Source organism: Gobio gobio, assembly GCF_949357685.1.
Source record: "Gobio gobio genome assembly, chromosome: 9".
Taxonomy (NCBI): domain Eukaryota; kingdom Metazoa; phylum Chordata; class Actinopteri; order Cypriniformes; family Gobionidae; genus Gobio; species Gobio gobio.
Window position 1 is genome coordinate 28,731,891 of NC_137115.1, and position 144,179 is coordinate 28,876,069.

The 144,179-nt window shown below is 39.1% G+C and overlaps 4 protein-coding genes across 15 annotated transcripts; 3 read left to right on the top strand and 1 right to left on the bottom strand.

Moving 5' to 3' along the window:
• Window positions 1-9,997: 9,997 nt before the first annotated feature.
• ccpg1 (cell cycle progression 1) lies at window positions 9,998-59,626 on the top strand. Of its 11 annotated transcripts, none has more exons than XM_079824935.1 (12): window positions 9,998-10,118; window positions 10,451-10,505; window positions 13,149-13,219; window positions 13,609-13,693; window positions 14,077-14,165; window positions 14,258-14,465; window positions 41,620-41,786; window positions 47,454-47,589; window positions 52,706-52,794; window positions 54,515-54,640; window positions 55,021-56,339; window positions 58,417-59,618. In XM_079824935.1, the coding sequence occupies exons 3-12, from the start codon at window positions 13,160-13,162 to the stop codon at window positions 58,430-58,432; spliced, it is 2,295 nt and encodes a 764-aa protein (XP_079681061.1). In that variant the 5' UTR covers window positions 9,998-10,118; window positions 10,451-10,505; window positions 13,149-13,159; the 3' UTR covers window positions 58,433-59,618. The 11 variants fall into 11 exon arrangements, with proteins under 11 accessions (XP_079681061.1, XP_079681055.1, XP_079681057.1 ...); XM_079824933.1 differs by having other exon boundaries at window positions 10,011-10,118; window positions 52,706-52,803; window positions 58,417-59,519; XM_079824927.1 differs by having other exon boundaries at window positions 10,013-10,118; window positions 10,451-11,308; window positions 58,417-59,519.
• pigb (phosphatidylinositol glycan anchor biosynthesis, class B) lies at window positions 59,626-75,101 on the bottom strand. 2 transcript variants are annotated; one of them, XM_079824963.1, is made up of 12 exons: window positions 74,243-75,101; window positions 72,245-72,374; window positions 72,041-72,158; window positions 69,113-69,217; window positions 68,872-69,002; window positions 65,476-65,616; window positions 65,334-65,385; window positions 63,791-64,002; window positions 63,558-63,622; window positions 63,263-63,476; window positions 60,062-60,242; window positions 59,626-59,821 (listed from the first exon to the last, which is right to left on the bottom strand). In XM_079824963.1, exons 1-12 carry the CDS (start codon window positions 74,355-74,357, stop codon window positions 59,690-59,692), a joined length of 1,596 nt encoding a protein of 531 aa, XP_079681089.1. In that variant the 5' UTR covers window positions 74,358-75,101; the 3' UTR covers window positions 59,626-59,689. The 2 variants fall into 2 exon arrangements, with proteins under 2 accessions (XP_079681089.1, XP_079681090.1); XM_079824964.1 differs by having other exon boundaries at window positions 72,245-72,306; window positions 74,243-74,504.
• pigbos1 (PIGB opposite strand 1) lies at window positions 74,699-75,696 on the top strand. Its single transcript, XM_079824970.1, has 2 exons — window positions 74,699-74,799; window positions 75,020-75,696. Exon 2 carries the CDS (start codon window positions 75,055-75,057, stop codon window positions 75,256-75,258), a length of 204 nt encoding a protein of 67 aa, XP_079681096.1. The 5' UTR covers window positions 74,699-74,799; window positions 75,020-75,054; the 3' UTR covers window positions 75,259-75,696.
• A 726-nt stretch (window positions 75,697-76,422) lies between these two features.
• rab27a (RAB27A, member RAS oncogene family) lies at window positions 76,423-113,712 on the top strand. The gene is made up of 6 exons (XM_079825388.1): window positions 76,423-77,014; window positions 100,856-101,028; window positions 102,721-102,806; window positions 102,949-103,052; window positions 105,404-105,527; window positions 111,820-113,712. Exons 2-6 carry the CDS (start codon window positions 100,876-100,878, stop codon window positions 112,019-112,021), a joined length of 669 nt encoding a protein of 222 aa, XP_079681514.1. The 5' UTR covers window positions 76,423-77,014; window positions 100,856-100,875; the 3' UTR covers window positions 112,022-113,712.
• Window positions 113,713-144,179: the final 30,467 nt, after the last annotated feature.

Sequence of the window (144,179 nt, forward strand, 5' to 3'; positions counted from 1 at the left end):
CCTTTTACTCAGACTATACAGACCAAATCCTACGTAATTTTCAGTGATTTCTGCCAATTTATCTCACAAACAGTTAGGAATTAAAATTTTTCCAGTCTTTTAGCTTTTAGCCAGTCAAGTTTCTGATTAACTTTTCCAATTAGAATTAAAACTTTTGCTGCCCATTTACTTGATAATTCTTTCAAATTTCTTTGACGTCAGGGCTTTAGAGCAGCGCTGCTTACAGCGTTTGCTGTCTTTCGTCTCAAAATCTTTATCTGGACTGATCATGTCACTCAAATTTTTAGCCATCATTTTAGTCAAAGTTCATACTCACCTGAAATTATACCAGCAGAGATGGAGGCGGCGATCTTTAACCAACACAGCTGTGGCTTCTGCGTGATGAAACTGCAAAGTACACTTATACGAAAAAGTCACTTACTGGTCCATTCCAATTTGGGTCATACCTTAAATTTTTACTCGGGATCATTCCTGATGCATCCCTGGCAAACAACCCTGAATCTATTTTTATTTTGTTTAACTAATAACTTAATCCCTAACTGTCTATTGTCCTAAATTTGGGGATCCCCTATCTGAGTTGGAAGAGACGGAGAAGGTTTGCGGTGATGCACTGGCCCCCTTTGTCCAGTGCCGCATGCCCCTTTTAGGAGTGGTATCCTTACCTTAGCCCTTAATCAGCTCTCTCCCCTTTAAGCATGCCTACGTTGCACCCCGTTTCCAAATGATTGGCCTACTGGAGCGACTTCTTATACCCCTTGTGTGTTTCTCAAAAAGCTCTTGACTTACTCAGAGTAGCCGAAACACAATCCTTAGTATAATTATTCCCTATTTCCCATTTAAATAAAGCTCTCCCGTTCCCCTAACCCAGTCTCTTCCAGTCAGACAAGTCTAATAATAAAAATATACTACCTTATCTACTTGTTTGCCAGAGGTGTACCAAGGAATGATTGCCCGCATTCTCCACCATAAACTGTTGGGGTAACAGCTTAGGACCCAGGACCAGTAGTGAAAAATGAAGACCAGGAGTCAGGAGTCAGATTAATTAAAGAAAATTTACTGAAGAATAGTTTGCAGTTTCATCAGCAGAAGCCAGCTTCAAGAGGAGTTCGTAGGCCGCGCTCCCTCTAACAGTCTCCCCGCCTCCGTCTAACGTACATACAATTTTCTGAACAGTTATACTGTTTTCAAGGTCTAGACACCTCATTACTGCCATGTGGAATGATTCTGATTGGTTCTAACAACATGCAATGTAAGCAACTTTCCACTCGTAGACAGATAGGAGCATATATCTCTCAAAATGCGTAGACTCTGTGTCGCCCAGGCCCAGATTAATCCTCAATGACCTCGGAGGTCACAGAAAAGACGCCTCAAAGTCTGGAATAGTTTGCAGAAAGGACCATCTCCAATACTGGATCTGCACAGAATCAGGAGACGCACACACAAAGTTTCCCAGAAAAACAGTTTCCATCAAGGTCGGGACATCTTAACTAACTATCAACAAAGCTGAATCTGCAAAACATGCTGATACTACATTTAGTACAGAAGTGATTTTATTCTATTCTATAAAGAAAGAAAAGTATATCAGAGAGGTACATTTCTCCCCAAAAGAGTCCCATAGCAGTTACATGGATGACCCCAGGGGTCACCTCAGTAAGACATATAGTTAACACATGCTGATCTCGTTTTACTCCCTGGAGTGTATTACAACACAGTTGCCTGTCAGCACGTCTTGACACAGACATCAGAGCAGCTCCTGAATAATCTGGATTCAAAAGCACAGAGCAACTAAAACACTACAATATCCAAAATCACTCCTTGAATATAGCGAACTGATTTATCAAATGTAGGAAATGGTTATAACTTGAGTATCATTCATTCTTATTTTTAATATTGAACATAAAATCATTCTTGAAGGATATGTGTCTGATGAAGAGACAAGTGATGTTTGGCTTGACCCTTGACCCTTCAGCTTCATGTCTGGCCCATCAATGGGTACATGAGAACCTCTCTGAAAATTATTGAATACTATTACTGAAGCTAGAGCCCCCGCGACCAGGCGGCTCTATTCAGACAAATAGTCAGTCTTCTGACTGGTGTAAAGCGCGAAGTCTGACCCCACATGATTGTGAAGTGTCAGAAGTGCTTACATTTTTACAAGAGCTTCTGGACGCAGGTCGTTCCCCCTCCACGCTCAAAATTATGTGGCTGCTGTAGCAGCGTATCACATTCAAGTGAACGGACTAACATTGTTCGCTTCCTCAAAGGGGCTAGAAGGCTTCACCCACCTCGCCCCCCTTCAGTCCCTATATGGGACCTGTCCATGGTCCTGGATGCTATGAAGAGCTCTGCAATTGAGCCTCTGCATTCAGTGAGCTTAAAGCTCCTGTCACTAAAGACCGCTTTTCTGCTGGCGATCGCGTCAGTTAAGCGAGTGGGTGATCTGCACGCGCTCTCTGTGAGCGCCTTCATGTCTGGAATTGGGCCAAACGACTTCAAGTCATCCTCAAACCAAGACATGGATATGTACCTAAGTGCTTTCAACTCCGTTCAGAGCACAGGTCATTTCACTCTCAGCACTTTCATCACCGTTAGATGAAGAAGATGCTAATTTTCTCTGTCCTGTCAGAGCGCTGAGAATATACATAGAGCGTTCCGCTGCTTAGGCAACTGAACAGCTCTTTGTATGCTTTGGCGGCCGCACCCGAGGGTGCGCGGTTACAAAGCAGACCTTGTCACGATGGATAGTAGATGCTATCTCGCTGGCTTATGAGTCTAAAAGATCTCAGCTGCCCTTTAGGCATTAAAGCCCATTCTACTAGAGGCATGGCCTCTTCGTGGGCTTGGTCTACTGGCATTCTCTGAATGATATCTGTGTGACGGCAGGCTGGGCCTCCCCGTTCACTTTTATCAGATTTATAATTTAGATGTCCCGGCCTTATAGGCTGGGCTTCTTGCTGTGTACAGTTTTAACCCCTTAAGGCTCGTAAGTCCGGTCTGGGTTAAATATTGTATAAGTCATAGCACATTCCTTATACGGCTCGAATTATCTGGCCATTTATTATTCCTGGCCCGACTATGTCCGGTCTATACATTATATTATTACACGTGTATCGTGTTCATTCTCATTAAGAGCTTGACTCAGGTCTGGCTCATTTTGGGACTTCTTGATATCATATTACGGGCCCACCTAGGTTGGCCTGGGTTTGGTGTCGTCGGCTTTAGAGCCGTTAAGCAAGCACGGCGTTTTGCATTGGTCCCCCATAAGCGTTTTAGCAAAACGCAATACGAGGGTACTCTCGTAAAGGAACGTTTCGGTTACTAACGTAACCTCAGTTCCCTAAGATGAGGGAACGAGTATTGCGTTTTGCTTGCCGTGCTTGCTTACTTGCTCAGGAGTCGCTTCAGTCGATTAACCTGACTAACCTTGCGAGACAGGGTCTTATATACCCTTGGCTATGCAAATTCTGTTGCCCCTTGTGGCGGGAGATTAGAAGGACCTGATTGGTCCGTCCCGCCCCACGGTCTCGCCATAGGTTGCTGCAGTTGCAGCGGCACAGCCAATCAGCATGCAGCTGCTTCCTGCTGAGAGTTGTGCAGCTGCACTGCGTGTACATGGTATTTTTGGATAAAAATTTGCTTCAATATCTCGAGGAAAGGAATTCCCCATAAGCGTTTTAGCAAAACGCAATACTCGTTCCCTCATCTTAGGGAACCGAGGTTACGTTAGTAACCGAAACGTTTTGTCTAAATAGAACAAATTGATTATACATCAACATACAGCATACTTTTACAGGGAAGAAAAAGGAAAATAACTGTCTGTCCTGTCTGTTGCTCTTCTGTCTGTTGTGTGGTTCTTTTTTGCTGTGGCTGATCTAAAAAAACAGTGTTGTAGTAAAAACTACTTTGAGTAGTTAAGTTATATTCAAGCTACCCTTTTGAAAATAGCTACACTAAAAGTTACTATCAAAAAGTAGCTGGCCACATTGAAACCATGTTTCTTTTTCTTCTTTTTTACAATTAGATTGTTACAAATAACTGAATAATTGTTCATGAAGAATGTTAAAATTTTTGTTGTTTCAAGCTTCTTAATGCAATGTAATTATGATTTCAAAGAGTATAGGCATTCAGGGTTATTGGGACACTTTTCCCCAAAAAACTGTCAGAATCATTACACACAATACTCAAATATAGCCTATATCTCAAACTGGCTGCCCAAGTGCAAAATGGCTACAAATTTAACATCAGTGCAAGAACAAAATGTATGCAAATCAACTTTGCGATGCTGTTTGCGAACGTTCGTTGGAACTATGGTTTCGGGAAACACGACTCATTTAACTATGCTTATAATGACGGAACTTGTGACCATAGTTAGCGAACGACGCTTTCGGGAAACGCTTCGCTCATTACAGGCTCGTTCTCGTCAGAACCCAAAACAGAATGTAGCTTTAGATCGCGCAACACCGTATTTATTTGCCCATTTATCTTGAACCCCCTCACCGAAAGCATGATCGGCTCAACATGTAGATATAGATATATAGATAAACTCATTTTTCAGGCATTTGATAGACCGGGTTGGCACTTCAGCGTGAGAAATCGGGGGTGTGGCGTGTGAGTGTGTGAAACCAATCAAATGCGTGTGTCTCACGGCCAATGCGTGAGAGTTGGCAGCTCTGGTATTGAGCACGAGTCATCGATGGTGTAGCTTCGTTGAGACCCACGGTGAGTGTATTTTCGACATGGTTGATACGCAACATCTGGATGAAAATGTAAAGCTGACGGGAGTTCAAAAAGACGGGAGCGGAGCTGAAGAAGTTCCGCCGCAGAATATTGAAGGATCGACACCACAGGGTGATATATTGCAGAGAGGATGACCCAGACGTAGTTAATCCATACAAGCAGCCCGATGATCTTCATTGTTGCTTCCTGCGCCAAAGGCGCCTCGAGTGAAAAATCAGAGGTCAATAACCGGCAGATCACAGATAGATGATGGCTATAAAACAGCTTAAACCAGCAATAAAACAACTACTAAAAGTAAAATTTTCCAGGAGCAGCAGCAGCAAGTAGCGCCAGCGTACACCCCGGAAGTCAACCAATATAAGAGTTATTATTACTTATATTGATTTCGTTAATAACTTGACAGCACTTAAATGTGTATTCTTACAAGTTAAAGAACAATGTTTGTGGGACAAGTGGATTTTTTGAAGTGGCAAGGTGAAAGAATTTTACTTGACCGACTGGACAAGTATCCTGATTAAAACGTCCATAATAAAAAACAACTAGGGAATCACCAAAATGCAAGAATGATTCTGTATTAATTTAGTGTCAGTGGCGATCGATAGTGGATAATAATATACAGCCTAATGTAATGTATAATGAACTGATGGTAACAATGTTGTGCTGTTGACGCTGGCGCAGCCTCTCGAAGAGAAATCGAAAACAAATGCTCCTCTCACACAGAGAAACTCAGTTAACATACACGGTTAAAATTACAAATTGTGGAGTTTTTTATATTTATAACATAAGATAAAGTTAAGCAACATCACCCAACCAAGAGGGCTGTTTTCCTGAATACCATCACGACTGAAAATGACACCGATGTCATATGACAGTTCCATAAACAATCAATTAACATTAAGTCACTTACATTTTAAATGCAATATTGACTGTTTTTGATCGATTTCAGCAGCGAAAATACAGGTGCTGGTCATATAATTAGAATGTGTTAAAGGTCACGTTTTTCGTGTTTTTTTGAAGCTTTGACTGTGTTTACAGTGTGCAATATAACATGTGTTCATGTTTCATGTGTAAAAAAACACAGTATTTTTCACACAATTTACTTATCTGTATACCGCTGTTTTCACTGTCCTCAAAACGGCCTGAGAATTTCCTCGTTCTATGAAGTCCCTCCTTCAGAAATACGTAACGAGTTCTGATTGTGCCAGCGGTTCCCGTGTTGTGATTCGACAGCAGCAGCACCGGAAAGGTCACGCATCTTACCATAACGGGGAGATGAACGCGCTCAAACTACAGCCCCTGAAGGCCAAACAAAGGTGATTTGACTCCGGGATGAAAATAACAGCGTCTGAACGACATGGCGACAAACGCAACCGAACCGAACCGAACGCAACACTTCCTCTTCTCCACGAGGGAGCAACAAGACCACGCCCCCTTTTTCGCGTATTCTTGTGGGCGGAGGTTAGTCGACAAACTGTTCTACTGACGTAATTAAAGCAGGATGCACCAGGATGTAGTCCAGACCGGCCGTTCGCTGTAGGCTTTGAAAGGGAACTTCTGTTAAATAAAATATCTCGCTAATTGGATCACGAAGAACAGGACCTTTAAAGACAAAAAGGAAAAAAAGTGGTCCAAAGTTATGTTTTCTGATGAAAGTAAATTTTGCATTTCCTTTGGAAATCAGGGTCCCAGAGTCTGGAGGAAGAGAGGAGAGGCACATAATCCACATTGCTTGAGGTCCAGTGTAAAGTTTCCACTGTCAGTGATGGTTTGGGGTGCCATGTCATCTGCTGGTGTTGGTCCACTGTGTTTTCTGAGGTCCAAGGTCAACGCAGCCGTATACCAGCAAGTTTTAGAGCACTTCATGCTTCCTGCTGCTGACCAACTTTATGGAGATGCAGATTTCATTTTCCAACAGGACTTGGCACCTGCACACAGTGCCAAAGCAACCAGTACCTGGTTTAAGGACCATGGTATCCCTGTTCTTAATTGGCCAGCAAACTCGCCTGACCTTAACTCCATATAAAATCTATGGGGTATTGTGAAGAGGAAGATGCGATATGCCAGACCCATCAGTGCAGAAGAGCTGAAGGCCACTATCAGAGCAACCTGGGCTCTCATAACACCTGAGCAGTGCCACAGACTGATCGACTCCATGCCACGCCGCATTGCTGCAGTAATTCAGGCAAAAGGAGCCCCAACTAAGTATTGAGTGCTGTACATGCTCATACTTTTCATGTTCATACTTTTCAGTTGGCCAAGATTTCTAAAAATCCTTTCTTTGTATTGGTCTTAAGTAATATTCTAATTTTATGAGATACTGAATTTGGGATTTTCCTTAGTTGTTTGTTATAATCATCAAAATTAAAAGAAATAAACATTTAAAATATATCAGTCTGTGTGTAATGAATGAATATAATATACAAGTTTCAATTTTTGAATGGAATTAGTGAAATAAATCAACTTTTTGATGATATTCTAATTATATGACCAGCACCTGTAGTTCCAAACAAAGATCACAGGAGAACCATAACGCATATCACAGCAACAGCGTGTTACTGAATGATTCAGCGTTTGAATGATTTACAACACACACACAGCGTTTGAATATTTACAACACACACACACACACAAAATCCGGACAAGCATGTGAACAGGCTTAATGTCGAGCAGATCTGTTGAAGATGTGGTTTCTGTTCATGTATGCCACAAGACATTTTAGAAATCCCGACTGGACGATGTTTTATGGCCATGTCCAGGATAAAGATTATGTATGGTCTACTAATATACAATTAGGGTGATATTAAATTAATTCAAACATGATATAAGACTTTGGCCATATTGCCCATCTCTAAGTCATTCATTCCCTGTGTGACTTGCAAAAGCTTGCGTTTCATTTGGTCACATCACAGGGTGTCACTGTGGCCTCAAATCTTCAGCATTGCCACTCTGAGCTCGACTGCTATGTCTGAGGTAAAGCACGCCCCCTCATTACCATATGGACAAAGAAATGTAGAAATGAATAAATGTATAAATAAATAAATGTGGAAATAAATAAATGTAGACATAAATACAAATATAGGGCCCTATCTTGCACCCAGCGCAATTGACTTTGTACACCGACGCATGTGTCATTCCTATTTTGCACCCGCGCAAAGCGCGCTTTTCCCTCCACAGAAGCACGTCGCTAAACTAGTGAATGAACTTGCGCTACCTGGGCGGTTCAGCGCAAAAAAGGAGGCGTGTTCCGGCGCAAACAATCCCTGGTGCTATTTTGCTGTTCCATTAAACAATTGCGCCACTGACCAGAAAAAACCTAGTCTAAAGTCAGTGGCGCGTTGCGCGTTTTAAGGCCGCATGCTTGACCATAATGTATAGCGTGCACAACGCGCATACACTTTGCTCATGTAATCTACACAGATGCAACAGTTATTTTTGCAAATCATAAATTGTTACACTAAAAAATATTAACACATGAGATGACGGAAATCATTGTGGTGTGCCACGAAGATGTAAAAAAATAGGCATAAATCTAGCTTACAAATTATTCAGGCTAATTGTAGTCTAATAATTAAGGAGACCTGTTTGCCCAATAGTGGCAACTTCTGGCAAGACATATATGTATATAAGGACATCTAAAAAATTGGTTTGTCCGTCAAGAACCAGGAAAAAAAATCGGTAAGGGTGGACGCAGCGATGTCCTCTGCTGGCGTCAGGTCCTGAGTAGAGGCAGATCCACCTCCCGTTACACGGCGTGCCCGACTGATGCTGGCAAGCTTGGACTTTCCCCGTCTTCTGATGTCATTGTAGCGCTTGCGGCACTGGTGCGACGTCCTGGGGATGCCAGCTGATGAAACAATTGTGGCTATTTCCTCCCACGCCTGTTTAACCGACGCTATTTTGGGTGGGTTTCTCCCATCCCCATACAACTTCACTTCTCTGTCTTTCACTGCTCTTACAAGAACATCAGTCTCCTCGGCTGTGAACCGCTCCTGGCGTGCGCCTGGTAAATACGCCATAATAATAGCAATCCATAATGGAACTTGCGCACCTGCTTTTACAGGGAATGTTGGATGACGCTCTGATTGGTTTATTCACGTTACGCCCAAACCACACCTATGAATAATGAAGCTACTTCAGACCAACCCATTTTAGATTTGCGCCGGGCGCAAGAGCCATTTATCCCGCCGGGAAAATAGCAACAGCGCCGAGACCCGCCCACAAAGTTACTTGCGCTTCGCGTTTTGACACTTGCGTTTCAGATCGTTAAAATAGGGCCCATAGCCTACATAAACACATGTAGAAATAATTCAATGTAGAAATAAATTAATGTGGAAAAATACAATTATACATAAATAAGGAAATAAAAGTAAATACTTGTTTATTTTAGTTTTTATTTTACATTTCTTTGTATATTTATGTATGTATTTATTTATTATTTTGTCAGCTTTGGAATTCCATAGGAACTCACTGAGGTCTGAAGTGGGACATTCAATTTGGGATATTCCCACATCCAACCGCGTCTGGAACGCAGCATATAACAAATCTCATTGCATGGATTCACATACTAATTTGTGGATGAGCAAAAAAATATTGTGACACACTCAAATATGCACTATTTTCACTGCAGCAACTAGCAAAAATGTGTGTATGCGTTTGTTAATTTGTGATTCGTAGAATAGGATTTGTGCACTTGCAGTGAAGAATAAAGAATTAAGGTCTAACTGTTGTGTAGTGTTTGTTGGAGAGAGAAAAAAATCTACACGTTTGCAACACCTAAACCTAGTTTTCTCTGTGGCTTCAAATGTATCGATAGATACACACGTGTGGCTATTCACTACAAATACAAGTTCCATTGTACAGGTGCTCAGTTTTGCTCCAAAAATACCTTCATATTATTTTGCAGAGAGAGAGAGTGGATGACTGCGTTTTAGTTACGTTTCTATGGCAATGACCGGTTACTTCAACTGCGCGTGCGCATAAATAAAAAGGAGTAAAAACTAACATGTCATCCTAAAACTAGATTTGTTCTGAAATTAAATTTAAACTAAGGAATCACTGTTAGTCAGATTAAGCTAACTAGCGACCACGCAAACAGATACGCTTAAAAAAATCACTCACAGGATACGTTAGCCCTGTCGCTAGAGGGAGTCATGGGAAATGTTGTTTTTAGAGTTCAAGAATGTTCAACACCACTGAGGGGATGGTTACATGTAAAACTACAACTCCCATGCTTCCTCTCGGCAGCCACCACCGTGTTGTTGCTCGAATGTTATGATGTTGATGCTTTGGCTCAGTTGGAGAGGCGTGACGTTTAATTGTAGATTTGCACAGAGGACATTTGCCTTCTTCCCTTCTCCCGCTGCAATTTACCTTTAAAACCGGTAAGGACAGCTAATAAGACACCTAATGCAGATTAAAGTCACCATGAAACTATAGCAGGACTGACAGATTAAAGCGCATTCATATTTTGTATTTTTGAGTCGGTGTTTGTCATTTTATCTGCTCATCTCTAAACTACAGCTGTTCAATTCACGTAGGGAATCAGATGTTGAGTTTTGGGCGTTGTTTGGATTCAAATATATTATAAGTCTAATTTTAGCGGTTTTATTTGCCTGAATTGTTCTGAAAAAAGACGGCTCACCGTTGTCATGTTAATCTACTTATCTATTTGTGTAATTTACGGGTTTAACCATAATGTCATACTACTTCACAGCCAAAGAACAGTTCTCTGCATCATACACCACCCATTTACTTCCTGTCAATCTAGGGTAAGTGGGTTCCCCAAGTATGATTATGCTCGTGTGAGGGAACTTTCCTAGAACTTAAAAACCAGCTTTTATGTGACCCTGGACCACAAAACAAGTCAATAAGGGTACAATTTTTGATATTTATACATCATCATACATAATTTGAAAGATTAATAAATAAACTTAAATAGGATAGATGAGAATCTGGAATCTGAGGGTGCAAAACATTTTTTTTAGATTTGTCCAAATGAAGTCCTTAGCCATGCATATTACTACTACTAATATTTTTTTTAAAATATATTTATGGTAGGACATTTACAAAATATATTCATGGAACATGATCTTTACTTAAAGGAACTGTATGTAAGAAATGTATTTCAATTAATCATAAAATGGCCCTGATATGTCACTAGACATTAAGAAATCATGTTAATTTCAAATATTTATATCACTGACAACGGTTGTCCGGCCAAGATATTGTCATTTTAAAAGTGAAGTTGCAGCCCTCAACTGATGTTGATGTTGACATGTTGTGTCATGCCTGAAGCGCCACCCTCCACCTGTCTACCAATCACGAAGTCAGTAGTGTTTCTGCATTCGGGTTGCCAGCTCTGCTCTAGTTACCACAGCTGCAGCTACAAACTTTTTGGATAAACAATGTCTAACTTTACGAAACCTAAACGACCTCGTTATGAATCAGAAAAACGGCGTGACAGTGTCCGAAATAAAACAAGGATTTGAGATGCCTTTGAAAGATAGAGATGGCTGAAAACGGAGAATAATTTGAAGACTGATGCCAACGTTGCTAATTTTCTCCTGGACAGGTAAGGTTCATCTATGTTTGGCTAACTTGTACTTAATGTAAATGGACATTTCAAATATTTATGACAGTCGAACAAAGATATGCATGTTCGTGCAAAGTAACGTTAGGTTAGCGCAGATGGAGGAGGTGGGTCATTGAATTGAAAAGGTAACGTTAAGGAATTGTTTGGTAAATAAAAACGGCGAGTCGTCATTGCTAACATTAGTAATGCATTATCAGAGCCCGTTTCTCTGTCATTATGCTGGGACGCTGAGGAAATCAACATTAGCACGCCTTTTATGGCAATGTGTAAACGTATTTGAGACAGTAGCCTAACGTTACCTCAGTAAAAATGATTCCTCATTCGTTCTTCGCATATATAGTGGACAAAACATGCTGCAAGTGGACCTGTATGACCATTGCTAATGTTATTTAGCTTTGCTGTAATTTTACTATAGTATTTTTTCATGTGGGAATGTACTGTCACATACGAGCGTTCATATTTACGATTATATTTGGCTAATCGCCATTAGTACCTTTTTGCGATTCATAATTACTTCACAAAACATCGCTCTTGAAGCATAAACATAATTAACAGAAAGAAAAAAATCTTACTGTGTACGACTCGTCACTTGCCATTGAAAGCTCCGTGTAACGTTAGCAGCCTACCTTCCTGCTGGATCCTGCAGCCTATCTGGCAACCTCGAGTCAGGGGAGGGGGAGAGGGGATACACCGCTCTACAGTAATTTGAAAGTGATTGCAGTACCAGTTGTGGCCACAGTCCTACATACAGCTCCTTTAATATCCAAATGAGTTTTGGCATAAAAGAAAAATCTGTAATTTTAACCCATACAATGTATTGTTGGCTATTTTCACAAATATACCGGTGGGACTTATAACTGGTTTTGTGGTCCAGGGTCACATACATGTTCTTGTATAAAGACCCCATTAATATTGTGAAAAATGTATATTCTAATGTGTAAATATTATTAGAAAGCTATATATTTTCTATTACGTTACATTGTTATTTTTCCACTCACCGTAGTACTGTAGATTTATTGAAATCACACTTTTTAGCAAATCATTTGTTTTTATATAAATAAATAAGAATGTATTTCAATATTTTAAATATTATAAAAATTTGGCTAGGGTTATAGTTAATGTAATCTTATATTTTATTATTTAATTTGTAATTTTTTTACACTGTTTTTCTCTGAATGTGCAACCCTTTTATACTCCCTTGTGGCAATATATGAAAACCCCTGATCTATAATACAAAAAACACCTAAATATCATGGATCAGATGCTTTTGCACACCATGTTTAGTAATTTTGTTTGGATGATGTTATATAGGCTATGCAATGGCTCCATTCTTCTGCTTTTTGGATGGTTAACAAACCAGAGTGTGCTATTTTTGTTGGCTCTTTCTGAAAAAACAAACCAGTGAAACGACCAGATGCTATTTACTCAGATCTGTGGTTTATAAAGACATAGTTCAACCCAAAATGAATTCTCACATTACCTGCATGTTGTTACAGAGTTTTCATTATTTCTAGCATTTCTACTAGTCTTGAAAATGCAGTGCCTCATGGGTTCAAAAGTATTTTGCATGAAGTTCAACCAGAATGCATCAGATTTCAGTTTACTGTCAGATCTACAGTTAAAAATGTGTGATTTTATTTAATTTGTTTATTTATTATGTAATTCTTGTTTATGGAGATCTCTATGTGCATGGCTTCTGCAAATGCAGAATAATCATTTACCAGTGACGGGGTCAACCTGACATTTATATATGAGCGTTCAGGTAGACGTCAATACAGAGGACAACAGCATAATTTGTGTGTTTACGTTTGTCTTCTAGCTGGTTGAGAGATGTCCGAAAGCTCCAGTGACACAGAGTCGTCCTGTGGATGGACGGTCATTAGTAATGAGGTGATTAATGTTTTATTGCTTGGTTCGTTACCCATAAGGTTTACCTCAAATCTGAGTATAAATTATTTTGGGGAGTTATCCTTTTATGAACCTCTACTTGGAAAATTGAATAAAGCCTCTCAAGAACACATTCAGATATATATACTTTTTTGATATATATATGTGTGTGTGTGTGTTGTGTGTGTTATAAATACATTATGTAATTTAAAAATATAATACAAAATAATACAAATATTGTGTTTTTCAGTTGTGTATTTTACTAATATTGCTGCTGCTGTCTTTTAATTGCCCCTTTTAGAAACCAATACAGCTGCTTTTTATTTTGTTTAATAAGCAACAATTTTGTACTTTTAACGTATAGTGATGTGTGTTTAATGTGTGTGTTACAGGGTTCAGACATTGAGACGCTGGGGACGGATAACTCTGGAGAGTGTGAGGATAGAGCCATTAGCCATGCTCGGGACATACCTGATGGTAAGGATGTCACCCTTTGTGTCATTCAAAATGAAAAATGAATGTGATGGCAGAAAAAGTAAACATGACTTTCGAGTGATTCGTTACAAACCTGCGCATATATGCTAAACACGCAAGCTCGAATGTGTGTGTGTGTGTGTGTGTGTGTGTGAAGTGCTAAAACAGACTGTGCTCACATGTTTTACAGGTTTTGTGGCATGACTTTTATGTTTCTTTTTGATTACAGCTCATTGTAGAATGTAGTATTATTGGCTGGTGTGTGTCAGAACCATGTGTGTCAGAACTCAAAAGCAAAAGGATGAATGTAATGAATGCAGTTCTTACTAACACATTCTAAACCAGGAGTGGTCAAACAAGTTTGAAATATTTGAACGTGTTTTCAGACGAGCATGGTGAGGAGAGTTTGGGAGAGACTCCTCTAGATCTCACACTGAGAGAGGAGACGACAACAGAGGCGGCACCTGCCCAAGAGGTGCGATTTATTCCAAAAATGTGTTCTTGTTCTGCAGAGAGGAATTCTTCAATAAGACAGCTTAAAGAAGGGGCTTTTATGTTTTCTTGCAGGCGGGAGATGATGTGGGTGGGGAAGAACATGTGATTCTTTGCTCCTCCAGTGAGAACTCTGACATCATAACCCTGCCAGACTCTTGTGAGGCAGAGATTGATGCATGGAAGGCGCCTGTTGTCAAGGAGGCAAAGGAAGCAGGAAGTGACGAGTTCTATCTCGGAAGCTCTTCGAGTAGCCAGTATACTTTTAGAGAGTCGGAGACAAGTGAGTGGAAAATGTTGTCAGTTAGAATGCTTGTGTTTAAATGCATGAATGCCACTGTAATGCCATAATTAGCAGTGGAATTATCATTAAGACTGACTTTACGAATTAAAGAAAAAAACATGGTAGAAAATAATTGGTATTATATTGATTAAGGGTGCTCCGATCAGGATTTTTGGGGCCGATTACTGATTACCAATCACTGAAAGCAGTATCGCCCGATACTGATTACAGACATCAATCACCGAAATAAATAATACTATATGATAAAGGTTTCAAATAGACAGAGTTTAGCAAAAGGCGGATTCGAACCGCAGGTCAGATTGCATACAAAACTTAGTGCCACGCACCTTACCCCTACACTATCACAACTGACAGACACTGATGGCCATTTCCCGGCTTTATAGAATGAACTTTTCAGGGCTCCAGACTAAATTTTGCGACTAAAATTTGAGAGTGTGCGACTGAATTTTACATCACCAGTAAATTGCCTGCTGTCAGTACTGGAGAAATTAAGAAAATACACTTATTATTTATAATTGATAGACGTTATATCTAGCAAATTCTATCTTTGCCAGCCGTTTCTATATGAGATTATATTAAACCATTTGTCCGTGATGCATTTTTGCTATTCACAATCCAGAAGAGAGAAAGCGAGCGAGCTACAGTGAACACAACACCACAGTCAGCTTAATGAGTGAGGATGGCCAAGAGAACTACACAAAAGTTTATTCTGCTTAAACTTTAGGGATGTGCTGTGATATTAATCTAATTAAATTTTCGATTTCGGCTTCCAAGGATTATAAAAAGATGATATGAGGTAAAACTATTCCTATAGCCGTGTTCTGTCGAGCATCCTTCCCTTCACAGCCTTGCGCAGTCATTTCTCCCTAAACCTAAACTTAACGTCAGAATCAGTGATTGTTGTAAACTGCATTCTCTACTGTTGCTAAACAGCGGGATGTGTTTGATAATAGAGCTATTAAATGCTCAATAATCCGCGCAAGAGGGTTTCCAACTTCAAGGCGGCTTATGTGTGTGTGCTGCGAAATGGACCGGCTTGCACTTTATATTTTAGGCTTCGTGTGCGCATTCAAACCATCAAATAAACAACAACGGGGGGAACCAAATGGATTACTTTTATAATGGATGGATGCTTCAAATTTTGGGCTGCCATTCACTGCCATTATAAAGCTTGGATTAGCCAGTACATTTTTAAATGTAACTCTGATTGTATTCATCTGAAAGAAGAAACTCATACACCTAGGATGCCTCGAGGGTAAATCATGGGGTTATTTTCATTTTTGGGTGAACTATACCTTTAAAATGAAAGGTGAAATATTGACAGTTAGCGGTTGAAATGGGTGCTGCAGTCCAAATTCAAAATATTGGATTTTGTAGTAGTGCTGGGCGGTATGACCAAAATTTTTCTAAATTATATCGGTTTCACGGTATATGACGGTATTTTTTCCGCCTATGCATGACCGGGTGTTAACCACATTTTCTACTGATTGAGAGAGGAAGATTGACTAGAATGCCCTATTTTACTGTCATGACGGGTGAATATTGTAGAAAAATTCCACACTAGAGTTAATACAGGTTTGCAAAGCCCCAAATGATGCTATGGAGAGACAACCAATAAAACACAGGCCTGCAACACACTCATTACAGGCACATGAATATTAAAATATGACCACAGAGAGAGAAAAAAACAGAGTTGAGGGCACCTTAAGCATTTTAAAAATCTTGTTGTTATAAAAATCCTATATAACCACAAACTGCCAAAACGAGGGAGAAACGCGGATATTTGCAATACATTTAAGAACACTCTCTGAACAAATGACACATCAGTTTAACACAGAAAGAATAAAGCAGTTACTTTTTTGCCCATTCTTCTTTGAATTGTCAATTTATTTATTATCTTACATCATTCATTGTCTTTTGTATAGCAGAATAATCCATCGTGTCATCTCGGTCGTGATCAGACATATGGTTCAGTGTAGCCAAATCAGTGCACATTTCATTTGAAGAAGACGTGATGAAATATGTACGCATACACGCTTCGGGTTCACGTTTAGAGCACTAGAGTATATGAAATATGTCAATAAAAAACTTAAACCCGCTCGCTCCGGTCTATATCTGATATATGATCTAGAGGTCTGCGCGGGACTGTTTTTTAAATCCCACTCCCGCTGGGGTTATATTCCGCACCCACCCATTCCCGATATATACAGTGAGGAAAATAAGTATTTGAACACCCTGCTATTTTGCAAGTTCTCCCACTTAGAAATCATGGAGGGGTCTGAAATTGTCATTGTAGGTGGATGTCCACTGTAAGAGACATAATCTAAAAAAAAAATCCAGAAATCACAATGTATGATTTTTTAACTATTTATTTGTATGATACAGCTGCAAATAAGTATTTGAACACCTGAGAAAATCAATGTTAATATTTGGTACAGTAGCCTTTGTTTGCAATTACAGAGGTCAAACGTTTCCTGTAGTTTTTCACCAGGTTTGCACACACTAGTGATGGAAATTTCGATTCTTTCAAGAGATTCGTTCATTTTCAGTTCGTTCATCAAAATGATTTGTTCAGATTCGTTCACTGATTCGTTCAGTGACCATTTTTTTATATTACATAAATATCCCAGCAGGTGGCAAAAAGAGTGTCTTATGCGTTATTTCTTAAGTCAACGAACGTATTTACTTACAAAAAAAATTATTTGGCTTTATTAAAATGTGTGCATAATCTACTCATTAAATAAAATAAGTCTAAATAAGTGGTTCAGATGACCAAAGCACAAGGTTTTCTTGCATGATTAACATTTAATTGTTTGGTCAGACATTTACACATTCATTTATCTGGGATTATGGTAAACGAACGTGGATTTATAAACAAGCGTAGCCTAATACTGCGCTTTGCAGCCATCTGCTCTCTGCTTATTGCTGAACGAGACTGACTGATTCACATGCTAAATGACCGACATCCATTTCCACGAACGAGATGTAGCAGTTCGTTCAATTTGTTCACGAACGAGATCTCTCTCTCTCTCGTTCAGTGATGGGCGTGTTTGTTCAGTATCGTTGGTGGTTCAATTAGTTCATGAACCAGATGTAAGGCTTGTTCGACTTCACCCCGCGATGCACAGACCGATCGGCGGCTGACTTGAAGCAGTGCATGCCGGTTAGAAATTTTTTCCAACTTGAGGCAGCGCCGACGCCACGTGACAGTGACGTATGTCAACAAAGTGCGCGAGAGCGATTCAAGAGCAGCCGGCTAACACAGCCGGTGCAGTTTCTCCAGGGTGGCTGCACGAGGCTGCATGGACTCTGATGACGACACAGCTGTTCCTCGATTGGCCAGATTCACCGCATGACAGCGATCACGTGTCTTTCGTGTTTATTCTAAAACCTTCAGCTCCACTAATGCGTACAAATCTGTTTTTTATAACAGTAAAACCTCCTTTCACGTAGTCGCGATGTTATGTTGTCATGTTTATCAAAATAAAACTGATAAAAAAATGTAGACCCCACTTCATTGATAGTGTAGGCTTATATGTTGAACTTTATTCTTGTACAAACACACGCTGTATTAAGCAGTACATGAAGTATTATATGACAATAATGTCTCTGAAACATCTGTGTATTGCAAAATATTGCATTTATTTCACTTCAGCTGATGAAGTATGCAAACACAGCGCAAGCGTCACTGCGGGAAGCAGAAAGTGTCCGACTTTACGTCTCCGTTTGCAGCTCCTCCCCGCCTGCACGCGGCTGCTCTCGCTGATCAGTTGCATCCAGCTGCAGCCGATGTCGAACACACCTGTAGCCTACCAGTTTGTTCGATTCGTTCACGAACGAGCAACTCGGTCAGTGATGGACGTGTTCGTTACCTCCAATAATATCGCATTTTTTATTTGTTTTACAGTTTTTGGAGAATTGCATGACATGACTCAAACGTAATGAAGTAATTTTTATTAATTTTATAAAACAACAACAACAATGAAAATAAATAATACAAACACATCAGTCCTTAAGTAGGCTAATCTAACCATCAGCCTGCATTATTACACTGTTTTCATTAAAATGGTAAAGTGTAAATGTCTTTCTTTGCTGCATATATGCCTAACTACACAAGCCGAGCTCTACATGTTCGCTATCAGTATCGTTCAATAGCTGGTTCATTTCGTTCACGAACGAAATACAGTTCGTTCACGAACAAGTCGAGAAGGAGATCAGTCTTTGGTTCAGAGTCAGACTCAAAAGCATCTCGGTCAGTAAAAGGCGTATTCGTTCACTGAATTCAACAAGAAAAAAAGACGTTCAAAAAGAACGATTCGTTCACGAACGTAACATCACTAGCACACACTGCAGGAGGGATTTTGGCCCACTCCTCCGCACAGATCTTCTCTAGATCAGTTAGGTGTCTGGCCTGTCGCTGAGAAACACGGAGTTTGAGCTCCCTCCAAAGATTCTCTATTGGGTTTAGGTCTGGAGACTGGCTAGGCCATGCCAGAACCTTGATATGCTTCTTACAGAGCCACTCCTTGGTTATCCTGGCTGTGTGCTTCGGGTCATTGTCATGTTGGAAGACCCAGCCTCGACCCATCTTCAATGCTCTAACTGAGGGAAGGAGGTTGTTCCCCAAAATCTTGCAATACATGGCCCCGGTCATCCTCTCCTTAATACACTGCAGTCGCCCTGTCCCATGTGCAGAAAAACACCCCCAAAGCATGATGCTACCACCCCCATGCTTCACAGTAGGGATGGTGTTCTTGGGATGGTACTCATCATTCTTCTTCCTCCAAACACGTTTAGTGGAATTATGACCAAAAAGTTCTATTTTGGTCTCATCTGACCACATGACTTTCTCCCATGACTCCTCTGGATCATCCAAATGGTCATTGGCAAACTTAAGACGGGCCTGGACATGTGCTGGTGTAAAGGGTAACTTCAGTGATTTAGCATTAAAGGGTTAGTTCACCCAAAAATGAAATTTCTGTCATTAATTACTTACTCTCATGTCGTTCGACACCCGTAAGACCTCCGTTCATCTTCGGAACAGAAATGAAGATATTTTAGTTGAAATCTGGTGGCTCTGAAAGGCCTCCATTGGCACAATGGCACTTTACACTCTCAAGACCCTTAAAAGGTACTAAAGACGTCGTTACAAAGTCCATCTCACTACAGTGGTTCTAAAATAACTTTATGAATCGGCGAGAATAGTTTTTGTGCGCAAAAAAACCCATGATCATGATTCGGATCGCGTGTCAAACTGCCAAACTGCCAAACTGCTGAAATTTGGCGATTCAAACCGCTGATTCGACTCGCTGATTCATAACGCTTCAATGCTTCATGATGCCTTGTTTTGAAATCGTCATCACTATGTAAGTCGTTATTTAAGGGTTTTTTTCGCACAAAAACTATTCTCGCCGATTCATAAAGTTATTTTAGAACCACTGTAGTGAGATGGACTTTGTAACGACGTCTTTAGGACCTTTTAAGGGTCTTGAGAGTGTAAAGTGCAATTGTGCCAATGGAGGCCTTTCAGAGCCATCAGATTTCAACTAAAATATCTTAATTTCTGTTCCGAAGATGAACGGAGGTCTTACGGGTGTCGAACGACATGAGGGTAAGTAATTAATGACAGAATTTTCATTTTTGGGTGAACTAACCCTTTAAGCTTTGTATTAGGGATGCACCGAAATGAAAATTCTTGGCCGAAACCGAAAACCGAAAAAGAGGAAACCAAGGCCGAAAACCGAAACACCGAAAGAAATGATGCCAATTATTAGTACCATTGCATTTATGGCTATGACTGTGTACTAACTTTACTAAAATCAAGGCATTGCAATTGCATAAATTAATATTAAAGTTTCAAAGAATAAATCAATTACAAATTATGCCAATATTTATTTAGCACATTGCAACAATGCACAGTATAAAATAAAATTCAAACTAAAATGTTTAACTTGACCCCACTCATTTGTACATTAAATAATAATGTACAGGCCTACAGAAAGGTTTTAAAATTAAATGTTCTCTCATAAAAACAAAGTGCATTTAGGTCTAGTGCATTTTAAATTTTTCTCTGTAGGACTACTACAAGAAAGTGCATTCAGAACAGGTGCATTAGGTCTAATAATCAACACTCAAATAACATAGTACGCAAACATGTAAACTTTACATAAGGCAGTTTTTGCAATAACTTCTAAATCTGATTATAAAATAGTTTTTTATCCAATTCGTTGTTGAAATATAATCATTTATACACAGTGTCTGTCATTTTCATGACAGGTTTATTTAACATGCATGAAATAATCAAGATATCATTAACAGGTTAAGTAGAATATAATGAATATAACGGCTAATATAGGTCATATATTTAGTGAAAGATTTGATTTACTTTAGTGAATACAATTCTGTGGACACTGAATGACTGCCTGAGGTAAATGTGATGCTAAAGTTACATGACATTTGTTTGGTTTACAGCAGTTATATTGACGTCTTTTCGCCGTTGAAACACTGATTGAGCGATTACACCACATATGATACGTGACAGTAAGTTGTAATGTATCCTCAACACACCTTAGATGTTCATTCATGTTTATTCTTAAGGAAGAGATGATCGATCGCGCTCACAGACGATCGCGTTCACGCGCGAGCGCCGCCGCTTGAACTGTGATGTGATCAGTGATGCCACATTAAAGAGTCAAAACGGCATTTATCGTTTGAATTTCGTGATGCATGTTGATCGATGTTGGTGTGGGAACTCGGATTGAAGTGTGTTCCGCGCTTAAAACATGCCCACTGTTAAAGATTGCATTCGGAAACCGTTGGGTTTCACAGTGAAGTCTGGTCCTCTTCTCATCAAGAACATGAGCTGCTGCACTACAGCTGCACTGAACACCAGCTCTCGCTGGAGCAGACGTGGGTGTTTCTCAGATATACTGAAATACGTCCACACCGCAGACATGTTGCTTCAGACAAGCACGTGCAGGTCGCGGTTTCTGTTTGCGTCATCACAACATTTCGGCCATGTTGTTTTGGTGATAAAAGTCTTTCGGCCGAAAACCGAAAATGCACTTTTGGGCCATTTTCGGCCGAAAATCTTCGGTGGCCGAATATTCGGTGCATCCCTACTTTGTATTTAAACTGGGTCATTTATGTAGTAGAAATGTGAAATTATTTTGAATTTGGTGCCTTCTAGACAGAGAAAAGACAGAAAATGTATTTTTGTCTCATGTGGATGAAAGACAACAACTCCCAGAATGCACTTGCTTCGCTGCCCTACTCCGTACACCGTCGTTTTGATCTTCATAGTAATACAATCATTTCGTTCAGTTAGAGAATAAAAACTGAACGCGTGTTTTCAATAAAGTGTGAGTGAGCCGAACGAAAGTCACATCACAGATGCAGCAGTGTCAGATTTCCTTCATCACGAAGAGCTGAGGTTACGTTAAGCGCCAGTCTGGCACATTTTCAGATCGCATATGGAAGCTAAATTATCACAGGAATTCATTGAAAAGTTGAAACACTCACTTTACTCTGCACCGCGCTCCGTTATTATGAATGTCCGTTCGGCCGTCTGTGTCTTTCTTTCTGTGAGTGAGATTTCTCCCCTATGGGTGGGTTGATAACATGCGGAACAGCTCCATCTAGTGACTGTAGTCTTTGCCTCTGGCCAAAAAATCCTCAGATGACGCAAAATTACCATATTTGCGTCATCGGAGGAATTTTTCCAGAAATAAAATGCATAATTCTCTCATCTCAGGGGGATATGAGGGGGGAAAGTACCATAATTTGAATATACTACCGGGTTTCTACTGATACAAAGCCTAATGCTAAACCACTGAAGTGACCCTTTAAGCAGTGGAACCTTCCGTGCCATGCATGATTTCAAACCATGACGTCTTAGTGTATAACCAACAGTAACCTTGGAAATGGTGGTCCCAGCTCTTTTCAGGTCATTGACCAGCTCCTCCCGTGTAGTTCTGGGCTGATTTCTCACCTTTCTTAGGATCATTGAGACCCCACGAGGTGAGATCTTGCATGGAGCCCCAGTCCGAGGGAGATTGACAGTCATGTTTAGCTTCTTCCATTTTCTAATGATTTCTCCAACAGTGGACCTTTTTTCACCAAGCTGCTTGGGAATTTCCCCGTAGCCCTTTCCAGCCTTGTGGAGGTGTACAATTTTGTCTCTAGTGTCTTTGGACAGGTCTTTGATCTTGGCCATGTTAGTAGTTGGATTCTTACTGATTGTATGGGGTGGACAGCTGTCTTAATGCAGCTTACGACCTCAAAAAGGTGCATCTAATTTAGGATAATAAATGGAGTGGAGGTGGACATTTTAAAGGCAGACTAACAGGTCTTTGAGGGTCAGAATTCTAGCTGATAGACAGGTGTTCAAATACTTATTTGCAGCTGTATCATACAAATAAATAGTTAAAAAATCATACATTGTGATTTCTCGATTTTTTTTTTTAGATTATGTCTCTCACAGTGGACATGCACCTACGATGACAATTTCAGACCCCTCCATGATTTCTAAGTGGGAGAACTTGCAAAATAGCAGGGTGTTCAAATACTTATTTTCCTCACTGTATACACTCTTTGTTCGCCCGCTGTCTGCTTAGAATAATTTTCTTCCCAACCCGACCATCCCGCTAAATTTAGATCTCGTTTCTAGAATTTCACATTTAAATTTCCACGGAGAAAATAAAAATGTAGTCTGCACAAAAATTGTGTTTATTATTTTATTCGCCTTGACAAGATACAAAATGGAACATTTCGCTGCCAACAGGAAAAAATGTCACAGAGAAAAAATAAATAAAAATGTACAAAAATTGAAGCCTATTTGTTATTTTTATTCATATTGACTGATGAAGGTTTCAATACCGAACGTCTTTCCTCCAAAATCTGACCGCAAAGGCTGAATGCTCTCTCGGAAGGTGTACTCGTGGCCGGGATGCAGAGGACATATCTTGCAAGGTTGCTCAGAGCAGGAAACTGGGACTGATGTGAATTCCACCACTGCAAAACTTTTTGTTGACTTGATAGTTCAAGTTTCATGGTCCTGTACTCCTGAATCTGAATATCTAGTGATTTCGATCCAACTGATTCTTCATTGTCCTCCCAATCTGAAAATTTAGAGAGAACAGGCCTTTTGGCAGGTGTTGGCTCAACATCCTCACCATGGGTATCAAACTTTAAATCTTCGATTATCTCCTTGACATCCTGTATCACCTCCTGACGCCCTCTTTCATCCAACATTTTCAAACTTCGCAGATTTGGCGTCAGAAAGGTTGCTATTCTATAAAGCATGTGAACCTAATTTGGCAAAGTGCTATCTGTTGACAGTAGTTCTTTCAGCCGTTTCACACAGACTATTGCGATTTCAGAGAGTAGAGGGCGTTTTGTGGCTGATGTACAGTGCTCAATTAATCGCACAGACCACGGAAGAACTAGTGAGGAACTTGGAGTTGTGTTGTCGGTTTCCAAGTTGTCAATTGCCTCTTTGAAGGGTTTTAGGAATGCTACTAGTAACTTGAGCGTGCTGGCCAGGGCTCCAGACTAACTTTTTTCACTAGGAGCACAGTGGCCCCCAACTGAAAATTTTAGGGGCGCACACCGTAAATCAACATGCTAACCAAATCTACTAATTTCCACTGTATTACTTATAGGGATCGGTATCGTTAAGGTTTTAATGGTATTACTACTCTTACCGATACTGCTTATCGATCCGGTACTTTAACAGTATTCTTACCGGTTCTTTTTATTATACTTTATTTATTTTTTTATAATAAAAAAAACTAAACATAATTAAGAACATAATTAACATGGCTTTATAATCTGAAAAGTAAAATATCTATAGCAAAAGAAATCGCAAAGTTTGAACAAAAATATAAAACATCTATTTGTAAATGGACCAGTGTGCAGGCATTCAGAAGGTCTGCTAACATTAATATTACAGTAAAGAACACACCTACAAATAAATCTAATAAAGTAATGAAATGTAAAATAACACTGCATAGTTTTCACTGTATAAATTGATAGATTAATGCTTATAAAAGCTAAAGTTATTAATTCAAGAGATGTGAATATTTTCTATTTGCCTTTTGTTCGATTCGAATTAATGGGTCAATCGTCAGCAGGTTTATTAGACGCTGCCCCTTTAAGACCGATCGAATGTAGAACTAAAAAAATCCTCCTATTTCTCCAAACTATTTACGCCCATTTAAGATATAAACTATTAAAATAACTACTCTCCAATCCGGTCATTTTGACACCGGCTATTTGTTGTTTATTTGATGGTTTAGACGTGCACACGAAGCCTAAAATATTAAGTGCAAGTCGGTCCATTTCGCAGCACACACGCCGCCTTGAAGTTGGAAACAGCAGGGATTATTGTGCATTTAATAGCTCTTTATTATCAAACGCATCCCGCAGTTTAGCAACAGTAGAGACTGCAGTTTACAACAATCACTGAATCTGACGTTTAGTTTAGGTTTAAGGAGAAATGACAGCCCAAGGCTGTGAAGGATGTCGCGCTCGACTGAACACAGCTATAGTTTTACCTCATATCATCTTTTTATAATTCTTGGAAGCCAAAATCGAAAATAAAATTAGATTAATATCACAGCACATCCCTAAAGTTTAAGCAGACTAAACTTTTGTTTAGTTCTCTTGGCCATCGTCACTCATTAAGCTGACTGACGTGTGTGTTCGCTGTAGCTCCACGTGAGTTTGCCCGCTTTCTCTCTCTTCTGGATTGCGAATGGCAAAAATGCATCACGGACAAATGGTTTAATATTATCTCATATAGAAACGGCTGGCAAAGATAGAATTTGCCAGACATAACGTCTATCAATTATAATTAGTAAGTGTATTTTCTTAATTTCTCCAGTACCGACAGCAGGCAAATTTACTGGTCGCACATGTGCTACTGGATGTAAAATTCAGTCGCACACTCTCAAATTTTAGTCGCAAAATGCGACCATTTAGTCGCACTCTGGAGCCCTGCTGGCGTTGATGCGTATTGTTGTGAACTTCTGTTGTTTCTTGAAGTAGAGACCAGGAGACGTCGGGATCAAAACAGAAGTGATTCTTTTAATGAGAACTCTCTGTGCTGCAGGTCGTCCGAAAACAGTATGATTTAACAGTATACCTGATAGGTTATATACATTCCAAAGGGGGAGGGGTTATACAGCAGAGGAGGGGACACTCTGAACAATACAATGCAAATGTTGTATAGGTAAAAAGGACACACCCTACATAACTGTGTCTCTCGTCCAGATTCAATCAGCGTAACAGCATCTATGCATTTGAATGGCACTAATCCAATCACTCAGGCAGTATTGCTCTAAACTTGTCATGGTAAATAGTCAGGAAAATGCATAAAGACAAAAGACTTAATGTCTCAACCACTTACACAGCCTGACGTAATCTCCTTAGCCTCAAGTTTACTTCAAAATGTAAAACACAAATATAGATATTGTTTTCAGTTATATTCTATTACATTGGAACCTAGATATAACCAGAGCCCGTCTACGGAGAGCCTGCCCACTCCCTATTAAGCCCTGTTGTACAGAATTTTGGTTGTAGTACCACCAGAGTTCCACTGGGGGCGATCGCCATGAGTGCAAAATGAATGGAAGTCAATGGGGCTTGACGGCTAAATTTGTCTCTTTCACCCGATTACCGTTGAGAAATCTCAGAAATGATTGTAGATTTTGCAAGTTCAACATGGGTTTTAGGTCGAAAGTTGAATGAACGAGTACTTATGTCCTTTTGATTTCTTACAGGTTGAGTTGTTGTTGTCCATAACACGCTAGCATTCTGCTAATGAACGCTGATTGGTCAGTGAAGGACTGATTACGACCAGAGATCCCGCTTGATGGCATCGTGTCATCTGAAGCGGGACCAGAAACAAACAAAACAAAAACTCTTCTAGCATGTGTATTTACCTGTGTCAGCTGTGTTGTCGATGCCTCGAGAGAAAAGAAAGTGCAGAGCGCGAAAGCACCAGAGCGACTGAAGGATTGCCGTTAAGCAGTATCTCTGGTCGTACATGTGTATGACGTCATTGACACTTTAAAAGACTTTTTAAAGCAAATAAGTGACTCTAAAAAATCTAACACCCAGCAATGTGTAATTTATTTGCATTTCCTTTCGAATACAACATTCAAATTACTAGATAAAAAATTATATCCTGAGAAAAGTGGATTTTTATTGGTATAGCGCCATAGACCTCCATTCATTCTGCACTCGTCCTGTGAGCGCCCTCATATGGAATCAGAGAGGAACTGCAACCAGTTCAGAAGCCGGAAGTTCAGTGAGAGTGAAACTTCTCGCCATATTAGACATTCTCTGATATAACAATGTATAAATTTGTAATCTTACAGTATGATCTTGTGATGATTATTGCTCTCAGTCAGCACAGATGCGATGTCTTCGTACGTTCCAATACAGAATTCAGCATGTCAAAATTCCACCGTGTCTCTACGAATTGTTTCACTGACCTTTTTAGCTTGGCCTGCTGTCCTGAGTGTTTGAAATATGTGACCAACTTTTTAACATCAGTTAAGGCCAATTTATACTTCTGCGTCGGACCTACGCCATAGGCTGTGTGATGCGCGTGTACCCTACGCCGTACCCTGACTCGCACCTCTCCAAAAATGTAACAACGCGTCAATTCTACGCGGATCGCAAGCGCTGTGATTGGTCTGCCAGAACCCTTCCCTCAGGTCAATAAATAAATAAAAAATCCGCCTTAGGAGTGTGTGTCCAGAAATGGGATGATAGTTCATTACATCTGCTATAACACAATATTTTGTAGTCCAGCGATTTTTTTATGCTAGTAAATAAATACATAGATCCGCTGAGTATAGTTTATTTATTTTCTCATTAAAACCAAAGATGTTAATCAGTGATTGCATATCAAGAACAGGGACACATTAGGGTACATTTCGTGAATGAAGTCCCTGCAACAGCAATCGATTGCTCGAGCCACCGCTAGTGAAAACAGCGGCCATGAGCTCTGCATGATTTCACAAACGCATTCCAGCGCCAGATCACCTTATTTAACTTTACTAATCAACTAGAGATGCTTAATTTGTATTAGATACAACAACTCAAGCTGCAAGAAAAGCCGCTCTCTCACTGCTGCTGATATTCCGACATGAATGTACACATTCTACTCAACAAGCTGCTTCTTCTTCGGCTGTTGTCTTGATTACACCAACATGCCCGAGGACACTGCCTACTAGCGTCTGCATGTGTAAGTGCACATTGACACGGACAACAGCGTAGAAGTATAAATGCTCACGACGGCGTCGGCTACGCGCGTAGCATATGGCGTACACTACGGCGTACACTCGACGCAGAAGTATTAATTGGCCTTTAGAAGCCCAGCGATCTCTGGAGACATTTCCATTACGGCAGGACCAAACGCACTGGACAGAGTCACGTTTAGTATGTGCGCTGTGCAGTTTAGTCTCGTGAATCCTCGTAAGGCACTGATCATGTTGGCTCCACGATCTGTGACAAAAACAAAAACAAAATCTTTCTGCCCATTTCTGTCGCATCAATGCCAAATATTAGGTGCATTCAAATATTTTCACTTTGAGGTCTTTGAGGTGCTGGGGTCAAAAGGGACAGCAAAAAGCACTCTTGAATGTAGCTCAGATTGCTCATTAACGTAATGGATGGTTGCCGGCAAAAAAGACGTTTTGCGATAAGTTTCTGTCCATATGTCTGTGGTAATTGCACATCCGAATTTGTGTATTACTGCAGTGATTTCGTCAACAACATGTCTATGCAGACTCTGAGCCCTCGTTTCAATATTTCTTGATACTGTTGTTGGATGTGGAAGTATCTCACTGACATTAAACTTTTCCGATTTTTGCTGCTGTGTCGACCAATTGTTTGGCCAGCTGATTAAAACCTGTTCCGGACACAGTATCATACGGTCGAATGTCTTGGCAAACAAATGCAACATATTTTTCTGTGGTCTCTTTTTTAAACTGCTCTGGCCTAGACTTTGTAAATGTCAGTTTAGTTTGACCCTTTGTGATGATGCATGAGTGCCGCCTTAAACTCGAGGTTCCAGTCTTGTGACTGCTGAACGGGAACACTTTTAGGCATTTATCACTAGAGGTCAACCGATAGTGGATTTTACCGATAGCGATAACTAGGTTGGACCGCACTTGCCGATAACCGATTAATCGACCGATAGTTTTTTAAATGGATACTGGATAAAAAAAACATAATTAAAACAGTGCTGAACTTTGAAAATGTGCTAAATTAAAAACATATACATATGAATATTAAAATGAGAAGTTTTTACATAAATTCTTCAGAAAATATTTTAAACATTAAAATATTACAGGTCAAATTTGTTTCTTTACCTATAACCTAGAAACATGCATGCACATTTCATAGGTAACACTATGCAAGTCCCTATGCAACAAGGATGTATTAGCTTACATGAACTATAAGCGTTATGCATACATTTTTACAGCATGTATTAATATGACCAATATTGTACCTTGATCATTCATGTTAGTTCATAGTGCATTAACCAAGGTTACCAGATAAAAATTAAAACAATTTAATGTTAAAATTAACATACTAACGATAAACAATACTTCCACAGCATTTATTAACCTTAGTCAATGTTACAAATGGAATCTTATTGTAGTGTTACCATTTCATACAAATCCAAACAGTCTGCTTTTTTAGAAGGCGATTATCTAATAAATAAAAAAAACGCATTTCTGCTTTGTTTATGTTTCTGTCGGCAGCATAATGATACAGTTTGCTTTCTCACATCACTAATTTTATATATGCAACATTTGGGTCGAACTTGCGTGTGTTTTTATCACAATGTTTTAACTGCAAGAGGTACTGCTATTAGCGTCCTCTCAGCCTCGTCGACAAACATACACACTGCTGTTCTTTACCTGTGAATGCAGCATCTAGTCAAGAAATGTATTACTTTATAATTATTTGACAACAAGTACTGTAGTGTTCTGTATTCATACCGTTTCACTGGCGTGTTTTAAACATCTGATGTGTCAGCGCTATCTGTGCAGCGTGTGCTCTCGGTTCAGCGTGCAGCCTCACGTGGTAATGTAAACAACACACGTTAGTTTTTTTTCTCGCCTCTAGAGGCCGCTCTCGTGCTATATAAATGCCAACAGACCCTTCTCAGTGCTCTTGTACTGTGTAATAACAGCGCACCCGTCTCAGCCACTCCAGCAACGGACGCAACACGGGAAAACTATCGGTGAGGATTTTTGCCGATAACCGATTGTTCCACCAATCAACTATCGGTGCCGATGAATCGGTCGACCTCTATTTATCACATTGCGCAAAGGGTATTTTTTTTCCATCTGCGTCTATGACACATGAAAAAGACTCCCATATATCAGACTGAGGACCGTTATGCACTAGGGGTGTGCCATATCATACCGTCCACGATAATACCGGTATACATTTTTACATGATAAAAAAGTTCCCTAGCGCATTTACGTTCCCTAGCGCGCACAACAACAACAACAACACCTGTCGGAGTATACATGAAGAGCAGCATGTCAGCCTCCGATAACGACTTAGTACCTAAAAAGGGAGCTACTTGGTTACAAGAGGTCAGCCCTCTTGACAACTGACTAAACATTGACGACTTAAAACTGCTATTGATGTTTGCAGCGCAATATTTGACCGGAAGGGTAACATTGACAGTTATTTTCGTCAGTTACGGCTCGTTAGATCTAGCATTCTGCCTTCTTTGAATCAGACACAGAGATAAAGTAGTGCGTAAGACTACATTTATTTGAATGAATGGATTATAGCATTTATTTGGTTTAATTATATATATATAGAGAGAGAGAGAGAGAGAGAGAGAGAGAGAGAGAGAGAGAGAGAGAGATTCGTACCTGTGACTGCGTCTGTTCAGCGTCTCTCTTAACGAAGATGTGCGTTTATTACTGAAAAATTGCGATGTAACCCCATCGTTGCTGAGAAATATAATGTAGTGATCCCGTAACTTAGCTATTTTATTGCTAATAGTCGCGGGGCAGCGTTAATAACAAGTTTCTGTGCTCATGAATGTGCAGTGCGATCGCTGCTCTCTGAATGCGAGTGTGCGAGCGATGTGTGTGTGGGTGCGTGTGCGTGAGCTTCAATAGCCCTGTTTACATGCACACTTTTACATAATTCCGATTGAACAATTCTGTGGACAGTTTACACGAGACGTTATCTAAACCGATCTGGTGTTGCTGTAAGAAACACCTCAGAAAAATACATTCTTCTGTCAGGCACAGTTGAAGTAGAAAGTGCCTGGAACAAAAACGCTGTCAGATGAGATGGCGTAGCCAGGATATGTCTGTGTCATTATTCCAACATTATCTTCATAACTTGTTACAAAATAAAAAGTTTAACAATTCAGAAAAATGTGTGTATCCTTATGAAAGCAGTGTTTATATGCAGCATTTTCATTTGGACTTTTAAACCGATTACAGTGCTCCATGTAAACACACCTGAAATGAAAACAGCGCATTAATATAGAACGAGGATTCATCTGACTTGGAACTACCTGTGCATTAAACGATTTTATTGCACACCTTCCAGCCAATCAGAATCAAATATTCAGACAGACCATGGCATAAATTACATTAGTTATTGTTAAACTAAAATGTTATGTTATGTTTTTGTTTGCACTAATACAGTAAATGCTGCTGCCTACCAGCTGCAGTTACCAATAAAACTTTGTTCCATATATTTTTTTCTATATCGTCATAAATATCGTTATCGCAAATATTCTTGAAATATCGTGATATAATTTTGAGGCTATATCGCCCACCCCTATTATGCACATGCTGCGCGCACAGACCCTGCAAACACAATGCATGACGCAGAAAGAACTGGTCCATGCTTGCAGCGCGCGCATAACGGTCCTGAGTGCAGGCTGTATACTGGGTGGTCGATAAGATTAAGTAAAGCGAAGATATGCTGTTCTGAAAGGACGTCGGGAATGTGATATTGAATGACCGCCTGCTCCCGTTCAAATTACACCAGAGTTACCGACCGCTACCGTGTTTTAGTCGGAAATGTAATCCCGCGGCGCAAAATATCTGGTCGGGTCCCACGGCAATAACGAGTGTACAGCCGATGTACACACAACGGTTGTCCGACTTCACACACTCGTTTTCATTCACTCCTTCAAATAAAGTGATAACGTAGGGAATAGTGAATGAGGGTATAGGGGGCGATCTCGGATTCAGCCATCAGCTGTAATGCGATCTCAGCTGTGCTCTGACTGCTCTCACTAGTACAGTGCAACAGTGAAATGCGTCCCCTCTCAAACAATGACGCACTGCGCCGCTTTCCGAACGTTGTTTAAGCAGCATGCCGGTATTGCGGTATCATCAAAATTCATATCATATTAATTCATAATAATTGACTGAGTAAGACCATGTCAAAAATTATTAGAATTTCGGCCTCAGAAAATCATGATTTTGAGAAATTCCAATTTTAAAATCAAGCTTACTTTTTAAAATTGCAAAACATTTTAACCATTATTATTCTGACTACGTGCCATATGCCACATAAAAGCTACGATTCTCCCATTTTCAGTGATATAGGACACATTTATGGAAAAATTCTTAGAGTTTTGTAAAACAAGTCTATTTATTATGATGTGCATGTCCAAAAAGCGTGAAACATTGAAACGAATGGGGGCACCACAAGAGCTTGATTTACAAAGTCAGTTCACTCTAATGATTTGTAGACTATAACTTTATTAGTAAAATGAAATCTCAGTAGAAAATTTCATTAATAGGCCTATATATCCATTAATATATAAAACATCCATAGAAAATCTCACTGTGTAACATTTGTAAAGTAAATATAATGCCCTACCAAGTGAACAGGTCAGTCTCAAACTTGTATACAGTTAGTGATAACTGTGAATCTTCACTTTTCGATTAGATTATGATTCATTATGATTTTTTCATGGCTCATTGCGCTTAATAACTCTTTTACATAAAGCACGTCCTGCACTTTATGTTCTCATATTCATGCATGTTCTATTCGGATAGGCTTACAAACCGAAACCAAAACATCAGACGCAAGAGCTTTGCTTCCGAAGGACATACGCAACTTTTTTATATTAATAATACGGGTTCTTTATTTAGCCTACAAAAAACAGTAGGCCTATATTAATCCTTATTAATTAAATTAATGAGATTAATTTCCGATTAATTTTTTTATTAATTATTCATGAGATATCACGCCTCCTCGCATATTGGCTTTGTGAAGATAAACTGTCTTACAAATTTTAAATCAGTGTATTGTTTTATGTGAATGAGTAGACTCAATGATTCTCACATCAGTTTGAAGAAAAAACTCTATACAAATACAGACAGGAGTCAAAAGTCTTGGGAACAGATATCTATTGTGTGTTTTGAGGCCTTAATTTTAAAACACATTTTTTTTTTCAAAATCTGTGCATAAACATTTTTCTCTCAAAAATACAAGCATGTACATACATGTTGCTCACATATGTGACCCCGTCTGTGAATTAATAAGGAGATTTGAATGTTCCAATGAGATTTTGTCAAAGGTTTAATAGACACAGGCAAAACGTTTTCATTTAGGAATGAGATCGTGTGGGTGTTTGAATCGAGATTGCGATCTTTTAACGATTAATCGTGCAGCTCTAACTGAAAGCTTTAGTGGATTTTTTCCCTTTCTAATATGCCTCTGGTCATAGAGCTTTTTAGATGGCTTTTAGTTGGGTATAATCTGCAATCTCTGTCACAGTTTATTGGCTGATTTCCATGGCTAAAATACACTGTTTTTGGCCAACTTAACAAATATAAAAAAAATATAGCTTTCCTGTGAAATAAATAATAAAAAAAAGTCTTTATCAACAGAAAGTAGGCTAATCACATTTAAAACAACACTATAGTCTTCACTGCATAAATTAAATGAAGAGTTCAGAATCAGATGCAAAAGCCTCTAAAAGCCACTCAAAAAGGAGATAACGATTCTTAGTGAATGCTCTCCGCATATAGTATACGTTCATAAAATACTTTCACTTCAAACCCACTAAATCCCAGCCTCTGCCCATTCAGAAGTACCAGTACTGAGGTAGAAACCTATACATAGAAGCCTGACAAAAAGGCTTATTTTAAAGAAAAACGTCCGACGGACTTAGAGGCTTTTGCATCTGAAGTCTTCAAATATAGAACAATCCTACTAAATCTACAAAAGAGCAGTGGGTATTATTTTTTCCTTTGTCTTTTGTTGTTTGATTAACATTAAGGACACAGACAAGTATTCTAAAAGGCAAGTATTAGGCTGCTGTCACTTTAAGACCGAATGCACGGATCTAATAGAGGGTATGCATTGACGTCTCTTTCCTGTCGGAACACGCCCCCTTAGCCGGTCTGAGTGGCAGAAGAGCTGCTGCATGACTGGATTTAATAAGGAAAACTGCGAAGACGCGAGTAAAACAAATGATTATCAGTTTAAACTAAAGGTTGGACTCAATATAGTGTTCCTTACAACTTACCAAAGATCCAGTGGTCCATGGATATTGCCATGCCAGGCATCTTGTTTCCTGACATTTATGAGTATGATGAGTTACAATATATAACAATACAATATATAGGGTATGAATTTACCCCAAAATTCAACATATTGAAACAAAATGATAACTGCAAATCCAAATGCCTGGAGTCATGTTGTTTCTGTGAATTGCAACAATCCATTTGCTTTTCTTTTCTGTAGATTTTCTGCAGTCTGTAAAAATATACCTCAGATTTCTTGTCAAATCTATTTATACAGTCAATCTCAAAGCTCTTTTCCATTTCAGATTTGTTTTGTGTGTTTTTCACGGCATAGACGCTGCTAACCAATACTGTCGCTCAGTCTTTTTGCCACTCAGTGGTCATTACCGCAGTCACTCCTGCCGACGGTGACGTCACATGCATTCCCTCTATATAACATGCAATTTATTTCCCACCTGTTTCTGTTTACTTAAGACATAACCGACTATGTTTACGCGCATAGTCACCAAACTGGGCATTTTGACATATTTTGGTGTATATTTAACCGTTTATGCACCGAAGCTCAAAGTTCACTTTGCTTGTACGTGTGTTCCACTTCTTTCAGAGCGCGTGCACAGAAAGCCGCATGGAGAACAGTATCTCTTTCGCAGCTTAATGCAGTTTTAATAAATCTGCTTATTGTCCTATTGTTTATTAACAGTAGACTTAAGACAATCACTGATTTAGCTGATTTGGACATTAGGTTTGGGCTTTTAGGGAGGAACGAAAACACACAGCTATAGAGTAAAAAATGCACTAAATCACCTAGTTTTTACTGAAGAGACTGTAGAGTTGCCATCGTTGCAATATCTTTCATGTGTTTTTTTCATACATAAGCAGCTTGATCTGGTGTTTTCAGTGTCTTTGTGCAGCTTTAGACACATGATGAAATAATACAATGTTAATATTTCTTATTTTGTTTAATATTTTTATTTAGTAATTAATAATAATTATTATTTTGGTGTCCTATAACATTTGTCACCCATCTGTCATTTGCCATTAGCCTGAAAAAATTGGGTGAATTCCCAAACAGTTTGGAAAGTTCAAAATGTCCTAGAATCATTCCCTGGAATTCCTAGTGTGTTCCCATTATGTCCATGGTATTTATTTTATAGATGCATCTCACAAAGAAATTTTCAGGTCGTTTTTTTATATATATATATATATATATATATATATATATATATATATATATATATATATATATATATATATATATATATATATATATATATATATATATATATATCCATATATATATATATACACTCACCTAAAGGATTATTAGGAACACCTGTTCAATTTCTCATTAATGCAATTATCTAATCAACCAATCACATGGCAGTTGCTTCAATGCATTTAGGGGTGTGGTCCTGGTCAAGACAATCTCCTGAACTCCAAACTGAATGTCAAAATGGGAAAGAAAGGTGATTTAAGCAATTTTGAGCATGGCATGGTTGTTGGTGCCAGACGGGCCGGTCTGAGTATTTCACAATCTGCTCAGTTACTGGGATTTTCACGCACAACCATTTCTAGGGTTTACAAAGAATGGTGTGAAAAGGGAAAAACATCCAGTATGCGGCAGTCCTGTGGGCGAAAATGCCTTGTTGATGCTAGAGGTCAGAAGAGAATGGGCCGACTGATTCAAGCTGATAGAAGAGCAACTTTAACTGAAATAACCACTCGTTACAACCAAGGTATGCAGGAAAGCATTTGTGAAGCCACAACACGCACAACCTTGAGGCGGATGGGCTACAACAGCAGAAGACCCCACCGTATCTCCACTACAAATAGGAAAAAGAGGCTACAATTTGCACAAGCTCACCAAAATTGGACAGTTGAAGACCGGAAAAATGTTGCCTGGTCTGATGAGTCTCGATTTCTGTTGAGACATTCAGATGGTAGAGTCAGAATTTGGCATAAACAGAATGAGAACATGGATCCATCATGCCTTGTTACCACTGTGCAGGCTGGTGGTGGTGGTGTAATGGTGTGGGGGATGTTTTCTTGGCACACTTTAGGCCCCTTAGTGCCAATTGGGCATCGTTTAAATGCCACGGCCTACCTGAGCATTGTTTCTGACCATGTCCATCCCTTTATGACCACCATGTACCCATCCTCTGATGGCTACTTTCAGCAGGATAATGCACCATGTCACAAAGCTCGAATCATTTCAAATTGGTTTCTTGAACATGACAATGAGTTCACTGTAATAAAATGGCCCCCACAGTCACCAGATCTCAACCCAATAGAGCATATTTGGGATGTGGTGGAACGGGAGCTTCGTGCCCTGGATGTGCATCCCACAAATCTCCATCAACTGCAAGATGCGATCTTATCAATATGGGCCAACATTTCTAAAGAATGCTTTCAGCACCTTGTTGAATCAATGCCACGTAGAATTAAGGCAGTTCTGAAGGCGAAAGGGGGTCAAACACAGTATTAGTATGGTGTTCCTAATAATTCTTTAGGTGAGTGTGTGTGTGTATGTATATGTATATGTATATATATATATATATATATATATATATATATATATATATATATATATATATATATATATATATATATATATATATATATATATATATATATATATATATATATATATATATAAAATATAAATATTTTCTGGTTAAATATGATCCACACTTTTTTAACTTTTTTTTAACAGTTTTCATGACATTCGCCCTTGTTGAAATGTTCCTCTCTCTCTCCTGAGTGGCAGCAGACTGGTGTTGGAGTGGATGGGGATTTTCCAGGATGCTGTGGGAATATGGCAGCCAGCTTCAAAGCTCTCTCTCTCTCTCTCAGGTGCTCTGCCATGGGAGTGTGAGCGTGTTGTGATCAGCATGCTAATAAAGCTCTGTGGACAGTGAGTGTGTTTGTGAGCGAGTTAAGTGATGTGGCAAAAATAGGTTCAGCCACATTAAACTGGCTGATGAAACACCCTGCCAATAGCTGCGAAAAGAGATAACGTGTAAAGTGTGTGGAAAAAGCCACAGTAATGTGTTTGTTTAACCTACTTTGCTGTGTGCTTTCATATGTCGCAATTCCATGTCTTGAGTTGACTACACTGTGAGCTAATTAGTTGTGTCAGCATTTGTCACCTTTATTTATATTATGGCTTACACAATACAGATTGTTTCAAAGCAGCTTTACAGATAACAGGAAAATTATGCATTTCAGCTGTTGTTCAGCTGAAGTCAGTTGAACAACAGTTGATTCAGTTCTGTTGTAAAGATCATCCATTTTTAAATTAGTTAATTTCATCTATCAAGCAGTTTTGCAAAAAATTGTGTCATTGTCCAGCTCAGTTCAGTTCTCATTCAACAGCATCAGTACAGTCAGATCAATAATATTGTTTAATATTAAGTGTTCCCAACTAAGCAAGCCAGAGGTGACAGTGGAAAGGAACCCAAACTCCATCAGGTGACAGAATGGCAGTTGGGAAGCCAGTTCTCCTCTGGCAAATGAACGCGGTGTGATTTATGATTCCGGCTGCATCAAGTCAGAACTCAGATCGTGATTAGTAGCATTCAAATATTCATTCAGTTACTTTTGCTTGAAGATTTGATTCATCATGCCAGTGTGGAGCCGAAACTGACCATATGGTCTGTGTGGAGGACAGGTTCTTGTCATCTTTGCTGAGGATCTCTAACGATGGCTGTCATGTCGATAAGGCCTTCACAGGGGATTGCCTAGTAGACATAGTCTCTGTTGACATTTAGGGCTGCGTTTTGGTCATATCTAGGCTGATCTGGATGTGGAACAGATCCGTCTGACTATGGTAACCTCAGGATAAGGATGAGACAGAAAGACGAATATTAGCGTAGATGCCATTCTTATTACAATGTAACAAGTACATTGGGTGTATAGTAAGTGTTCCCGGTGCTGGTTGACCTAATTTATGCAGAGAAGCAAACAATCATTTAACTGATGATCTACCGTCTGCAGTTGATTTTGATATTCTAGGTATTATCAACTGGCCAGATTTTTGAGATCACAATAGGCGTCAAGGACTATAATGCGTGAAGAGCACACTCAAGTACTGAGGAGCTAGTGCTTTGTAAGTAATTAGCAAGATATTAAAATGTATGCAATGTTTAGTAGGGAGCCAATGCAGTGTTGACAGAAATATTGTCATCCTTCCTGGTTCTTGGAAGAACTCTAGCTGCTGCATTTTGGACCAGCTGGAGTTTGTTTATTAAGCATGCCGGGCAACCACCCAGTAGAGCATCCTTGAGGTCATGAACGCATGAACTAACGTTTCTGCATTTCTCATTGAGAGCATGTCATAATATATTTTTAAGATAAAAAAATGCGGTTTTACAGATGCTAAAAATGTGGCTTTCAAATGAAAGATCAGGGTGCGAAGAAATATAGAGCTGAGTATCATCAGCGTAACAGTGAAAACTAACAGCATGCTTCCTAATGATATCTCCCAAGGGTAGCATGTACAGAGTAAAAGGCAACGGTCCTAGTACTGAGCCCATAGAATATAAAAAAAAAGGACGTAGTGTCCGTGACGTCACCCATAGGATTCTGATGAGCAGTATTGAAGCGCAAAGTTTGGACGAGATGGCCGTTGCCATCTTGGCAGCGCGTCATCGCGCGTCACTCCCGGATAACAGAAAATGGGCAAAAAGACAGAACGCGGACGGAGCTGAGGTGACGCAAAGACTAACAGACAGCAGATAAATGGCTATCCACCTGTCACTCGAAGTGGCCACGCCCTTAATTATGCAGAACTTTAATGCTTTATATAATGTAAACGAATGAGTTAGAAAAAAATTCACCCCCCTCACAGTTGTCATGAAGGGCAAAATTAGCCGTATATACCAAAACCACAATTTGTACCAGGCTGTAAACATGTTTTTTTATTTTGTAAAGTTGGGCATTTTAACATGGGGCTCAATGAGATTCTGCTCCCTTCTGGAGCCTGTCCCTAGCGGCCAGTCGGTGAATAGCAGTATATGTCACTTCCATATTGGCTTCAAGAGAAACTGCGGGAGGTTGCCGCTTTACTGAGCCTTGTACTTCATACTGAACTTGTGTTTGATATGACACCTCTTAATTTACTGCTACAAATTGGTAACGGTCAGATAAAATTTGAACCATCCCTGTGCCATTCCACTAATGTCCACATAATTTCTGGGTTTATTCAAAAGAATGTTGTGATTGATAGTATCAAATGCAGCACTAAGATCCAGTTACACTAATAGAGAGATACAACCACGATCAGATGATAAGAGCAAATCATTTGTAACTCTAACGAGAGCAGTCTTAGTACTATGATACGGTCTAAATCCTGACTGGACATCCTGACATTTCTTTCTAAAAGGAACACCGTTGTCTGGTATTTTTGACAGAAAAGGTTTTTGCTCTCCTATAGCAAAAATTAATGGAATTGTTCCTCAGGGGGTCTGTAGCATGATGTCTTATGTGATACTGTAGTAGATGGTTGCATGGTTATAATTTTCTCTCTAATAGTATCAATTTTGCTAGTAAAAAAAAATCTTTATCTTCTGGAAAATCTGGAAAATCTTTAAGTCATTACTGCTGTGCTGTTTGGAAAGGTCTGAAGTTGAAGCATTATTTTTTTGTTAAATTACCCACCGTATCAAATAAATACCATGGGTGGTGTTTGTTATCTTCAAAGAGTCGAAAAGTAAGCAGATCTTGGCGTTTTTAAGGCCTTTCTGTATGCAATAAGACTTTTTTCAAAATACCTGTTTTTTTTTTCTTCCAGTCTGCTTAATTTTTTTGGCTGCTCTTTTGAGGGCCTGAGTGTGCTCATTATACCACAGCAATGGCATCAGACTATTTTCCTTAATCTTCTACATGCACAGAAGAGCAACTGTGTGCACAAGTGTTGGAAAAGAGAGAGTCAATAGTTTCTATGCCAACATCAAGTTCTTCTAAGCTATCAGGTATACTAAGGAGTAGAAACTGATTAGGAAGATTATTTATGCAGTAATCTTTTTTTTTTTTAACAAACCCTTAACTATCCCGAAGCATTTGTCTTGAATCAAGACAGGAATGATTCCTCAAATCGTGTTGTGGTGGAGAGATGTTAATATTTATTAGTGTTTACGGAATCTTGGTTCCTTCTGGTGTTTCCAGTATGCTTAAATAATGTCCTGCTTGTGTATGAAGTATTTCTCTTAATATTGATACGATAGCTGTTTAAGCATAACAAAAATACAAAGGAGACATTCACAACAGCTTTAGGCCTGCAGCTGTTTTTTTGGGGCACAAGTCATGTGCTGGTTTAGTCGATTAGCTTGTTACTGTAGCGTAAACAGGTCTGTTTTCCTGCACTGCATCATGGCATGCGAGATGTGTTCTGCAAGCATGTGTTTACTGTGTGTGTACAGAATTGCATTTGTCAGAAAACGTGTCTGTTGGTCAGGTTTTGCTATTTGGTCCCTAAAAAGTAGGTAAACCTTCACATTACCTACATTAAAGGTCCTTTGGTGAGTCATTATGATGAATTTTGCTTCATAAAAGGACTAAATAATGTCTCAAATCTAAGCCTGAGATGGCACAGTGTATATAGTCCATTTACTGACCGTCAACTTTTATGTTTGAAAGGTATTCAGAGTTTTGATTGAGTAAAAAGTCTACACATTTCTACTACTTTATGAGTGTTTTCATTACAGCTAGTGTTGGACCAACTCTATCCATCCATCCATCTATCTATGACAAATGTTAATTGCTGCAGTCTATTTAAAATGTTTAATGGATCTGAATGATTTTTAAAAAATCGGTTTGAATGAACTATTGATTAATAATGAATGATGATATTTCACTTGTTTCATTAGTGGATGTATGAAGTGCCCCCCCCCCCCCCCCCCTCCCCCCCTTTTTTTTTTCAATGATTCAATGACAAATACATTTTTAACAGTCACTTGATGTATGATGTAGTTGATACAATTGTTATTTGAAGCACCATGTTACTTTCAAAAGGTGATTTAGTCTATTTTGATCGCTTCCGTAGACATCAGTGTTTATCCAAACTATAAATTTAAATCTAGTCTGTGTAGTTTTATTTATTGCTATTTAATTTTTTCTTTTTTAAAATGTATTACTTCTTTTGTAACACTTTACAATAAGGTTTCATTAGTTAACATTAGTTAACTACATTAGTTAACATGAACTAATAATGAATTTCACTTATAAAGCATTCATCTTTGTTATTGTTAATTCCAACATTTACTAATACTTTATTAAAATCTTGTTAACATTAGTTAATGCACTGTGAACTAACATGAACAGCTGTATTTTTTATTAACTAACGTTAACAAAGATGAACAAATACAGTAACAAATGTTCTGCTCATGGGTAGTTAATGTTAGTTAATACATTAACTAATGTTAACAAATGAAACCTTATTGTAAAGTGTTACCGCTACTTTTTTTAAATGTATTTATTCATTCCATAATGCCACACCACTCAATGGTAATTATAATTGGCTTAATTCAAGAACAATAGATATTCATTCCTCTGGGTTGTGTGTTTTTATCTGTACACAGTTTTCCCAGTGGATCAGCTAGTGCATCGAAACAGTGGTAACAGCAGCAGTGAGGATGAGGAGGATGAGATGAAGGCCAGTCATGTGGTGAGGAGACGCAGAGTGAGGAGAAGCACCACTGGCTCAGACCCTGGAGACCTGCAGGAACCCCAGAGGAGGCAGGAGGAGGTGCTGATAACAACAATAACTCATCACTCCATAATGCTGTATAATACTTTATGCTGTAAATGATTACTTCTTAATATTTTATATGCAACAAATATTTTTTAGTTAGCTGGAAATTATACATCTATAATTTTTTTTTTTGAAATATGGTCAGAAACATTTCTTTGTGAGCTGAATCCATAAACTACATAACGGATATACATTTATAAACATGCTTTTATGCTTTTATTTATAAACACTACTGATGTGTTTGCAACCAAGCAATTCTAGCTATGGGTGTAACGGTTCCAATTACTCACGGTTCAGTTTGTATCACGGTTTTCGGGTCACGGTTGTGGTATGGTTTGGTATGTACCATGTTTAGGGAAAACAAGGACAAATTCAAAGAAAAAATACTTATTTATTCATTTTTTTCACCCCTTCAAATCAATTTGTTAACATTTTCTGTTGCAAATCAAGATCTGCTTGGAGTAACGATGTCTCCTGCAGTGGAAAACCCTCTCTCACTTGGCACTGATGTTCCAGAGACAGGTATTATTTTGCAAGTTTAGCAACATGAGGATACTTGATTTCAAGTGGATCTGCATCTGTTTTCGATGCAGTCACGCAGTCTGTGAGATACAGATTGTTAATGGTGGGTGCTTGTAGAAATTACAGTATTTCGGCCTGGAAATGTAAACGTTCACCTATCATACATTGACCTTAAATATGGCTTATAATTTGAAACATGTAAGTAGTAGCAACTTTACATGGCTGCTCGCTCTAACGTTAGCCTAGATAAATGTGTGCTATTATTAGGTGCATATCTAAGTGTTTGTGCGGAGTGTAGAAGCTAAAGTATAGCATGCAAACTACATGACATGGAGGCGTCATTTTTAGGGCCCTATAAAGTATAGTTTTATTTTTTGCCAAATTCCGTTTTTTCCGTTTTAATTTTTGCTAATTCCGTTTTAATTTTTGCTAATTCCTTTTTTTTCGGTAACATTTTTGGAAATTCAGTTTTTTTTACTCTTTAACTGTTATTTTAGTCGTAAAAAGAGTGTGCTTTTAATGTTAAATATAATAGAACATAAAATAGGAATGACCTTAAATTTATTGAGGTAACAAACATCACATTTACTCAGTACTTTTCAGGACAAATACGGCACTCTTAAGTACTTCAAGTCACAACAAATATTAGTCCTGTGAATTGATAAAAAACCCCTGAATTAATCGCATTTCTTTTCTGTAATTAATCATGATTAATTGCAATTAAAAAACATTGGAGTTTTTAATATTTTGCTTAAAATTTTACTTAAAACAATCTTTACATAAACCCATTATAATAAATGTTATATTTACCCATGGCCTTCCCTGTCAGACATAGCCTACACAGAAATTGAATAAAGTTATCAACACCAGCCTTAACTGCATAAATAATAAGTGAAATATAGATTAATCATCATTAAAGCTATAATTTTCTCTGTTCCCGTTGTTCTGTGATGAACATTAATGACAGACATTATCGGTGCTGCTGTCACTTTAAGATCTACCGCTTCCGAACACGACGCGGATCAGACACGTTGTCCCACCCACCTAATTTTCTCTCAAGTTCATTTAAGACATTATTTTCCATATAGTACATTAAAGTGCATTAAAAACAAGGCAAAATACAGCAAGCACTCCCCGCGAGGGAGCTGCTCGGCTCTGTACTGAAGGCTTAGCGTTGAGTTTCTTAACTTTTTCGCTGACGAAAGCAGAGTAGTGGAGAGCCGCTTCGCCATACTTTCATTGTTTTGAAGGGGGAGCTGAAATGACGGGAGGGGTTGTGTCGCACAGATTTGCTTCCCCCGGTCTGCATTTTCCCCAGACATTCGTTCTTCTCCCACACCAAACAGAATTTCATTCCAAATTTGTAAAATTCCGCGTTAACACTAGATTCCGCGTTAATATGCCAATTCCGCGATTCCATGAATGCGGAAATTATAGGGCCCTACATTTTTGGTCATATAGATATGAGTAATATTTCATTATTGTGTGTAAACTCACAATATCAACAAAACAAAGAAACCAAACAGGATGCACTTTCTGCTGCCTCTGTCTCCGTGAACTGGAACAAAAATCAACCGAAACTCAGCATATAGGCTACTTGCCTCACAGATATATATCTATAGAAAGCCTGAAATGTCTGCTTTTAAAGGTGCAGTGTGTAATATTTTATTTATGAGGATCTTTTGACAGAAATTCAATATAATATACACAACTATGTTTTCAGTGGTGTATAAAGAACTTACATACTGAACCGTTATGTTTTTATTACCTTAGAACGAGCCATTTCTATCTACAAATACACCGCGGGTCTCCTTACAGTAAAATCGCCATTTTGCGGCATAATGTTTCTACAGTAGCCCTAAACGGACAAACTGCTCTACAGAGCGCTAGCTACTCTCAGCTGTCTCAGACAACATTTTTGTCCTTTGTCCTGTGTTGACCACCGTAGCTTCCTTACGTGCTTTGAAAGGGAGGGGTGAGCAGTGGGTGGTTGCAATTCGCTAGATGCCGCTAAAATTTACACAGTGTACCTTTAAATGAACCGATTCAAGTAGAAAACAAATAGGGTCCTCTGATTATGCAATTTGTATAGAGCTTTATGCGTCAAGAGGGTGGTGGCTTGAGAGGTTTACGAAGATTAATAATTTCCTCTGCCAGTTTCAGTTTATTGTAAACACTGCAATGTCCTTGACATTCTCCTTAACATTTTTTGTCTATCAGAGCAGAATAGATGGCAGGCTTCTGCTCCAGATATCTCTCTTGATATTCCATCAAGTTGGGGTTTCATGTATTAGATTGTGAACAGGTATAGCTAGCATCTCCTGATTGACTTTCATGGCATGAGCTGCTGTCATGTTTTATGGGAAAATGTTACAAGACTGTGTGCAAACATTCAATTTATGGCCCTAGTCCAGCTGCTTCTTTGATGTCATTCACCATGTCCTGTGCATTACCTGTGGATAATTAGACTGGAATGGTGATGTTAAGTCTACATACTACGGTCATACTTAAGTTTAGGGTCCAATTCTGACTATTAATTAACTAGTAACTATGACTTTTACCTCAATAAACATAATTACTGCTTATTAAAGGGTTACTTCAGCGATTTAGCATTAAGCTTTGTATCAGTAGACACCCAGTAGAATATTTGAATTCTCGTACTTTCCCGCCTCATATCCCCCTGAGATGAGAGAATTATGCATTTTATTTCTGGAAAAAATCCTACGATGACGCAAATATCGTCATTTTGCGTCATCGGATGATTTTTTGGCCAGAGGCTAAAGACTACAGCCAGTAGAAGGAGCTAGTTCCGCATGTTTTCAACCCGCCCACAGAATGTAAATGCGCATGGTCGCTGCCGCTCGACCTGAGCATTAATAATGGAGCAGTACAGGGCAAAGTCAGTGTTTCAACAATGAATTCCTATGAAAGTTAAGCTTCCATAGGCATGATCTGATAACGAGCCAGACTGGACACGCGTCATGAATACCTCAGCTCTGCTCAGCTCTTCACTCTCGTGATGAATGAAATCTGACTCCTGCTGCATTTGTGTCGTGACTTTCATTTGGCTCACTCACACTTTATTGAAAAGACACGTTCAGTTTTTAATTGTATTGTCTATTCTCTAATTGAACACAATTATTTTATTACTATGAATATGAAAACGACGTTGGGGGCGGTGCCGCGGTGGGCAAGTTGGCTTTGGGAGTGGCCTCGTAGGGCAGCGAAGCAAGTGCATTCTGGGAGTTGTTGTCTTTCATCCACATGAGACAAAAATAAATGTTCTGTCTTTTCTCGGTCTAGAAGGCACCAAATTCAAAAATAATTTCACATTTCTACTACATAAATGACTAGGGTTGGGAACCGAGAACCGGTTCTTATGCAGAACCGAAACTGATTTTTGAAAAATACCAGAACCGCGCGAAATTCCTAAGTTTCGGTTCCGAAAACGGTTCTGGTGCAATGTGTGTGCGAAGCGCTGGAAGCGTATCCTTTCATAGCGAGTGACAGCCAGTGTTGCCAAGTCCGTGGTTTTCCCGCTTTCCCGCTTTCTACTGTTGCCGCGGGCTGTGTTTCATGTCCGCGGGTTGAAGCGATTGTGCAATTGTGTGGTTTTTTTGTAAAAACCTGGCAACCCTGGCTCACCTCATCATGAATATTAATTACGTTGCCTGCCGCTTCCAGGAGTGTAACGCAGTTCAGCCTGAAAGCCCTCGCGCTACACATTTACGGTTTTGCGTCAGATATTTTCTCGTTAACCACCAGCATGGCGAAGAGAAAGTCACAAGTATGGATTCATTTCCAAAGAATGAATGATAATGAAGCAAAATTTAACACATGTGAAAAGTTAATAACATGCAAAGGAGGCTGCACTAGCAATTTGACAAAACATTTGCTACAGCACAGAGTGCCTCAGGGCTTATACCAGATTTATAGTGAAAGGCCTATATATAGGCTATATATAGGCTATATATATAGGCTATATATATATATATATATATATATATATATATATATATATATATATATATATATATATATATATATATATATATGTCAACCGTTGAGTCACCATGGTTTAGGTAAGCGTTTAGGCACAATTACCTTTGTATTGCTGAATTGCAATGTATTATTTACAAGTTCACTGAATAACTGAATTACTATTAAATTAATATACAACTAATTAATAAATATAACTAATAAATATAATTTATAACTTGGTTTTATTCAGAGACAGAGAGATAAAATGTAATAAGACAATTTCAGAGGTGTTCATTTGAAAAAAATGTGTTGCAAGAATGGCTTAATTAATACTGTAATATATGTACAGTACAGGACTTTTTTTACATTGCCAACCTGTAAATTAATTTTAGAGCAAGTATAAACACAAAATGGATTGTTTGAGTTGCGTATTGTGCCTTTTTCCTTTACCACTATTTGTTTAATAATTTTAATGGAACCGGAATCGGAACCGGAATCGTTAGGCGGAACCGGAACCGGAAAATTTCTCACGATTCCCAACCCTATAAATGACCCAGTTTAAGTACACATTCATCTTCCCAGCGCTGAAGTACCCCTTTAATAGTTGTTAAGTTAGTTTTTAAGTTTAGGTATTGGGTAGGATTAAGGGATGTAGAATATGGTCATGCAGAATAAGGCATTAATATGTACTTTATAAGTACTAATAAACAGCCAATATTCTAGTTATATGCATGCTAATAAGCAACTAGTTAATACTAGTAAGTGTTACCCATACTACATACTAACAGTTGATTGGACACATACTCTCATGTGAAACACGCGGAACATATCCATCGAAACCATACGTTAGTGGAACTCTCTGTGTTTTATGCATTGTTTTTTTTTTCACCAAACCATATGATATATTGACAGATTTGAGATCTCATGCGTCTGACTAACCATGGTGCATATGCGTGCCAAACCGTGGAGAGGAATGGTAAAGATGATTTAAAAAAAATTATAATTACAGAGAACCGTTACACCCCTAATTCTAACTGATGCAACCTAGACTCTTTAATCATTGTTGCATTTTCCACACAACCTCATTTATGTTAGCCAGCAAAAAAAAAAATTGTGCATGCCATGTTCTGAAATGATGCATGTTTGTTTCTACATCAGGTTGTTGAGGAGATACAAGCCCATCCAGACGCCCACGCTGTGCCGCAAGATCAAGGCCATGTCAGTGGCACTCTGAACAAATGTATCCTGTTAGCGTTGCTCATCGCCATCAGCATGGGCTTCGGGCACTTCTACGGTGAGCAGGGACCTGATGTCTGTTTTATTCACATGCTCTTATTAAATAATTTAAAGTGGAACTTTTAGGATGAATATTCGTACAAAAATTACTGTGTTAGTACGTAAGTAAAGCTTTATTTATATAGCACATTTTAAAACAGTCTTTATAAAGTTCTTTACAGAAGACATGCTGTATAATTGTTCACATACGTGCATATGAAAGTGTGTCAGCACGGTGATGATATCAAATGGTAATATTTTGTAGAGATGAAACGGTTAACAGTTTGATGATAAATCATGATAAAATTCTTGTTGGTTAGTAGTACCATTTCAACCTTCCACGCACACCTTGGCAATAAAATCGCCATTGGCTGGTACATTTTTTTTGTTTAATTGCCAGACTGATATACTTTTATATATATGATATTATGATAATCAAGCACTATTTAATGATAGCACTTTAGTAATTAGAACTAAAACTTGGTAACCTTGCATGAATGCACATTTGTCATTTTTACTGGTGGGGGTGCTTAAAGGGTAACTAAAACCCCAGCTCAGAGCTTAACTCCACCAACTGGCAATATTTGAAAAATGCTGGAAAAGTGGGCAGAGTCCAGCGGAGACAGAGGGGACGAACCGAGGGCGGGACTGAGCGGAGGGCGTGCACCTGAGACCCGCTGTGACGGATTGATTGACAGCTGTCTGACTCGCGAGTCGCAAAGATGGAGAATGACTGGAGTGACGTCAGTAGCTTTGCAACAGAGCGGTCATTCTCCCCCACCTTCACCTGAAGTGGAGGAGGGTGAATTGTCTGTAGACACAGACCCAGAGCCTTATCAATGCGAGCCGCTGGCTCAAACTGTGTTAACTCCCGATGCCGACGATGCTAGTGAAACAGCAGCGCAAGAGAACTTACCTAATCTATGAACAGTCAAATCTTTCCTTTTACTGAATTCCACTAAAAATAGATCAGATACATACGATGTATTTTTATTTAAATGAACTGAATCAATAAGCAGCGCTGGACCAATAAGTTCAAACCTAAAAGCCTATTATAAACAGATTTCCTCAAATAAAAGTTAGACTATATACGCCAGCACGGTATTGTTGTTCGTTACCGCGGCAACCAGTTGCGTGTCAGGGTTTGAAAGTGCGTCTCATGTATGAAACTTATCTGTACACATGACGGGCGGCAATAATATCGCAAGAAAAGCCTGACGTGTACTGACAACTGCATTATTTAACCACATTTTCTTCATTACAATGTTAAAGCAAGTTTCAAGTAAGTTTAATTCATAATGTTTCTACTTCATGTAACATGACAGTTCATACTGGAGTGAAGCCGTTCTCATCATGTGATTGGGGAAAATATTTCTGAGGGCGTGGTGAGCTCATGCCAGGGGCGTGGGTAGTGAGCCGTTGGAAGAACCATCTTACTTCACGATGACCCAAAACGTCCAATAGGAAAATTCAACTGCAGTAGCCAGCGTTCAACCTTTAGAGGGCAGCACTTAGACGGTTTTACACCATATTTTATAGAATTAAAACACTTTATACCCAAATGTCAAAACATTTACTCGAATCAATGAACAGCATTAATAAAGCCCCAGTCATGCAGATCATTAACTAAAAAAAGTTGGTTTAGGGTTTAGTTACCCTTTAAGATATTGTTGGTCATTCATTCAGTGTTTCTGTAAAAAAAAAAGATAATAGTAATTATTATTAAAAGATTATAATACTACTACTACTAATAACAATATACAACATACCTATGATTGATGAGCTGCTGGGTTCATTAATATTAATCACGTTTTCAGCGTTCGCTCGAACTGATTTGCTGAAATCAAAACGGGGACAGATGAGCGAGATGAGCGCCAGCCAATGAGATTGCCATTTGTGCATTAGTTCCGCCCACTACCGAAGAAACCGGCATATCTTCTGCTTGTTCTTAAAAGATGAATAATTCCAAATGAACATTATTTTAACAGGAAAATACAACAAAGAATATAATTTACATGTAGCGCATCCATTCTGCATCGACTCACACTCTTTCGTTGCGTGTGGGTAAGAAACACTGCGCTCTCAGCAAAGCGACGGCGAGTCGTGCGCCTTCACAATAGAGTTTACGGTATGTTAGATACAGGTACGCTGCTCATCCATTGAGCTAAATTGAAATAGTACAGATCGCTTGACGGCGAGCGAAACTCTCAAGTGTTCAGCGAGTGAAAACATATCTACACACTGCAAGTAAAATCTAAGAATGTATTAGCCAGTGGCTAATGATAGACCTTATAAAGTCATCCAGAGTGAAGATTTAGTCACATATGTGAGTGATTTACTGTAGAGGGTTGCATTTCATATTGTAATTATCACAGGGCTCTACACTGCGACCATTTCGGTCTGAATTATTTTTTAATTTAAGTTATGTTTTTGGCCTTTTTTGTGCCTTATTGGATAGGATAGTAGAGATTTTAACAGGAAAGCATGGGGTGGAGAGAGGCGGGAACGGGATCGGCAAAGGACCTCGAGCTGGGAATCAAACTCGGGTCGCCGGAGATGCATTTGTGCTATATGTCTGCACGCTAACCACTGGGCTATTGGTCCCGACCATTTCGGAATAAAAATTACTGCATGCAACTGAAAAAATATTTATTTGATATTTGACTCCCAAAATGCATCTACACTGAGCAATAGTTACGTTCCGCTGCTTCTCATGCCTTCAGACAGTCAAAGACAATAGGCTTGTTCAACTTGAAGCAGCGCTACACAGACCGATCGTTGTATGACATCAAAGTACCGCGAGAGCTATTCAATAGCATACAGAGCCGTCTGCTCTCTGCTTTCGCAGTACTTTGAGGGTCCGTGGCTCTTCCATCCCATTGACTACTGTAATTCTCTTTTATCTGGTTTACCACACAAATCTCTTCATAAACTCCAACTTATTCAGAATTCTGCTGCACGTATCATAACTCGGACTCCATCTATTTAACACATTAGCTACTCCATCACTTCAGCAGCTTCACTGGCTTCCTATCAAATTCCGGATTGAATTTAAAATTCTCCTCCTCACTTACAAATCTCTTCATAACTTTTCTCCACCTTACCTTTCAGCTCTCTTACAGCCCTACACCCCTTCTCAAACTCTTCGCTCTTCTTCAATGGGTCTTCTCCTAGCTTCAGACTAGCTTTCCTTTCATGATTACTGTGTGCACTCAAATCTTGCACTTTGTTTTTGTGATAGTAATTAGTGATGAAAATTCTGGGCTGAAACCGAAACCGAAAATTTAGGATGCACTTGGCCGAAAACCGAAACTGAAGCCGAAAATGGCTTCTTTTAAAAATGTATACTAATATATATATATATATATAATATAATATATATTGTTATTGTTATATTGTTAGATATAATATAAATTGCTTGAATTTAATGGATCTGAAATTTTAAAAAATCACGAACCAATAGGATAATCAAACTTTTTATTAAGTTACATAACAAAACCTAAAATATTTTAAAAAATAAATATAAATAATAATACCAAATAATATTATTCTTCAAGTTTTATGTTCCATCAAATAAAATAGTTTTTTAACAGTTTTTTAACAAAAACCCACGTTTTTTAAAGATCCAAAATTATCTGAATAACTGCACACAAAATCACAGAATGGTTCTCATTAAGAACATGAGATGCTGCACTGAATAGTCTCTCACTGTCTGTCACTGTTCTCCGGGAAAAATGGCATTTGGGGGGTAAAATATGTGTTTTTTTGGCAGGGTTGCCTGCTAAAATTCGCATTCCTTGGTCTAAATATCACATAATAGACCCTTTTCACAGGCGGTGATGACGCGTTTTAACGGTCATCAATATCGTAAATCCTGCAAAGTTTTTTGTATTTTCATTTAAAAAAAAAATATATGTACATTTATAACACTAATACTTTGTATTTTATTACTTTTGCATCAAATTACAATAAAAAAGTTACCACTGCTGTGAGGGTGTTTAGTAATAGCGTCTATGGGAATGATGGGAAAAATTTACATATTTCTCTCTTTTGACTGCCGTTATAAATCTCACTCTATTTTTTCCCTCTTTTTGAAAGTTGTGAAATCACTACTGTTGCGTTTTTCTTTTGCTATGTGAGCAAATTTGCACACAAAAAAAATATTTAATGTATTATCTCATTCACAGCTATAATATTTAACCCAACTATGACGACTTCCGCTCTGAGAAACCCGGAAATGTGAAAAGGGTCTATGGGGTCGCTTCAACCCGCGGACATGGAAAAACATCCCACGGGAAAACCGCGGACTTGGCAACAAGGCTTGGGGCAGATAAATACCTGCGTGCAATCCGTGCAAGCAATGGAAAGCGGCCTTCGTTCGCGCGTCAGTAGTCAAGGGGATTGTCGCTTCTGGCAATGGGTAGTTCAGCTGGATACGTCTCTATTTGTTCTCATACCGCTGACATGCTTAATCTTTGATAGGCAGACGCGCCGCGTGATACCGCTCGACCGTGAGTGAAACCTAAGCGCTTGCGCACGGATGGGAGGGGCAGGTGACATTCATTCTCGGTTTACGTTTTCGGCTGTTTTTTTTTTTTTTCGGGCCCGAAACCGATAATGCCATTTTCAGCCGAAATTTCGGTGCACCCCTAATAGTAATGTTTGTAAATGTTGTTTTCTTTTTTTATGATTTATTGGCATTGCTATTATTTATTCATTTTATTTTTATTTTTGCTACTTTGCTGTATGGTGACCTTGAGTGATCTGAAAGGCGCCTTAAATAAAATTAATTATTATTATTATTCCATTGGAAAAAGCGTAACAGACAACTTGGATCATGTTTGCCTTGATAACCACATTACAGCCTTGAGGTCATTGAATTTTGTTCAGAGTTAAGTCAATCACTGTTGGCAGATACCATAGAAATGAATGAGAAGTTCCATAAAATGAATCATACCTGTCGGGCAATTTTCTGTGACTTGTCTTATAAAACACAATTTTTTCAATGTAAAGTATTAATATCAGAGTGTGTGTGTGTGTGTGTGTGTGTGTGTGTGTGTGTGTGTGTGTGTGTGTGTGTGTGTGTGTGTGTGTGTGTGTGTGTGTGTGTGTGTGTGTGTGTGTGTGTGTTCCAGGCACAGTGCAGATTCAGGAGAGGCAGAGAATTGTGGAAAAAATCTGCATAAATGAGCTGGAAGTGCCGTGTAAGAGAGAACTGGACATTGTAAGTAAGGTCTGTCTTTCACAGTCCGCTCACTGAGCATGAGAAAGACTGCAGATTTAAAGGCTTAGTTACTCAGATTTAAAGACTCATTTTATCCTAGGGAGTATGGGAGTAAAATAATGACAATTGTATTTGAAAGAAAAAAAGCATGTTGATTTGCACTAATAGAAAAAAATGCATTGCATTAACAGTACTTACAATTTAATTTCCATCTTCATTTTCTGTTTAAATACACCACCTATAATATTCAACAGCTAATTTTCAGTTCATTTTATTTCGCTTTACAAATCCACTTCGACAAATTTAGTGTCTCAAATTTGGCAGAATATTCAACATTGCACATTTGGGAACTGCAGGAATAGCAGTAGAGTACCGATCCATATTCTTCATCTGCTGTTAGTCACCTAACCAGCAGGTGGTGCAAGCGGGTGATGATGAAGACCAAAGCAACAGGCACAGCCATTCATTCATTCATTCATTCATTCCCTCACAAAAACTGATTTAGAAATGGAGCAAGTGGTAAGATTATGCTATGATTATCAGGGCCAGTATATATGCAGAAAAGCTGATTAAGACACAAAAGCTGCATTTATGTTTAATTCAAAGTATTCATACTTTTCCCTGTATACATGTAAGCAGCAATCGCCACCACAAAGGAGATATGATGTTATTCCCCCCGACGCTGATGTGCAGAGTAAACATTGCATCTGAAAAATACCTATATTTTAAAAAGCTGAACATGAAAACACTGGCTTACTGGGCAAACAGTGATATAAAAAGACCAAATTCAGTCAGTTTACACTTTATTGATGAAGCATACTATATACAGGCAAGCAATTTGTCGTTATTTTACTTCCATAAGAGAGTAAAAGTAGCCAAAACCCTTTAAAAGAACAAAATAACATCAAATGTTGGGAGACTTAAGTTGACATGCATGGCGTTAAGACATTGCAAAGTGATGGGCAAAAGTTATTTACTAATTTGAATCCAATTTTTTTAATCGATTACAGCTCTCTGTGTTTACAGTTTTGTCCTGTTTGTCTCAATGGTGAACTTTGTTTCAGCATTCATCATCCTGTAGCTTTTCTGCTGATTATATCAGTGTATCGATACTGATGTGAATATCGAAAAGTATTGATACTCAAATAAAAATAGCGTTACTAAGGTTTTTTTTTTTTTTAATAGTAATTTTGTTTATTTAAAAAGATTATTTAATGCGTACAATAGGAATAACCCATGTAAGCAAATAGGTATTGTGTAGTATAGGACTATTTTCCTGCTCATCTGATTCAGCTGTTATGTAATTTTAAGGATCTTTTCTAAATCAGACCTAGTTTTTTTTCTAGTCAAGCATTATCAAAAGTGACCATAAAGGCATTTATAAAGTTTTCTATTTACAAAGATTTTTTATTTAAAATAAATGCTGTTCTTAGAATGATTTCTAAAGGATCATGTGACACTAAAGACTGTAGTAATGATGCTGAAAACATTGCATCACAGGAATAAATTACATTTTAAAATATATTACAATTAGAAAACACATTATTTTAAATGTCAGTGATATTCCACAATACTGTTTTTACTGTTATTTTTATCAAATAAATGCAGCCTTGGTGACCTGTTAAAAACATGTTAAAAATCTTACGGACCCCAAACTTTTGAACAGTAGAATAGATTTTAATGGACGTCCATTCTCACAGCCCTGTCTCTATGCATTTAGGAAGTGGTCGAGAATCTAAGGGAAGATCTAGAAGAAAAGCAAGACATGGTGCTGTCCCTCACAAGCGTCATGGATAAGATAACTAAAGAAAACCAGCATCTCAGAGTCAAACAGGAAGAGCTACAGGTAACCTGTCTGCATTAACGGTTCCTTGAAAATTGTCTCGTTTTTGGTGGGAAACTAAAAACAAAGTATTGCTGCAACAAACTTCACCAATTTTACTGGTTGTTGTTAGTATTATTTTAGTATGATTGAGATACTATTACAGTTGTCTTTTGTATGTCTATATATAATTTTTATTAACTTTATATCAGTTTTAGTTTTAGTTATTTTAGTACATCAAGTTAAACTTAATAAAAATAAGAAGTAGCTGAAATAAAAAAATGTCTATATTTTATTTTATTTCAAGTAACAAAAATGTTTTTTATGGTTTTAGTTGGTTTTATGGTTTTACCTGATGATTGTATAGTGGACTGGCCCCATTAACAGTTTGGCTTCCTGCACAGGCCCAAAGACAAGATTTATATGAGCAACTGACACAAACCAAGAGTGAGATGGAGTCTCGGCAAAAAGACCTGACCATGGAGAACCAGGACCTTAAAATCACTCTGGAGCGAGAAGAGGCATCTCTCTTGGCCCTGCAGGAGGAACTGCGGTACCTACGGGGACAGATCCAAGAGCTGGAGGAGAGTGAAGCTGGGACCGACTCAATCCTGTCTGAGAACCAACGACTCAAGGGCTACTTGCAAGAGGAGAAACAGAAATTACGCAACTTCATGAACCAAAGGGAAGCACTAATGGCCGAGGCTCAGGTGTTGCGGAAAGAGCTCAATAAAGAGCGGAAGGCAACGGACAAGCTGAAGGAGGAACTAGAGGAAATTAGTCAGAAAGACGCGGACATTGAGGGCAAGATGCATCCTGAGACCGAAGAACTGCAGGCTCGACTTCAGGAGCTCGAAAACAAGTTGAAGTTTGAGCAACAACGCTCTGATCTTTGGGAGAGACTGTACGTGGAGTCAAAGGAGGAGAGGGCCAAGGGTGACAGGGACGTAAAGACCAAGATTCCCAAGGATGGGATGCTGGGAAAGGTTAAGGAAACGTTTGATGCTGTGAAGAATTCCACCAAAGAGTTTGTGCACCATCACAAGGAGCAGATCAAGAAGGCCAAAGAGGCGGTAAAGGAAAACCTCCGGAAGTTTTCCGACTCTGTTAAGTCCACGTTCAGACATTTTAAAGATTCTGCCTCAAATGTGTTCAACCATGAAAAGAGATTTCAAGAGAGGAAACCCGAGCATCAAACGTTTCAGCAAGAGCAAGGAAACAAACGTGCCGAAGATTGGCAGCCTCAGAAACCTTTACACCGACATCCTCGCAAATCAACCATTGACTCTTCTTTTCACGCCGATCGCAACACGCGCAAACCTGGTAATCAGAAAGACTACAGCACTATGGGTCAGAAAATGCCACTCAAAGGCTGTTCGGGTGTTTTTGACTGTGCGTATCAGGAGTCGATGAGTCTGTTCAATAAGGCAATGGACCCCATTCGTGCGGATGAATTTAACGAACTTCTGCGCAGTTATTTGCAGAAAGAAGTCGGCCACTTCCACCACTGGAGGGAGCTGGAGAGCTTCATCAATAATTTCTTCCATAACGGTGTCTTCATCCATGACCAGATGCTGTTTACGGACTTTGTTAGTGGCGTTGAGGATTACCTTGAGGAAATGGATGAATATCACAGTCTCAGCAATGATGTGTTTGAGGATCTGGACGACTACATATACCGGCATATATTTGGAGATACATACATAAAATACTTTGGGCCGAGGTAAGCCATGTTATGGTGTTGCGATAATATTTTTTACTAAACTTTGGAGATACAGCTAGTGGAATTATAATCAAACTAAAAATGAGCTTGTTTTACTTGCATAATTTGCATATTACTTTGCATATGACTTGATTTTATCTAGGGATGCACCGAATCCAGATTTTTGGGGTTCGGCCGAATACCGAATCCACTGGTTAAGATTCGGCCGAAACCGAATACCGAATCCTACTCCCATCCTCAGTCCATTATCACAGGAAACACATTAATGAAGTAAACAACTTCCACAGCAATGTATGCTATTGACTGTTTAACCGTTAACCAAAAGTAAGACCTTTGACTGATTATTATCAGTTAAACAGTTTAAATGTTTTTAATGCTTTTTTTTTTGTTGTTTTTTTGCTGCATGGTTAATGAAAAATATGCTTTATCAAAGAACAACACAACGGGGAGCACAGGGGGCGCGCGCGCAGTCAGAGGCTCGCGCTGCGGAGACAGAAGGATTGAGAGGTTGTTTTCTGCCGCGGGTTTAACTGTCAACAGACTGCTCTCCAGACTAACCCACATCACTTAGAAATGTTACTTAAAAAAACAAGATTGAGGTAGGATTGAGGTAGGCCTGCTACCTGAAGTTGCTGCATTTTGGCTGCTGTCTGTATTCCTTCATGCACAACTCGTATTCTTTCGGATGTTTCATATGCAAATGTTTTAACAGCGGCTATTGTTTAGGGTCCTTGCCACCCCGAGACAAATGGGCATTGCAAATTGAACATTTAGCTCGACTTGAATCGCCTTTCTTTTGAATTAAAGTACTGCCACGTTTTCTGCTCATGAGTTCCATTTTCACTTTCTCACAGCCGACTGGATTCGAACGGTCCACCTAGTAAACACCTTCCCATAGCCTAATCAACGGCGGCGTCATTACGTACGACCAGCGCATAGTGCAAACCTAGGGTTCGGTTCTGTGGAAAAAAATTCTGAGGTTCGGCAGAAACCGAACCCCGTCAAAAAGCCTAATATTCGGCCGAATCCGAAATCCTGGATTCGGTGCATCCCTAATTTTATCCATCAGGAATGGATTCTTCATTAAGCTCTGTTTCTAATGTTTTTACAACACATTCACTATAGTGACTTTTTTTTAGTAAATATCAACACTTAAATGATCTAAATTGATATGTAAATTAAATTATGTTACGAAAGTAACACTACTACAGTGAGTTAGGCAAACGTAGGTGTTCTTATACTGATGTTATAATTGTTTATTTGGTAATGAAGGCAACAGTGTTAAATCTACAGGCCAGTGTTATTTTTTTTATTACTTGGTATATACTTTGTATATAAAATCATATTTATTAATATTTTGAGTTGGCTTTTATTTTTTCATTTAAATAAAAAAATTTTAAATACAGTGCCCTCTATGGATACATTGTTTCACTATTATAAGAGCAACATTTATTGTATTTTTTAAAACTTTTCTGTAAAATATTTTTTTTAAAGCTGCTGTCCGTAACTTTTTTTGTGCTCAAGATTTACAAAAATGATATAATGAGAATGTACAACATGAATCAATTTTCCAAACCGTGTTTTTGTCTTACCCTGAATCATTATGCTACACAATAATAAGTGTTTATATTGGGACTATTTCAGACCAGACTGGTAGGAACCGCTGCGGAGGAGCACAGTCCCTGCGTGACTCGCCATAGACATAAACAGAGAGAAGTAGCTCCGGCTGCAATATTCTTCCACAAGACGCATGCAGTTCTGTTTATTTACCACTAGAGCGCAAAAAGTTACGGACTGCAGCTTTAACTATCTAAACACACAGATCGTCCATATAGACTTGTATTTGAGAAATGCAAAAGCATGTCTGATAACATGGTGGATAGCAACAGTTGCTAAGGGAGAATTTGTCAGTAATGTTTATGAGGAGTTTAGCAAAGGGTCGGTTGGTTGGATTGTAAAAAGTGAGCATTTGAAACCAGAATAGAGCCAGTGATGGGTGATTTTCTCAATTAATTTGTAGTACATACAGGTTGCATGTTCATAACCATGTTCGTCTCTGTTGCTTCTCTGTCTGTAGGTCTGAGAAACAGTAGAGTCTGCATGTTGACACGCATGAGTGAACCACGCATGAGGCTTTGTGGTAAACCCTAAACAATTTCCTGTTTGTAAATTTGCAGTCGACCCTTCGAAGTGCCGGGGTCGAAGGGTAAGGCATGGGGTCGTTGTCAGCGGCAACAGAGAAAGCACCAGCAGCCACGTCCTCGCCCTCAGAGAACAAAGAAATGGAGCCAATCAGAACGCGACCCCAATCGGCAATTCACAGATGTCAAAATTGAGCTGGGTCCCATGCCCTTTGATCCCAAATATTAGAAGAAATGTTTCAGTTGTTTGTAATATTGCTCCTTTTTTTGCATTTGTTTTGTCTTGGAGGAGGTTAAAGAATGCTTTGGATTTTTGCACATGTAAAATAATTTTCTAATGCTGGTTGGTTGAATGATTGAATGAGGTGTTTCTCTCAAAGCTAGAGAATCCAAACTGCTTTTTTTTTTGTTTGTTTTTTGCTGTTTAGAATTAATTATAGGTATTTTTGAGGCAGATTTTATGTTCCCTGAACTTGTGGGAAAAAGTATTTTAAGTATTGAAAATAGTTTTGAACGCATAACAAGTGGGTACATTATTTTGATTTGGCTGGGTTAGTAACCAAAAAGCACTTTGAATTGTAGCATTTTAATTCATTCATGACTGGTTTTCTAAACAAAAAACCTTGTTCCAGTTTGCTTAGGACCAAATAACCAATCAAAATAAATTATATTGAAAAAATCTCATTCAATAGATTTGGAATCTTCGGAATAATTAAAAGATTACGCATCATTACAAAGGTAACCTTGAAGAGGTCTGGTTTGACTGGTCATCAATTGGCTGCTGTATCACACCACTGTTTTATTTGAGCATGCAAATCAGTTCAAGATATTATTTAAAATTTTGTTTCAATCTGCAATTGTTAGTGCACTATTTCCCTCTCTTTTTTGTGTGTGTGGTTATTGGCTAAGTAACATTCCTTGTTTGGAAACAGCTGTAAGATGCACTAGGCATCTGCTCTAATGTAATTGAACACAAATGCACTTAATTGCTTAATGTTGCACTTAAACTGTAGAATAAAAGTCTTTCTATGCTACTTTGATAATTGTCCTCCTGCTTTGACAAATTTAGCTAAAAAACAGATCTAGATCTTACACCAAAAAAAGTGTTTGATTCTGGTGTGAAATTAAAGAGACAATGAAACAATGAAAAAACAAATGCAAGTCTTTATATAAGTTTGCTATCAGTTGTACATCTTCAAACAATAACATTTAATGAATCTTCAGTCCAGATCCTCTGGTGTATATTAATATGTTCTTTCCCACTCGACCTTCAGGAAAGTGAGTGTGGAATATTTCAGCTTGTTTGGTAAATCGGTTGTCCTCCAGGAATGCTGCAATTTCCTAAAAGAGAAAGAAACTAAATTAGTCAAGAAAATAACTTGTGTAGTAATCAAACCTCTAAAAGTAAGTATCAAACTGTAGGTTCTGCAGTGTTTGTGCTCCAAACAAAAATTATTCCTCAAATCACATGAGCAACTGGATTTACGACTTTTGCAGGGACGTGCCACCTCAGTTTTCTTCAGTAAGTGTAAACATGAAGTAATGTAATTTGACTGGATTCCATTGCTTTCAATCTTTTACCTTTTCCAGGGAGTCAAACAGCACTATATGTGAAGGTAACGTCGACTGAGATGGATAGGATGTTCTGAGCCAGTGAAGAGGGTTAGAGAAGAACACGGCTGCTTCATCCACATACTCCTCATTTCCTGTAAGATCAGGTGGACATTCCAGGAAACGCAGTTTGAGGGGACAGTGCAGGTGACTGGAAAACATAAGGGGAACCATGATGTCACATCTTTTTGCCTCAACCAAAAAGTCTACTGTATCATATATTTGATATGCAATTTCTAAGGCATGATCAAAACTTTGCTGAAAAACTTTTTGTACACAATCTACTACATGCCTTTTCTGTCATCTGGGCCCGTATTTATCAAGCATCTGAGAATTACTCACAAGAACACTGCTAAGAATTGACTTAAGAGTAAAAAAATTCTTGGCTCAAAGCTGCGCTTAAAAGTTAGTTATCAAGCATCTCAATCTTACTTTAAGTGAAGTGTAGGACTAAATCTTAAGTGTCAGTCTTAGAGTTGATTCACGACACTTTGTTGTGCCACAAACAGGATTTTAGATGATGTCATAGGCATGAACCAATCACTGAATAGATGTCCTTATTTCAGAATATTCTCAGATAAATTCACAAGACAATACATTATAATATATACATTTGAAATTAAAGATAAACACGTTTTCCACCATGTCTTAATTAAAAATGGTATGCTGTTAACTGACCTGCCTATGGCCTAGATTTTTTTATTTTTTTTAAATATATAATCTGGCACCATGGATTCCAAAAGAAAACCGAACGGGCGGGAGGAATAAACGCTACTGCTTGCTGAATTAGTTGAACAGAGGAAACATGTTATAAAAGGCAAGTTCAGCCCAACATTATCCAGCATTGACAAAGATGATGCCTGCTCTGTCCAAACGATACCGTTTGATTAACTGCTCATTGTCAAACATTTCAAAAACATTATTCCTCTTCTAAAAAGATTTGCGCACATCTCTATCTCATCAGTGCCATCACAAGCCCCTACTGGCAACTCCTAACCACTTGAGAGACCCCTCGAGCGGTCTTAAATAACTGGGAGAGTAAGAGTGATTCTTAGCTTTAAGAAATTTGATAACTTGCTTTTATACTTAAGTTTGAAAGTAGGAGTAAATTTCATGAATTCTCAGTACTTAAGACTAAAATAGCACTTTGAGAAGCTTGATAAATACGGGCCCTGATTGATAATTTTTTACTTTTATATTACTAGTAATATTAAAAGGGTTAGTTCACCCAAAAATGAAAATTCTGTCATTAACCCTTAAATGCATGAATGTTTTGCCAATCATTACGTATTCGGGTCTTTAGCGACCCGGATCTATATCTAACATGGATGGATCTCTACCATATAAAACTCTCCTGATATTAGAGTAACAGTTACAGAAGAATAAAATAAAGCATTGTGTTACTTTTAGGAGCTTGGAAGTGTTCAGTTTGAGCAGATGTTTTATACCATCATCACTGTCCTCATCAGAGCTCATTTCCAAGTACATTCAGCACCTGGCTCATATTTGCGATCTCAAACATTCTCAAAACTCATTTTCAACATCTTCAAAATCAATATTTTGATCGCTGAAAGCTTCTTCAGTGACACTAATATTTGATTGCATTCAGTACTTGATCTGCAGTAAATCACTGACTCTTTTGTTTTCTGCCTGAGGTAACTATGAGTGAAACATCACTTCATCATTGTGTATCAGACATTGTGGAATAAATGTGAATTGCACTTATTCAATCATAAAAGATTCAATTATTGTTGTTAAATTGTTTAAAATGAATTGATTGAGGAATACTAAGATTGAAGAAGGTTGATGTCTTAACTAAATGAATAAGGAGTAGCGTAGTGAATGAAGTCCCGGGTCACTAAAGACCTGAGGTATGCGCTTAAGCGTTAATTACTCACCCTCATGTCGTTCCAAACCCGCAAGACCTTCGTTCATCTTCGGAACCCAAATGAAGATATTTTTGATGAAATCCGAGAGCTCTCTGACCCCTCTATAGAGAGCATTTTAATTAACACTTTCAAGGCCCAGAAAGGTATTCAAAACCTTTGGTTCAACCTTAATTTTATGAAGCCAAGAAAATACTTTGTGCTCAAAAACAAACTGTGGCAAGCAGCGTGTTCTCATGGTCCCTCTACCTCGCTGCTTGCCACACAAATAAAAATAACACCTTTATTCAACAATTTTGTTTTAGCCTGCCCTGTGCCAGTCTCCTACGTAGTTTACAGTGCAAGTCCCGCGTCATCATCGCATGCATGTGTCGTGGTGCTCACGTGAACAGCATCGGCTGCCAAAGAACTCGAAAGTGCTGCACTGTTTACAACGTAAACTGTGTAGGAGAGTGGCACAGGCTGGAAAGAAATTGTTGAATAAAGTCGTTTTTTTTGTTTGTTTTTGCGCACAAAAAGTATTCTCGTCGCTTCATAAAATTAAGGCTGAACCACCGGAGTCATGGACTATTTTAATTATGTTTTTGCTACCTTTCTGGACCTTGAAAGTATTAATTATATTGCAGTCTATGTAGGGGTCAGAGAGCTCTTGGATTTAATCAAAAATATCTTCATTTGTGTTCTGAAGATGAACGGTCTTATGGGTTTGGAACGACATGAGGGTGAGTAATTAATGACAGAATTTTCATTTTTGGGTGAACTAACACTTAAAAAGATAAACACACTGGACTGAAGCAATTTAGGTTTACTTGACTATCCATGCACCATAGACCATACACAGAAAAATCATGTTCAAATGTGAGTATCAAATATGATACTTCAAGGCTTTGAGGAGCGTTTGTTTATCCCTCAATCATCACTGTATTGCTTTGCATTATGTTTTAAAACTAAAGAGCTTTGATCATAAAACTAAGCATTTAAATATCATCTTACTAAGGCAGATATAGACTGACAACTGATTTATATGCATTTTATGCAAGTAGTCGCTATACTGTTATAAAGATCTCATTGATTTACATTACAAGCTATCAGAATTTCTCTATTATTATTTATGGTCATATAAATATTAGCAACTGCACCAAATTGCAAGTTTGCTCATTTTGGACCTGTGAATAAAAAGTGTTTTTTCCTCCATATTCGTACTACATCATACTATATGAGCCATAAAAGCTTGAAACATTATTTTTTTCTAACACGTTCGTATTCTGAATATGCAGATGCTCACCTGTACAGTGGTGTGGAGTGACAGGGCATGAGGAACAACAGCTCAGGTGAGTTCTGAGAGTCGCTGATGTCACACAGTCGTTGCAGGTCATGCATGACATCCAGAGATCCACGCTGGTGAATTAAACCCGTATATAAGGCAGGAAACAGATTGAGCACCAGCAGTGCCCCAGCAACAGTTTTCCTCCATGCTTGTAGCTTCGCTAAAGATATACCTGTCATTAAGAGCACACGAAGACCTTCAGAACGGTTTCAAATCTGCACAAACTGCTCAATACTCCGGCAGAAATACTCACCGCAAAATATCATACAGAAAGGCAACACTGGATAAATAAACCGGAACTCCTTGTGAGCGAGTAAACTGCAAAAAGCATATTTCATGAGCTAAATAAAACAGATAACATTTTCTGAAGCAAAACGTGAATGGTTGTCCATGCAGAAAGTTTTAGCTGACACAATGCTATGGCATCTTGGCCTGACTCTGTATGTGTTGTCTCCAGATAAGTGTTAGAGATTTTTCTCAGTGCACCTGTAAATGGCTGTAGTCCATAAGATGGTTATTAGCAGGATTCTGTGCTTTTTGGTGGCCCGTGAACATCCGTGCACGAAGAGAGGTATGTGAGGACCGATCACGACCAGCAGACCCTGAGTGAAGTACCAGTGCCACGGATGAGCTCCATAAAACTCTGCCACATTGTGCAGCACATTAAACTTCAGGAAATTCCACTGGACCAGGATCCACTTCAGAAAAACAAACACATGAAGGTAAGTCTGATGATGTTATACTGGCAATTCATAATTCGTTCTATGCCTGAAAGCTTAATGTTTTCAGTTTCGGAAATGTATTGAAAAATAAATCTAAATGTGTAAATCTCAAAGACGGTCAAGAACATGTGTGAGGCGTATTTCATCCCCGAAATAAACTAATTATTATTTTTGATAAATATTAATAACTAAGCACATTTTCCTCCCTAATTCTTGCTATCATAATACGTCCTGTTTTACTTTTGATTTTGTTGGTGATTATCTCATTATTCATTACTGTTTTTTGCAATAGCATTATATTCAGTGCAAGAAACATATGTACAGATACTTTATAATTGATTGAATTATATATTTTTTTATTTTATATTCATATGTATCCAAATAAAATACTTATATATATTATTTTTACGCAAAATGCAGTTCCTTATTCTTGTCATTGTTATTATTAACTAAAATATATATATATATTAAAAAATATTTAAAAATGAAGCTGAAATAGATGAAATTAGAAATGAAAATAAGTTTTAGTGTAAGTATTTATTTGATCTAAAACTGAAATAAAAAATTTAAGTTAGAAATAAAAATAATGATATTAATAAAAAATAATGACAAAGCACATAACAAAAATCACAAAAAGTAAAATAAATGAAAATCTAACAGATAAATTCTAAATATTAATAAATACTATACTATTATTATATTATAATATTAAAATTACACTGATTACTTTTGATTTGGGTTTGAAATATGACCTCAGCATGATCTTTACGGACTTTGTAAGCAACACTATCTATTTCTCCAAAACAGGTAGTGTTTGAAATAATAATCAACAAATGTGACCCTGGACCACAAAACCAGTCATAAGGGTACATTTTTGGAAAATTAGATGTATGCATCACCTGAAAGCAGAATAAATAAACTTTCCAATGATGTGTGGTTTCTTAGGATAGGACAATATTTGGCCAAGATACAACTATTTGAAAATCTGGAATCTGAGGGTGCAAAAAAATCTAAGTATTGAGAAAATCGCCTTTAAAGTTGTCCAAATGAAGTCCTTAGTAACACATTACTAATAATAATACATATATTTACGGTAGGAAATTTACAAAATACCTTCATGGAACATGATCTTTACTGGCATAATGATTTTTGGCATAAAAGACTATTTTGACCAATACAATGTACCCGTGCAACTTATGACTGGTTTTGTGGTCCAGGGTCACAAATTTGTTGTCTTGGGGTTTTTGCTCAGCAGAGCAATACACATTATTTTTGCAATCAAGTCTGTGAATAGCAGTAAAAAATACCTTTCCATAGAACACCGAGTCTATCAGCATCGAGACAGCCAGTGCAAGAGCTCTGCACAAATGATGGAAACATTCATGAACTAACAAAGATTATCGCAAACTACATGTGAAACTACAAGTAAAAAACAAATGCAACATGTACGCAATGGGAATGCATCTCTGTGTGATGAGCTTCAGCTTGTTCTGTTCCCCACAGAAATGATAGAACAGCAGAGGAAGCCAGATGATCAGAGCTGTGGGACGGATGACTATGGCCAAGGACACCAGACACAAATACTTCCAGCTAAAAAGGAGAGAACCGAAAAAGATCCATCTATGAGTCTCTGAAGGGTTTGTGCAATCACTAGTGTGTAGTAGAGCTGCACGATTAATCGTTAAAAGGTCGCAATCTCGATTCGTACACCCACGTGATCTTATTACAAAATTATATTTGCTTTCTATTAAAGGTAGGGTAGGCAATGTTTTTCATACACACTTTGTTGTTATACTGGTTGAAACTCTCTTCACATCCTGATAGCGATCAATAATGAAGTGGTCTAAATATTATAAAATGTACATACAGTATTATCTTCTGTGGAAGTCTCAAGACCAAACAATGTTTGTGCAATCATAGCTTTCGGTCCGAATGTAATAATAGGATGTCCTACGTGCCTGTCTACGTATGTATTTGATCGTGCAGACATCACACGTCTTTTACATGAGGCTATGCAGAGTTGTAGGCAGTCGCTAAGCGCTGCAAACAAACGGCAGCCCCCTCATACAGTTCCTCCTGAACCAAAACGAGTTATGCTGCGTTTATGCCATAACTACTGTAATTAGTTATGGCATGTAATTAAGAGATGGCAACCCGTGACGTTCTGCCGTAGCTGTTTACATCCTCAAACTCGGATGAATGTGTTTCTATGGCAACACTACAGGTCAGGTGGTAGTCAGCACTCTTTGTTTATGTTCATTATTATTGTAATGTTATGTGCTTTGAGACATAAGGTAATTTAACGCCGTCTCTCGTGATGCTTTGTAGACTCTGGCTGTGCATGTTCATGTGTTGGAGAAGGTGTGGCTTTGGAGAGAAAGCTCTGAATGGAGGGTGGGATCTTCTGCTTTCAAAGCTAGCTTACTATTGCTAGCCTCTCCGAAATTGCCTACCCTACCTTTAAACCTTTGACAAGTACAATCACAGCAATTTAAATCCGAGTTGGCGAGACAGAGAGAGCCGTTATCATGTGTAGATATGAAACAGCTTCACAAACAGTCTTTTCAAACACACAGTATCATTATTTATGTATTGCAAACATTCCAATTATCACAGAGGTCTCTACGGTATAAACACTGAGATCTACGGCCGCAATTAAAATGGAGCTTCAAATAAAGATTGTATCCATAACATCGTTACACTTTTACACCAGTAGGTGGCGACAAGTGATTAAAATAAATTATTTGTCATTGAATCATTCATTCAAGACAAGGGGCCCTATTTTAACGATTAACGTGCCCTTTAAATAACAAAAATACAAAAAAATACTGCGGTCAATGGCGCAGTCGTTTTCAGTTGCTTCAAAATAGTTAAGCGCCAACAATGCGCCTGAACACACCTTGTTTTCAGCACGCCCATGGGCACACAGATGGGAACGAGTGCATTTGCTATTTAAACAACATGGCGCAGGACGTGAAAATGATAACTGTGTCGGGCTGAAACCAGCAAAAAACACTTGCATCGCATTGCGCCGGGTGTTTGATAGGGCCCAAGAAATTCATTCAAAAACTCTGATTCATCTAGTCTTTGTGAGTGATGCTGGGTACACACCAAAAGATAATCGGGCTGATTTTGGGCTGATTTCCCCCCCTTCCGACAATCCTAGCTATGTCCCGATTATCTTATCAGATTTTCCTGTGGTGTGAAGTGTGTTAAGAGTGTCCGAACCTGCTCGGAAGAACGTCGGAGCCGTCCCGATCGCGAATCGTAAATATTCAACATGTTGAATATTTACGATCAGAAATCCTGATGTGTGGGGGGAACCCCGAGGACAAACGCGTGCACACTCGCGTGAAACAAAGTAATATCCAACCAGAAAACATGCTGAGAGATTAAATAGTCATGAACTGTAAGAAACTTCAACTATATAGCGTTTTGGTGCTAATGTGGCTTAACAGTTAAAGCCAGAGGCGTGGAAAACCGAGTTGCGACATGCTCTCATCTCCCGGCAGCGCGCGCGTTCACGTGGTTCACACAAAGCAGCGCTGATACATTTGAATGGCTTAGCGGATACACAACAGCTTCACTATACAGGTGTTTGCAGCAGGTTTTGGTAAACAGTACAGCATAGTTTGCATTGATTATTACGTTAACCACATTTACAGTATCGTTTTATTATGGAGAGTGATGATTGATGCAACATTGTTACAATAATGTTAATGTATTTCTTGTATTTAGCCCCCTCAGGTATTCCTTACTAATTGGTCACACTCATACTCATTGGTGATCAAATGTGATCATACATCTTTTTACACTATTTTTCAATTAAATAAATGTTCTATATTTTAGTTTAATAATATTTATTGAATATTTTGAGGATATCTTTTGGTACTAAATAGGCCTACTATTTGTGCAATAATTATGGACCATTAATGACCACTTAAAATATTTTTTTATTATTTATATTACATTTAGAGTAGTTATTAAGGTTAAAATATAGAATTCCAATGCAAAGAGGCAAATTAGAGTCAATTATAGTCTAATAATAATAATATTAGTCATAATAATTTTTATTTGTAATGCCATTACCCACCAGGTGCCTGAATGGCTCTTTAATAAATATACATGTATCTAGTCTGGTTGCTCAAAGTATTACAGATCATAACTGCTTACTTATTTTTAGTTTTTGCATTTAAATACATATTTAGACAAGATCCAACACTAGATTTCTTTAAATGTGAAATTTTAAAACGTTAATAACTTACATAATATTTGTAATGATACTTATATAAGCACACTAATGAATGCAAGCAAATATGTTTAACCCAAGAAAAGTTTAAAATAGTTCTAAAAAGGCAAACTTTCCTTATATGTACAGTAGGCTATATGAATTGATACTGAATCAAGATCGAAATTGATATTTGTGCCAATCACCCAAACACTATCATCGCAATTTCTTCCTGCATATCATCGGCCATGCTTATTCTGAAGTCTCGCGAGATTTTGTGAGATTTCCTGTGTTTACAGTCGGGACTCTGGTTGAAAATCTGTTTGTGTGTGGTGTGCTGTCTTTGTCACATCATGGCACACCACACACTATAGGAGCAAAACGGTTAAATCTAGGGTTATTTTTGGACTCTAGGACTCATGTTTGTGGTCTATCACATTTTGAAAATCTTATAAGATGTAAAAAATCTTTTGGTGTGTACCCAGCATGACTCGTTGAATCATTCATTCAAACTGATGTTATTTTTGGGAGAATCATGATCTCTATTTAAATCATGATACTAAATTTATCCAGAATCGTGCAGCTCTAGTGTGTAGATATGACACTAAATTATGCACCTGTTGTGCATTTTGGAGCCGGGTAACGGGTAAAAGCAAAGCGCCAGGGTGGTCAGAACCGTTTCCATGGTGTTGGTCAGAGTCCGACTGCAGCAGTACCAGGTGAACCATGAACACAGCTGACAGAAACACTTAGAAAAACACAGCAGATCAGTGGAACGAACACAAAGCATTCAAACGTAATGCATTGTTTGTGTATCTCGCTCATATTTGATTATCAAGGCAAGCTACATCTTCTTACTGTCCATTTGGCCACATCTGGAGTTTCCCAATGCAGGACGAGGTGATACAGCTTCACGTCGGCATATGCAGCCAGGAGTGCCTGGAAAACACGCGGCAAAAACACCTGCAGAAATATGGGATGGTTTTAGACTCAAAATGATTAATAAATGCACACACAATTATCCATGAACTTGATAAATTTTGCAGACATGTTTTACTATCCACAAACAAATGCCTTTTAACTTGTGTGCATTTTATAATGGTTTTCTATGGGAGAAAAATTTTGTGATGAACAATGTTGTGTTCATAACCTGATTTAATCTGCTTGCCTATACAAAGTAGCCTATTCGTTATTAATACCTTTTTAACGTTAGCCTGTTAAGCGTTTTCCTCAGGAGACATAAAGCGTCTTATAGGCAGAATAACGCTCACAGTGCCATTGTCTATTTAGGCAGATACTGCCATCTAGTGGCAGCAGGTTTTCTTAGACAGCTGTGTGTGTGGATCGTGTGGGCCAAGGCCAAACCGGCGAAATGAAAGTCTCAAAATCCAAATGAATCAAATAGGATCGACTCACAAACAAGTCAATGAATGCATGCGCTAGGGCTGGGACGGTATGGATTTTTTCTTACCGCGGTTGAAAAGCAAGAAATTCCCGCAGTTCAGCAGTAAACCGCTTTAAAGGGCTCCCGCTCGACTTTCGCGCACAGCCGCTCACACACACACCAGCGCAGGCAATTGAACATAATAAGGAACATGTTTATTTTACATTTATTTTTTCACGTTTAGAACAGGAACAATTAGAACAGAAATGGAATGATATCTGAAAAAAAAGTGCTGGCAAAACAAAATCTAGACTAGACCATGGTTTACATCCCAGCCTTCATATTTTTTGCTGAGAGAGCAGATCAGATCCCGACTGACAGATCTGAAGATGGAACAGCATAAACAAAGACAAACAAACACATTTTTATTTATCGGTATTGATCAGTAATGTATATTTATTTGTTTATTTATTTCCAATATTTTTAATTTCAGATTACAGTCGTCGTCATCAAACAATCACTTAAACTATAATGACTTTCGCGCACACCCGCCCATATAATATAATATATTATTTATATTTATATTTATAGTAGGCTATTTATATTTTTATATTACATATTTTTTAATATTCAGGCTATTAATTTACATTTACAATTTACATCTTGTGTGCGCTTTTGTCTCAGTGGTTAATGAAGAATAACGAGGCTCAAGGCTATTTAATTTAACAAAGTGTAGTCACTCACTCGCTGCTCACACTACCTTGATTGTAGCCTATATTATGCTACTTTTATTATTTATATTTATTTTTTATATTTTATAACATTTACAAATATTATTTTACGTATCTCGTGTGGTGTGCGCTTTTGTCTTAGTGGTTCAAGGCTATTTAACGAATACTTTTTAGGCTAATGATTGTACATACATATATATATATATATACATACATATATATATATATATACATCTATATATGTTATTTATATTACATAAATAATTATATAGGCTATATATATAATTATTTATATTTGTTATTTATATTATATTAGGCATATTTTACATATTTATATTAATTTATATATAGGCTATATGCCTCTCGTGTGCGCTTTTGTCTCAGTGGGGCTATTTAACGAAGGCTATTTAATTTAACAAAGTGTCGCTGCTCACACTAGCCTACCGTGATTGTATATTACTTATTATATATATATTTATATTATATATGTTTACATATTCATATTAATTTATATATCTCGTGTGCGCTTTTGTCTCAGTGGTTCAAATATTTAACGAAGGCTATTTAATTTAACAAAGTGTCGCACACTACTGTGCTTGTATGCCTGCCAGACGGATATCTTTTTCGATAGCCTTTTAATGAAATTGGAATTTCAGAATCACATAGCCAACTTACATTTAATTGCCTACAATAGATTATTTATTGATTATATTGAATGAAATTTCGCAGGCACAGCTTATTTGTAGTCAATCTTTCCCAAACAGAGTTGAGAGTTAAAACTTACCAGTACTGAGGCAGGTCCAGCTCAGTTTGTTCTTTCTGAAGCCGTGGTTTTTTTTTTTTTCACCAGCTATGGGAGAAAGCGGTCACCAGCGGTCGACGCAAACCCATGCGTTCTTCTTCTGCTTTCATGACTTCTATCTCCCTACCCGCTATTGTCGGCTGCGCAACCATGTGAGAGAATTGTGTTAAGCACGTGCAATTAAAACGTGCACGTCCTGCTTATGCGCCTGTATTTTATGCTTTAGTAAAATGAAATTCTAATTATAGGCTAAAAGACATTACACAGGTGGAATGTTATAATGGAACATTGCGCTCCCCAACTCGCGAAAGGTCGGATTTGCTCCATCTTTTGATTAAGTTTTGTTTAGAAAACCTTGAATCCATATAAGACACACGTCATTAGACACAATCCATGTCATTAGAATCAATGAATCCATGGAATTAGACACAACGTGCACACGTGCAGGCCAATGTTTTTTTTTTTTTTTTTTTTTGCGGTGATGGCGGTGACAATCTCAGACCCGCGGTAGGCGTCACGTGACCGCGGTATTGCGGTAATGCGGTAACCGGCCCAGCCCTAGAATGCGCGTCACCGGATCCACAAATGCACATCTTACTCGTTGCACGCACAAATTGTGACTTACCTGAATACAAAGTTTTGTATTCACAACTATGTCTCTATTTGTACAAATCGCGTATTTTGCACACACAAGTTAAAAGGCATTTGTTTGTGGATGGTAAAACATGTCTGCAACATTTATCAAGTTCATGGATAATTGTGTGTGCATTTACTAATAATTTTGAGTCTAAAGTCATCCCATACAGAAACAGGTATTCATGTTAAGGAAACATTACGCTTACTGTCAATATAATACACTGAAGTCTTACCAATAGATATGCTGTGTCATAATTCATCAGATACAGGAGTTTATACATCAGAGCAAACAGGAGAGGATAAGAGTATCCTCGGATGCCTTCCTTCCATTCCCAGGTCTCGTAGCCATAAGTGAGAAACAGGTTAAGGATCTCATTTACAGTATTATAATCAAATTAAACAACTATTTTTGCAGTTCAGGTCATAAGCAAGGATATCTGAAGACCATTCGATGGGAAATCTCAAGCGACTGCCAGTACTCATCTGGGACGAAGCTGGTCTGAACCAGGAGGCAGTTGAGCAGGCGAAATATGACAATGAAAACTGTGACACTGATGCCAAAGAATTCTACAGAAATGACAGTTAACAGGTGCAGATAGTGAAGACAATCCACAGACAATGCTTAAGCTAGTCCCAGACTAAAATGCATATTTGAGCTGTTTTAACTGAAAGCAACTTGCCTATAAAACATTATACTGTTTTGTCTCAAGATTCACACCAATAATGTTTTTTTCTGAAGGCCCGTTAACACTAAGACCGATAAAGACCAAGTTCATAAAATCATTCTCAATATTAAAGAATAGCAGAGTAAGAGTTCCCACCACACTATAACGATAACGGCAGATAAAAGATATCGTTGGAATCCCTTTCAGATTGATTGAATCCAGCTGATGAACGATAAAAACATTGACAGCCAATCAGAGTCCATCCTGCTTTAAAGAGCTTGAGCATTTAAAAGCGAGACAAGCATGCGCTTAGAATAAACAGAACAAAATCGTCCTCTGGTGTGGACACTAATGTTATTTTTATCGTTATCGTTCTTGGTGTGAATGGGCCTTAAAGGGATAGTTCACCCAAAAATGTAAATTACCCCATGATTTACTCACCCTCAAACCATCCTAGGTGTAGATGACATTCTTCTTTCAGACGAATACAATCGGGGTTATATTAAAACATGTCCTGGCTCTTCCAAGCTTTGTAATGGCAGTGAATGGCTGTTTTGAAGTCCACTAATTAACGGTCGTACGCGTTCACAAGAGACTGGTGTTCCAGCGTATGACGTAGGACACAGGTGTAGCGTAATTTCCGGTGGCAAACACAGAAGCGGAGAGGATTGAGCAAAACAAAACTTGGTTCTCACATATTCTCACCTGAGCGTCCTACCAAACGCTGGAACGGCAGTCTCTCGTGAGTGCATGTACGACAGTCAGAGGAAGTTAGAGATTATAGTTGGTATATGTAATTTTAAAACAGTTTGTTTTAAATATGGATAATTTTCTTACGCATCGCTTCGCTACAGAAGGCCTTTATTAACCTCCCGGTGCTGTGTGGAGCACTTTTATGATGGATAGATGCACTTTTGTGGACTTCAAAACAGAAACATCCATTCACCGCCATTATAAAGCTTAGACATTTTTTTAATATAACTCCGATTGTATTCGTCTGAAAGAAGAAAGTCACACCTAGGATGACTTGAGGGTGAGTAAATCATGGTCTAATTTAAATTTTTGGGTGAGCTATCCCTTTAAGACATGATTATAAAAGCTACTAAAAATGTCCTAATTGAACTAAGGCCAAATCCTGGCTTAATTGAAGCCTTGTCTGTGAAACCAGGCCTATGTGCTTTTATGGCTGATGCCAAAATCTTAAAGGCAAGGTCACTGAAGGCCAATGTAATTTTTAATTAATTCTTAATGTGACTTTCATTGGATACTCTTTACAGTTTAAAAAATAAATAAAATTAGCATTATAAATTTAGTGCAAGAAAAACTGTCATAGACAAAAAACTTTACAATTTAAATGCAATTAAACTAAACAAGATAAATACAATTTAAATACATATTTATAAAATATGATATCGACTTTTTTAATATGGGAAATTCGGGCAGTAATGCGAATTTTGGAAGGGAAATATATTCAATTGTCTTAATAATATACTTCATTATTTTTATCTTTATCATCTTCATTATTTCAAAATGTAATTCCTTATTTATGTTTTTTGATTCTGGGTTAAATATGAAGTGAGCGAATTTAGTGAGCAGATTAAACTGTCTATTTATAGAAAGCAATCTGGATATTCATGTTACAGGTCCCAGAATCTTACTTGCCACTTTTTGTTAATGTTACTCAATGGTTATTATCTTTCATATGATTGTCTTCTTCTTAAAACACATTTGACTCTAAAGTGAGTCTAATCCCAGGTGCTGGACTCTCACCGAGTGTTTGAGGTTTCCTGTCATCTGTGCTGTACAGAATGGAGCTTCTCTTCCTCAGTCTCACTGATTCACGTGAGGATTTGTTCTGTTTGAAGCGCTCTCGAATCTTTTCCATGTCTCCACATAAACCTCAAAAGGGTTTCAATGTTCAGCATTTTAGCCTCGGCTGTAAATGTTCATTTTCTGGCGCTTTTACGGAGTGTTTTCTGCCTTGAATGTAGAGACTAGATTCATTTCCGTGTTTGCTTGTGTCATTGCCTCCCACATGACCTCATGAATATGTAATAAGGACATAAATGCAGGTCTTTTAACGCTTAATGTATGGTGTTTATAATAATTTTAGGTTCATTAACGTGTTTCGTAGTTCATAAATATATGTTCTGACACGTGCTATTATGAATGAATGTTGAAAAAATAAAATAATATGCGGAAATGTACACTTCGCATTTGGCCTGCGTGAGTTGCCGTAGTAGTTGGTCGTTCGTTCGTCCTTGTCTTACATGTGTTTTAACTGCACACTTGTTTCAAAACCACTGGAAAAGATTGAAAACATCAAGGTGAGTGACAAAAACAGTAATTACACAATTGAGACAATGTTATAGTAGATTTATAATGTTCCTGCGATAAGCTTCACATTTAACGTTAAGTTTATATCTACAATACATGTAACGTTACAGATTATACAATTATACGCAATTACAGCAGGTATAGAACAAGTACAAGATATACAATATGCAGTGACTAAAGGATTTCCTTCTGCCTTCTTTTTCTTTTCAGGAGTGGGATGTTCTGTTCCTTCATAACATAAAATCATGTTTGGAAGACGGGTTCCCTTTAATCAGATTGCATTTGCTACTCTGGTTGGAGTGGTGGGAGGTGTGTATATATACAGGCCTATATTTGAGGCAACTAGAAAACCTCCAACTGCACCAGATCAAGACCTCAAGCCAGACTCAGAGGAGCAGAGAGCGGAAACTACCCAACAAGAAGCAAATGCATTTGCAACCAAAGACTAATGTCAAACAAGAGTTTGAATGTTGAACGCTTGTCGTTTTTATATACTTTGTAAATGTTCACTAAAAGGTTCTAAATAAAATACCAAATACAATAGTATTTTATATACAATAGTATATATATATATAATGAGGCTTAAATGCAACTCGGGCTCTAGTTTCCATCTCTACTGTATGTACAGTTCAGTGCATAACTTGCATCCTTGCAAAATTAGCATGGGTTGTTGACGTGACATGGCATTTTCACTGTCACACAAGATAAAAAAAATAATATAATTAGTATTGTCATCATTTAAAATGCAGTAAATGGTTAAACATGTTTTTGTCTTTAGATTTTTACATTTGAGCCAAATCTCAAAATTTCCCTATGGTGTGACTATCTCAAGAGGTTCAATAACTTACAACTTTTATAAATTAAAAAAGAAAAGTATATAAATGTTAATAAATACAGCTGGCAAAATTTTACAAGTGTCTATTTTAGTAAATAACAACCATTGTTTTCATCCATAAATTTCTAAAAGCATAGGAACTTTATACATTTTGTCACTGAAAACCACTTCCTCCGTTGTGAACATATCCAGATTTTAAATCAGGCTATTCCACTGACTAGTTTAATTAGTTTAAGGACCCCATTCAAGGTCATGTTACTGTGAAGCCCATGACATTTGCACATTGTAAGATTTTCAGATTTGTTCAAATATTTAACTTTTTTGGAACCACGATAAAAGTGTTCATTTCTGTTGTCCTTTGGTGCGACACCCCTATATTCTTAATTCTTTCTGTCACACCATAGGACACATTTCAGTAAAAATGTTCAAAAAACAGTGAAAGAATTGACTAAGTTAGTGACCCCTTATATTTTCTCCAACACCAGACTTCACACTACATAACAGTATGCAGTTTTACATAACAATATGCATAAAAGTGGTGTTTTACAAAAAAAGTAAAAATTATATATTTTTACTGCTTATTTGTCAACTATATATATATATATATATATATATATATATATATATATATAGAGAGAGAGAGAGAGAGAGAGAGAGAGAGAGAGAGAGAGAGAGAGAGAGAGAGAGAGAGAGAGAGGAATCATCTATTAAACGTCTATTATAAACATTCACTGATGCTCATGAAGGTACCTTTGACATGTTACCACCAGATGTCGCTAGACACACACTTACAGCTCTGAAAGAGTTAATCTCCTGTTGCACTAATTCTGCGTATTTTAAACATTATTTTAGATGCAAAAAACAACGCATGACAGTAGTTAAATCAATTTAAAACACAGAAAGTATTTTGTGTGTACTTAACTGAAGAAGTGGCGCAAACGTACCCATCCTACTATGGCGAAGGCTTGGCTCATGAATATGCAACGTGACGTTCGTCCAATAGTACATCCTGGTTGGCTGTTTTTATGGTAAAGGCTGGGCTTATAATAATATTAATTACGTCGTTTGAGCGGTGGTCTCTCCAGGCTCCAGGAAGGTCTCTAAGCAACGTCAGCCCTTACCTAATTAATAATTATGAGCTAAGCCTTGACAACGTAGGATTGGCGCTGCTGCACGGGAAGTATTGCGTCACTGCACGGCCGCTTACACACGCACTGGTGCTTCATGTGGGTGTAGGTGCAACTTTAGGAAACTAAGTGTCCATCGCTTCAAAAGTATCACACATTTGTACTTGTTCTCCGTTGGTTTATTATTTTCGAAAAAGTTTTTAAAATCCAACGAGATCAAAAGACGTTCGGGTCACTGTCCTGGTAAGTAACAACTTAAATGTATTAGTTTTTAACTCTTCAACAGTTGTTTGATAATGTCTTGTCAACTCGTTTATTTAAGTCTTACAAATTCGCCTTTTGATAATGTATTTTTGGATAGACTCAACAAACACGCAATATGTATCGCTGACTGCCCTCATAAACACGCAATTTACATGTTATGCCATAGGACTAAGTTAGTTTTGTTTGTCATAATAATCAGTGTTAGTTATTGAAAGTTGCTGTTCATGTGTTTGAATTATCTGTACAAACATGTGGCTCTATCCTGGATCAGATGTAGTCATCTCAAACACATGTTTTTTATGACCTAAAATTATAATCTGGTCAGAGTGGAAGAAATATCCTGGGAATTGACCTGTCTCACCTGGGGAAATACACTGCTTCACTCCCATATCAGGTTACCTGTCAGGAATGTTTGGTTTAGGGATCATTTTTCCTTCTGAGTGATTTTCCATTATTTCTTGCTTAACTGGTGAAATACTGTAAGACATATGTTTCTGACTCAAAATTGATCTATTCTGTGGATTGATTTACCATGATCACAATGGTATTCTGAATTTGACTCCCTTTAATATAAAATGGAGTAAAAGTTGTAGTTTGATACTTTAAGGAATATTTCACCCTCCAAAATGAACATTTCTCACCCTGGTGTCATTTCAAATCTTCTATTTTTTCAAGCAAAATGTCCAGTTTGAATGTAAAACGGGGTAAAATGGAGTAAAAGTTGAAGTTTGATACTTTAAGGAATATTTCACCATCCAAAATGAACATTTCTCACCCTGGTGTCATTCCAAATCTGCCATTTTTCTTGCAAAATATCCAAAATATATATTTTTTCCTGTGAAAGTTAATAGTAAGTTCAATGGCGTTTGGTCACCCGACATAGTCAAGAACCAATTACGTTGATGTCACTTACGTCAGACCTGAGACATCTTAATGCCCCATATTTGAATATCCACAAATTTGAGAACTACTGAGGAAAGGACACTTTTCAAAAAATACTTAATACAGACTGAAATATCAGTCAGTTCCACACACAAATCTCTCACATAACTTCAGAAGACTTGGAATATAAAACACAAATCGTATGGACTACTGTATTTTTAGAGCTTGACAGCCCGTTCACTTTCATTGCATGTAGTCCGAATATTCAGCAAAACATTGTGTTTTGTGTTGCATGGAAAAGCGTTTGGAATGTGGAACATGAAGAGTGAGACATTTTTGGTTAAACTATTCCTTTAAGTATCTCAAAACGAGTAATCTATCCTCAGAAGAACTTTCCACAAAGCTCTAATCATTTAAACTGGCTTATCGTTTTTCCTGTCTGTTCTAGTGAAAGCAAATTAAATGAACATTGGATTGTGTGTGTGTGTGTTTGTGCGTGTGTTTTTAAGCGGGGTCTTGGCAGGGTTGGGAATCGAGGGTCACATGACAGGATGCCAAGAGCACATGAGCACCAGCTGATTGTTATTAGATTGTTAAATCTTACAGTTCACATCCTTCTGAAACACCAAAAAGAGTTTAGTGTGTCTAAAGTGTCTTTGTTTACACTAGCTATGGCAAAAATCACCTGGACACTTATATCAAATAGCAAAGTTGATACAATTCATTATTTAGGCCTAGTTAATGAAGAATGTTTTCATCCAATTGAACATGTATTTAAGCCTGTAATGTAATTTCAGCTCCAGTTAGTACAATTTGCATCACTATTACTCTTGCTTGCATATCCTAAGTATTAGAGTTGAGCTTGTGCGTCATCCTGCAGCATATGTTTCAGACATGATTGATTTCTCAAATCATTTGTGTTGTTGAGCTGAGTGTCGTGCTTTTACTTCACTAAGTGATCAGATTCACCATTTTCACCTGTTGGACCATAAAACAGGCAAAGAAATCCAACAGATTGAAGGAGAGACCCTGAGCCAAACAGTGCGTTTAAGTCCTCCTCCTGTGTGTGAAGGTTTTGTTTACGAATTGGGAAGTTGTAATTATGACATGAGTGTTCAAATCACTTTGGTCGGAGCAAGTGGTGGTGTACTTTACAAAAAACAAAAACACTTTTTTTTTTTTTAAAGGGTTAGTTCATCCAAAAATTTAAATTTGGTCATTACTTACTCACGCTCAAGTTGTTCCAAACACAAATGTTTCTTTCTTCTGTTGAACACAAAAGAATATATTTTGAAGAATGTTGGTAATTATGACAACTTTCATTTTTGGGTGAACTATTCCTTTAACTGTAATGTTTTCCTTTAAATTATGAAGGTGCTGTAAACTGAATAGTTATATTCTACCGTAATTTTACAATACTATAGTATTTTGGTAACGCTTATACTTTGACAATAAGGTTCCATTATTTAACATTAGTTAATGTATTTAAGGGTTAGTTTACCCAAAAATGAAAATTGTCATAATTTACTTACCCTCATTTCGTTCCAAACCCGTAAGACCTTCATTCATCTTTGGAACACAAATGAAGATATTTTTGATGAAATCCGAGAGCTCTCTGACCTCTTCATAGACAGCAATTTAATTAATTAAGTTAAAATCGTCCATGTGACTCCAGTGGTTCAACCTTAATTTTATGAAGTGACAAGAATACTTATTGTGCGCAAAAACAAACAAAAATAACGACTTGTATAACAATTTCTCCACGTCTGTGCCAGTCTCCTATGCAGTCCTGCGTCATCATCACACACCTGTGTCGTGTGCTCACGTGAACAGCATCGGCTGCCGTAGAACTCGAAAGGACTGCACTGTTGCATAAACTGCGTAGGAGACTGACACAGGCTAGACGAAATGGTTGAATAAAGTCGTTATTTTTGTTTGTTTTTGCACACAAAAAGTATTCGTATTTGTTTATTAGGGGTGTAACGATATACCAATGACACGGTTTGTTTCACATGACGGTTTTGGAGCCACGGTTCAGTTCTGTTTGCAGTGAGGGCAGGGTTCATGTCAGGGAAATAATAACACTAGATTCACTTTTAACTTAATAATAACAACAACAATAATTTAACTTATTAACTTACTTTATCTTTATTAACTTTATACATTGGCTTCACGTTTTCTTTAGAGCAGTTAGCAAACCTGAGTAAAGTGAAATGAAATAAATACTAGTTTAAAAAAAAAAAAAAAAAGCTAATTTATTCCACAAAAAATAATGACCACACACAAGTAATGTCCCACTTTAGCCTACTTAAGCACATAAATTGTATGAATATGACTAATACTGATGAATAAATAGGCCCATAAGTTAAAGCTATTAAATAGCAGTTTTTGTAACACAATAAAGTAGCCACCACACTAATTTTAAAACATACAAAATAGCATAAAGTGAAAATAAAGTGGCATTTTTGGGTTATGGAAACAACAGTTACCATGGCGAATACACAATGCCAACATCATGAACTGTTAATGAAAGATGTAAACTGCTCCTGATGAACATCATGCCTTACCTGCATGCCTTCCCAGCTCACACTGCATACCAGTTACGTGATTTATTGGTACTTTACTTTTATTTCGTGATTACGTTACATGATCGTAGCTTCTCTTGCGTTTTATATATGAAGTGATATACAGGGCGCCAAGCCGTGTTTGCGCATGCAGTTGAAGTGTGTGCACTACGAGCACAGTATAACGGCTGATAGGACATGAAAGTTCGGTTTTCTAAGGTGAGGGAGAATTTTTATTTCGTTACAAGCTACGAAAAGGACACTGACATGCCTTACAACATATCATCTGACCGCAGAGACTGAATCGGGACAACACGTTTTTCTCAGGGACTCCGTGACCCACTCAGAACCATATATACAGTGAGGAAAATAAGTATTTGAACACCCTGCTATTTTGCAAGTTCTCCCACTTAGAAATCATGGAGGGGTTTGAAATTGTCATCGTAGGTGGATGTCCACTGTGAGAGACATAATCTAAAAAAAAAAATCCAGAAATCACAATGTATGATTTTTTAACTATTTATTTGTATGATACAGCTGCAAATAAGTATTTGAACACCTGAGAAAATCAATGTTAATATTTGGTACAGTAGTCTTTGTTTGCAATTACAGAGGTCAAACGTTTCCTGTAGTTTTTCACCAGGTTTGCACACACTGCAGGAGGGATTTTGGCCCACTCCTCCACACAGATCTTCTCTAGATCAGTCAGGTTTCTGGCCTGTCGCTGAGAAACACGGAGTTTGAGCTCCCTCCAAAGATTCTCTATTGGGTTCAGGTCTGGAGACTGGCTAGGCCACGCCAGAACCTTGATATGCTTCTTACAGAGCCACTCCTTGGTTATCCTGGCTGTGTGCTTCGTGTCATTGTCATGTTGGAAGACCCAGCCTCGACCCATCTTCAATGCTCTAACTGAGGGAAGGAGGTTGTTCCCCAATATCTCGCAATACATGGTCATCCTCTCCTTAATACAGTGCAGTTGCCCTGTCCCATGTGCAGAAAAACACCCCCAAAGCATGATGCTACCACCCCCATGCTTCACAGTAGGGATGGTGTTCTTGGGATGGTACTCATCATTCTTCTTCCTCCAAACACGTTTAGTGGAATTATGACCAAAAAGTTCTATTTTGGTCTCATCTGACCACATGACTTTCTCCCATGACTCCTCTGGATCATCCAAATGGTCATTGGCAAACTTAAGACGGGCCTGGACATGTGCTGGTTTAAGCAGGGGAACCTTCCGTGCCATGCATGATTTCAAACCATGACGTCTTTGTGTATAACCAACAGTAACCTTGGAAATGGTGGTCCCAGCTCTTTTCAGGTCATTGACCAGCTCCTACTGTGTAGTTCTGGGCTGATTTCTCACCTTTCTTAGGATCATTGAGACCCCACAAGGTGAGATCTTGCATGGAGCCCCAGTCTGAGGGAGATTGACAGTCATGTTTAGCTTCTTCCATTTTCTAATGATTGCTCCAACAGTGGACCTTTTTTCACCAAGCTGCTTGGCAATTTCCCCGTAGCCCTTTCCAGCCTTGTGGAGGTGTACAATTTTGTCTTTAGTGTCTTTGGACAGCTCTTTGGTCTTGGCCATGTTAGTAGTTGGATTCTTACTGATTGTTTGGGGTGGACAGGTGTCTTTATGCAGCTAACGACCTCAAACAGGTGCATCTAATTTAGGATAATAAATGGAGTGGAGGTGGACATTTTAAAGGCAGAATAACAGGTCTTTGAGGGTCAGAATTCTAGCTGATAGACAGGTGTTCAAATACTTATTTGCAGCTGTATCATACAAATAAATAGTTAAAAAAGCATACATTGTGATTTCTGGATTTTTTTTTTTTTAGATTATGTCTCTCACAGTGGACATGCACCTACGATGACAATTTCAGACCCCTCCATGATTTCTAAGTGGGAGAACTTCCAAAATAGCAGGGTGTTCAAATACTTATTTTCCTCACTGTATATATATAATCTATGCTTAGAACGGTCTCGGAACCAAACCAGTTGAGAAACATTGCTGTAGAGAACACCCTCTGGGACTCCAAGGTAGCATTTAGCCAACCTGTCTAAATGGGGAAACTGGCTCTCTTTTTCCTTCCTCCATGCAACTTGAGCAATCACCCAAGTCACGTGACATGCACTTAGTTAGTGTATATTTAGTAAATAATTTTATTATAATAATTAGTAAAATACAGCTCTTTTTAGTTATTAAAAGTGTACTAATCACTATTTAATCAAATATCAAGGAGGATTTTTTTTGTGGCATTAGGTGAAGTGAGAGCTGAACTGGGGCAGCAGGGGGCGGGGCACGTTCGGTTTGACATGAGAGTATCGCGGTTCGATCTGTGGGTGATGTTTTTTCGGTTCGGTTTGAATATCGTTACACCCCTATTGTTTATACTCAACGCAAAAATATCTTAATTTGTGTTTGAACTAAGGTCTTATGGGTTTAGAACGACATGAGGGTGAGTAATTCCATCATAGTTTACTTCTAGTTACTTCTAGCCATATTTTTTATACATTTTATACATGGGGGGGGGGGGAAGTACCATCATTTGAATATACTACCGGGTTTCTACTGATACAAAGCTTAATGCTAAATCGATGAAGTAACCCTTTAACTTCAAGTAGTTCATCAGATTATATTTATGTTGTTGCATTTTCTAAAACTAAAAGGTTATTAATAAAATGTGATTGTAGTTGGGTTGGAATGTCTACCAGGCCAAAGAAAATATCTTGTGTTTCTTGTGTCAGGTCAAAGGCTATGAGCTTCTGCAGATCTGTACGGTAATTTTGTCTTTCACACATACAGTACAGCTTAAAAACAGGGAAGTGCACGAGAAAAAAAAACAACAACTTGTCAGAGCTTGACTGTCGGTGAAGAAACTCTGGTGTGAAATGCAGAAGAGTTTTTGGTTCCTTGATCTGCAGCTCTCTCCGCTAGTGCTGGTGTTCCGCCCAGGGTGGTGATCTGCTGGGAATGTTTGATAAAAGCCTCCGTCTCGGTTTCTTTTTTTCTTTATCCCAGCCTTTATCAGGGCTGTTTTGTTTGGACAGGAAGCTCAAATCAAACTCAGGCATTCCGTTGAGCTGTTGCACAAGGCCAGTGATTGTTTAAACACATGTGTTGTGTAGATGTGTCTAACTGAATGAAGGCGGCGTCTGTCTGTCTTCAGAAGCTACTGTAGTGTCAAATCACCATTACAGACACGTCAGATGAAGCAGCCGAACACTCACCATTTGTGTTTAGAACCTACAGGGTTTGTGAGCTCATGCTTATATAGCACATAAAGATAATTCAATTCAATTCAATTCAAATTTATTTGTATAGCGCTTTTCACAATACACATTGTTTCAAAGCAGCTTCACAGAAAGTGCATTTCATAAATGTACATTGAAAAATGTTAGAAAAGAGAATGTTAAAAAAATGTTAGGATAAGTGAATCAATCATGTATTATTTTAGGCCATAACAACGCTGGCGTTGAGTCGTCTCTTCACAGGCGTCGAGTCGTCTCATCACAGGGGCATCTGAAGTCTCCATCAGAGGCTGGATACAAACTGGAGCTGACGAACTAGTTACCTCGGGACTAGTGTCCCGAGATAACAACAGAAAAGCAGATGGGAAATAATTAGCATAGCTGCTGTTCAGAATATTAATGCTGTTGGTGCGATTTAACTGTAGTATAAAACTTATTTATAATGTGAATGCTTGGCTAAAGAGATGCGTCTTTAATCTAGTTTTAAACTGGGACAGCGAGTCTGAACCTCGAACAATATCCGGAAGACTATTCCAGAGTTTAGGAGCTAAATGTGAACAAGCCCTCCCTCCTTTAGTGGACTTAGATATCCTAGGAATGACCAGAAGCCTCGAGTTTAGTGATCTTAAAGAGCGCGATGGATTGTAGGGCGATAAAAGATCAGTTAAATACACTGGAGCTAACCCATTTAGGGCTTTATAGGTCAGTAGCAATACTTTGTAATTGATACGGAACTTAATAGGTAACCAGTGTAGGGATGATAAAATTGGTGTTATATGATCATATTTTCTTGACCTAGTAAGAACTCTAGCAGCTGCGTTTTGGACTAACTGTAGTTTGTTTATCGATGATGCAGGACAACCAGCTAATAAAGCATTACAGTAATCTAGTCTCGAGGTCATGAATGCATGAACTAACTTTTCTGCATCAGAAATAGATAGCATGTTACGTAGCTTGGCAATGTTTCTAAGGTGGAAAAATGCCGTTCTTGTAACATATGAAATATGACTTTCGAAAGACAAGTTGCGGTCTAATATAACACCCAGGTCTCTTACTGTAGTGGATAAAGCGACAGGACATCCTTCCAAGTTAAAGTTGTATTGTGAGAGGTTTTGTGGGCAATTTTTTGGACCAATAAGTAACACCTCCGTTTTATCTGAATTTAATAGCAGAAAATTACACGTCATCCAGTGTTTAATATCATCAACACACGCTGTCAGTTTAGATAATTTAGCGTTTTCATCTGGTCGTGATGAAATATATAATTGAGTGTCATCAGCATAACAGTGGAAATTAATTCCATGTTTTCTTATAATATTACCAAGTGGCAGCATATATATAGAGAATAGCAGAGGGCCTAGCACGGATCCTTGCGGCACCCCATAGTCTACTGATGTTATCTTTGATTTTTCCCCATTTAGACAGACAAAATGGTAGCGGTCTGATAAATACGATCTAAACCAGTTTAATGCCTGTCCCTGAACACCAGTGTAATTTTGAAGTCGATCTAATAGTATTTTATGATCTATAGTATCGAACGCAGCACTAAGATCAAGTAGAACTAGTATTGAGATACAGCCTTGGTCAGAAGCTAGAAGTAAATCATTTGTGATTTTAACGAGTGCAGTTTCTGTGCTGTGATGCGGCCTGAATCCTGATTGAAATTTTTCATAGATATCATTTTCTTGCAAGAAAGAGCACAATTTAGCGGACACAACTTTTTCTAGTATTTTAGACATGAATGGAAGATTTGATATTGGTCTGTAATTTGCTAGGTTATTATGATCTAATTGTGGCTTCTTAATTAGAGGTTTTATGACTGCCAACTTGAATATTCTTGGAACATGACCTAAAGATAAAGACGAGTTAATAATATTGAGAAGAGGCTCTTCCACTACAGGTAACAACTCTTTCAGTAGTTTAGTGGGTATTGGATCTAATAAACATGTTGTTGGTTTAGATGCAATGATAAGTTTATTTAGCTCTTCCTGTCCTATGGTTGTAAAGCGGTGTAGTAGTTCTTGAGGGGCGATAATTGCGGTTGAATCATAAGACATCATTAATGATTGTACATTTACAATTTTGTTTCTGATGCTTTCTATTTTGTCAGCGAAGAAGTTCATAAAATCATTACTACTAAACTGTAACGGAATATTTTGTTCAGGCGATGCTTGTTTATTTGTTAGTCTAGCCACAGTGTTAAATAAAAACCTTGGATTATTTTGGTTATTTTCTATTAGTTTGCGGAGATGCTCAGCTCTGGCTGCTTTTAGGGCCTTTTTATAACGTGACATACTTTCTTTCCATGCGATTCTAAAGACCTCTAAATTAGTTTGTTTCCATTTACGCTCGAAGTTACGAGTTTCTCTCTTGATAACATGTGTAGCACTGTTGTACCATGGTGCTTTAGTTTTCTCTCTAACCTTTTTTAATCTAATTGGTGCTACAATTTCTAATGTACTAGAGAAAATGGTGCTCATACTGCTAGCCATTTCCTCTAGTTCATCTGTTTGTTTGGGTTCACTTAGCAGCTGAGACCGATCCGGTAAGCTATTTGAGAATCTATCAAGATCAAAAATCTAGATAAGATTTTTGAAAATCGGTTGTTTGTCTAGACAGTGAAAACTTTTTCTAACTATCTAATTTTTTGGTTTTCTTGTAGCCATAATACATTTCAATATGTGAAACCTTTTGATATGATACTTTATGATGAAAAATATTGAACTTATATAGGCTTATGAGTTTAAGATTACCTACTGTATATTGGCAAACAGAAAAGAGTTTTATTGAGCAGATTTGTCCTCAAGAGTGAGACTGTGCTTGTTTACAAGCACTGTGCAACTAAGAAGATCAATGCATACTTGAACTTTATCAATTCTGTTTTGTGCACTTAGTTTTTGAGTGCTAGAATCATGCAGAATCAAGTGAGTGTTATTATTCATCAGCTTCCAATGTTAACAGTCGTGATAAACTAATTCATTGGGCTTCATTCAAACACGAGCAGAACAAATTTGTGTGTAAATCATTTGTAAAACCACTCGGATGTAAATTTTTCGGATTCATGAAAGTGTTTGTATTTTCAAAATAAATTTACACCTGATCTCTGCCATGTGTAAATGGTGTGTAAAACATTTGAATGTTTTGTTCTTTTAGGCAAAATTATGACACCACATTTTGATAATGTAACTATGTATCATGATAATATTTCACGAGTTTGCACATTTTTCATCACTCTGATATACCCCGAGGGACTATTAGTGCTTGGAAGATATGTTTGGAGGGGTGCTTGCAAAGCTGAATTTTCAGTATCATTACTCCAGTCTTCAGTGTCACGTTATCCTTCAGAAATCATTCTAATATGCTAATTTACTCAAGAAACATGTATATTATCAATGTTTGAATTTCCCGTTCTACCACATCCCAAAGGTGCTCTATTGGATTGAGACTGAGTGATTGTGGATGCCATTTGAGTTATAGTGAACTCACTGTTCATGAAACCAGTTCAAGATTATTTGAGTTTTGTGACATGGTGCGTTATACACCAATCAGGCATAACATTATGACCTAATATTGAATGGAAGTTGCAAGGTGGGGCCTCCATGGATCGGACTTATTTTTTCAACACATCCCGCAGATGCTCGATTGGATTGAGATCTGGGGAATTTGGAGTCCAACCCGACTCCTCAAATTTGTTGTGCTCCTCAAACCATTCCTGAACCATTTTTTCTTTGTGGAGGGCGCATTATCCTGCTGAAAGAGGCCACAACCACCAGGGAATACCGTTTCCATGAAAGGGTGTGCATGGTCTGCAACAATGCTTAGGTAGGTGGTCTGTGTCAAAGTAACTTCCACATGGATGGCAGGACCCAAGGTTTCCCAGCAAAACATTGCCCAAAGCATCACACTGCCTGCACTGGCTTGCCTTCTTCCCATATGGTGCATACCATATACCATTTGTTCCCCAGTTAAGCAACGGACACACACCCAGCTATCCACGTGATGTAAAAGAAAACGTGGTTCATCAGACCAGGCCACCTTCTTCCATTGCTGATGTCCTATTCTGATGCTCACATGCCCACTGTTGGCGCTTTCGCCGGTGGACAGGGATCAGCATGGGCCCCCTGACTGGTCTTTAGCTATGCAGCCCCATACGCAACAAACTGTGATGCAATTTAAGCTGCAGTAGCTCATCTGTTTGATCAGACCACACGGGCCAGCCTTCGCTCCTCACGTGCATCAATGAGCCTTGTCAGCCATGACCCTGTCGCCAGTTCACCACTGTTCCTTCCTTGGACAATTTTTGATAGATACTGACCACTGCAGACCGGGAACACCCCACAAGAGCTGCAGTTTTGGAGATGCTCTGACCCAGTCATCTAGCCATCACAATTTGGCCCTTGTCAGACTCAAATCCTTACTCTAACCCATTTTTTCTGCTTCTAACACATCAACTTATAGGACAAAATGTTCACTTGCTGCCTAATATATACCACCCACTAACAAGTGACGTGATGAAGAGTGTTATTCACGTCACCTGTCAGTGGTCATAATGTTACAAGTAGTGCCAGCTGCAGAGCATCTGGAGCTCAAGGGTGGAGCTTAACCTGTTTAATAGGTGAAGGATAGGGTTATGGGTAGGGTTTGGGTGTGGTTAGGGGATGCAGCTCAACCCATCATGCCCACAGTAGGTCAGTAGAGGAGGCTCTGCAGTGAGTAGCCTCTTTAATGTTAAGCCAGATCGGTGTTTATAGGCTGTAGGTTTCGTGACTATAAAGGGGTATTTTCTCTCTCTCTCTATCTCTATCTCAATTCAATTAAATTCAGTTCAAATGTATTTGTATAGCGCTTTTCACAATACACATTGTTTCAAAGCAGCTTTACAGAAAGTGCATTTCATAAATGTACATTGAAAAATGTTAGAAAGAGAATGTTAAAGATAAATGTTAGAAAAAGTTAATCAATCATGTATTAATTTAGGCCATAACAACGCTGGCGTTGAGATAACAACAGAAAAGCAGATGGGAAATAATTAGCATAGCTGCTGTTCAGAATATTAATGCTTTTGATCCGATTTAACTGTAGTATTAAAGGTAATTATAATGTGAATGCTTGGCTAAAGAGATGCGTCTTTAATCTAGTTTTAAACTGGGACAGCGAGTCTGAACCTCGAACAATATCAGGAAGACTATTCCAGAGTTTAGGAGCTAAATGTGAAAATGCCCTCCGTCCTTTTGTGGACTTAGATATCCTAGGAATGACCAGAAGCCTCGAGTTTAGTGATCTTAAAGAGCGCGATGGATTGTAGGGCGATAGAAGATCCGTTAAATATACTGGAGCTAAACCATTTAGGGCTTTATAGGTCAGTAGCAATACTTTGTAATTGATACGGAACTTAATAGGTAACCAGTGTAGAGATGATAAAATTGGTGTTATATGATCATATTTTCTTGACCTAGTAAGAACTCTAGCAGCTGCGTTTTGGACTAACTGTAGCTTGTTTATTGATGATGCAGGACAACCAGCTAATAAAGCATTACAGTAATCTAGTCTTGAGGTCATGAATGCATGAACTAACTTTTCTGCATCAGAAATAGATAGCATGTTACGTAGCTTAGCAATGTTTCTAAGGTGGAAAAATGCCATTCTTGTAACATATGAAATATGATTTTCGAAAGACAAGTTGCGGTCTAATATAACACCCAGGTCTTTTACTGTAGTGGATAAAGTGAATAAAGTGACAGGACATCCTTCCAAGTTAAAGTTGTATTGTGAGAGGTTTTGTGGGCATTTTTTTGGACCAATAAGTAATACCTCTGTTTTATCTGAATTTAATAGCAGAAAATTACATGTCATCCAGTATTTAATATCTTCAACACACGCTGTCAGTTTAGATAATTTAGCGTTTGCATCTGGTCGTGATGAAATATATAATTGAGTGTCATCAGCATAACAGTGGAAATATTACCAAGTGGCAGCATATATATTGAGAATAGCAGAGGGCCTAACATGGATCCTTGCAGCACCCCATAGTCTACTGACGTTATGTTTGATTTTTCCCCATTTAGACAGACAAAATGGTAGCGGTCTGATAAGTATGATCTAAACCAGTTTAATGCCTGTCCCTGAACACCAGTGTAATTTTGAAGTCGATCTAAGAGTATTTTATGATCTATAGCAGGGGTCATCAACTATATTTGTCCAAGGGCCAGAATTTTTCTCTGCAGACACTGTAAGGGCCAGATACTCGTAATATAAAATAAAACTGAGGCCTTTCGCTTTTATTTGTCATTAGAACTATTTGTGGATGTGCAAGGCTTGCAATTACCATGTTCTTCTCTGTTATGTTGATGGTTGTTATTGATACACCGCAATTGTGCGCAAATCCCAGGCAAGGAAAATTTTGACATTTGTTAAAAAATGAGCATGTGAAACAATAAAAGATGTTCAATGAGAGCAATGCGTTTATCGTCATTCTTGACTGAAGCCAGGCTATGGCACAAGCTACTTTTCAGAAGGCTTTTTTTCCGTTAGGTTTAAAAATGAATAAACATGGAACGGACCGAATAGTCGAATATTCGTTCGGTGGGTTGGTATTCGATTTGAAAGTTTGACATTCGAATATTCGTTTGTTTGTTTTTTGCACACCTGGGATCCCCCGCGAAACGGTTCTCATTCCCGCTTGAATAAGGCCGGCGACACACTGGCTGCGTGAGCGTTTCAGCTGCTTGGTGTCCATTATTTCGGCTCCCATATTTAACAGGTTGGAGTTTGCACACTGAGACAGGCGTCTCAGGAGCCACGCGAAAAACGCGTGTATGCTAGAAATAGAACCAACGCGAACGGGAGTGTTCTCTGGCTAGAGCGCAGAACAGCAGAGTTTGTATGGACCGAAGTGCATGTCTGAGCTTGTGTTTTGTTGCTTTGACATTGTGGAAAATAGAATAATAGAAACAAAATGTACTAGCATTTTTACCTGTTATTATCAATCTAAATTAATCTCGTTTTTAATTTAACTTAATTTCGTTTTTCTTTCTTAATTTCGTTTTTCTTTATTTAAATTTCGTTTTTTCTTTATTTAAATTTCGTTTTTTCTTTATTTAAATCGCGTTTTTCTTTATTTAAATTTCGTTTTTTCTTTATTTAAATTTCGTGTTTTCTTTATTTAAATTTCGTTTTTTCTTAATTCAAATTTTGTTTTTCTTTATTTAAATTTCGTTTTTCTTTATTTAAATCTACCCTTACTGTGCCAATTTGTTAGTCAGAAAAATATTAGACTACCTTAAAAGTATTGCTTAATTTAACAGACCTGTGTGTGTGTGTGTGTGTGTGTGTGTGTGTGTGTGTGTGTGTGTGTGTGTGTGTGTGTGTGTGTGTGTGTGTGTGTGTGTGTGTGTGTGTGTGTGTGTGTGTGTGTGTGTGTGTGTGTGTGTGTGTGTGTGTGTGTGTGTGTGTGTGTGTGTGTGTGTGTGTGTGTGTGTGTGTGTGTGCGCGTTTTATATCACTAGTGTCCGTTCTCGGAGCTTAAAGGCCCGGGTATACTTCACTTACCGCGCCCGGACGCGTCACGCGCGCAGCCACGAACGCGGACGGCCGAAGTATACCCGGGCCTTAAGCTCTACCCGCGTGAGGTGCGCCGCTTCCCGCTCGCGCTGTTCTGACTGTAGTTTACTAAAAGTTTATTCATTCTGAATGTGTCGTGTCTCGTGTGTCCATCTATATTGCACCAAATGTGACACTGCACTCCCTTGTGAAGTCGATTGGATGAACGGTTCTCGAAATAATAAAAATGCAAATGGACACAGATTCCTGCCTTTATTAGAGAGAAAAATATGTTCAGCCCCTCTCTCTGAAGCTTCGAAGCTCAAAAAATGGTATTCGGACCAGCCCTAAACTTTTTCCTCTTACAAGGCTATTCCTGAATTCAGTATTATTTTGGGGGCCGGATGGAAATCACTGGCGGGCCGGATTTGGCCGGCGGGCTGCCAGTTGACGTTGCATGATCTATAGTATCGAACGCAGCACTAAGATCGAGTAGAACTAGTATTGAGATACAGCCTTGGTCAGAAGCTAGAAGTAAATCATTTGTGATTTTAACGAGCGCAGTTTCTGTGCTATGATGTGGCCTGAATCCTGATTGAAATTTTTCATAGATATAATTTTCTTGCAAGAAAGAGCACAATTGAGCGGACACAACTTTTTCTAGTATTTTAGACATGAATGGAAGATTTGAAATTGGTCTGTAATTTGCTAGGTTATTATGATCTAATTGTGGCTTCTTAATTAGAGGTTTTATGACTGCCAACTTGAATATGCTTGGAACATGACCTAAAGATAAAGACGAGTTAATAATATTGAGAAGAGGCTCTTCCACTACAGGTAACAACTCTTTCAGTAGTTTAGTGGGTATTGGATCTAATAAACATGTTGTTGGTTTAGATGCAATGATAAGTTTATTTAGCTCTTCCTGTCCTATAGTTGTAAAGCGATGTAGTAGTTCTTGAGGGGCGATAATTGCGGTTGAATCATAAGACATCATTAAAGATTGTACATTTACAATTTTGTTTCTGATGCTTTCTATTTTCTCTGTGAAGAAATTCATAAAATCATTACTACTAAACTGTAACGGAAATTTTGCTCAGACGATGCTTGTTTATTTGTTAGTCTAGCCACGGTGTTAAATAAAAACCTTGGATTATTTTGGTTATTTTCTATTAGTTTGCGGAGATGCTCAGCCCTGGCTGCTTTTAGGGCCTTTTTATAACGTGACATACTATCTTTCCACGCGATTCTAAAGACCTCTAAATTAGTTTGTTTCCATTTACGCTCTAAGTTACGAGTTTCTCTCCTGATAAAATGTGTAGCACTGTTGTACCATGGTGCTTTAGTTTTCTCTCTAACCTTTTTTAATCTAATTGGTGCAACAATTTCTAATGTACTAGAGAAAATGGTGCTCATACTGCTAGTCATTTCCTCTAGTTCATCTGTTTGTTTGGGTTCACTTAGCAGCTGAGACAGATCAGGTAAGGTATTTGAGAATCTATCTATAGTGGTTGGAAGGATTGTTCTGCCTGGTCGATAACGTGGCGCAACATGACAGATTTCAGCAGTACGCAGTATGCAAGTTACCATGTAATGGTCAGTGACATCATCACTTTGCGTTATAATATCTATATCGGTTGGGTTGGTTCCATGTGATATAATTAAATCTAGTGTGTGATTAAGACGATGAGTGGGACCAGTGACGTTTTGCTTGACCCCAAAGGAATTTAATAGATCTGTAAACGCAGCCCCTTACTTATCATTTGTGTTATCTACGTGTATGTTAAAATCTCCAACAATTAATGCTCTCTCTCTCTATTACTCTCTATTTTTCTCTCTCTATCTCTCTCTCTCTCTCTCTATCTCTCTCTCTCTATCTCTCTCTCTCTCTCTATCTCTCTATCTCAATGCGCTCATGGTTTCACATCACTACATCGTGTCTGCTTTGGGCCTCAGGACAGTTGACTGAATTGTCACTTGCCCATTCGGGGCAGTGTTGCATTCTTACTAAAGTAGTTTTTTGTCATTTAAAGTTGTAATTTATTCGTTCTCGCTTATTACCGACTCTTTACTTGTCTTTTTTTTTTGTAAACTAAATTCAAGCTTACTTGTGCTGTCCCCATTGCTCCATTGTAAAAACACACATACATTGAGTGAGCAAACATTTAGGTGCGATAATTGTAATTTTAAAATAAAGTATAAAAATTGTGGAAAATGTTTTTTGTTAGTATAATGAATGAACTATACTGTATATTATGTGTGAGAGTGTTAATTCCTCCCTTATTTATTAAGGCTCCAAAAAGCACAAGATTTTGTTGTTCTTGTGGAAGAACACAAGAAGATGTTTCTGACTCAATGATTTTCAGCTGAAATTCCGACTCTAATAATTTCAAAGAAACACCAGCACAGTTCTCTGTTCAGCCAGAATAGATGAACCCAAGAAAAGTCTCCTGCAGTCTCGCTGGATGCATCTGATTTGCTTGGGTCAGCCCCAGACGTTAAGCAGCTTACGGTCAGGATGGTCTTTAGCCCTGCCGCGTGAAATAATGTGGTCGTTTGTTTGAGTTTTTATGTTCTTTCTGCAGTCATATGATCCGCTTTAATGCGGCCCGAGGAACTCCCTCTGAATGTTCTCTCAGCTACAGCTGAGCCAGCTCGAGATGCTTTTCTCTCCTCAGTTGTGTTTGCGGACATGACAAGACAAGATCCGCATAAAGACATTATGAAATCATAGTGCTGTAGAAACAGGAACAGGTTTTAAACGCTCAAGCTGTGTCTCATTTCGAAGGTGGCGTCCTTCGGAGGCCGCATTTGTTGGCCCTGTATGTCTTGAAGGATGTTTTATTTCAGAACAGTAACCATTATAACATTGATCGTTAATCCTAGTGAAGTGTAAATTGTTGTACTTTCTTAAAGGGATAGTTCACCCAAAAAAGATAATTAGACCATGATTTACTCACTCTCAAGTCATCCTAGGTGTATATATGACATTCCTCTTTCAGACGAATAGCCTACAATCGGAGTTATATAAAAAAATGTCCTGGCTCTTCCAAGCTTCATAATGGCAGTGAATGGCCTTCTGAAGTGAAGCGATGCGTTTGTGTAAGAAAAAATATCCATATTTAAAACTTTACAAATTGTAATCTCTAATAATCTCTTCATGAGAGACTGACGTTCCAGCGTATGACATAGGACGCAGACGTAGCGTAAGTTCCAGTGACGAAAGCGCAGAGGATAGAGCAAAACACAACTTGGTTCTGGCAAGAACTAGCATATTCTCTCCGGAGCATCCTACGTCATGCGCTGGAATGCCAGTCTCTCGTGAACGCGCGTACAACAGTTGGCGGAAGTTAGAGATTACAGCTTTAAATATGGAATTTTTTCTTACACAAACACATTGCTTCGCTTCAGACGGCCTTTATTAACCCCTGGAGCCGTGTGGAGCACTTTTATGATGGATAGATGCACTTTTATGAACTTCAAAACAGAAACAGCCATTTGCTGCCATTATAAAGCCTGGAAGAGCCAGGACATTTTTTTTAATATTACTCCGAATGTATTTGTCTAAAAGAAAAATGTCATATACACCTAGGATGACTTGAGGGTGAGTAAATCATGGGGAAATTTTCATTTAACTATCCCTTTAATGACTTTGGAATGTAGTGGTCAGTTTACTCAAATTAAGGATGCAGCCTTCGAAATGAGACGCAGCTTCATTTAAAAAAAATAAAACATTTATTAAGCTTACACGTGACATCATCTCAGAAAATAAATGTTCATTGATCTTGTGAGAAAAGATGTTGATTTTCTGTAAAAGCATTCCTTTTCAGCAAATCTTACCTCAGGCCTTTCTTTACAAAAAAATTAGTTTATGTGTAACTTAAATGAAGTCCTGCAGTTTATGTTGACTTGGCCACATTATGAGAGCATATGATGAGACTTAACAAGCTCTCGTCACAAAAGGTCTTGTAATTTCAGTGTCACTTTAAATCTACAGTACAAGCATTACAATATTTTTCTGACAGTGACCGATAAAAAATAGAGCATGACCATTTTAAAGCTTAAAGTGACGGATAATGACTTTCTCTAGTGTTAAATGCCATGGGTTATGAAACCACTTAACTTAACGGAATGTCTTTGTATTGTAGTCCTAAGCCACTAATTTAACAGTGAAAAGAAACTCGAGTTGACAAATGTGAGCTGTTGTGTAGATGCATTCAAGTGTGAGAAGGTGCTTTTTCATAGTCCGTTTCCTCGTTTAAGCTCCAGGATTTCAGCATTTAATGGACTCACATGACCAATAACAAATAAAATAGTTTTAAGAAGCGTATTTTTGCTGTTCTAAAATAGAAATGCATTTGTTTCCTGTTACTAAATCAGCACTGTTACATCAATGAAAACACTCGCCTTTCTTCATTTTGGAACAAATGCTTGAAAAAAGGATGATCTCTTGATGGACTTTGTCAACTAATGGGTGAATTTTGGGTTCTCTAAAGTCAGCATGAATGTTGTTGAATATCCTGCATGTTATGAATGTAAAATCTGTTTGTGAAAGGAAAGTTGTGTCCCAAATGAATATCCCAATATGCATTATTCTCTTATACTATGCAACCCTTCACAATGCGAGTAAATCACTCGCATGTGCGAGTAAAACTTCACTCTGGGCGCAACATGACATCATGACTTTGCGTAAACCTACACGCCACTTTCTAAAGCCAAATGGTGTGTTCTCTGTACGCATTTTGAGCTATCCGCGTGTATGTCTACGCCGTGTGATTCCGCGTGAATGCAAATGGGTTTATAAACATACTAAATTGTTTTTTTGAAAATGTAAAAATGCAGAATGTTTCTTGTGATGGGTAGGTTTAGGGGCAGTGTGTGTGTGTGTGTGATGGGTAGGTTTAGGGGTAGGGGCAGTGGCAGTGTAGGGGGATAGAATGAAACGGCGTTGATAAACACGCTAAAAAGCGATTATGTTGGCTAATAAATGCTTAGATTTTACTTGCCAGTGTTTGTGTTAGAGGCTAAGAATACATTTAGCATAGATATATTTTCACTCTTTGAACACTCAGAGAAACAGTTTCGCTCTCTGTCTATTTCAGTTCATCTCAATGGATGCACAGCATGCCTGTATTTGACGTACCGTAAACTCTAGTGTGAAGGCGCACAACTCTCCTTCACATTGCTGAGAGCGCTAGCTGTGTTACTCGCACGCACGCGTGTAACACATGACTCAGAGAGAGAGTGAGTCATGGGGCCCTTTCACAACTACCTTGTTTGGTCCGGATTTTCAGACTTTTCAGTTTGTCCGAATCAAAATTACAGATGTGAAACCTCCCCTGGACCACGGTCCGGACCAAACAGATGACATTTTTTCAGATGAAAAGAGGTAGTCTCGGTCCGGATCAAACTGAACAAAGCTTCGGTTCGTTTTTAGTGTGAAAGCATTTTCTGTTTGGTTCGGACTCTCAAATTTACAGGAAGTTCCTGTTTATGTTTAAATATTATAATGGTAATTTCATCCAGGCTATATTGATTATGAAAAGTGAAAAGATACGCAATATGTCAGAAGACAGAAGATCAGAAATGATTTTGACCACTTCATTCAGTTTTGTTTTGTAGAAAGCCTTTCTTTAAAGTGAATTTTATTTTGTATAAATTGTATCTTAATTTTAATCAAAGTTTAATCAGATAATTGCCTGGATTTAATAAATGCAAATAGTCCATAGCAGACAACAATCGTGACATAGAGGCGCGGGAGCGATCACATGCTTTGCACATGAACTGGAGCGCGTCTCAAACCGAAACTCAGCAGGCTACTTGCCTCATAGACATGAGAAATATGTGTACAGAAAGCTTGAAATGTCAATTTTTAAACGAAAAGAAATAGTCAAGCAACGCGCACTGTTCACTAGTGGCAACGATATGCGTTTGTCCATTCAGTCTTGTCAAAGACGCTGACGTCAGACGCACGTCCGTTTACAAACCAATCAATGTCAAGATGCAGCCCTCATCGATGGTGACGACAGGACGCAAGTATGTCATGTAAAGTATTTTAGAGTGCTCACATAATTGCAACGTGAAACCAAACTAAAACTAACCAAATGTGTAAAATGTATCAAAACATGAACTTCGGTTCGGGCCTTGGTGTGGACTTTCAGGTGTGAAAACGCCCTTACATACCACGCAGAATCGACGTGCTACATGTAAACCACAAACTCTTTGTTGTATTTTCCTGTCAAAATAACGGAGTTCATTTGGAATTATTCAGCTTTTAAAGGTGGGGTAAGTGTTATTTCAAAAATGCTTTAAAAAAGTGTCTCGGGCCGTGGACCAAAACAAACTTGTAGCCAATCAGCAGTAAGGGGCGTGTGTACTAATGATGGGGAGAAGAGAGCGCTCAATTCAGGACATTCGTGTCAAAAACACTGAACGACGACAGAAAGAGAGATGGCAGATAAAAAAACACATGTGGAAAATGTCTAAGGAACAAAAGAAGGCTTATGATCAGGCAAGAAGTATCAGCTTTCCAGCGCTGGAGAGAACTCGAAGACGCCGAGGTTGCTTTATTTCTTCTCGATAGGCGAGTAACATTGGTTTTGTTTTGTTTCACAGAGCTAATAAATTGCTGTATTTTGCTTGAATATGTTTGTGTGTCATGTTCGCTTGTTTGTCCATTTGCAATTGTATCGTGGTTCACTTCAGCGATGATAAAGACCCATTCATTTCCACATCCTATAACCGTAAACCACTGTCTGTTTCAGGCGTCAGCTCGCAGTGTGTCCGAAAAAGTGTCTCCTAATTAGGGCTATAACGATTTTACCAAAAATAAAATCCTCAATTAATTTAACATTTTACCTCGATTACGATTAATGAACGATTATGTTGCTTTTTTTTTTTGCTTTCCATTTTTTGCCCTCATAAGGTTTTTGAGTAAGTTCCTGATAAGGTTTTTACTGTAAATATTTTCTACTATTAAAGGTGGAATTTTTTTTTTTCTAAAGAAAAAGTCAATTTCTTCGTGATTTTAAAAGACTTGAAGGAAACCGTTCACTTTCAGCAGTTATTGTCTATGGGGCAGATTTCTGCTTGTTGTACATCAGATACAGATAAATTAGCACAGTAGGCCTACATTACATTTATTTGAATGCATTAATGAGAGAGTGATTGTGTGTGTGAATTACTCATACCGTCTCTATTCATTATGAAGCTGTGGTTTGTACTTACTTCAAATGTATTAAAATATATGCCTATTTCTAAGCTACTTTAGTGACTTTACTTTAGTCACATGACAGCGTTGATCCTGCGTTTCTGCGCTGCTCTCTGCGTGCGATCTTCACGTGATGTGCGAGCTTCTGTCTGAGTGTTCGTTTGTCACAATATATCAGGCATTAGTTCAACATAATACACATCTGATGGTCTAAAATCGCTTTAATGTTCAAACTGGCAGGCCTTAAAACACATACAAATGACAAAGCTTTGTGAGTATGCAGGTGAAAGAGGTGCGCCTTCGTAACACGGCTCGGCTCTCTGTGTCACAGAAAAAAGCTGAGCACTGAACGGAGAAGTTTTCCGTGTTGTTTTTGAATAGTGCACAATTGTTAAATGTTCAAACTGGCAAGCCTTTAAATGCATCTGAATTAAAATCTGGCTTCGGGGCTTGCGCGCGCCGTCTGTGTGTGTGTGTGTGTGTGTGTGTGTGTGGCAGCGCGTAGGCTATAAGAACTGTGTAAACCTGTATAAACTGTAAAACGTGCAGTTACTATAGTGATTCTGGGCATCTATAAACACAGATAACTGCTCCTGCATCTCTCTGTGTGCCTGCAAACTGCACTTGATGTGACTGACGGGGCGGAGTAACATGACTAAAACCGAAATAACCGACATGGGAAAAATAAGTCGGTTAGAGATTCTGAATTTTGGTTTCGATTATTTTTCGATTAATCGTACAGCCCTACTCCTAATATATTTTTGTTTCCTTTGGTTCCTCTTTTCGTGATCAATATAACCCTCTAATCTTGTTATATTTGTAATATGTTCGTTAGTTGGACTGTCGTGCTCATGCTATCGAGTTGTTCATGAGACCTGTGTTTGTGGGATTCTACCTGGATTACCATAGTAACTAGGGCTGGGCAAAAAAAAAGATTTTTCGATTAATCGATTTTTAAAATGTGGTCGATTCAAAATCGATTCTCAAGGCCAAGAATCAATTTTTTTATTTTTTCCCGGTGGTCTCCAGTCGATCCTGCCCGGTATTGCATATGCTTGTCGTTAAGATAAAATCAAATGGCAATCACATCTAAGGAAGGCACGCAAAAAACAGAGATAGTGACGAAATATAATGCACCATCCGGGGCACGAATCAAAGCTCAGACGCCCCGGAGGAAAAAGCCTCCATAAAAACGGACAGTGTCTGAATGACGGTCAGCTAAATCGCAAGAAATGCTTGTCCTTTACTGAAAATTGCTGAAAATCATCCAATATCCTTTTTATGTTTTAGAATAAGTGTATCAAAATATCCATAAAAACATAATTGTATTGTATTTAACATAATTGTATGCATTTGAAATATAGAGATGGGTTCTGTTTTAATGTAGGCCCACCCAAGTGTACCTAAAATAAAAAGAGTTTAATATACAGGTTTATGGCTCTTAATTTCTTTTTAATTACCCACTTGTAAACTCATGTTCACTGTTCTTTTTTATAAATATAGTAGGCTATTTGAATGAAATCTATATTCATTGAGTTGAATCGAAAATCGAATCGAGAATCGAAATCGAATCGATTTGAGAGCTTGCGAATCGAAATCGAATTGAATCGGAACATCTGAATCGATACCCAGCCCTAATAGTAACACACATTGCTTTCACTTATTGATGGCATCATACCCTCGGCTGACTGGCACAGCAGATTCCGCCATAGTCGTTGCCTGGGTTACATATGTGTGGGGCGGAGCATATAATAGGGGCGCGTTTGTTTTGGTGATTTGAAATGGGAACAAACTGCAATGCAATGTGTATTCTGACACCTTTCTATTAAAACCAGCATTAACTTCTTGAGCAATTTGAGCTGCAGTTGCTTGTCTGTTTGATCAAACCATACGGGCCAGCCTTCGCTCCCCACGTGCATCAATCTAGCCATCACACTTGGCCCTTGTTAAACTTGCTCAAATCCTTATGCTTGCCCATTTTCCCTGCTTCTAACACCTCAACTTTGAGGACAAAATGTTCACTTGCTACCTAATATATCCCACCCACTAACAGGTGCTGTGATGAAGAGATAATCAGTGCTATTGACTTCACCTGTCACAGGTCACAATGTTATGCCTGATCGGTGTATGTTAAAATTAAATTTGTTCCTGTGATGCAAAGTTGAATTTTCAGCATCCTTACTCTCATATTTTTGGGAAAACTGCATTCTTTGATGAATAGAAAGTTCAGAAGAACATTATTATAATAATATTATTATTATTATATTAATTTCATTAAAAAAAAAGAACTCCTTACTGACTCCAAACCTTTGAATGGTATTTTTTTATCAATGCTAAAATACACTGCTCTGTGTTTGTCCATCGTAGGTCCTCGTTCAGCTCTCAGTATGTCCGATGGGGACTATGATTACCTCATCAAGTTCCTCGCACTGGGGGACTCTGGGGTGGGAAAGACCAGCTTCTTATATCAGTACACAGATGGCAAGTTCAACTCCAAATTCATCACCACAGTGGGAATAGACTTCAGAGAAAAGCGTGTGGTGAGTATTTTTATTACTGGAACTAAAATGACTGACATTTTCATAGTTTTATTGATGTTTCTTATATTCCCTTCACCGATGTGTATATGCACGCATTGCTATTTATATGTTGACATTTTTAACTATTTTTGAGTATTCAACTATGATGGTATATTTATAGTTCTATGCAAATGAGATGCCTTTCTCACAGGCTCATTGGTTCAGATGTTTCCTGCTTGTTTTGTAATGGAGGTTTAGTGTTTTGGAGTCCCAGCCGGGGTTAACTGAACTGTGAAATCCCATCGTCCTGTTCAGCTCTGCACATGGAATCTTGCCCAGAGGTTAAAAACAGCCACTCATGTGTAAATCGCAGCCTCAGGTGAAGGGAGATATACACGCGTTCGTCTGAACACGGTCATGAATACTAGATACAGAAAAAACACATGCAGAACACTGCGCTCCTGCGAAAGCAAACAGACGTTCTCAGAGTAATTATGCTTTTCCTGAATGCAATACGATGCCTGAGGCTGCTTAATTTGTTGGGAACACGCTACAACAAGAGGCAGTCTACATAATCCACATGATACACACCTTAAACACGTCAGATAGATAGACAGACAGATAGACAGGATATACAGAATACAATAATATGTGTATTAATATTTATCATGTACAATCAACCAATTATTGTGGTAAAATAAACTTCACTGCAAGCATTTAATTCTCTTAAAGGGGTTTATTTTATGATAATGACAACTGTACATTATCCCACTCGCGTTATTACCTACACATCCCACCTATTACATGGCTTATCATATAAAATATATGGACATTAAATATTGATTCAAGGTTGTGGAGAAAGAGCGTGGCGTGATATGCCAGACTTGATTTAGCAGCTGTATAGCAATTCTAGATGATTTTAAATTTAGTGTCATTGAACTGAAATATTTGATTCAGAATTCCTCATTTGAGCAATCAGAATCAAGAATTTCACAGAGACATGCAACAAAAAGAGTGCATTAGTGCACTATAAAAATATATTATTTTGAAAAGCTTAAAAAAAACATATACCATTGATTTAACATCCTTGTAGCTTACTTTAAAGGTCTATCTTTAATTGTTTATAAGTTCCCTTTGGAGAAAATGAATGGGATTTTAACTTCCAGACTTTTGCACTCTATAATACTATATAGTACTAAAAACGGGTCCCATGGTAAAAAGAACTGACTAAACATTTGCTTGGAGAAAACTGGTATAGATACAGAAATGTGAATTCAGTAGAGCAGATTGGGTGTATGTTTTAGTGGAAAGATGAATTCATACTGCATAACAGAGCAGGGATCCCTCCTTAAGAACAAACACTTCAGCACTTAAGACATCAAACAAATGCTGATCGTTCAGGGCCACACACTCAAGAATCATACTACTAATGAGACACTTCCAGCTCTGAATCATCAAGTTTGCATTTCGTGGTTGTGTTTGACTAAGTGAAAAGTAAATTCAAGTTTCCTGGAACTGCATACCAATGTACTAAAAACACACACACAGCAACCACATAGTAACACCCTAGCAACCACCGCAACAATGTGGTAGCACATTTTGCATTGGGTAAACCTCACATTTTCTGCAAAGAGTATAGTTTCTTTGTCGAAGGGGCAAGGATATTCAAGTATATTATGCACTAATATGGTCTCTTATGGGTCTTTAAATAAGGTGTACAAATCCAGCGGTCCTGATGGCACAGCTGGGAGAGGTCAGAGGATCCACATTCAGCTTTGGGATACGGCCGGTCAGGAGAGGTGAGATGCAGATCAGTACTTTTGCTTTACTTTCTAACATGCAGTCAGTGAAAGGAATCAAATAAGAGTCAAAGAGGTTTTATTTGATGTTCTGGCTGGTTTTTCACTGTTGTGTAACCTGTGACTTCTCCTCTAAACACAGATTTCGGAGTTTGACCACAGCATTCTTCAGGGATGCCATGGGCTTCCTCTTGCTCTTTGACCTCACGAGCGAGCAGAGTTTCCTTAATGTGCGGAACTGGATGAGTAAGTCCTTTGTATCTTACTGAGTCCAGACTCTCTGAAACGAACACATGAGACGGATACATATACACACTGCTTATTTTGTTTTAATAAAAATATGTTTTTGAATTTCTCTGTTACCACATTTAAAGAGTAGCTACATAAATTTTGCACAAATTATCCTTTTTTTAAAGTCCCCTTGTAGTAAATAACTTTATCCCTTAAAACATAATCTTTGATCGCCAAAATGTTTCAATGAAAAACATTTCTTCATGCCTTAAAATAGCTTGAATGTAACTCTACAACCTTGCTTCATTTAGTATACACGGAATATGCAATATAATTGCATATTCTGATTGGTCAATAGCTATGTTTTATTATAAATAAAACATGGCTAAATGAATGCTTCACCTGACCGTTCTGTGCATCACTACACAGAACTCTTAACAACCACTCTTAGCAACATAAACATATGTTTGGGGGGGCTGGGGGGGATCCTGTACATTAAAGAAAAACATGGATTGTCATATACATTTATTTAGAGAAGTATTATTTGTCGTATTATATTTACCCAAAAGTTTCATTCATACTGGAAGGCAGAGGGCGCAGAAACTCCACATTTGCCTCAGAGAAGTAATAGTTTTCTTGAAATCACTAAAGTGAAGCTAGCGCTGTAGGCTGAATAATTAGAAGATAGAAACATTTTGACTGATTAAACATGCATACAATAAACACGACTGCCTCAAGATATGGTGTATTTGAGAAAGTATTCAGTGCTGATTGACAGACTTTATCACTGTATAGACTACTGTCTTCCTCATTCTGTGATAAGAAGCCACATTGGCTCACAAACACTCGACTGACATGTTATTAAACGTTGTATTTTGTTGAACAGGTTTATGAATGCTTCACATTACTAGTTTGTTAAGATGTTTGACGCATGTTGTTTTTTCAAACGCACGTTATAAGCGACTCAATTGGCTCGCATTGCTTTCAGACGGAGCAGTGTTTACTCCTGATCACAGAGCTGCTCTTCACTAACACGCTCTGCATATATTTATTTAATTTAAACCGCAGCCTTTGCGCTTTCATAATCGCACATAAGCCAAAATCGATTTAGATTAACCGTGCAGCCATAATTTAGATAAAGCACATATAGTCCTATGTTCTTAAGAAAAATCTGTTTGAATGTCCGCTACGATATCATATCATGTCCTTTTAACAGTTAAGGGGTTTTCCTGTGTCCTGAGTCTGACACTAACAGCACAAGTCAAAGCATTTGTCAGTTGTGTCTTGATCCTGTGTTCACAACCAGTTTCAGTCCTTTCAATATAAAAGTCTTCACTTCGCTGAGTGACTCCCTCATTAAGACTTTTCTGCCATGTAATGGCGTAATAATGTAACTTCTGTTGCTGTTCACGGTCAGGGGCTATTTTTTCCAGTGGAAGGAAGGCTTTGTTATTTTACTTCATGAAAGTTGCATTTGTACATATTTTTCGGCTTTAAAATGTTATATTTGTATTGTGTGGTAAAAGTTTTATAAATACACTATTTTATAAATATAGATTTATAAACAATAGTTTTTTTTTTTGTTTTTTTTTAAGTATACTGGTTTAAAGAAGAAGAGGAAGAACAAATTCTAAAGGCTTGTCTACAAGTTGATGTATCAGAATCGTAATGCTTTTCATGTATCACTCTCTACAACGCTGGACACTTAACAGTAATTAATATGATTTGCTCAGTAAATAGTTAATGATATGCTAAACCCCGCCAGCACATTGATGTGATGTGTTACAAGCTAGTTTGTGACGTAAGAAACACCGGCAATTTCAAACCGTGTTTTTGAGACAGTCATTGGTTCACTGTAGTTTTAAGGAGAAAATACTCAGTAATTGTGTTGACTTATGCATTTGCACATGGTTTGTCTTAAAGCATATTAAAAAAAAAACATTAAAAACTTGATTTTCACCACAGGGGGTCTTTAATTTAATTTTTAAATAGCAGCTTAGAGTGGTTTCCCATCTAATTGCAAGAATAATACATAGTTTTTATAATAATAGTTATTTAATATAATTTGATTTCTTGTATTAACTAACAGCTTACAGTGGTTGCTCATCCTCTAATAATAATAGTAAATTATTTAAATTTTTATATAATTATTTTTGTAAATTGTATTTTTAACTAGAAGCTTATAGTGATTGTCCATCTAATATTAATTATAATAATAATAATTATTATTATTATTACTATTATTATTATTATTATTGGATGGGTAACCACTCTAATCTGCTAGTTATTATGATTATTCTAAATAATTTTTCAAATACCGGTAATTAATTTATTCCTTTCATTTACTCCTGTGATGTCTTGTTCAGGTCAGCTGCAGACGCATGCGTACTGCGAGAATCCTGACATTGTCTTGTGTGGAAACAAATCAGACCTGGGGGACCAGCGTGCCGTGAAAGCGGACAGTGCACGAGAACTTGCGGAGAAATATGGGTGAGACGCCACATTCACCTGATCTGTGTCTGAATGTGATGTCACACATGACCATGTATGCTTAGAAAAGTTTAAGACAGAACTGCTTCACTACTCGTGTGTGGAATGATCTGTTGATTTGAAAGCATTTAGGTTTTGTAGAATACGGATGCAGTGATGCTGGACCAAGCAGGCGGCTGCTGGCAAGTTAGTTAAGAGGTCATCACATACTAATGTGATTGTAGAGATAAAATTACACAAAACACAAGGGAAGTTGTATGGATTTGTCTGATAAAGGTTTAGAAATGTGAGAATTCCCAGGCGTGCATCCTATCTCGATGTAGGTCTTCATACGTGCTCACAGGGTGCGGGTGACTGCTAGGATGTTTGTTTTAAGGGCCTTGTCTCTACCGTGTTTGCCTAAGATGAGGGCAGCTCTTGTTAAATGTGACACGTTAAGATGGCAGTACGCCGAAAAGCTAATATTTACTGTTAATGTGTCTTCAGTTTAGAAAAGCACTTGCATGCTCGGTAATAGTAATGTTCGGGATTACATTAGAAGTCTTTTAAGGCATCTAAGAACGTTTTGGCCTTTTTGGTGTCAAAATTAGACTTTCTTTGCTCTTAATTATGTTCGGTACATTTTTGTGTGAGGTTACATTTAAACCTTCAGAGTAACTTGTTAAACGTGTCAATCTTTATCCAATCCCTCTTCTGACATATTTAAATGTACTGACTTTGTTGAGTTGTATGTTATACAAACCTATGCATTCAAATGCATTATTGCAGCATTTAATGTACAATTCAGATATGTATAATAATGCAAGAATTTAAATCATCAGCTCTTAATGGACAGCTTTTACCTTTTGGAAATTAGGCATTTGTTAGATAATAATGAAGACAAGAAGATGAAACCATCATAACAATGAATTATGTCCACTATACTTTTTGTTTTAGCACCCAATTCACAAAAAAAATTATGATGGTCAAGTCAACTTTATTTATATAGCGCTTTTAACAATGCAGATTGTTTCAAAGCAGCTTTACAGTGTTAAACCGGAAAATAATGCAACAATTTTATTCAGCCGTCTAGCCATTCTGGAGAAAACGGTTATGTCATCAGTTCATTTAAATTATCATAAAGTGACAGTGTGGGCTTTAGATCAGTTATTAGATCAGTAATTTAGTTTATATGGTTATATATATATTTAGTTTAATAATTAGATTTAGTTGGATATTTAGTTGAAAAATTTAGAAAAATGTTAGTATCCCCAACTGAGCAAGCCAAGCCAAGGATTAAAGGATTAGTTCACCCCAAAAAGAAAATTTCCTGACAATTTACTCACCCCCATCTCATCACTGACAATAATACATGTTGCTTGATCTCACGAGACCTCTGTAACCACTAGCCTGTCGCAATTAAAGGATTAGTTCACCCCAAAATGAAAATGTCCTGATAATTTACTCACCCCAATGCCATCCAAAATGTTCATGTCTTTCTTTCTTCAGTTGAAAAGAAATAAAGTATTTTGAAGAAAACGTTCCAGGGTTTTTCATCATATCAGCGCAAGATGAACAATTTAGGTTAAAAAGTGTTTTTTTTTTAATTTAACACTAGAACCGCCACAGGGTAAAATTTACCCATGGCTGTTTTTCAAATGTACATAACAGTCTCCCAGTCACTGACTTTTACTAAAACTGTGTTATTTACAATCCCCTGTTGTTAAAAATTGTTTAGATAAAAACAGATTTAAAAACGGGGCATTTATACCTATAAAGCCCCAGCGGGTAAAATTTACCCCTATATAATTCCTCTATTTTCGCGCTGTGTTTGAGCAACGCGTCGGCTGACTGTAAACAGTCACACAGCGCACGGTCAAATAAAAATGTTTTAGCCTATTTATTAATGTTCAAACTTTGGATTAATTATACATTTTTGTTTAGCAATTTTGTATTGAGTATTGTTTGCTACTGTGTTAACAAAAAAAATAATTCAGATATAATGGAATTAATAAAACTATTTTCATGATTATCCCAAGTTTATTGGTGTTGTTCTCTTATTCAAAATATAAATGATATAACTATACAATTGAATAATTAATTAGGTCAAACTGTGCGCTTGAATTCGTATGTTATCCTTATAATATGTTGTCATACATCTTATGCAGTGCTGTGAATTATTATTGCTCTTCATTGTCTATTTAGGGTATTTTAGTAATTTAAATAATATGGGTTATCTTAATATGGGATTAATGACATTTTATTATAATATTACACCACCCAAATGTGTATTTATTTCCATCTAATTCTCGTTATCATTGCTGGCTGGTTTAGCCTATAGTCACCAAAAAGTGATTACTGTAGCCTGCTTAAAATAGCATAAAACAACAGGACAAAAACATAGTTGATGACTAAAAATAATCATTTCATGACTCTATACTTTACTTTGTGAAGACAGTGGCATAATACAGTGATGTATTACGTTTTTTTAGCCGTATCAATACCGTAATAATCTGCATGGGTAAATTTTACCCGCTGGCGGTTTTAGGTATACAGCGACCCCTGGCGGTTCTAGTGTTAAATGACCGATCGTTTCGCTAGAAAATACCCTATTCCTCATCTGAGATCACGCAGAGCCTCTGAAGCCCATCGAAGTGCTTTGAAACTGCATTGATTTGGACCTTCAGCATTTTGGTTGCACCTGAAAAGCATTAAATTATGTAAAACCCTGGAACATTTTTGTTCAAAATACTTAATTTATTTTCGACTGAAGAAAGAAAGACATAAACATCTTGGATGGCATTGGGGTGAGTAAATTATCAGGACATTTTCATTTTGGGGTGAACTAATCCTTTAATTGCGACAGGCTAGTGGTTACAGAGGTCTCGTGAGATCAAGCAACATGTATTATTGTCAGTAATATTGACAATGTGTTTATCCCTAGTTCTTAGCAGTTTGCAGTGACTCATCTGTTGAATGTCATCGATTCTGTTGACTCATCCTCACATCTAAACTCCTCCCAGGCTTGTCGTTGTACAAACAATAGACATTTGAATCTATCACTGCAGAGGTTCTCAATCTTTTTTGCTTAACGATTAATTTTTTTGTAACTTTTTTTTGTTCAAAATTTTACCAAATGTAGATAAGTAAATACATCATTAATCCCTCTTCTAAAACATGTTTATTATGACCTTGATTCACTAAGGTAAGCCTATTAGTGTTTATATTTTAGACCAGGCGGGATGGTTTTCGCGGGAATTTGTGTATTTGCGTCACTCGTCCATGCGTGTCTCGTCATATCTGTAAATGGATAAAAGTTGCTCCGGCTACTTTGATGTGTGTATTGTGGGAATGGCATAGGTTAGTTGTCACAACCGGTGAGAAAGGTTGACATGGAGCATGCTAAGGGCCCTCTTTTAACAATCTACGCTCATCTGGGTCTGAAGCGCACAGCGCAAGTGCACTTAGTCCGAATCCACTTTTGGTAGTTTAACAACGGGAACAATGGTCATCGCGTCTAGCGCATGGTCTAAAAGGCTTGTCCCTATTCTCTTAATGAGTAATGGGTGTGTTTTGGGCCTAATGTGCAACAAAACAACCAGTCTGATCTCTCCAATTCCGTTTAAAAGCCAGTTGTGCTTGCATCATGGCGGATTTGCTATTTACATGGCAGAATTTGCAAGCAGAAAAACTGAACGCTTCTTTAGCGAGGAAACTGATCTGCTCGTCCTAAAACGCCTGCTTGCTCATCATTACTGCAAATATGTAGGCTAATTCGGATACATGCAATTAATATCCATTATGACATGTAGGCATTTTTATATTTATGTATACAATAATAATCTTTTACATTTTAATCCTTTAATTTTTCATATTTAAAATGTTTGTGTGCTGTGTGTAATTAAGCAGAGTGTACACATGTTGTGCACCTGCCTGTAGGCGCATATTACTTATGCACTCTTTAAATAACAAAAAAATACTGTGCCATTGACTTTAACCCAGGTTTTTGTTGGTCAATGGCTCAGTTGTAGCCTGGATGCCAGCCGAATTTAGCCCCGCCCACAATTTTTTTTGCTCGGGCAATTCGGTCTGGACTCGCTCCATAGAGGAGTAATTATGCCCGAACAGAAACTGTTCGGACCAATGAAATTGTCAGGGCGGGCTTTAGACGATGATGGACAGATGATAAACAGTAACGTAATCATCCACGTCATCGAAGGCTCTTGGGTTGAATTTGCTCTTATCCTAAACGGAGAACTTGTTCGTATATGCATTCACCTTCACTATTTCTCTCAGAAACGATGATCGTGTTGGTAAGTACTCTGTGTATCCTTAAATAATTGTATTACTGGCAAAGATCGTTTACACTCATCTTTTTCTTGTAACGTTACTTAATCCAGCGTGCGTGCAGACAGGGTTTCCAAGTGTTTTTGCAATGTCGCGCACAATTGCTACTCAAAACTATAGCCCAAAACAATAACTTTCCGGGGTGTTCTCCGGAAAAAAATGGCGTTTGGTTGGCAAAATATGTTATTTTGCAAGGTTGCCTGCTAAAATTCGCATTCCTGGGTTTATATAATCACATAATTGGGGTCGCTTCAACCCGCGGACATGGAGAAAAACACGGACTTGGCAACACAGTGCAGTTGAGTTCTGTTGACATTTGACAACTAACGTTACGCGTCGCTCCGTTGCTCTGATTGGTTGTGGGTCTATCCAATTGAGGTCTTTCCTGGCTCGGTTGAAACACGCCCCATAATCAAAGCTCAATGGAGCGGTACCAGACTCAAATTCTGACTAGAATTGAGTATGGCCACGCCAGGCTAGCTCAGTTGTGTTCAGTTGCCTCAAAATAGCAAAGCGCCAGAACACACCTTGTTTTCAGACCAGCACGCTCAAGGGCGCAAATGCATTTGCTATTTAAACTACGTGGCGCAGGACGTGAAAATGATAACTGCATCTGGCTGAAACTAGCATGACGCGTCACCATGGAAATTCTAAAATAATGGTCGCCTTAACTCTGGAGGGTCCGCTAGAATATTTTTAACTTACGCGAGCTAGTAACCTATGGTAAAAAAAAATTCAGCTATCCCTCTCCCCAAAAAAATGCCTAAACGAATGGTGGCCTTTGAAAACGTTTTTTTATATATATATAAGACAGGTGGGAAACAGAGTATATGTTTGGTAGCACATACCTGTGTGAACAACTGTTTTATTTGATGAAGATGAACAAAAAAAAGTCATACAGCAGTCCTTACTGATGAACACCTTCGCTTAATCCAGAGTATTTTCTCAGCTCAGAGCCTGACCCCAAACAACATACCCCAAATCTTAATTATTTGTATTAATATTATTTTTAACTAGTAGCTCAGAGTAGATGCCCATCTAATAATAATAATAATAATAAATGTTTGGAAAGAACATTCTACAGTGCATTTAAAACAAATCATTCACACCAAGGACAATAACTATAATGATTATAGTTTTAAAAAAATATTCTTAATGTACAAGAAGTACTAGAGTCTACAACTATAACTATGAAAACACCTTTCAGAAAGCTTGTTGACAGCCAATCAGAATCCACCCTTCCTTTAAAAACTCAAGCATTTAAAGTGGCAGACAAAGTTATCATGATTTGATATGGACGCTAATATAGTCAGAGTTAGTTATTTTTATCATTTTCGTTCTTGGAGCCAGATTTACTAACGGTAAATTAGCGTGAGCGTAATTCCAAAAAAGCGTAGATTGGAATGGAATCTACTACTGACGATGCACAGATTAAAGAACACAGACCCAGCCGATCATTTCCATAATGACCAACACAATCTACCAGTTTGCATCTGGTTTAAAACATGCTTTTTTTGGTCGGTAAATAATGGCGCAAACACCAGTAAATTGACGAGCAGAAACCTTAGTAAAAGTTGCGTGATACATTTAATCTCCTCCCATAAATGTTGCATCTGAAAGGGAAACTCCTACAAATGCATATGCAATAAGGTCAGCCGTAAAAATAACTGTGCCCACGCCTTTTCATCGCTATTTTTTTTCACCGCGTGTCTTTTCTTAAATACTGACAGTAGTTTTTTAACGGCAAAAGAGGGTTTGTGCAAGCTGTTAGTAATCTGGCTCTTAGTGTAAATGGCATTTCGATTGTGATGTGTGTATTGAATGAAATGCTGTATACCAATGAAAGCAACTGTCTAAAGAAAAAATGTTATGCTTTGAGCACTATATCAGTAGCTTAGCAACATTCTAGTTCCAAACTCCGTTGGATTTGTGATTGGAATCCGTTTATTTTTTCTTCTTCTTGCAGTGTCCCGTACTTTGAGACAAGCGCTGCGAACGGGGAAAACGTGAGCCATGCTGTGGAGGTTCTGCTGGATTTGATCATGAAGCGCATGGAGAGATGTGTGGACAAATCCTGGATACCCGACGGAACAGTTCGCACCAACGGTCACAGCACGAGTGACCTGGCAGAGCCACGGGACACAGACCAGAGCAAGTGTGCCTGCTAATGCCACGTTACAGTAATAATCCTCCCTGTGTGGCCTCTGCTTCCAGATGCAGTGAAGGCTCTCTGATCTTTTTCATTAGTAGTAGTATACATTTTGGTTTAATTCAGTGGACGTAGAGGATCAGAGACCCTGCGCTGCATTAAACCAGGGGTCGCCACATCCTCACTTATTAGTTTTTCTCAGAATGGACTAAAGCCAGCTAGATTGTTATCAAGCTTTTGACTGGTTACCAGTCTCCACGCTTTGAGAGCACTTTACACCAAATCCTTCATTCACAATCCTTAATGCATTAGACTAGATGTGTATCAAGGGCTTGATTTCTCTCACTGTGTTTCACTGTTAGTGCACATTTACTGTTCAAACTAGATCTGGACTAAATGCATGCAGTGGACATCAGTGCATTTCTCTTGATTCCAACACAGTTGTTAGAAAATGAAGTTTGTGTTGATTTTCTAAATTGAACCTCACAATACAAAATTACTGAAATATAAACATATTTAAAATATATACTTTAGTTCAAAATGACAATTCTGTCATTATTATGTAATTTGAAACCCATGTGACTTAAAAAAATATATATATTAGAAAAACATGAACTTAAAATGATGAGGGTGAGTAAATTGTGACAGAATTGTATTTTTCTTTTCTTTTTTTGTGAACTTTTCCTTTAATAATTCGTGCTAGTTGTCCCTCTCTAGTGGACTGATGGTGAATTGCACTCCCTTCAACGCCACTTTTTATCAAGTTTGTAGAACTTCACACTTTTAAATGTGTTACTATGTTATCTCTAGTCATGTAGATGTGTCAGACAAATAGAATAAGTATTTAGATGTTATGATATTCATATTTAGATTAGTGGTTGATTTATATTGTACATTTGTTTAGACATTCACCAGGTGTTGGTTGTGGATTTTGTATTTCTTGACTCTGGTTCATGCAGCTTTACTGCCACTTCATTTAATCATGGGATTTGATTTGGAATGTTGTTTAGATTAAATCTCCACATCTATACTGTAAATTATGGTTAAAGTTCATACTTTATTTCTCAAAAAGGGGTTGCAAAGTGCCAGTATTTTAGTCTTTTTAGTCCCTCAATTTCAAAAAAGTAAAACAAAAGAATTCTGAGTTAATTATTTTTTTTCTTCTGCGGACATTTTGGTTTTGTTTACAGAATAATTTCCAAAGTGCTTTATTTTACTGTAGTGCCTGTAACACTGTATGATTGCCAAACACTGTCTTTTGTGCCAAATACTGAAACTCTATTTGAGAAAATAAATATATTTTATTTATTATTATGATGTTGTCATATAACCCTTTTGAAATGCATTACTTATTAGCTGACGCGTTTTAAAATGGCAATAATGCTTGTCTGATGAAATCTGAAATTGCAGCACAGACCCACAAATTAACCCTTGTTTTGTTTTTGCATTTTTGATTAAGATATTGGTTGACTCACAAAGAGTTTCTGTTTTTAGTATGGCAATGCGCTTACAATCTTTATCCAACTGCTGCTTCCATCAAAGAAAACCCGTAGTATTTGGAAAGAAATCGAATACTTGAACAGAATGTTTTTTTTTTTTTTTTGCTTGTTACAATATCTATTCTCTCGGTTTACTTGATGAATAATAATAATAATGTATTTATATAGCACCTTCTGAACTGAAAAATGTAAATAAAGATCATGAATCTTGCTACTTTTCTCAACACTGGTAATGATGAATCACATTAATCACAGTCAGGGACATTCAGCTGACGAAAGAAGGGTTTGTTCATAGCCCTTGAGAGAGGTTTTTTTTTTTTTTTTTTTGCTCAGACAGCCAAAATCGTACAGTGTACACCCGACTTAGTGTTTACTTTGTTTTTACAAAATTTCTAATCATCACCATTATTTGAATACATTTTTTTTTTTCTTATACTTGTCTAATATTGTAGTATTATCTCTTTCAGATGAACCCATTCCTAAATGGAACGTCACTTCACTTTCCTGTCTGTGAATGGTTAATGGCCAAATAGTAGTTTGGCTTGTTGAAAAATTTAACAAAACCTCACAGGTTTCATAATTCTTTATATCAACATAATAAATGAATAACAAATGAATAACGAATTATACAACTACTATAAGTATACCCTACCTTACAGAGACCGTTATGCCTACATAGTATACAGTTATATCTCAACTGATGATATTTATTATCATTGAAAAATGTAAATAGTGCAAAAAGATCTTAGCTCTAAGATTTTCATTGACACTGGTTATTTATTTATTTTGGAGTTTACTAGAGGAGTTGTAAGAACTACTTTTATAGGGTGCTTTTTTGTCCTTTTTGGAGCTTGACAGATGTGGTCAATGTGGTTATTTACTCATCTCTCACCAGACCTCTTTGTTTTATGGTGACCATAAAACATAGGGGACATGTTTGATTCACTTTTGACGTGGCCACAGCATATAAACTCGTGGAAACGTGATAAGTCGTGGCCACGAGATCATTATGTTCCACGACCACGTTCCCACAAATTTATAGTGTGCCACATGAGTCCTGAAAACTGAAGCCAAAGAGTCTCGATGCCAGGTGACTGGATGCAGTATAGGTCATAAACCCCGCCCTCTCCATGTATTCTGATTGGACATGAGACAAACAAAACAATCAAATTACACTTCAAACTATTTCTATTTAGTTTGAAGTGTATTATTAAGTGTACTATTTCCCAAAGAAGGTTTCTGTCATTGAAAGCTGTTTTTATCACAATGTTAGTTCAAGTGTTCTTTAAATAAGTTTAGTTTTAGTTAGTTATTTGATGCTATAAAAACGGGGTGTGGCGTTATGATTGACAGCTTCTCTGAGCGAAGTAGTCACTGTGGCACTAGCGGACATTTTTTGGGAGCTTCGGGGGGAGTTTGGAGCTTTAACTTTAATCTCTACATTTTTATAACTGTTTATTTCACAAAAAGCTGTTAATTAGGCTGTAGTGTGGACGGGACTTTGATTTCGCGGCTCACTATTGCGCAGACCCGCGCTCCAAGTTGCTACTACGCAGACTCGAGACCCAAGATGTCAGCGCCATATTTGAAGACTGGCAAATTATTGTGATTGGACAGTTTAGAAACAGCGTTTCAGTAGCTTAGTATACCAACTAAGCTACTGAAAGAGCTTCTGCAAGAGATCATACATCCACTTCCTAATATCATTAATTCATCTTTGTCAAAAACGAAAACTTTGTACTGAAAACTTTTAAGCTGGCTATTATTAAACCACTTATCAAAAAAACCAAACTTGATCCTTCAGAATTAGTCAATTACAGTCCAATCTCAAATCTACCCTTTCTGTCAAAAATACTAGAAAAGGTAGTGTCTTCACAACTATGCTTCTTTTTTTAGAAAGAAATTATATCTGTGATGATTTCCAGTCAGGATCATAGTACTGAGACTGCTCTCATCAGAGTTACAAATGATTTACTCTTATCATCCGATCGTGGTTGTATCGCTCTATAAGTGTTACTCGATCTTAGCGCTGCATTCGATACTATCGACCACAACATTCTTTTGAATAGAGTCGAAAATTATGTTGGCATTAGTGGAGTTGTATTGGCATGGTTTAAATCATACTTATCTGACCGCTATCAGTTTTTTAGCAGTAAATGAAGAGATGTCATACCGATCCCAAGTTCAGTATGGAGTACGGCAAGGCTCAGTGCTAGGATCGTTGCTCTTCACCCTGAACATGCTACCCTTTGGAGATGTCATTAGGAAGCATGGTGTTAGTTTTCATTGTTATGCCGACTATAGTCTGCTCTATATTTCGTTGCGCCCTGACAAAGCTTACGAATTTACAAGATTGATGAAATGCATTGCTGATATAAAAAATTGGATTTCCTAAAACGTAATTCTGACAAAACCGATTTTTTTAATTATTGGACAAAAAAGAACTCTGCACATAGTAATCTAGACCAGTGTTTCTAGTTGCGGATCATTCTATAGGGGGTTACGAGACTTTCTCTGTGTTCTCATATTTTCGAATGCCGTATGTTGAATCATTATTGCCGTAACTTTCTAAGGCTTTCTAAACTGTCCTAACACAATAATTGATCACTGCCACGAACTGCTCTTATTGGACTAGGTCCTACTCTCTTTACACAGGCGGTTTACCCCGTTGCTTGGTAACGACGGCGCAATTGCATTGCATTGCTATGCCAGACCTGTTATACTGTACGCAGCCACGGCTTGTTAGCTTGACAAAATGCATCCGTTTTTTAAAAGAAAACAAGCAGAAGATTCGGAAACTACTTCCACTTCAAAGGCAGCATAATGTAAACAACGCAATCACAACCCAGACTATATTAAATATGGAATTACTGCGTCGGACGAAAAACCACAGTGTGTTGAGTGTGGTGAGGTCTTGGCAAAGGAGTCCATGAAGCCATCAAAATGGAACGTTAACCTAAAGACTAAACATCCAACGTGTGGGCAAACCTGTGGTGCAAAAAGCACCCTGGAGGCAAGTTATCTGGCAGCTGGCCACATTGCACATGCTAAAAAAAAAATTAATATTGGTGAAGAGCTAGTTATCCCATGTGCAGTTGACATGTGCCATGAGGTACTAGGGGTAAGTGCTGAAAAAATAAAAGAAATCCAACTCTCCAACGGCACTGTCTCCATGCGAATTATAGACATGAGCAATGATATTGAAACACAATTTTGGACAAAGCACCTGAGGTGACATGGATTCACTACTTTGTACACCGTTAAATCCTCGCAAGCCAAATAAATGTCAGTGCCTTTAAATGTGAGGTGATGGACATTGCTGTCAATACAATTTATCTAGTGAAGAACAGTACTCTCAGTTCCCGCTTGTTTTCAATTTTGTGTGACAAGCTGGAATCAAACCACCGCCAGTAGGCCTTTTTCACAGAACTTAGAACGCACGTCTGGTTCAGCGCTGTTGTGGAAAGCGACTTCCGGTCGAAACAACAATGGCTGAAGCAACATCGAAGTGTCACTGTAGCGTCCCTCATTGCACAAATAACAAGCAGCGACAGCCATATTTATGCTTTCATGCATTTCCAAGCGATGGTTATCTGAGAAAGAAGTGGGTGCATGCAATTGCCTGACGTTTACCATCCTTAGAGGTAGCACATTTGTTTGTAGCCAACACTTCACCAACGCTGATTACACTGCCGCTACTGGTCATAAGTGCCTCAAAAAGGGACCATCCCGTCCTGATTTATTTGGAACAATTGGGGAGAAACTTCACGACAGTCGGTTTACGAAAGAGTAAGAGCTCGATCCACACTTCACACTTTTCCTGTCCTTTCCACTGATGAGACTGAAAAAGACGACATAGTTCCTGAGATAAAAGCTGGAGCAGATCATGACCATGCAGTCACTCCTCTTCCAGGTATTTTTATGCATTCCTGAAAACACATTTCCCTTATACTTTATTAAATCTATTATTGAAGCCTTTATTACATTTATGTACACTTTCAGGTCTGAAGAGGTCTTCCAAGCATTCTGGAAGGTGATTGAACCCTCTGCGTCCAGGCTCGTTTACTGGTCTAAGGCCCAGAAGAAACGAAAGGCAACTGTAAATTTAGTTAGAATGCCAATTGGTTATTTGGTCATTTATATTTAATACTTAAACACACATTTAATTATTCTGTTTAACCCATTGATGAAATTATACCCGTTCATAATCTACTAGAGTTCATTATTCCAGAGTAAGTCAGAATAGATCAGAATGTAACAATTTATTAACAGTCAGGTAAATGTATAATGCCAATTACATAATCAATTCAAAGATGATCCATACGTAACATCAAATACTCTGAAGTAAAGAGTGATAGATGCATACCTGACTTCTGAATATTACATAACGCTGAGCATCCAGATGCTTAGCGTCATGGGCCGAACTCGTTACAGTATCGCGCCCTGAACCTTTTGTCACACCTCCTTATATGCTCAGACCAAGACAGAACTCTCTTTCAAATGGAAACACGTGTTAACAATGGGAATTTATATTTAATCACTATCCCATATGACCTGTATTGACAAAAGACCAAATGGTTGAAGCCACACCCACCGTAATTAGCCCCATTTCTCTAATTCTAAACCTTTATTATCTTCTTGTTTACTTCTGTGGGGATGAGATCTTTGTACCAGTCGCACTGAGACATTTCAAACGATATCAAACACGTATAAATGATGTTTCAGTAACAAAGTTCGGGAGGAGCACGTTCAAATGATCTATCTAATCATCATGTCATTCCAACCAGCTGTCAGCAATCAGTAATCAACATGTCTACCCAATCAGCACAAGTGGAGGATCATATAAATACCCAGTCAACTCACCAATGTTTCTCGACAAGTTTTGCAGCATTTGGTCCTTACCATCCGTTACAATGTCTGAGATAGAACTTTATCCGTCCGATGACGATTCTCTTGTTGCCCAGGATCCCCTACAGCATCCCACCGATGCAAGGAGCACCCCGACTCAACAGGACACAGCACCCGAACCTCCAGCAACACAACACGGCCGTCGGCCCAGCCGCGCCGCCTCCCGTACCCCGAGACGCCGAGGCTTGCCATCGCCTCCACCATCAAGACATCCATCATCTCCAGCTTCCTCCTACACTTTAGCACAACCTACGATTCCAGCAATAGAAAAATGGACCGTGTTGGGGTTAAGACAAGCGCTAATCAGCGTTGACGTGCATTTTTCTAGAAGAATGAATAAATCTCAACTATACAACCTGTACGTGTCTCTCCAAGCAGCTTCTCCATCTCCAAAATCCACTCCACTTTCCAGAACCGCCAACAGGTCAAGAAATCACAAGGCTCCAAACTCACGCTCTCATAAAACACCCTCTCCGTCCCTCGCAGGACCGGTCCTTGCTCGAGCGCCAGTCCGCTGCAGCAGGCCTTCAGCTAGCCTGGGCCGCGCCCCAGATCCCGCCGCCACTGCCACCGCTGCCGCCGCCGCCACCCAGCCCAATTCGTCTCTCTGCTCCGCCGAGCTACAGGCCGCAGCTTTTTCCAGCGTTGCACCACAGCCCACAATGGCAGCTTCCTTTTCCCCAGGCTGTCCTTTCAGCGTGAGTATGCTTCCGCCAGCAGCGCAGGCTCCGCTATCACAGCCTTTTTCTGCCACTTTTTCTAACCCTTTCCCTTGTCCTTGGCCTGCAGCCCCACCATCAAACTTTAGCGCGAGGCTGCCTCCGCTAGCGGCGCAGGCCCAGTTGCCTTTTTTTCCTCCCCAACTTGGCTCTTTTCCCACTTTTCCCGTTCCTCCTCTGCCGGGGGCCGACCTAAGCGAGAGGTTGCCTCCGCAAGCGGTCTCAGCTCCAGCTTTCCTTCCTCCTAACACTTTTCCCCAAACTCGTTCTCCTTTTACCTTATTTTCTGCGACACCAATGCCCATCCCGCCGAATGCTACAGCCTTGGAACCTCCCCCTGTTGCCAGCAACATCAGAGCACAGATCCTCACAGGTGTGGACATCGATTTATCTTCCCTTCTTTCTTTACTCCCTCCCTCAGTTTCAGATCGTCAAATCGACTGTGGTGATTTTGCAGTCACTCTCAAAAACCCAGCACATAATTCATCCCGCATTCTTTCATTCTCTGAATTTGCTATTGCCTTCAGCCGTTTCAGCGAAATAATTTGCGCTGCACTCCCCCACAGGAGACTAGAATTAAACGATTATCTCGCGATAATTGCAGAGCTTGCGTTATCGTATGGAGGGACCCATTTTTATACTTATCATAAGCTGTTCTCAGCAAAATGCGCCGTCCGTGTAGCTCAGTGGAACCAGTGTCCTTACTGGGGCGCTTTAGACACAGAATTACACAACAGAGTGTTCCTAGGCTGCCGTAACATTTCCTGCGCGGTTTGCAGATCTGTTTCTCACTCCACCACAGCTTGTCCTTTGATTAAACCTTCAAATTCCCCCAGCACGGATTCACCACAAGTAAAATCTACCAGTTATGTCCCGCAGCCAGCAAACATCATTTTCAACGACTCTTCCATTGATTCCAAAAGAAGAAACACCTTTTCATCCAGCAGTCAAGTTTGCAACAACTTCAACTCGGGACGATGCTCACGACAGCGTTGTCGTTTCATGCACATTTGCAGCTATTGTGGCGGCGCTCATGCCCGCACAATATGCCCTGTAAAAAGAGCCGTAAATAAAGATTCAAAAAATTACCTGTCGACTCCTGTGAATATTTCCCGTTTGTCTACTGAATTGTCTCACCACCCTAACACTAACTTTACTGACTATTTACTGTCTGGTCTCGAGCACGGTTTCAAACCCGGCGTGGAAAGCCTCCCAACTCAAAGTATCATATATGACAATCTCCAGTCCGCTCTCGCTGAGCCTGATACAGTTGATATTCTAATCAATAAAGAAAGCGAATCAGGCTTCATGATCGGACCCTTTAACACTCCCCCTTTCGAGTGTTTCCGCATCAGCCCTATCGGAGTGGCCACCAGGAAGGCAAAAAACGCTTAATTATCGACCTCTCAGCCCCTCACAACTCTCCGTTTCCAAGCATAAACAGCCTAATCTCGCTTGAAGAATTCTCTCTCAATTACCACAACATTGATCAAGCTATAACCTTGATTCAAGACGCGGGTCGCGGCGCTTGGCTCGCCAAAGTCGACATCACTTCCGCATTTAAAGTGATGCCAATCCACCCAGATTCATGGCATTTATTCGGCGTACGCTGGCACGGAAAATGTTACTTTTCTGTACGTTTAACTTTTGGCTGCAAAAGTAGCCCCAAGATTTTTGACATGCTACCAGAAGCTATCTGTTGGATTCTTTCCAACAACTACTCAATTCCCTACATAATTCACTTGCTAGATGATTTCCTAATCATCTCACCACCAGGCTCCATCCCGGCTGCACATCTTCTCACAGTCCAAAAGGTCTTCGCTGAGCTCGGGATTCCAATCGCCCAAGACAAAACCATGGGCCCAGCCACGTCCATCGAATTTTTGGGCATTAACTTGGATACAGTTAACTTCCAGGCCTCACTTCCCAAGGAAAAAATCGACAGGATAATTCTGGTCGCATCCACCCTCCTAGACAGTCCAAACTGTTCCAAACGTGAGCTACTATCTCTGCTCGGCCACTTAAACTTTGCGATGCGCATCATACCGCAAGGCCGCCCTTTCATCTCACATCTCCTCTCCCTCGCATCTTCAGTTCACGCGCTAGAGGACCAAATCTCCCTAACTAGTTTGTGCTGCAACGAGCTCAGTTTATGGATAACTTCCCTTAAACAATGGAATGGTCTGTCTTTTTTCTATAATAATCTGGTTTCTCTCCCTGTGGATATTCAACTGTTTACCGACGCAGCTCCCTCCATTGGTTTTGGGGGATTTTACCAAGGCCGTTGGTTCGTATTCACATGGCCCACCCAGCTGTCAGACTCACCACAGTCACTAACATCCTCAGCACTGTTCGAGTTGTATCCTTTAGTCGTAGCAGCCTTCCTGTGGGGTAAAGAATGGTCCACGAACAGCATTATAGTGCACTGTGACAACGAAGCAACCGTGCATTGCATTAACAAAGGACGTTCACATTCCCCCGCACTAATGCCTCTCCTGAGACGCCTCATTTGGATTTCAGCCTGTGACCAATTCATCATAATTGCAAAACATATTCCTGGGTCCAAAAATCAAATAGCTGACTCTCTCTCTCGTTTTGCTTTCCAGAAATTCAGGCTGTTGGCACCAGAGGCGGACCCATTCCCAACCCCAGTACCTCACTATTCAGAGCTGATGTTCCCATAAACCACCCATTGAAACCCCTCCTTGACGCCTCTCTGAATTCCATTCTTCAAGCCGTTTCCCCCAGAACCCTCCAATCTTACCTAACTGCATGGAAGTGTTTCAAGTCTTTCCACTCCACATACAACCTGAATTTCCCTGATTTTTCTTTGCTTACCATCACTTCATTCATATCTCATCTCAACAGTATTAAGAACCTCCAAGCCAGCTCCATCAAGGGTTATCTAAGCGGAATTCAATTTTTTCACAAACTCATTTTTGGTCTGCCCTCTTCAGAAATAGCCAATTCACAAACATCCATGCTCATCAAAGGCATCCAAAAAACCCAACCCACCCACCCAGACGCCAGACAACCAATAACTCTAGATATACTCACTAAATGTATCTCCACCCTCCGCCGAGGCTACCACTCCACCAATACCTCCCGCACCCTGGATGCAATGTTCATTTTGGCCTTCTTCGGTTTTCTCAGAAGCTCAGAACTCACCATCACGTCCACCTTCAACCCAAAGGTCCATCCTACAATTTCAGATCTATCAGCGCTAGATGACGAAACCATGTCTTATTTCATCAAACAAAGTAAGACGGATCAAATGAAAAAAGGCCATTTCATTTACATTTTCAACCTCCCATCACCAATCCAGCCGTACCAATCCCTTTTAGCTTACCTACATTTCAGAAGCTTGCAGACTAAATTTCCTTTCTGACCCACTCTTCACAGACGATTCCAACCGCCCTGTCACACGTTTTTGGTTCCAAAAACACCTCAAGTCCATACTGATTCAATCCGGCATCCCAGCAGACCACTTTTCTAGCCATTCGTTCCGCATAGGGGCAGCAACCACAGCCGCTCAAAAAGGCCTCTCCCAGCATCAGACCCAAGCACTTGGTCGCTGGTCGTCAGAAGCTTTCAAGAGCTACATTCGTTCTAATCGCTTCCACATCAAAGAAGCCCAACTGACTCTAATCAGCTAAATCTGTTTCCATACACCCAAACCTACAGGATCTCCGCATCTGCTTCATTTCAACATCATCAATCCAATAAGGGAAACGATCATACATTCACTGCCCCGGGCAGCATCTCCCCAGTCGCTCCCGCTGGAGCCGCCTCATTCTGTCACTGCCGCAGCAGTGTTATCAATTTCGCTCCAACAGAAGCTCAGTTTCTCCATCCAACCGGTTTTACTGCCAAAGCAGTGTCATCTCTTTCATTCTAACAAAGCCCAGTTCTCTGCCCAAAAGGTCTCCACCAGTGTTGGGGTAGTTACTCAAAAAAAGTAATTAGTTACTAGTTACTAGTTACATCTGTAAATTGTAATGAGATTACTTTACTAGTTACTGTATTTGAAAAGTAACTTCACTACTTATTACTTTACTTTCCCATTTCTTAATTTACCGTGTAGATATATGGACAAATATATGGCTCTATGCACTGTTTCCCCAAACAAACAAAAAGGACTACTGTCAAATAAAGATAAAGAAAATAATAAGAACAAATGATTTAAATACAAGCAGCAGCACAAATAAATACTATTGAGCAAAGACACTAATAAAATAAACAATCCTTTTCAGGTTTTTCAGGTACGTCTAACATTAGTTTTCAGGTACAGAAATTGATCAAATGTAAAATAACATTGCATATTTGACCGTATAAATTAAAGATTAATCCTATTAAATTTACAAAATCTATTCAATCAAGAGCAGTGAGTGATGTCCTTGTCTTTTGTTGTTTGACATTAAACAGACAGCAGTAAAGGCTACTGCCTCTTTAAGACCTAATCCTGGACATAATGCTCGGATATGCGTCGTTTTAAGGCATATACAGACTATGTCTGCTAGGATACTCATCAAGATGGGCATGTTGACATAGTTTTTGTGTGAATTTGTCCGTTCAAGAGCAAAACTTGAAAGATAACTCAATATTTGCGCACTGTGAGACGTGTGCGCGCTTTCGGATGAGTGCACAGACACAAAATCTTCTCACAGCGCGCGTGACTTCTCATTTGTGATGACGCGAAAATGAGTGGTCTTATTCAAACATACGGCAGCACTCGCATGAATTGAACAAAGTTTACAAAGAGAGAATTTGAAGGACTTTTACACGGCACCCTTGCTCTTGTCAGACGGCACCTCGGTTGGGAAACACTGCTCTATGGCAACGGTGCACGCAGCACTTAAACATATCAGATCTTTACACACAGGCAAACACGGCTTGAGTAACGCAGGAAAGCGCGTTCCTATAGTCTAGTAAAGTAGTGTAGTTACCAATATTTTTAGTGTAATGCGTTACTTTACTTCGTTACCCAAAAAAGTTATATCGTTACTGTAATCCGTTATTTTGTAACTCGTTACCCCCAACACTGGTCTCCACTGCCGCAACAGTTCCGTTTCCATTTCCGTTCAACTTGCCTCTACTGCCGCAGCAGTGTTATCTGCATACTGGAGCTGAGTCCTACGTCTAACCCGGCTCACCGGATATTCAAAAAAGCAAGTTTTTAAAACTGCTCGTCTCCACTGCCGCAGCAGTGTCGTCAACTCCGCTCCCGCAGGAGCTCTGTTACTCCATCCAAACTCGCTCCACTGCCGCAGCAGTGTCATCTTTTCCGCTCCCGCAGGAGCCCGATTCCCCGTACAGCTGGCTCACTGGATAGTTGGAAAGCAACTTTGAAACAGCTCGTCTCCACTGCCGCAGCAGTGTCGTCAACTCCGCTCCCGCAGGAGCTCCGTTACTCCATTCCAAACTCGCTCCACTGCCGCAGCAGTGTCATCAACTCCGCTCCCGCAGGAGCTCCGTTACTCCATTCCAAATTCACTCCACTGCTGCAGCAGTGTCATCAACTCCGCTCCCACAAGTTGGAAAGGAAGGAGTTCGTTGCCACTGCCGCAGCAGTGCTATCTCCATCCCCAGCTGACTACCAACGAGGTTCACTTTCTGATACCACGACCATCAAAACCTCAGACGATGACAAGACCTCCCGATCCAGTGACTTACCCTCGCCTTCGATTGGCACAGCATCAGTTTCATGCTCTGCAACTTTTGGGGGGTATCAACATCATTTACCGGCTGCTGTCCCATATTAGTTGCAATTTTTGGGGGAGTACTCTGGGTTCGGGCCAAATACCGAGCTCGGAGCCCTCTCCTCGGACAGCACGCCAAATACGCATACCATTCTTTCTATCTGACTTATTTGTAAGTGTGAACTCGTGAAATGATGTTTCAGTAACAAAGTTCGGGAGGAGCACGTTCAAATGATCTATCTAATCATCATGTCATTCCAACCAGCTGTCAGCAATCAGTAATCAACATGTCTACCCAATCAGCACAAGTGGAGGATCATATAAATACCCAGTCAACTCACCAATGTTTCTCGACAAGTTTTGCAGCATCCCTCCACCACCCCATCTTCCTCACACTCACCTGGTTACTTCCTAAACCAGACATACGGGGGGAGTACTCTGGGTTCGGGCCAAATACCGAGCTCGGAGCCCTCTCCTCGGACAGCACGCCAAATACGCATACCATTCTTTCTATCTGACTTATTTGTAAGTGTGAACTCGTGAATACTGTATAGTGAGAATTGACATTAAACCATTTCGATTTTGGGTGAATTTTAGGTAATCTCAGCATGAGAGGGAGTAGAAGTTTGGGGGAGCGGGGGTGGTACTGCAGTGAGACTTGCGTCTCGAATGGTGTGTAAGAAACAGTTCAGATGTTAATTTCCAGAAAATGTCCTTTGTCTTCTCGGGGAGCACTTGTTCTCAATTCAGACATCCTGGCACCCCAGCTTCCCACAGTCTTACAATCATAACTTGGGTTGATTATCTTTACCTCGTCCTTGGATCATTGCCCATATGGATGAGCAGAGAGGAAGTGAATTCTACCATGCCAGACAAATTTAGGTAGTTTTGTCCAGAGGTGAGGGTCATCATTGACTGCACAGAGATCAGGTGCCAAAATCCATCTTCACTCACACTCCAGTCTAAGGTGTTCTCTTCCTATAAAACACCACTACCTTCAAGGGGTTGATCGGCATTGCTCCATGTGGCACAGTTACTTTTGTATCCAGCTTGTACACAGGTTCCATCTCCGATCAAGAGCTGACGAAACACTCAGGGATTCTTGACTTGCTGGAGCCAAGTGATGCTTGCATGGCTGACAAAGGATTCACCATTGAGAAGCTACTGGCAGAGCATGGGGCCAAACTCATGATACCACCTTTCAAAACAGCAGAGAGAACACAAGCCATAGCTCGTATACAACGTAGCTACAGTGTACACTTGACACAGAAGTTTAAATTGGGCTTAAGCCCTATCAGTAAAACCAGCCTGGTTAAGATGTTATCAGTGGGTCATATGTGTATTCGCGAAGTCCTTTTGGTGCATATTTTCCACCTGGAATATGCCTCCCAGTGTACCTTGGTATTCCTGTGATAAGTGGGAGTCCTTCATCTGTACTAGTCTTACGACAGGGTACTCGCACTTACACAGGGCACTGGAAGACAGCTGAGTGGCGTGATTGTATTGGGACCCCCATTTGTCTGTCACTGACGTTACTCGGAGTGAATGATGAGTATCATCCCAAGAACACCATCCCTACTGTGAATCATGGGGGTGGTAGCATCATGCTTTGGGGGTGTTTTTCTGCACATGGGACAGGGCGACTGCACTGCATTAAGGAGAGGATGACCGGGGCCACGTATTGCGAGATTTTGGGGAACAACCTCTTTCCCTCAGTTAGAGTACTGAAGATGGGTCGAGGCTGGGTCTTCCAACATGACAATGACCCGAAGCACACAGCCAGGATAACCAAGGAGTGGCTCTGTAAGAAGCATATCAAGGTTCTGGCGTGGCCTAGCCAGTCTCCAGACCTAAACCCAATAGAGAATCTTTGGAGGGAGCTCAAACTCTGTGTTTCTCAGCAACAGGCCAGAAACCTGACTGATCTAGAGAAGATCTGTATGGAGTGGGCCAAAATCCCTCCTGCAGTGTGTACAAACCTGGTGAAAAACTACAGGAAATGTTTGACCTCTGTAACTGCAACAAAGGCTACTGTACCAAATATTAACATTGATTTTCTCAGGTGCTCAAATACTTATTTGCAGCTGTATCATACAAATAAAAAGTAAAAAAAAAAAATATTTTTTTTAGATTATGTCTCTCACAGTGGACATGCACCTACGATGACAATTTCAGACCCCTCCATGATTTCTAAGTGGGAGAACTTGCAAAATAGCAGGGTGTTCAAATACTTGTTTTCCTCACTGTGTATATATATATATATATATACAGTGGGATTTGGCAGGTGGGGGAACTCTCAAATTTTGTGTTTGTGCAACAGGGAAAAAATTACTCGCCTTGGGACAACATATTGAGTATCGTGGTATAGCAGTACTTTTTGGGGCAAGAGTGTCACTGCTGCACCAAGTATCACAATACTTATTTACTTGATATTTGAATGGTTTTATTTTGATCCATCTACATCTACACTGATATGATGAGGAAACTGTGTTAAAATAGCTGAACTCAATATGGAACACAACCTTGTTTTTCACAATGTAAATTCAGACATAAAAATGCTCCAAAAACTGTCCAAAACTGACTCAAAGGTAACACACCAAAATGGCTGAAGACACAACTATAACAGAAATAAATCAAAACCTAGATAGACATATTGCAGAGTCAATGTCAAGTCAAAATGCAGAATCAAAAGTTTTGCTGAACCATAAAACATAAGAAACAATAACAACAATGTATGGTGGTCAAAATATTGAGGCTATTCTCACAATAACTATTAGTCAAAATAGCTACCATATTGACTGGTACTGTGACTTGATTTTCACTGGTTTCCTTTGTGGACAGGCTGTGTGATCAGCTGCCCTTCTTGTGAGCACCCATTTCTTTACATATTTCTTTGGATTCCACTGATTCACAGGAGGCCCAACCAAAGAAATGAACATCAGTACTGATACCTTTTGGATTTTTAGTTGAGCTCTTAGTGGTGTTATTGTGATGTTCATTTCAGAGAATCCCCTTTCATAGTCAGCACAGCTAACAGAAAGTGATTTAACTGCCTGCTGCAGTGTTAGCAGCCCATCAGTTATAGGAATTTCTGGATGCTCTTTGAAATCTCTGAATCTCTGTCTGACACCAGAAAAGCTGATGTCAAAAAGGTCACAGAGCTCTCTTATCTCATCCTCTACATAAAACACTGGCAACGGGGATGGCCAGGCTTCTGGCACAAGAACATTAATTTAGTCAAAAAGTGACTTTTCATTTTCAGTCACCATTCTTGAGTGCACACTTTCAGCCAGAGCTTCATACAATTTGTGAGGATCAACTGGTTTTACCCTAGGGTACTTTTGCAGTGTTACCCCATAAAAGGTTCCAGTTTCCACTGCTTCAGCTGCTTGTCTGTAGTATGATCCAGGGTTGTGTTTTCTGGCTAAAAAAGTATCAACTTCTCTCTCAACCAGGTGCACAGCTCGAGATAATTATATGTCCCTTGACTGCAAACTTTCAGATATATCTTTAAGCTCCTCCAGAGTATCAAGCATGAGACCAATGTTCTTTATAAAGTCCCCTGATGAAAGCTTTGTTGCAAGACCCTGAAACATACATCTATCATTTGCACTGTGTTCAGCATCATGACTGGCTTTGCAGAAATTAGCATAAAGCGCCTTATGCATTGTCCACACTGCCTTCACTGTTCTGTGTGATGAGGCCACCCACCTCACACTCAGGACTCTGCCAAACTTTTTAACCACAATTCCTAATTCTGAGGTGGCAGAACTGAGCTCCCTTTGATTCTTGGGGGATTGGTGGTACAGACTAGCCTGACGTCGTCATACTCAATTCCAGTCAGAATTTGAGTCTGATACTGCTCCGTTGGGCTGTGATTATGGGGCGTGTTTCAACCGAACCAGGAAAGACCTCAATTGGATAGACCTACAACCAATAAGAGCAACGGAGCGCCGCATAACGTTAGTTGTCAAATGTCAACAGAACTGATGTGATGATGTTCGTCTGTTATAGGACAACTTAGTTTGAATAAACGAGCATACACTGATTAGCTACTTGCTATAAGTTTATTTATATACACACAGTAAACAAATCCTTAACAAAAAAAAAAACTTTGCAATGAACATGCTTTGTTTTAAATAAATCACACACAGTAAACTAATCCTTTAAAACAAGTAGGCTACTTAAATTCTATAAGAGCTGCATACAAATGAATGAGTAGCCTAGGCCTAAATTAAAAATGATAAAATCTACATAGCTTTATCAAAGAAAAAGAAAAAAGTCAAACAACGACTGTTGTGATAATACCTTAATTCAACTAACTAAATACAGGAAACAAAAAAAGTGCAATGACATTTTAAATTCCTAATCTTTTTCGACTTCCAAGTTCCGTGACAGGAACACCAACATGTTCACTTTACTCGGTTTTAGTGATGATCTGACAGGGGTAGCTATGTTACCCGCAGTGCTAAAAACTCACTCTGATGCTGTGCTTGTAGCACAAATACACATGTATTTACGTGCCAATTTTGCTAAGAGCGGATATCGTGTTTCATTGTCTCTCCACCATGCTAGTGGATTAGCGGTTGTTCTTGGAGATAGCGGGTTAACTCTGTGTCAGCGCGTACTCTGATCGGTAAAGGGGCAGAGATGTCAGACCTCCGTTTATTAAGGAGATCGCTTCGGTTACTAACGTAACCTCGGTTCCCTAAGATGAGGGAACGAGTATTGCGTTTTCTAAACGCTATGGGGGAAATTCCTTTCCTCGAGATATTGAAGCAAAATTTTTATCCAAAAATACCATGTACACGCAGTGCAGCTGCACAGCTCTCAGCAGGATGCAGCTGCGTGCTGATTGGCTGTACCGCTGCAACTGCAGCAACCTATGGCGAGGCCGCCGGGCGGGACAGACCAATCAGGTCCTTCTAAATTCCCATCACAAGGGGCAACATAATTTGCATAGCCAAGGGTATATAACACCCTGTCTCGCAAGGTTAGTCAGGTTAATCGACTGAAGCGACTCCCGAGCAAGCAAAGCACGGTCAAGCAAACGCAATACTCGTTCCCTCATCTTAGGGAACCGAGGTTACATTAGTAACCGAAGCGTTCCCTTACGAGAGTAGTCTCGTATTGCGTTTGCTAAACGCTATGGGGGACCAATGCAAAACGCCGTGCTTGCTTAACGGCTCTAAAGCCGACGACACCAAACCCAGGCCAACCTAGGTGGGCCCGTAATATGATATCATGAAGAGCCCAATATGAGCCAGACCTGAGTCGGGCCCTTAATGTGAATGACACACAAGATACATGTAGTAAAATATATGTATAGACCAGACATAGTCGGGCCAAGAATAGTGAATGGCCAGATAATTCGAGCCGTATAAGGAATGTGCTATGACTTATACAATTTTTAACCCAGACCGGACTTTTCGAGCCTTAAGGGGTTAAATCTGTTACACAGCAAGAAGCCCAGCCTGTAAGGCCAGGACATCTAAATTATAAAATCTGATAAAAGTGGACGGGGAGGCCCAGCCTGCCGCCGCACAGATATCATTCAGAGAAATGCCAGTAGACCAAGCCCACGAAGAGGCCATGCCTCTAGAAGAATGGGCTTTGATGCCTAGAGGGCAGCTGAGATCTTTAGACTCATAAGCCAGTGAGATAGCATCCACTATCCATCGTGACAAGGTCTGCTTTGTAACCGCGCACCCGCGGGTGCGGCCGCCAAAGCATACAAAGAGCTGTTCAGTTTGCCTAAGCAGCGGAACGCTCTATGTATATCCTCAGCGCTCTGACAGGACAGAGCAAATTAGCATCTTCTTTATCTAACGATGATGAAATTGCTGAAAGTGAAATGACCTGTGCTCTGAACGGAGTTGAAAGCACTTCAGGTACATATCCATGTCTTGGTTTGAGGACGACTTGGAGTCGTTTGGCCCAAATTCCAGACAAGAGGCCCTCACTGAGAGCGCGTGCATATCACCCACTCGCTTAACTGACGCGATCGCCAACAGAAAAGCGGTCTTTAGTGACAGGAGCTTTAAGCTCACCGAATGCAGAGGCTCGAATGTAGAGCTCTTCATGGCATCCAGGACCCTGGACAGGTCCCATATAGGGACTGAAGGGGGGCGAGGTGGGTGAAGCCTTCTAGCCCCTTTAAGGAAGCGAACAATGAGATCGTTCTTTCCCAGTGACAGTCAGTTCACTTGAATGTGATACGCTGCTATATCGGCCACATAAACTTTGAGCGTGGAGGGGGAACGACCCGCATCCAGAAGCTCTTGTAAAAAAATCAGCACTTCTGACACTTCAAAATCATGCGGGGTCAGACTTCGTGCTTTACACCAGTCCGAAAGACTGACCATTTGCCTGAATAGAGCCGCCTGGTCGCGGGGGCTCTAGCTTCAGTAATAGTATTCAATACATTTTCAGAGAGGTTCTCATGTACCCCTTACCAGGCGGTGAGAGTAGGCCAGTTCACCTCCACCTCCATCACCCTGAGTGTTGGAGCTCCACAGGGCTGTGTGCTGAGTCCCCTGCTCTACTCTCTCTACACCCATGACTGTTTGTCCACACACAGCTCCACCTCGATCATCAAGTTTGCTGATGATACTGTTGTCCTGGGTCTCATCTCCAACAAAATGAGACGGCATACTTGGACGAAGTGGAGCAACTGACATCATGGTGCCAGGACAACTGTCTCTCTCTGAATGTTAACAAGACCAAAGAACTGATTGTGGACTTCAGGAAGAGACAGCATCGGTCATACTCCCCTCTCATGATCAGCGGGACACCGGTAGAGAGAGTGAGCAGCTTCAAATACCTGGGAGTGAACATCTCCGAGGATCTGACCTGGACTACACACATCCAGACACAGGTGAAAAAAGCCAGGCAAAGACTGTACCACCTGCGCCAGCTGAGGAAATTCAGGGTTTCACCAGCCATCCTGAAAACTTTCTATCGAGGGGCGATAGAAAGTGTCCTGACTCAGTGCATCACAGCGTGGTACGGGAACAGCACCAGTCACGACTGCAAAGCCCTGCAAAGAGTGGTGCGCTTATCCGAGCGCATCTCAGGCTCAGCTCTCCCGTCTCTGCAGGACATCTACACCAAACGCTGCAGAGGTAGAGCTACCAAAATCATCAGAGACATTAATCACCCTGCAAACTCTCACTTCACCCTGCTGCCATCTGGTAAGCGCTTCCGTAGCCTGATGGCAAAGACTGAAAGACTCAGGAGGAGTTTCTTCCCCCAGGTCATCAGACTCCTGAACTCAGTCACGTGACTTCACTTCACCCCGCACACGCATAAACATACGGTTTTTTAACATTAACATCCACATACTGCAATTGCACTGCACTTTACTTTCCTATTGTTACTGCGTAACAACCTGTAATAAACCTAGCACATTATACTTCTTTATATATACATATATATATATTTTATGTTAACCACTTATTTTTAAGTCTACAGTTTATCTCACTTATCATATCCACATATTTTTTATATTTTTATTTATCTTATTTCCTATTTTTATCTTTTACTTGATTTATTTATAATTCTACTTATGTTAATACTTTTTATTCTAATTTTATTCTATTTCTATTTTAATTTCTTGTAACTGTTATTTGCACTGTCCATGGAGCGGACCTGTTTACATTTCACTGCCAGTTGTATATTGTGTATATAACTGTGTATGTGACAAATAAAACTCTTGAATCTCTTGAATCTTGAATCTTGATGGGCCAGACATGAAGCGCCCATAGATCGGGACGGGGATGTCAGATCTGCCGTTCCGCCTGCCTGAGGAGGTCTCTCCTCAGCGGGATCGGCCACGGAGCTGCATCTGACATCTGACTCAGTGGTGAGAACCAAGGTTGACTTCTCCAAAGCGGGGCTATTAAAAGCACAGCGCATTTGCTCTCCCTATGACCTGAGGTAATATTGAGATTGGGGGAAAAGCATAAAGAGGAAGGTTGGGCCATTCGTGGGCCAACGCAACCTTGCGCTTGGAGAATTATATTCGGCATTGAGCATTGTCTTGTGAGGCGAAAAGATCTACTTTTTCCTCTCCAAACCTGCCCCAAATTGTCTGAATCGTATGTGGGTGAAGAGACCACTGTGCTGGGGACACTTTGTCCCTGGACAGCATGTCCGGACCCAAATTCAGAATGCCTGGCACATGAGTCGCTCTCAGCGAGCTCAGGTTGTGCTCTGCCCATATTAGGACTTTTTCCGCCATTGCGTGCAGATCGATAGATTTCAGACCGACCTGGCGATTTATATAGGCTACCACCGACCTGCTGTCCGTTCGGACCAGGACATGGTGGTGCTTTATGTACGGAAGGAAAGCTCTTAGCGATAGCACGACCGCTTTCATCTCTACATTTATGTGTTTATGTGAAGGCTCCTCTCCGAGTCTGACCAGAGACCGGAGACTGGCCTGCCCTCGTGAAGGGCTCCCCAACCTAGGTTGGATGCATCTGTCGAGATAACTTTCCACTTCGTAACAGTGCCCAAACTCACGCCCGTCTGTTACCAGACGGGAGTTTTCCAAGGGGCCAGAGCCAACACACAGCTGTGGTCTACCTTGATTTGCAATCGGCCCGAGAGCCATGCGTGAGCTGGGACGCGGCGATTCAGCCAGCGCTGTAGGGGGCACATGTGTAACAGACCTAGTCTGAGAACTGGCACCGCTGAGACCATGAGACCCAACATCCTCTGAAAGTGTTTGAGAGGAGTGAGTGCACCGGACCTGAGGGAAACCGCTCGGTTCTGAACAGAGAGCGCACGCTGTGACGTCAGTCGCGCGTTCATCTGCAGTGAGTCCAATACTGTTCCCAGAAAAGAAACTTTCTGTGTGGGAGACAATTAACTCTTTGCCACGTTGATTCTGAGTCCCAAGCATTCTAAATGATTGAGAAGCCAAGATCTGTGGTTTTATAACTGGTTTAATATCTCTGACTGAGCTATTATGAGCCAGTCGTCGAGATAGCTGAGAATTCTCATTCCCCGAAGCCTCAGCGGGGTTAGCGCCGCTTCCATACACTTCGTAAACGTGCGGGGAGCCAGAGATAGACCAGAGGGTAACACCCTGTTTTGGTAAACTTTCCCCTCGAAGGCGAATCTCAAAATGGCCTGCGATGGGGGGCTATTTGTATGTGGAAAAAGGCATCCTCTAGATCCACAGTGAAAAACCCATCTCCCGGGCGAATGCGCACAAGGATTTGTTTTATTTTCAACATTTTGAACGGGCGCTTCATAAGGGCCTGTTCAGATGTCTGAGATCTAGAATGGCCTGAGACCACCACCCTTCTTTTGGCACAAGGAAGTAGCGACTGTAAAAGCCTGACTCGCTCTGTGAGGGGTGCACGGTTTCCACCGCTCCCTTTATTTAACAGTTTGATATTTCGGTTCGAAGCACGTGACTCATGTCGCTTCTCACAGCTGTCTCTACCACAGCTGTCTCTACCACAGTGCGAAAGCACGGTGGTCTGCGAGCGAACTGTAGCGAGTAACCTTGTTATAGAAGCCAAGGGTTGAATTAATTTGTGGGGCGGGTCACTGAGTAACAGGGACCTGTTAGCCCGGTTGCATTGTGCTAGTACCACTGTGAGAGGCGGCGTGCACTGAATGGTGACGCACACCTTATTTGGGTCGCCGTGGAAGTGGCACTTACCAACGGGATTGTGTTTGTGTACAGGAGAGCACGTTGCTCACGGGCTCGTAGACTGTGGAAATAATGTTCCCAGTCGCCTGAGTGCAGGGGGCCGGAGAACGCAGAATAGCGGCGAACGCTTTAATTGTGTCGCCGGGGAAATGGTGCATGTGTACAGGCGAGCGCGTTTGTTTGCGGGCTCGTCGATTGTGGGAATAATGTTTCCAGCCGCCTGAGTGCAGGGAGCTGGGGAACATAGGGAAGTGCTTGAGTGTAGGGGTACAACTTTGATGTTGGCACACTGCCTACAGATGAACTCGTAACACTGTGTTTGGATAGGGTTACTGTAAAGTGGACGCATTCTTGCGGATTAGTCCACGCGCACGTTAGCGGCAGGGCTAATGGATAGCGCGTGCTCTGCAGGCGCGGGTCTGCCTAGCCACTAGAAAAGCTCTGATTCATTGTAAATAATGTGTGGTGGCGCGCACTGTATAATGGCGTTAATGTGCAACCGAGCATTTTTGACCACAGGCTAGTTTTTGCAATATTATATCTCCAGTCACCTGAACTAAGGGGACTGGGAGAATATCAGGTTTATTGAGTGATTTTGTGGCACTGAATTTTGACGCCGGATGGCACAGCTGGAACAGCAGGCGGCTGAAGGCGGAGACCAGGTTGGAATCCGGCATCCTCAGGGCTGCAGGGATTCCGCTAGTAGCGTTTCGACGGCGGGCTTCGATCCAGAGCTCAGCGAGGGCAACTCGCTGAAGAAGAATTAATCTGACTAACCTTGCGAGACAGGGTCTTATATACCCTTGGCTATGCAAATTCTGTTGCCCCTTGTGGCGGGAATTTAGAAGGACCTGATTGGTCCGTCCCGCCCTGCGGTCTCGCCATAGGTTGCTGCAGTTGCAGCGGCACAGCCAATCATCACGCAGCTGCTTCCTGCTGAGAGCTGTGCAGCTGCACTGCGTGTACATGGTATTTTTGGATAAAAATTTTGCTTCAATATCTCGAGGAAAGGATTTTCCCCCATAGCGTTTAGCAAACGCAATACGAGAGTACTCTCGTAAGGGAACTCCAAGATTTCTCTTCTTGGTAGGGGGTGGTGCACAGACCTCTCCCGAATCATCTCCAGCAGTAGCAGCCTCCGAAGCACCACTAACTCCGCCTCCATTTCCCTCGTCAGCTGAGGGAACCTATATAAAAAATTATTATTATTTTTTTTTTTTTATGTTTGTTAAAAAATATTTTAATAACACAGTTTTGGTGGTTATAGAGTTCTAATGACGGTGTTTAACTATAACCGTCGGTCTCACGGTTATATACTAACCGTCACACCCCTAGGTAAAGACAATACAATTTGTCCATGAAACTTGAAAAATGATTCATTTCTGTGCACTGCTTAACAGCATCCTCAACCGACAGCTCAAGTCTATGGTTTAAACAATGCCAGCCGATCAGACGTGGAAACTTGCTTTTTAGCCTGCTAAAGACTCCAGCTTTTCTCCTTAACATAACCGAGGCTCCATCAGAGCAAAATCCAACCAAACACACATTGAGAAAGGCATTGTCAAGGCCATGACCTAATAAACAATTCAAAAGAGCCTCAGTAATTCCCTCTGCATTAGTGGATTGAAGTTCCACTAAGTCTAAGAAAAAAGTAGTTGGTTCAGAATTATTAACTGAGCACCTCAGGTACACAACAAGGCATGATTTTTTGCTTAAAGCAGTGCCCTCATCAATAAGTATGGTGAGTTTCGGCCTTGTAGACATAATGCTTGCGATTAAGGCACCTTTAATTTCCTTTGAAATGAATTGTATGATATCGGCACATGTCACATTTGAGTGCAGTACTCTGCCGATGTTGACTCCATTTCCCTTTTGCAAGTCAAGAAGTTCGGGGTGGTCTGTGAAGGGTTTATTACGTTTTGCAATGTAATAAGCTGTTCTGAATACTGACGTTGTAGAGGAGGTTATCTCCTCTTGTGCAAACAAGTAAACTTGAGTCTAGTTGCTTTTCTGATCTCTTTTTCAGTATTGCAACTGCCTGTATGTGACTTTGCGATGTCTTGTGTTCATGTCCTGGCCAGCCTAGCAGTAGCAGCACAGCTTCAGCAGCCCAGCCTAGCAGTAGCAGCACAGCATAGCTTCAGCAGCCCAGCCCTGCCCAGCCTAGCATCAGCAGCACAGCACAGGCTTGTAACAGTACCAGAAGCCTAGCCCAAAGCAGTAGCACTCACATGGAACAGAATCTGCCAGATTGTTAGGGAATTTCTCAATATGAATATTTCAAACAAGCCTATCCATTTATCTGTGTCTCTAATAAGAAGTTAGGGTGTTCTGTGTGCAAAAGTGCCACATCACTTGGTGTTTACAGACAAGGATCTCAAATGTACACTTTTTCCAGTGAATGGCAAAACTGTAAAATGTACCCATATGGAAGAACAAAAACTAAACAAATGACATCACTGCGGAAGAATAATAAACTGAGCAATTCCAATAGGGTCCTCACACCATCGGTGCTCGGGCCCTAATTAAGTGTGAAATCACCAGGAACCCTTTAGTCTCCAGCGCGAACATTTACCAGAACTGCAACCTACCTGCAGTCTCCAGAAGTGCAAGGTGTCAGGATCTCAGAGACTTGAGTTAGGGAAAGAATCCTAAAAAATCTCTTTTTTGGCTCATTTTATCCGTAAAAGAAAACATGCCTAATAATTCTGCACAACTGAATATGGTGTTTTTCATTTCCAGCCTTCATGAACAATTATATATCAGTTAAATGATTAAATACTAAATTAATAGTAGTTATTATTAAGATCAATGTGATTTAGAATTAGTAAAATGTGCTTGGGAAAAAACACGATCTACTTGAAAATCTGCGTGCCTGATAATTCTGCACGCACTGTATAATGTCAAGCTGGAGTGCTAGCCAACTACCTTGCAGTTAACCTAACGTTCGTCCTTGACTAGCAGATGAACAGCTAGTTGCTAGACCCAGAGCCATAACACCCTGCAAAATAGTCTACCTCAGAGTTATTTCTTTAAGTTGTGTTTGTTGCCCTGTTTAAATTATAGACATTTGACATTAGCCTACTTCACCTTCCATTTTTAGCTCCACTGGAACAGCAACTGTAAACAAAACGACGTTGTCTGTATGCGTGAACCGGCTAAGACGCTGATGCATTCAATTCAGGAGAACCGTGGCGGGGAAGCGTGTTTGTGAAGGCGGGGCCAGGGGGTGATATAAGCTAGGTTTTGATGTGACGCGAAGAAGGGATCCTTCAGAAGGAGCGCTAGACTGGCTGCAATTTGACGGTGCATGCAAAAAAAATTAAAATTAACAATAGCCTACCCTCGCGCTATCATTGATATTAATTAATCTATTTATTTATTCATTTATCTTAGGTGCTGGAACGCAGTTCCGGACCGTTCCGGCCCACTTTAATCCCTGTATATATATATATATATATATATATATAACACACAGTTAATACTAATATAAAGTTACATGAATTTGATTATTATGGAATCGCAGAATTTATTTAGTAATAACTAGTGCTGGGAATCGATAAAAAAAATTAACTAATTAATCACATTTTGTTCTGTAATTAATCGCGATTAATCGCAAGTTTTTATTATTTTGATATTGTAATAATTTCAGTTACTCTTAATGTAGGAACAATTTAAAGACAGTATATTTTAAATATGTGTTGTAATGGCATCTTTTTATGAATGAAGGCCAGTATCACTGATACTAATGTCTCTATGAAACATTAATGACGTTACATTACAGTATAACTGAAAGCTCCCAATTTCAACATTTATTAGGCTTTAAAAAAAAAAACTTTTAATTTAAGTGAACTTAAAACAATCTTTACATAAACCCATTATAATAAATGTTATATTTACCCATGGCCTTCCCTGTTAGACATATATAGAAATGTAATAGTTATCAACACCTTTCTTAACTGCATAAAGAATAAATTAAATATGGATTAATCATCATTAAAGCTACACTCGTCTCTGTTCCCGTTGTTCTGTGATGAACATTAATGACAGGCATCATCAGTGCTCCTGTCTCTTTAAGAACAGCCGCTGACGAACATGAAGCGGCTCTCACGCGCTGTCCCGCGCATCTCATTTCCTCACAACTCTAAGTTAATTTAAGACGTTATTTAAAGGATTAGTTCACTTTCAAATAAACTTTTGCTTATAATTTACTCACCCCCTTGTCATCCAAGATATCCATGTCTTTCTGTCTTTCTGGATGAAATGTCTAAGTCACTCCTTGAACAGGACGATAACATATTGCAGCTTCCGGTAACACCAGAGAAACAGCCTCCCTCACCAGACATGTTATTCCTCTCTACAGCATCCCCACTTCTGAGCTTCACAGAGAAAATGGATTTTGTTTATACTGGAACCAGACAATCACACTCGATCGCTGCGAGCCCCCAGATATCAACCAAAGAGCGTCGAGCCCCACAACCACCAAAGACTGTGGGCCCAGCTCGCTCAGCCCCTCTTCCTATGAGATTTCTTCGGTCACAACGCCAGGGCACACACCCTCCCCCATCTGCACCAAAAACAACTGATACCAGCTCTCAGTGACGTGTTCTGGGTCCTCGCAACGTCAACAGCAACCTTATCAAATGTTTACAAAACAAGCGTGAACCCAGTGTGTCTGTATCTTTCTCTATTTCTGTTCTATTACGTGATAGAAAGTCTAAGGCCTTTTCAGGCCGTATGGCAAACCCATCTAATCTGCTGCCTGTTACTTGTCAAACTAAGATTACTGTGGGGGAAATTTTTTTAATTAATACTGTTAAGTTAGCACTTTTAAACATCCGTTCACTTAAAAACAAATCATTTCTAGTCAACGACTTAATATCAACAAACAACCTAGATTTTTTGCTTCTAAATGAAACATGGCTAGAAGACAGCTGCAGTGCAACAGTCCTCAATGAAACAGCCCCTCCTAACTTAACTTTTATGAGTGTCTGCAGACCAGTCAGAAGGGGTGGAGGGGTCGCAGCTCTATTTAAAGATGTCTATCAATGTAAGCAAGTATCATTTGGTGACTATTTGTCTCTAGAATATCTGGGCATTGTGCTAAAAGGTGCACCACGCATCCTGCTCATCATTATTTATAGGCCTCCGAAATATTCTCCGGCCTTTATTGATGACTTTACAGAGCTGTTATCAGCAATCTCATCTGAGTATGACTGTTTTGCTATTGCTGGGGATTTTAACATTCACATTGACAATGCTGAATCCAGTACAACAAAAGATCTCATGACTGTTCTTAACACTTTTGATTTGACACAACATGTACACGGACCCACACATGATCGTGGACACACTCTAGATTTACTTATCAGTAAGGGTCTAAACATTTCATCGATAGTTATTAAGGATATGGCACTGTCTGATCATTTCTGTATTTTCTTTGATATATCAATCTCTCCTGCCATTGAAACTAGACCTGTCTCTGTCAAAAAGAGATGCTTAAATGAGAACACTAGTGTGCTGTTTATGAAGGCTATATCTCTAACACCAAGCATATCTGCAAACTCTGTTGATCTTCTCCTTGACTCTTTTAATTCAAAAATTAAGAGTGTAATTGATGATATTGCCCCTGTGAAAGTCAGAAAAAAAGAGTGGCAAACAAAAAGCACCTTGGAGAAACTCAACAGCAGTGCAATTAATGAAAAGACAATGCAGGAAATCTGAACGCATGTGGCGAAAGACAAAACTTGTAGTCCATTACAGCATCTATAAAAACAGTCTTCGTGCTTTCAATGTGGAACTAGGCAAAGCTAGACAGACCTTCTTTTCAAATATTATAAACAGAAACATAAAGAACACACGCACTCTTTTTGCTACTGTTGAGAGACTAACAAACCCCCCGAGTCACATTCCCAGTGAAATGTTCTCAGACAGCAAATGCAGTGAGTTTGCTTCCTTCTTCTCCGAGAAAATCATTAATATCAGAAATGCGATCAGCACATCGTTGAGTTGGTCTGAGGTGAGTCAGATCAGACCACAACCTCAGAAAGTTATTATGACTGATTTCGAAGCAATTGATGGTAAAATTTTAGAAGAAACGGTACAGCACCTTAAAAGATCAACCTGCGCCCTTGACACACTCCCCACTTCTTTTTTCAAAAGTGTATTTAACTGTTTAGAAGCAGATCTCCTAGAAGTGGTAAACGCCTCACTTCTTTCTGGGACTTTTCCAAACTCCCTTAAAACTGGAGTAGTAAAGCCTCTCCTTAAAAAGAGAAATCTGGATAACTCCATACTGAGTAACTACAGACCAATCTCAAATCTCCCCTTCATAGGCAAGATCATTGAAAAAGTTGTTTTCAGTCAGCTGAACAAATTCTTGAACTCAAACGGATACTTTGACAATTTTCAATCTGGTTTCCGTCCGCATCACATCACAGAGACAGCACTCATAAAGATTATAAATGATATTCGCCTCAATACAGATACAGGCAAAACATCAATTCTGCTACAACTCTACCTCAGTGCTGCATTCGACACTGTTGACCACAACTTACTCCTTGACAGGCTAGAAAATTGGGTTGGGCTTTCTGGAATGGTCCTCAAATGGTTCAGGTCATACTTAGAAGGGAGAGGTTATTATGTGAGTATAGGTGACCATAAGTCTGAGTGGACATCCATGACATGAAACGTCACGTAATACACAATTACGTTGAAAAGGTCACGCTAGACGCAGGCGGAAGTACCGAGTCAGTGTTTACAAATGAGCGGAAGGAGGACCGTATCCACATATTCAAACGTCTTTGCGCCTGCGTCTAGCGTGACCTTTTCAACGTAATTGCGTTTTACGTGACGTCACGAGCGCGCAACACTGAACAGAGCAAGGCGAGCATTTGTGCTTATAAAACTTAAACTTTATTTATTTTTTAAAAAATGACCGACCGTTTTGCTAGATAAGACCCTTATTGATCGTCTGGTACCGTTTGATGTGGTTTAAAGCCCTTTTGAAGCTGTACTGAACCTCTCATTTGGACCTTGAACCGTATGGGGTCTATTGACTTCCATTATATGGAGAAATATCCTGAAATCTTTTCATCAAAAATCTTCATTTCTTTTCGACTGAAGACAGAAATACATGGATATCTTGGATGACAAGGGGGTGAGTAAATTATAAGCAAAAGTTTATTTGAAAGTGAACTAATCCTTTAACTAATTTAAGACTCCTAATATAAGAATACTCAAAAGTCTCAGTGTTGTTGTTATTGTTTGTTCATGAGCAAATGAGAACTCGATGTGAGCAGGAGACTGATGCGATTCTGTCTTGTCTTTGCGTCGAGTGTGTGTGTGTGTGTGTGTGTCAGAGTGTCCCTCGATTAGCTGACGTGAGACGCAGCCACACAGACAGGACACTAAAGGCTGATTTATACTTCTGCGTCGGACCTACGCCGTATCCTCTACGCCGCTAGTTACGCCTTGGTTTTCATTTATACTTCTGCGTTGATGTCTGCGTCAATGTGCAATTCCACATGCAGACGCTAGTAGGCAGTGTCCTCGGGCATGATAGTGTAATCAAGAAAACAGCCGAAGAAGAAGCAGCTTGTTGTGTAGAATGTGTACATTCATTGTCGGAGTATCAGCAGTGAGATAGCGGCTTTTCTTGTCGCGCTTGGAAGCATTTACATGAATTGGAGCGTGATCATGTAACGCTTGGCCAAAATGGATATAAAAACGGACGCTGCGTTATTTGCGTTAAATATTTTTAATGCGTTAAGCTGAAAAAATTAATCGCCCGTATTAACGCGTTAATTTGCCCAGCCCTAGTAATAACGCAATTATTAGTAATATAACGAAAGGTATCATTATATAAATATACATTAAATTCTTCAAAAAATAAAATATATAAACTTTAATACTTCTTTCACAAATTCTTACTCGCGTGCCAAGCCTGCGAAACCTGGCAGCGGGGCAGGCATATAAGATCATCGCGCGCACAACCCAACTCACTTCTGAGTGGACATCCCCGGCATACGCATATATATCAATCCCCAGCACCACCTGTTTTTTCTGAGGTAAAGGTTTTTTTACTTAACCGTTTTATTTAAATTAAATTATTCAAGAAACAAAATTACATATAAAATATGTAGACAGGATAATAATAAAATAGGATAGTCTGAGGGGAAGTTTGTTTTTCTCAGGGAAATAACGGCCGGTTACACAATAAACTCAATAAATTGTCATAACATTGACGGACTGTCCTTTCCAGTAAATGTACCACATTTACTTCTCACACAAACTGGGGTTCTATCTTTTTTTGAGCTATAACAGCACTGTTGAACACCGTTATAGGTTACTAGTTGCCGTTAAATTCTGTTATGACGTTGATCATGTGCGCTATCAATCATATCACTCATTAAGTATTAACCACTCAATGAAGACGGTCAGGTAGGAACGTGCCTTTATTGTCTTGTATAGTGTAATATTAATTATGTACGGCTTTACCTTTCTAAAATTCTGTTAAAAATGTATACAATGCATTCCTGTTTTCTGTTTAGGCCATCCTTGATCCAAAATTAATAAGAGAGGATTATTTGAGGTCTTGGTTTGTTCCTGATGTAGTGGCTGCATTTCCGGTCGACATTATCATTATTATTGTGGTAATTTTATTCATCAGTTAATATCACTCACACTGATCAAATTGTAGAGATACATCTTACTGTAAAAACTATTAGCCACAGGAGCATTTTTATCATTCTGACACACTTTCACTGGTGGCTTCGAAGATGGTGCGATACTTATGTTTGTGAGGATTCTCAGTTTGATCCATTTACTCTGTGTGCCAAAGCCTCTTAGATTCTTCTTTGAACTGCAAAGTGTAAGTTTCAGCACTACTCACTGTCATGTTTATGCAGGAAATTATTAATGGCGACATGTTTACACTGTACAGCCAGAGGAGAACTTTCCTTGACACCTTTGGCTTGCTCACAGGGGGAAAATAATAAATATATAAAGACATGTTGTTGAAAGACTGGTTATTCTCTACTTTTTCAGAAAACCATCTATGATCTTATGATTTAAAGAATCCAGAAACTAAAACAGTGATTTTTGGAGATTTTTTATTTTTAAATGATTTTTGTAGTATTTTCTCACATTTTTCCTCAACTGTCATAACACCTGCAAGCAACAGGACATTTTGGTTGTATTTTGCCCAGCCTTATTGTTCTTTGGAGACTTTATGTTATATTATCTGTCATTTTAGGTCTCTGATATACAGCTTGAAGAAGTCAAGAGGTCATTCAGGGGTTTTTTTTCATATTCCGGATGATGGTCCTAATTTGGCATTGGAACACTTGTGTACTTCATATCTGTAATGGAAGAGTTTCCCAAAGACTCCTGGGTTGTACAAGAGAAGATTGTGGTATGTCTCAATTTTTTATTGCTTATGCAGGCATTTATTGACATGTGTTCAACAAATCTTCATTTTTTCTGTTATAAAAACGTCTCGGTTACGTATGTAACCCTCGTTCCCTGAGGAGGGAACAGAGACGTACGTTAGTGACTAACGAATGGGGGTTTCGCTTTAAAGCCAATCATCTTCGAGTATTCAACAGCGCCCAATGGCAGTGCCAATGCCATGGGCATGCGGAATTTGCATGCGTAACTCCGCCCCACCTCGTGGGTATAT

Excerpts from the sequence above, each read along its gene's own strand:
- pigb (XM_079824963.1), bottom strand. The coding sequence starts at position 74,357 with ATGGAAAAGATTCGAGAGCGCTTCAAACAGAACAAATCCTCACGTGAA. Across the intron at positions 69,003-69,112 it reads CAGATGTGGCCAAATGGACA|TGTTTCTGTCAGCTGTGTTC; the intron begins GTAAGAAGATGT and ends TGTTTTTCTAAG. Across the intron at positions 59,822-60,061 it reads TGTTTGACTCCCTGGAAAAG|GAAATTGCAGCATTCCTGGA; the intron begins GTAAAAGATTGA and ends TTTCTCTTTTAG.
- rab27a (XM_079825388.1), top strand. The coding sequence starts at position 100,876 with ATGTCCGATGGGGACTATGATTACCTCATCAAGTTCCTCGCACTGGGG. Across the intron at positions 102,807-102,948 it reads GATACGGCCGGTCAGGAGAG|ATTTCGGAGTTTGACCACAG; the intron begins GTGAGATGCAGA and ends CTCTAAACACAG. Across the intron at positions 105,528-111,819 it reads GAACTTGCGGAGAAATATGG|TGTCCCGTACTTTGAGACAA; the intron begins GTGAGACGCCAC and ends TTCTTCTTGCAG.
- ccpg1 (XM_079824929.1), top strand. The coding sequence starts at position 13,160 with ATGTCCGAAAGCTCCAGTGACACAGAGTCGTCCTGTGGATGGACGGTC. Across the intron at positions 14,166-14,257 it reads AGGCGGCACCTGCCCAAGAG|GCGGGAGATGATGTGGGTGG; the intron begins GTGCGATTTATT and ends GTTTTCTTGCAG. Across the intron at positions 56,340-58,516 it reads ATAAAATACTTTGGGCCGAG|TCGACCCTTCGAAGTGCCGG; the intron begins GTAAGCCATGTT and ends GTAAATTTGCAG.
- pigbos1 (XM_079824970.1), top strand. The coding sequence starts at position 75,055 with ATGTTTGGAAGACGGGTTCCCTTTAATCAGATTGCATTTGCTACTCTG.